General features: G+C 49.5%; 1 protein-coding gene, 1 long non-coding RNA gene and 1 pseudogene across 3 annotated transcripts; 2 read left to right on the top strand and 1 right to left on the bottom strand.

Annotated features, from left to right (window-relative positions):
• The first annotated feature begins 29,609 nt into the window (after positions 1-29,609).
• Positions 29,610-125,414, top strand: LOC137467420 (zinc finger protein 418-like; annotated as a pseudogene).
• LOC137467409 (uncharacterized) lies at positions 52,746-56,141 on the top strand. Of its 2 annotated transcripts, none has more exons than XR_010995507.1 (2): positions 52,746-53,521; positions 55,942-56,141. It is a non-coding gene; the product is annotated as an uncharacterized lncRNA (long non-coding RNA). The 2 variants fall into 2 exon arrangements; XR_010995508.1 differs by lacking the exon at positions 52,746-53,521 and adding an exon at positions 54,748-55,053.
• A 2,917-nt stretch (positions 125,415-128,331) lies between the features above and the next one.
• Positions 128,332-131,948, bottom strand: LOC137467418 (inositol 1,4,5-trisphosphate receptor-interacting protein-like 1). Its single transcript, XM_068178919.1, has 2 exons — positions 131,882-131,948; positions 128,332-130,253 (listed from the first exon to the last, which is right to left on the bottom strand). Exons 1-2 carry the CDS (start codon positions 131,946-131,948, stop codon positions 128,377-128,379), a joined length of 1,944 nt encoding a protein of 647 aa, XP_068035020.1. The 3' UTR covers positions 128,332-128,376.
• Positions 131,949-143,088: the final 11,140 nt, after the last annotated feature.

The following is a 143,088-nucleotide window of genomic DNA, read 5'->3' as shown; positions in this document are numbered from 1 at the left end:
GAAATCTATCATTCATTAAAACAGTACCATTGTAACATCATTATGGCTAAATATGGTTTTAGCAAATAAAACAGCATGAGATACAAACAGCAGAAGGATTAAATCAAAGAAAAGAAAGAGTCTGTGTGCATGGAGTAAATATTTAAGTATGACAAATTATAAAGATTAAACAGAACAAAAAACATAGGTGGAGAAATATATTTTGATTCTATTAGGCCGCATAAATTTGTCACTGGAAACAGAATCATCTACAGTTGGACCAGGCAAACTATGGGATGTCTGACAGCAGAAAACAGGCTCTTGTTGAGCAGTTTCCATATTTGTGGTCTGTGAGGCCACACAGCCCCTACAGCCCACTAAGAAATTAACTGCTGGGCTCCCACCCTGCACACAGAGCTGGAGCTAGAGAGATGTCCACTCACCCAAAGATAAAGCACGTCAGCTTCATTATCTGGTCCTGTGACAGTCTGCAGGACTCTTCTGATGCTAATGATGCAACTGCAGTGGGCCAGTGTTTAAAAAAAGCCCAAAACACATTAAACCCATGCTCAGCTTTGTATGGGTATTTATTTTAATTGAAGCACTGCTAACATTTAATTACCAAGTAATAAACCCACAGCTGGATAAGCACTAGTTAACACACCCATGCCACTTTACTGAAGTGAAATTTGTTCAGTCTGATACAGCAGTTCAATTAAACTTAAGGAATGCTGGTTTTTCTGCAGCTATTCCTCATCTAACTCAGTTATTCAGAGGTTAAGTGGAAGACTGCTTTGTAACTTCTCAGAGACTGTAAAATTCTAACTGATGATAGGAAGCAAGCACACACTGTGTCGCTTCCAAGCAATGTCAGTAACTGGTGGATGCAAAGGAGAATTTCTGATGATGCTGAAGGAAACACACAACCACATTGTGCAGCTGCTGTTTTGAACTCTGAGACATCTCCTGGATTATCAAATGTGTTCTAAAAGGAATCCTGTTCAAGGGGAGGAAAAGGGGTAAAGAGAAAACTCCCTAGACTGGAACTTACTCTGAGCATAACAGCCCTGGGTAAAATGTTTTAAGGGGTGCTTTTTGGTTTTTATTAAACCATGCAAGGTTCAAACAATGGCAAGCTAAGTGCTCAGAGAACATAATCATCTTCATCAGGAAAAACTCATCTTCCAACATGTGTAACACAGGCAAGTGCAGGAACTATTCTCTGCTTATGTTCTGCTTCTTGCAACAAGAGCCAAAATTCTTATCAGGGGCAGGGGTCTGCCTGGCTGGGGAACAGCTCTCTGAGGAGGCACACGGGTCCTGGCAGGCATGGAGCAGGAACATGAGCCCAACCAGTGATCAAGGGAAGGGATTATTCCTTCTCCTAAGCACTTGTTAGACATCACAGGTCTACAGGTTTCTGCACTCCCAGTGCAGAGAGCCTTGAATAAAGTGGAGCTTGCTCAGGGCAGCAGTGTCTGGACAGTGGGGAACACCTCTGCAGAAAGCCAAGACCAGCAGGCTCTGCTCAGCCTCAAGAGGAGATGGCTTTGAGGGGCTCCAGCGTTGCCAGCCGGAGCCCATCAAGAAGAGGCAGGCTTGTCACAGTGGGCAATGAGAGAGCAGGTGCAAGCTGAAACACAAGGGCCTCAGCGTGGATGCAAGTGAAAACATTTCCCCTGGGAAAGTCAGGCAGTGGGACAGGCTGTCCAGAGAGGTCACACAGCTTCCAGCTGAAGAAGTTTTCAAGATCCAAGAGGGAATAGCTCAAAGAGCTCTTATCCACCTGACTGGACCTCAAACTATCCCTGCTTTGAGTAGGAGATTGTACTAGAGATGCCCTGAGGTCTCTCCCATTCAGGGTGTTCACATTCAAATGTGTGAGCACAAACACAAAACCCCAGGGGTTTCTCTCAGGACTGGACATGCAGACTGGTGGTTTAACTCGTGGACTTCTGGGATGCAGTTTTATTTTCCTGAACATGTGGCATGCATGCATTTGATTCCACACAGCAGGAGGGGAAGCTATTCCATTGATGCCTTTTCCCATAGCAGTGTAGCTGGTACTATGGAAAGTACCCCATGTATACTGGAGGGCAGGAGTAAGCACTGGAGTAATAAATAACCAAAGTCACATTTTCTCCTTCTAACTTAACTGCTCATAAGTTAACACAGTTCTTCATTTGAGTCTTTTCTCTGCCACAGCCAAGCAGCCTGTGGCAAGTCCATCATGGTCACACTGATGACCTAACACAGGAGGATGGAAAACTGTACTGTATTCCTAGCCTCTTACTCCTCCTCCACTGCAAGTGTCTGATTTCCATTTCTCAGACTTTCACTGAATGTTGCGAGAGGAAATAAATAAATAAACAAAACACAAAAAGCCATCAGAAGCCTTGTGCAATTCATGCTGATTGTGAAGAACTGACCTCCCTCCAAGAGCTCAGCTGCTCCACAGCTAGGAGCCTGTGCTCCTCCCTGCTTATTTCATTTTGACAGACCAAGACTCCCTGGAGTGTTACTAACAGATTTATCCACTTTGTGGGTTATCCCAACAGCCACCAATAAATCTTATTATCTCTCCTCAACAAGTCTTGGATAGCATGAGGGATTGATGCACTAAAACTTGGTAGAAACATGGAGATAAACACCTGCCATTCCTTTCTGTCCTTGTCTCTACAGCACCAGCAGTTTAGAAGTGACAACCCATTGCTTCCCTATTAGCACAGCTGTTCTAAAACTGCCTAACCAACAACACAGGCCATGCAGTAATCATCTTTCCTTCCAGGGGGAAATAATGACTTCCCAGAGCTCATCTCGCGCCACAGCTCCTCTTCTTAAAGGAAGTACATGGATAGTGGTCTTAAAATTGGGGATCGTAGATGTCTAGCAGCAGCATCGATAGCAGTGGTACCCAGCTTCTGGTTCCTGGAGACTGGTATGCAGAAGAAGGGTGTACATGAAGCTGTCATGCCTTCCTTGGGAGGAAAGAAAAGACTCACCCAATCAGAGTATTCCATGCTCAGCATTTTTACCTACTGATCAGCAGGGCATGCAGAAACCTGACTCAGAGACTCCGACAGAAACCTACTCATCCCATGGACAGCTGCTGCCTCAAAGAACTGGCACTGCAAATAGACACCAGTGGAACAAATTGAAAAAGGCTGCCCATCAGGATTAGCAAACTAGGAACCCAACCAGGTGCCCCAATTCCATCCTTGGTTTCCATTCAAGATGGATCAGTTCCCCAGCGTACAGGCATCTGAAATCCAGCACCACTTCATCTGCTAGAATATAAATATCTACCCAGTAGATAAAAGACCTGAAGGGTGTAATTCAGATTGTTATCAATCCAAAAGCTCCTGTAGATTTTTTTCAACAGTTTCTTAGACCCTGTCCAGCCCAGGGCACGGGGCAGGACAGAACATCCCTTTCTACTCTCTGAACACTGCAACCCACAGCTCATGCTCAGGAAAAGCTGCAAGTGTACACATACACACAATCCTTCAATGTCCTTTCTCAGCTGACCTTCTTTGGTCCATGACAAAAGACACCCATATATTAAAGGGAATTCAAAGCATAAGAGAACACATAGTGAGCTGTAAACTCTAGTTTAAGAGACAGGTTATCTTTCTGATAACTCCTTTGTTATTAGTAAAAAGAGTTGGTCAGAAAACCTATGGCCTTTTTTGGCAAGAAAACACATCAGAAAAAAATAATCCTCTCTGAAAACAGTAATTGAAATTTCTGGATTGAACTTTGATTTGATTTCTAGACTGAGTTTTGCTTTGACATTGTTTGTAAAAATAATGTTTCTTTACATTTCATTTCCAAACAGCATTTAAAGCATAGGTGGAGCGCAGAAGAAAAGGGAATAGGGATGACTACTTTTGCACTTTCTATCTCATGTATTTAGAGTAGAAAAACTACTAGGGGCCAAAATTAAAAATGAATGACAGAGTTGGGATGATGCTGGCTTTTGATTGGAACCAGGAGTTAAACACTATTTCCTTCATTTAATCTGCCTAAAACATACAATGCTGTCAAAGCAAACACGTTTTTGCTGTAGATGTTATCTTCACTTCCAAAGAACATTAGCATTTGAAATATTTTTTACGGAAGAAAAAAATAATTCCATCTTCTTTAAAACCCTAGAAATAATTAAAACAACAATTCATCAGTTCTGCATGGTGTAAAGGAAAGCAGATGTCCACTATGCCACATTAGTTTATCACATTGGAAAATGAAACATGAAGCAAATAGGAATTTATTGTACAAGTATTATCACCACAAATTTGTGTCCTCTTTTACCTTGGTAGTAAGTTAATCTCCTCAACTTGGAATATTTAAGGAGCACACAGGAGGGCATGGAAGTAGATTCACTTCAGAATGGCAGGTGATGGTGTTGCATCATGGTGAAATTAATCTCTAATCTTCCTACCATTTTAGGGCCACAAAACCAGGAGGTATTTGTTGTAAGCTAGAGCAACCACCAGAAAAATGCCCCAAGACTGGGAGGGAACATCAGCTCCTTCCTCCACCACAGCTGCCATCAGTGACTGTTGCTGAGAAGCCAGCACAAGGCAGTGCTACCCAGCCTATCCCTCAGCATCATCTGTAATAAAACAAAACCAGGCAACACAGAAACTCCACAACCACTTATCTCAAAAACACCACACACAACATTCTCATCCTGAAGTGTTTATTTCTATTTGAATGTCCTTCAGTTTTGCTCAGCTCCTGCCACAAACTCTGGAGCAGCAGGGAGAAAGCACTTAACCTGTCAACCCCGATGTGCTGTGCCACACTCACACCTACGAGAGCCACGGGGTGCTCAGCTTGCTGCCAACCTCAGCAGAAACTAACAGGGCATCTGAGCTGGGTTTAAGGAACTGGTGGCCTAGGGGGCATTTCAGCAAGCTCCACTGGGTTTGCTTTGGCATCTGAAATAAGAGTTTGTCCGGTGCATCCTCTCCCAGAGTAGTAATCGCCCATAGCATTAGCAGAGTTAAACACTTCACTATTCCAGCCCAGCACAGATTTTAGTCTATTAGCTGAAAATGAGATGCCTCCATCCATGCTGTAAGAGCACACACACTCCCCTGCCTACATATATATATAAAGCCCTTTCATTTTATGATCAGTACAATAGCTCTGTGATAGAGAAGGCTATAATATTTTATTAATGTTAAACTTGTTCACCTGGGAATCTATACAAATCACTGTAATCTTGCCTCACTAATGTTTGTTATCAATCTTCTCAATAAAATGAGAGCAAAATATTGCAGAAGTCTCTCTCACTGAGTTTACTATTTTTTTTTTTTATATTATTTATTTTCCACCCTTCTCTCCCCCTCTTGCCTGGGCTTCTGTCCAAAGTCACAATGAGTTGAGAATAAGACTTTCAGAAAGTATTTTCTAATTCTTTAATCACCTAACTTTGGCATACTCTAGTCATTTGGGCTGGAGCATTTTGATATAAGCGGATCCCATGTAGCTACAGAATCAGGTCAGCAAGGCAATTAATCATCTCTGCATTTACACTTTCAGCAAAACAATACAAAAACAAAAGAGAGGATAGAGGAGATGGGAGGAGGAACACCGTAACCCAGCTCTGATGGGCAAATAATTGTCTTGGCTTTGCTTCTGCAGCCACAGCAGAAAGGTGCACAGCTCCCATTTATTAATCACTTTTGCAGAATCAGCCTCCAGGAACACACAACAGAACGTGGGAGGCTCAGTGTCCACTGGCATCTCAGCAGCAGGCTGCAGCAATTTCCTGTGCTTAGCTCTTCTTGCACTAATAGGGGCCTAGTATCCTAAAACAAGGAGCTGGATCCCTCAGCTTGTAAATACTATGGAGTGCCTAAGGCTTGATAACTACAATGTTGTGCTTGTGTTGAACTCTGTGGGAGCAGGACCAGTACAGTCGAGCATTTGCTGTTTTATCCACAGCCTGGCTGTGTTCCCACCACCTGCTGCCCCACACATGCCTCTCTGCTTTCCCCTAGACAGGAAACGATCAGTGGCTTTCAAATTCTCCATAATAGTGCCACTCTAACTATCCTGTTGATCTGTAAGCTCAGAGAAGCACATACCAACAGCTTCCACAATAGCATGAGCAGGCTGCCCAAACTGGCTTGTAAATGGTCTTCAAATTGAATCCCAACAAAAGAAATACCATTCTCCCCCTTTCCACTCCAGCACCCTTGGGAAAGAGATCTTGCTACATCCAGGAGTAAACTGGGGCACAGAAGGGGTAAGGGCATGGAAATTTGAGAATCAAGGAGAATTTTCCTGCTTGGCCACTCAGATGAGCAACACCCTAGAGGCAGAATAAACTCACCAGCACAAAGGCCATGGTGAGACACATATCTATCTAGGTAGTTCTAAACAGGGTGTGAGCAAGCCACAGGGTGATTATCCCCCTCAGTTTGTGGGTGTTTTAGCATGCTCAATGCTTCTGGAGTACATAGCCTAGAATAGACATTGAAAGGGAAGGATCATAGGATATGAAGTTTGGGAGTCAGTTCTCATGATGCCTATCACACAACAGGTTTCCTCAGCCAAACACTTTCAGGTAAGAACTTCCCTCAGACATTATCCATTTCCTGTACCTACAACACACATTCCTTGACAAGAATCCAAAAATTACCCTTGAAAAACCTCCCAGAGGCCAAATACTCATGAGTTAACTCCTGATTTCAGGGCTACTTGCTGTGACATCCAGTGGCCTGGATATCCACACGTATCACACACATAGATGTGCAAACTCATAGATTTGAGGACTGGGGGAAAACTCAGAAACCATTTTCCACCACTCCAGGCAGCCATTCAGAAAGTTCAGTGAACACCACCAGACTCCTTCCCTGCATTCCTCTCTTCCAGCCTCACAGACCAAGAAAACCGGCTCTCACCAGTGCCTTCACTGCCCTGGTACAGCCAATAATAAGTTCAGTCGGTTAAGAATTACTTACATTGAACCAGGATCAATAAAGCTATAGTGTGGCAAAGGCAGTTCAGGCAGGTTTTGCAGGGGCATAACTAGGAGTGATGGGCTGAAATGAAGCAGAAGGAAAATGCTGGCTGAATAGCAAGAGAAATTTGCTTTGCTAATGGGTCAATCAATTAGACCAAGCACACAGCTCTCAAGGGAAGCATGCAGGGAAACCTGTCACTAGGATCACTTAAAACTGGAGTGAAAGAGCTCCGGAGGTTGTCACTGCATAAGCAATTCTGCACTCTGCATTTCACCAGCACTGCAATTCCGTGAAGCCAATGGCATCAAGGCTGAAACTGCCCAGCTTACACCACCTCCCGAGGCAGGAACAACCCTTGCACAGCTCTCTTTACCCTTCTCTTGTATTTAATCCTCCCATGCTCCCAGAATGGCATTCATTGTCATTGAATTTTGGGGTCTTAATTATCTGAAATCTAGCTATCTTATCAGCTAGCACTGATAGAGCGAGCTAGTGAAATAGGAAGTTTTGATAGAAAGTACTGAGGTCTCTCCAACAGCTATCCAGAGAGTCAGAAATAATAATTGTCCAATTCTTTGAAAGTTAAACTTTTACTGAGTAACCTGCTAGACCACAGCTTCTTAAAAACAGCAAAATGATTAGCTGCAATCACGTGAATGTAACAAAAAAGACCTTTGCTTGTTTACCAAGCTGAACAGAGGATACAAAACAATAGGACTTTTGTTTCTACTGTGCAAATACCACGGAGTGAAAATTAAAAGACTGTGCTGTGAGAACAGCAAATGGATAAACAAGATCTTAATAGAATTGCACTGAGTATTGAGGAAACATTTTTCAATGGACACATCAGACACTTGAAGTAATCTCCAACAAATATGGTAGGGCAAACAATTTAGAACCAGCAGTATGGCAGCTCTTGCTCTATCAGTGCAGGGCTACATGTTTCCCACAGCAGCACACATCAGACCTTTTTGACTTAAAGAGAACATTACCTGCTCTGTTCTTGTCGTGTCATTCCTTATCAACAGTCGGATTTGAGCCTTGGCCTGCCAGCATGGTGCTCCCATCAAGACATCAGTTGTTACTGAAGGAGGAGCCAGGGACAACCAAAGCTACAGGAACAGCACAAAACTTCAACAGGCAAGAGCACTAGAGAAACAGAGAGAGGTCCATAAGGCAGCACAGGAAGTGAAAGTTAGGAGCTCAACAGGGTCTTGATGGACAAGTGACCTGAAACATGGGACACAGGACACTGCTCTGGTCAGGAGTCACAGCCATCAAATCATGTTTGTCCTGACACTACTCCAGATCATGAATACTCTCCAGCTTGGAGATGTGCCTTGAAGTCAGTCTTCTGCTAATAACAGTGCTTCATCTGCTTTTTCTTCAAGTGATATGAGTCTTCCTCATCCTATCAAGATCAAGAAGGTCAAATATCCCATTCTTCACCCAAACTTCTCAGACATGCTAGCCCAGACTGACTCTAGGCTCTAGCCAGGCCTATCTTGCCACAGCCAAGGTACCATTTTGACATCTGAATCTTTGCTTGCCCTCTTTTAAATGGCTCACTGCATTTCTTTAAGGTACATTTTGAAACAAGGCACAATCTCCCAAGCACAGACTCCAGGCTGCTGTAAGTTAAAAGACAAGCAGCTTGTCTAGGCACATTCTCACTGCAGATTCAGACCTGTGAAGAAACCAGTATCTCTATTTCTCCCATAGATGGTGCTAATAATTTCTCTCTCAGATATTCATAAATAAAAAGTGAGTTTCTTTTGTGGCAATGCTGCAGTGAGAGCTGTGAAATGGGGCAGAGAAAGCAAAGTACAGAGTCCCAGGAGGACCCCTAGGGATTCCCATAATAAAGATGGGAAATGAGAATCCTGGCTCACCCCAGCAGTGCTTTCTAATCTCCTTCCTGTAAGTGTTAAGTTCCTGAAACCTTTCCCGAGTCTTTGCAGCACCCTTTTCCTCGTGTGAGAAAGGATGAAAAGTGTGAAGCTGGTAAAGGCTTTTGAGGAAAAGTGAACTGGGTTATCAAGGCAAAACAGTGGGAACAGCAGCTTCCATCTCCTGTCACTCCTCTGGAATGAATACAACACCGAAGTTCTAGCAACAACAGTTGCTTAGCATTATGGTTATCAATCAACAGCATGTTTTCACAAAGGATGGCTGGGGTTAAAACCATTTTCCAAATTTCCTTGTTTGTTTTTCCCCCAAATGCATAAACAAAGATCTGCTTAAATATGCCGCAAAGTGTTAGAAATCTACATCAGGGCTTGAGAACTGGGTAATTTAGAAAGAAATTAACTTCTGTAATTCACACAAAAAAATAAAAAGCAAGAAAACAGAATTTGTGAGTAGAATAAAATTACTGAGAATAATTAACATTATTATTATATAAAATCATTGAGAATAATTGCAATGTTAACAATTTCAGTTGTTTCAAGAGCTCTTAGGAAAATTATTACCTTGGCTGTGTACAACCATCTTATTTTTGATTTTAGCACACCAGAGCTGTTGCATTTGTCCTACAACTTCTCATCCCAGGCTAGACCAGGAAAGTGAGAGCAGGAATCAGGCAGAAAACATCCCTGTGGAACACAAAGCAAATGAAAACTGCGTCCAGCCAAGCACGTTCCCTGCAGAGGAAGCAGCACTCACGGACAGCGCCCAAGCAGTCTGGCCAGAGAGCTCTCTGCAGAAAACAGACAGCAAGGGAGCAAGAGATGAGACTAAAGTCACCCTCTGCCTGGCATCTCAGAAGGAGCAGTCTGGAGATTCACAGAGAGCAGATCTTCCCTGCCCCACATGAATGTGCTGAGCACAAACATACTGAGGGGTGAAAAGGAAGACCAGCAGACCCAGACGGGGTGTGTGCCTTGGTACATGTGGTACCCCTCGTAACACAGGAATTTGTATTTGCACAGCTCAACCTGTGAGCCCAGGAGATCTTCCCCATCTAACTTTGCACCTTAAGAGGGTATTTTAGTGCACCACAACCTCTGCAGAACCCAAGAACTGATGGATTCCACGAGGAGCAAGGAAAGGATTTTCACGCTCACGCTACGATTCAAGGAACTGAGTTGACATGAGGCACAGGATTCTCTGCTAAGCACAGGAACTCTGCAGAAGTGGAGGGAGCTGAGATTTCCTGAGCCTCAGCTAGAACCACAAGCAGATGAACTATCCTGCCTCACTTCTGCCTACAGTACAGCTTCCCCAATAAAAAATACATACATCCCTGAGTACGAATCAGATGCAAATCCCTTGCTCTACAGAACTCTGAAATTAGCATGAGGGAAGAGAAGAATACTCTTGAGCTGCAAGTGAATAGAAATCAAGCTATTGTACAGCATCTGTTGCTGATTCTCTCATGCTTGTTTAAGCTCTGAAATATTAACCACAGTCATTATGGAAGGCTCTCTTTTGACAGTGTGTCTTATGGTTCATTTACCAAGAGAAAATGGGTGCAATTTTAGCCAGTGTTAATCTGCTTTTATCAGAGAAAGGAAACTAATCGCACTTTATGGGAAGGATAGAGAAAGGCAGGCAATGAAATTTTCTGAACTTCCCCCCTTCTTCCATCTAAATCTCCACCAGTTTCCTCAAGCCCCTGCTCCCCACTCACCCCACATCAGGGGCACCTCAGCACGGCTGCCCTGAGCATGTGCCCCGCATGGCAGCACAGGGGAGTCCAGAGGCAGCTCCAACAGCCAGTGTGCACTCACAAGAGAGCACTCCTCCACTGAGGACACGATGGGAGGTTAAATTAAGTTCTTACACACCCTCTGAAAGGAAGAAATTACATTTTAGGACACATCCTAATATATCCTGCTCCTTCTGAAAGTACTTTTCTTTCATGTTCCCCAAGGAGACAAAGTACAGTACTGAGTAAAAGTGTTAGTGTGTTGCCAGCACTGAGAATTAGGGATTAAGGGCTCTTACATTAACTGTTGTTTGATTTAAGATACAGCCAAAAAAAATTCCAAGTGGCACAAAAATCATTTTACTGCATCAACTTTTATATGCATTGAAAATTCCAAAATAATTACTTTATCACCCAGTGCTGCCATTTGAATTGGAATCAAGGTCCATTTTCATTTAACACAGAAATGTCAATTAGAGCTGAGGGAGTCATTGATTTTTTGGTTTGCTGGCCAGGTAGAAAAAAATAATTGAGGAAAAAAAGCACCTTGTGTCAGTCTTAATTTTTTTCCTCCTTGGAAATGCAAACCTGAATGCAGCTTTGCATCTGGATGAACAGGATCCAGTACACACAGCTTTTAAGATAACAGCAGTTACCTAAACAGTTTGAGATGCTGTGCAATTCCCATAAAAACAGTTTGAGATGCAGTGCAATTCCCATACCCTGGACATGAGGCAGGACACGTTTCCCAAAGGAGGCCCTTACTCTGTGAAGCAGCAGCCAGAAGTAATGCCATCTCAGGTGTCCAGCACACTGAATACAGGTTTTTGTATCACGGGATCATTTTAAAATGTAGAATATAAGAATCGGAAATCCGTTCCAAAAATGTTGCCTGATTCAAAACAAAAAATATTGCATTTAAAGTTTAATGATTTGGGCTTGTTGAGGGCTATTTCTCAGGAGCCTTGGAATCAAAGGAAAATCAATATGAGCCTACAAAATGCTTTGGCCAAGCTACAATAGCGTTTTCCAGAGAAAGAAGTCTTTAATGGGGCAGTTTCATTCCCCTCGCTGGAGCTCTGCACAACGCGAGCGTTGTATTCACTCGGCTGTGGTATGAAAGGCCCAGAGGGTGTGAGATTGTCCAAGGCCAATGCTGACTTGCAGCCCTTCATATGTAAAGCTGTGTCACAACTCAATAGGTCTCTAACCCCTCCAGAATGAATTAAGGACTTCTGACATCCTTGCTTCCCCCTCTGGACTGACTTCACTGTGGTCGCCACATTAGGGAAATACAGACATCTTATCTGAAGTCAGGAGGAAAGGGAGAAACCTATTTTCTACTACAAAGTACCGTATTAAGAAGATGGAAAGCTATAACCTGTCACCCTGATTTTTTAAGATTTTCTAAAGCCTAGTTTACATCCTTGTAGAGAACTTTCTCACGCAACTTTCTGTAAACAAGCTATTGTTTTGCATTCTTTCATAGAGGCGGAGAAATCTGATGTACTGGTAGTTTGTCCAGTGTAATTTGAGAGGTGGCACATTCACCCACCAATCCACTGGCACCTTTTGAGAACTATAAATGATTGGAGTCAGAGGAAATAAATTAGTCTCTTCATGGTGACCAAAGCTGTGGTGCGTCGTTTTTCCTGGTGTCCTCTGGTGACATCTGGGAGCCGCCGGCGCGTACTACAGCTTAGGTCGGGTCAGAGTGTGCCTACCCCCCCCTCCTCTTTGGCGTTTTGCCTGCTGTGTTAGTGATGGAAACCTCTATGGGTTTCGGGATGGAATCTCTGATGTTGGATCTCTGGAGGGATGTCCTGGAGAGGAAACATGTTTCTGTCTCCTGGAGTGATTTTGAAAGGCTGTTCTTGTGGGCGAGGCAGCAGGGGTTCTTTTCTGACTTTAGGGAGGTGATGTCCCGGGAAATGTGGTCTCAGTTGGGGGCAGTCTAATGGACGCCCTGTTTGATGATTGCTCTGTGGACGTTGGGCCATTGCTGGTGCAATGGAAAATATTAGACGTGGCTTGGCCCGGGGTCTGAATTTTGTAGCTCTCGGAGCTCTTTGGGGGGACCGTCCGTCTCGGAGGTGGACGACGGGGAATTTGAGTTCATGCAGGATGCAGGCGCTTCCCCTTCTCCCCGAGGCAGTGAGCCGCTGGAGCCGGCTCGGCCGCCCCGCCCCGCCCCGCGCCGCAGACGCAGAGAGCCGAGGGAAAAATCGCCCTCTCTTTGTGCCTTCCCGGCGCTCGGGGGCGAAGCGGGGCCCGTGGATCAGCCCCCGCCTCTGACTGCGTCTGATTCGGTGACAACACTTTGTCCAAACTGCGGTGTTTCCACGACATACCCCTGGGGGCGGCGGGAGCGGGCTCGCCCGCTCCGACCCCGGGCTCGTCCTGCGGGGCAGCGGCGTCTCCCGTTCCCGAGCCTGCGCAGCCTGCTGGGCGTGCGGCGGCAGTGGGAGCCGCCGGAACCGGGGCGCTGGCCGCTGTTCCGTCGGGCCCCGGCCCAGCAGGCGGGCAGCCCGCCCCGCTCCGCCCGGCGGGGGCGGTGCCCGCTGCGCGGCTCCGCGGCACGGCTCCGCCGCTCCTCGGGCCGTGCCGGGCTCCCTCGTGTCGGCCCGCGGTGCCGCGGCTCCGCACACCGCGTCTCTCTCTGCGCCCCATCCCTGCCCCGCGCCGGGGGCGGGGGGCGCCGCGCGGGTCTGCGTTCCGCGCCGGCGCCTGTGTCCGCCGCGGTGCCCTCTGCCAGCGCTGCGGCGGGCGGCACCGCCGAGCTGCCGGCTGCTTCGGCCCCGCTCCCCCGCCTGCCGCGGGGGCTGAGGCTGCGGCGGGGCGCGGGGCTGTTTACCTTGAGCGCGGCTGCTGACGCGGCCGGCGGGAGACCGGTGGGTTCCCGTGGCCGCGGACCCTCCCCGTCGGCTTTGTGGACCCTCCCCGCCTGCCAGGTGACCGTGCGTCCGAGGCACCGCGGGCGGTTTTGGCAGGAGGTCCTGGGTAAGGCTGAGGAGATGTGCGACTCTGACTCCTCGCAGCGCCTGCAGGATCGCGGAGGAGGCTCCTCTGGCTCTGCTGATGCTGCGGGGAGCGTGGTGTCAAGTGATGCTGCACTGCCTTGCAGTCAGGCGGCTGCTGCTGTCCCTGTGGAGCCCACGGGACGGGACACGGCAGGTGATGCGACCTTGCCAGGGGGTCCCCAGGCTTTCCCTGTGCTTAGGGGCGTTACTCACAGCACCCATCAGCCTTTATCGTTTAAGATGGTGAAAGAAATCCGTGACAACCGTTGCCCAGCATGGTGTCGGGTCTGCTGAAGTTACGCAGACGATCGGAATGCTCCTTGCTGAGATGCTGACACCTTCCGACATCCGTTCTGCGGCACATGCTCTTTTTGACTCTGTGCAGTCTGAGGTTTTTGAGGCCAAATGGGCTCGTTTGGCGGCCAGCGCAGTGCAAAGGAATGCTATGCTCGGGCCGCAGGATCCCCTCGTGAGGATGACCTCATGCAACAAGCTCTGTGATGTCACAGCCCAATCTGTGACCTCACACAACCCACGCTGTGCTGTCACACAGCCCCTCTCTGACATCACAGCTGCTCTGTGCCTCCATGACACAGCCACAGAGGTGCTGCTGTCACAGACTGGGCTATGGCATCACAGAGTTTGTTGTGTGAGGTCATCGAGCAGCTAAGGCGTGATAGAGGGGACTGTGTGACATCACAGAGCAGGCTGTGACATCATGGCATGGCTGTATGACATCATAGAGCGGGCAGTGAGGTCAAAGTGTGTGCTGTGACATCACAGAGTGGCAGTATGACATCACAGGGAGGGTTTGGTGACATCAGAGAGTGGACTGTGACATCACAGAGTCGGGTATGAGGCCATAGAGCAGATTCTGCCCAAGAGCTTACAGAGCTCAAACTTAACAGGACTTAACTTATACCTTAACCTTAACTTCCACCTTCAACTTCACAATTTAGCAAAAGAGCAGCACTTTACAGTATTTAACCGAACTTATAACCTATGACTTTGCAATTTAACTGCGAAATAACATTTAACAATATTCAACTTGGCTTATATTTTAAACCTAACAACTTAGCAAAGAACAACTCTTAGCACAATTTAACTTAGCTTAGACCTTGTGATTTAACCTCACTGACAGGCCTGACTGGCTCAGCTATCCAAGGCACTCAGACCCCTCAGAGAGCAGCATTTCTGCCACATTTCCCGAGCACAGGCACTCCTGTGTGCACACAGACACAAAGAGTCAGTGCAAGGCACCTGTGAGAAATTCCCCTGAGGGCAGGGAAATGCTCCCTGCCGATGCTTTGGCATCTCCCCAGCGGGGGAAGGGTTGAGCCTGGAGGAGTGGGGGGATCGGCCCAGGCTCCCTCGTTGTTGGGGATCCCCGAGTGCAGCAAACGGGAGAGTTCCCGGCTCGGAGAGGCCCCACTCCGAGGGAGTCGCTGGCCCAGGAGAGCTCCAAGGGGCTCCTTTTGGAGCGCTGTCTGTAGGGCCCCAAGAGAGGGGCTTCAGTGCCAGCAATGTTTCATCCTGGCCGCACTTGGCATCCACAGCTTTCTTTGGCAGGGTGAGAACAGGGCTGTTGTGCCACCGAGGGAACAAAAACACTTCCCGGGGCTGCTCCTAAAGCAGCCAGGAGCTGGTTGGGCAGCAGCAGTGCCTGGAGCAGACAGTGTTTGTGATGAGCTCCAAGGAGCTGAGCCCAGGGGCTGTTGGCCAAGGCCGAGGCCCAGCGAGCATTTCTCAGCTGGCAGGGCGGCCGGAGAAGGTGGAGGCGGGGGAATAATTCACGCCCTCAGCGTGCTCCCAGTCGCTCCCAGTGTTTCCATGTCCGTGCCCCAAGTGCTGCTCCCAGCCCTGATCCCTGGGGATGGGAATGTCCCGCTCCCTTGCCGGGGCAGGGTCACACCTGAGCCAGGTGTGCAGGGCAGGCCCTTGCCCTGACCCCCAGCACTGTCCCAGCTGCAGGATCTGCTTCCCACCGGCCTCTTCCTCCTGCGGCCCCGAGCCCAGCTTGGTGCTGAACAAAGGGGCTGGGCCGGGGCCATCCCCCGGCGGGGGCTGCACACCCCCCTGCCCCCTCCCCAAATTCCCTCTGGGGGAGCAGGAGCTGGGGCTGGAGCCCTGTGGGGAGGGACAAGGGGGTGACAATGGGATGGGGGGTGTCACACACGCTCTGGGGGGACACGCACGGCCCCGGGGACCCCCCCATATCTTCTGCAGAGCCAGAACGATGAACCCCACCATGGAGCCACTGACCTCTGGCAGTATCTTGAGGGTGGGGTCTGGTGGCAGCTTTGGGAGTCTGGGGGAGTCACAACCACCCAAAAAACGCCCTCCCAGCCCCACAGCCACTCCCAGACTCCTCAAACCACCCCACAGCTCCCAGACAGGACCCCCCCCCCCCCAACTACTCCCTTCAAGATAAATGACCCCAAGAACCACCAAAACCCGTTTCCATCTCCCCCAGGACCCACCCAAATTCTCTGCAAGCCACACAGCCCTTTCAGGGACCCAAATCTCCCTCATAGACCCTGCCAAGCCCCCTCCCAGCACCACAAATGCCCACAGGATTGACAGAAGCCCTTCCCAGTCCCCCCAAGAGCCCCTAAACTCCCACCTCCCATGGCACTGACCAGGAGAGCTTGGTGGACAGGAACATTTACAGCCAGGATCAGCTCGGGCGCTTCAGCAGTGATTTGGGCACTTTGGGGGAACATCCTGGATAGGGAGACCCAGGCCAGGGACTGGGACAGACAATTAGAATTCTTAGAGAACAGGCGGGCTCAGGTGGACACCTTTTGCCGGCACACCTATGAGATTGTGGACATGTCCCCTGCCTTTGATAGCTTCAGAACACCCAAATCCTCCCAAATATTCTATTGAACCAACCCTAAATTCACCCCCAAATCCAGGTAAATGGTGCAGCTTTAGATCTCTTTGCTCAATTTTTTATTTTCACCCCAGTTTTGGTTGTTTAGACAGGGTGAAGAAAGAAATTATTGAAATGGAAAAGACCTCCAAGATCATGCAGCACTGCTTGATGCCACCAGAAGAAATAACTGGACAGAGCGGGTGAGATTTTTTTGGGGTGTAAAGTCAACAAATCACTTTCTGCCAGTGAATTTCCAGTTTAGATCAGAGTCCTGATGGATGTTCCTGCCCCTGTGTTCATCCAGGTGCCTATGGGGATCCAGGAGGACGTGGAGACCACCTTCCAGGTGTCTTCTCAGCAGGGATCACTGGGAATGTGGGTCACCAGGGCTCTGACCAAAGTGGGTCCTCCCATGGGGGATGGAGTTGGAGCAGGGCACGAAGCTCTTCCCACAGCTGAGGCATTTGCAGGGCTTCCCTTACCGGTGCCTCCGTTGGTGTTGGGTCAAGGTAGAGCTTCTGGAGCTCTTCCCACACTGGGGACACTCGTAGGGCCTCTCCCCAGTGTGGATGCGCTGGTGGGTGACGAGGTGGGACTTTTGTTTGAAGCCCTTCCCGCAGTTGGGGCAGCGGAAAGGCCTCTCCTCCGTGTGAATCCGCTGGTACCTGAGGAGACTGGAGCTGGTCTGAAACCTCTTCTGACACTGGGAAAACTCGTAGGGCCTCTCCCCAGTGTGCATGCGTTGGTAGTTGATGAGGTGGGAGCTGCAGCTGAAGCCCTTCCCACACTCCCCACACTCCTAGGGCCATTCCCCGGTGTGGATCATCTGGTGCTGGATCAGGTGGGAGCTCTGCCTGAAGCTCTTCCCACACTCCAAGCACTTGTAGGGCTTCTCCCCATGGTGAACCTGCTCATGGCCCACCAGCTCCGAGCTCTGGCTGAAGCTCTGTCCACCTTCCTGGCACAGGATGCCAGGGCTTTTTGGGCTCCCGGGGTCCCTTCTCCCCTCCTTCTCTGCTTTGGGCTGCAGGGGCTCCAAGGAGTCCCCCCTGCCCCTCTCCAGGCTGTTGAGGGTCCCGCCAATGACGGCGCTCCCCCCTCTCTGGGCTCCCCACTTTGGGCTCCTGGGGGACACAGGGCTCTGCTCCTCCAGGCTGCCTCTGCCGGCAGCTGCCACCGGGACCCCCCAGTGTCCCCCCAAGAGGCCTTTTCCACTCAGCTTTGCAGTTCTTCATTCTCCAAACATCCCCCCAAAAACCCAACCCAGGGACCCCCCCAGGATATCTGGGCCAAGCTCCCCATCCCTGGTCACCCATGGGATGGGGGCTGATGGTCCCAGCAGGGCTGTGAATTCAGGAAGGGCTCGACCTTGTGGTTCCTTTTTCTTTTCCTGATCCTCCTTTGTCCCTCCTCTTCCTCTTCGTCCCACTCCTCCTCTTCCATCCCTCCTCCTCCTCCCTAAGCCCACCTCCTTCTCCTACTTCCATCCCTTCTGGCTCTCCTCCTCCATCCCTCTTCTTCCCTCCCTCCTCCTCCTCCCCAAAGAGCAGCGACACCCTTGGTGCCCCGTTCCCGCAGCCCTGGCAGCCCGCGGCAGGAGCGGGGATGGAGCCGTGACAGGTCGGGATGGGCAGCGTGGGGCTCTCGGCTGGTTCCCAACCGCTGGGGGCGGGGGGAACCCGGCCCGGGCAAAAGGAGAGGCAAACTGGGAAAACTGGGGGCTGCGCATCCAAACTGGGCCTTGCTGGGGACCCTGCCAGGGGACTGCCAGCCCTTGGGGCTCCTCTCAGGAGATCCGGGATGGGGGAACGCAGAGAGGGCTGGGAGATCCCAGGAATGGCAGCACTGGGAGTCACTTTGTTATACTGGGATCGTACTGGGATCATACTGGGAGCAGCTTGGCCCATGCTGGGGCAGACTGCGGTCACACTGAGGGAGACTGGGATCATATTGGGATCATACTGGGATCACACTGGGACAGAGTAGGAGCCTGCAGCGGGCAATTGAGACCATGCTGGCGCAAATAGGATACACTGGGAGTGACTGGGATCATTCTGAGTTTGACTGGGAGCAACTGTGAGCAACCGGGATCATGCTATGAGCAAGTGGGAGGAACTGGGAGTCACTGGGTGCATGCTGGGGGTGACTGGAAACAACTGGGCTTTTACTGGGATCAACTGGGATCATGCTGGAGGTGACAGGGATCATATTGGCAGTGAGTGCAACTACACTGAGGCTGACTGGGAGTGGTGGTGAACAAATGGGATCATGCTGGAAGGAACTGGGAGTGACTGGGAGTATGCTGGAAGGAACTGGGGTACACTGGGAGAGACTGGGAGTGACTGGAACAAAAGTGAGGGTGAAAGGGAGCAACTGGAACCATGTGGGGCACAACTGGTTCATACTGGGAGTGACTGCGAGTAGACTGGGCTCATCTCTGGACCATACTGGGAAGGACTGGACTAATATTGGGAGTGTCTGAGTCTGACTGGGAAAACACCAGGCACATCATCCCCCATACTGGGTGTGACTGGGAGCAACTGGGAACACACTGGATGAAAGTGGGAGCAACAGGGACTGTGCTTGTGCAAATTGTATCATAACGGGAAATGACTGGCAGCAACTGGGCTCCTGCTGGGAGCAGCCCCTGGCGGCCCCGGGAGCCCCGCACCCCTTTCCCGGCCATGCCGCCCCTCCAGCCCCAGCACCCCCCATTGCCGGGGTGCCGGCACTGCCAGGGGTCCCCCCCTCTCGGGGTCCCCGCTGGGGCTTCTGGGGCTCTTCTCTCTCTGGGCTCCCGCTCAGGGCAGCCGCGGCTCTCCTGGGGCTCCCCAAAACCGGTGTCCCCCTGCCGGGGCTCTGCTGCCCTCACCGCCCACCGGGACCCCCGAAAAACACCTCCCGGGGACCCCCCGATGTCCCCCCGAGGACCAGCTGCGGCTCGGCTTTGGAGCCCTGCCAGCTCCAAACATCCCCCCAAAAAAGTCCCAAACGCAGGGAGCCCCGGGATATTTGGGCCGAGGTCCCCCTCCCCGGGCACCTGCGGGATGGGGGCGATGCTCCCGGGGTGCTGCGAGCTCAGGCAGCGCCAGGGCCACGCGATTCCTTCTCTCCTCTCCTCCGGCTGCTCCCTGCTGCCGCTGTGCCTCTTCCTCCCTCCCTCCTCCTCCTCCTCCGCTCCCGAAGCCCCCGCAGCCGCGGGAGGGGCGGGGATGGAGCCGGGACAGGTCGGAACGCAGAGAGGGCTGGGGGGATGCCAGGAGTGGCAGTGCCTGGGCTGTCCTGGGATCATACTGGGAGCGGCTCCTGGGTGGCCGAGTTCTACTGGGATCATACTGGGATCGTACTGGGAGTGAGCAGGAGCAGCGCGATGGCTCCAGCGCTGGGGCTGGGGGCGCTCCGGGGGCCCCGGGGGGGCAGCGAGAGGTGAGGGGGACCCCCGGCACCGGGACTCTTTGGTCGCCCATTCCGGAGCACCGAGGGGCCCCTGAACTCCCATTCCCGGGCGCCGCCATCCCCCCCGCACCCCCATTCCCGGCCTGGGTTCCACCCCGCACCCCCTTATCCGGCACCGGCAACCCCCGCTCCCCTTTCCCGGCCATGCCGCCTCTCCCAGCACCCCGAGCCCCCTTTTCCTTCACCCAGAGACCCCCTGGACCCCTATTCCTGCCTTTCCCAGTGCCCAGCCCCTCCTTTCCTCAACACCGAGGACACCCGGGACCCCTATTCCCAGCCAGCCTGGGTTTTCCCACCTTTTGCAGGGAATGGGGACACCAGGAACCCTTGGAGTCCCCTTTCCTGACGATAGTGACACAATTAGGCTCGCCCAAACGCCTCCTGGATCTCCCCTAAGCCCCCAGTGGGGATTCCTGGGAGTTCCCCTGTGTTCCCCCTTTCCCAGGACTTTGGGGGTCCCCCCGACCTGTCCGTGCACCCCTAGATTTCTTCCACAGCCCCCTGTGATGGTGGGGGTGGGGGCCGAGTGCTGGTGCCCCCCTGCCTGCAGCAGATCCAGCGGGGAGGGGAGTTTGGGGGGGTTCCCTGAGCATTTGGGGTCCCCTGGGTTTTGGGGTGACCCCCGGGCCTCCCAGGATCTCCCTGAACACGCTGACGCTGCCCGTGCGCAGTGGGAAGGTTCATACCCGGCACGGGGTCTCAGCTCTGTCACCGGCATTGCCCAGGAACCCCCAAACCCTCCCGGGAACCCCCAAATCCCCCGGGACACCCAGACCTCCCCGGGATCCCAAAATCATCCCTGGGCCCTCCAAAAACTCCCCAAGACCACAAAAACCCCACACAGACACACCCCAAACCATCCCAGGACATCAAAATTCCCACAAGACCTCCCAGCACCCCCAGACACCCCTGAGAAGGTTCTTACATGGCAGAGGGTCCCCATCTCTGTCACCGGCAGGTACCCCAAACCAGCCTTGGGTTCCCCCTGGGATCGCCCAATCCCCCCCTTTGGGAATCCTGAAAACCCCCCTGGGAACCCCCAAAAATCCACCGGGACCCTAAAAACCCTGGATATAGACAAAACCCCCGTCAGGAATTCATCATGAAATTTATACCCAGCATGGGATCCCCATCACCATCATCGGCATCACCCGGGTACCCCCAGATCCTCTCGGGATCCTGTGCCTGATGCAAATGGAAAGAGAACTGGGGTGTGAAAAATAAAGCTTGTTTCTTTTCAGAAAAACAGCAATGAAAACACAGAACACATTTACATTGTAAGAATATTTGTAACAACAACAATCTATAGAACGTATATACCTAAGAACATATGTTATGGTTTGACGCTGGCGCGATGCCAGCACTCCCATGAAAATGCACTTTTTAAAATAATTGCTGTGAGATGTGATCAGGAACAGAGCAGAGCAGGCTCAAGCTTAATAACAAAGAAAAGAACTTTATTAAACTACTACTACTATAAAAACACAGACACTCAATCCTGGACAAAGACCTTCCAAAACACTCTTCCTCCTCCCAGCTAATTCCCACCTAATTTCCAAATGGAACCACAGTGAGACACCACCCGGGATCCTGATCAAGTTGCCACCCTTCAGATATTCAAATACTCAATCTTTCAAGGGAGACAGGAGTCTCTCCTGTGCCACAGACCCCCCAGGAAACACAATTGCCACCCTTGTGTTTCCATGTCACACATGGCAACTGCCCAGAGAAAATCTGCCGTGGTGACACTCTCCTCTCCATGTCACAGTGCTCTCACCACCGTGCATGGACAGACTGCTCATAGGGCTCCTTTAAGGATGCTTTGCCATGGACCAAAAGAGACAACAGTTCAGTTTCTTATTGCGGGACTACAGTCCCCCCCATTTTCCCCTGGGGCTGAGGGTCCAAGAACAGAGGTCTTCTTCTCCTCTTCTTCTTCCTTGAAGATAGAGGGCTTCTCCACACTTTCTCCTCCAACTCTCCTCTGTTCTCTCTAATCCTCTGCTGGTAATCACTAATACAAGTCTCTTGGCTCACCAAACCACCCCCCTAAGTGCAGCTTCTGTCAGGAGAATTTGGTTCAGTCTATGGCTAACAAGAAAAGTCCAGCCACAAGCCACTCCATCATCTCCTTCCAACTCAAGAATTTCTTCTTCCATCATCTCGGATCCCAGACTGTCTCTCTTCTACTTCAAATCAAGGAGGAGTAATATTTTACAAAGCCTTCATTTCTCAGGAAAGGGTTAAAAGCTCAGACTCCCTGGACGGCTGATATCTCTGCCCAGCAGCCGATTCCCAAGGCCAAGGCTGGGCACCTTCCCCCACCCCTTCTCCTCCGCGCCAGCAAAGTTACAGGTGCCGTCTGGACTCTCTGTCTCTTCCCTCTTGGCGGGGGGAACGACAAAGACATCTCCACTTCTCTCCACCCTTCTGTCCAAAGGAGCTGGCTCGGTTCCAGTCCTTCAGCCCCCTCGGCTCACCTCGACCAGACCGCATGGCTTCCCCTCCCCCACCCAGCCCCATGGCTGGGCAGGGGAGATCTGCACTGCACCCTGACCGGAACCAAAGAGAGCGAGCTCTTGGGAGTTCCTGCTTTTAACCCCCTGTGTTCTCAGAGGCGTATCCACACCTTTAGTGGCCACTTAAGGTGCCAATATCCAAACTTGACTACTGATTGGTTTGACCCAACTTCCTGAAAGAATTCACTTCCATGTCAAACCACAACAGCATATCCAACAAAAGTCAATGAAACGTATTTACAGAAGACAAAAAGAAGCCCTGAAACCTATGGCCTAAAGACAACAACAACTCTACAACGTATGTACAAAAGGGTGGCGTCTCTGTCCGGGATCTCCATCGGTCCTTGAGGAAAAGCAAGAGGCACAGTCACTCCAATCAGGCAGAGAGGGCTCTTCCATGTGCCCCCAGGTCTGGCCCAGCAAGCGCAGCACAGGCTGGGGATGGCCACCAGAACCCAATGCACCGGGTCCCACATCCCTGAGCAGGGACCACCCAGCCCAGTCCCAGCCTGGCAGCAGGGACCCACTCTGCCTGTGGGGACCACATGCCTGTCCTGCTGCTGGAATTGCTCTTCATCCCAAGATCATGGCCTCTTCCTCATCTTTCTCATCAATGTCCCATGTCCTCAAGGTACTCTTCCATTTCCACGTCCATCTCCTCTTCCACATCTACCTCCATCTCTTCTTCACCAGTCTCTTCTCCATCCACTTCCATCTCCTCCTCCGTATCCATCTGCATGTCCACCTCCATCTCTTCCTCTCCAGTCTCTTCTTCATCCACTTCCATATCCTCCTCCGTATCCATATGCATGTCCACCTCCATCTCTTCCTCTCCACTCTCTTCTCCATCCACTTCCATCTTCTCCTCTGTATCAATCTCCATGTCCACTTCCATTGCATCGTCTCCACTCTCTTCTCCATCCACTTCCATCTTCTCCTCTCTATCAGCCTGCATGTCCACCTCCATCTCGTCCTCTCTCTCTGTGACAGCCTGCAGAGATAGCTACACCTCAGAGTGGGGTCCCTGTCCCACCCCATCCCCACAGAACTCCAGCCCAGCCGGGCAGCTGGGGGGTGTCCACCTCCATGGAATGGCACCGTACCTTCCTCAGGACAAACGTGAGCATCCTGCAGGGACGGATGACAAAATCCAGGGCAACAGAGAGCTTTCAGGACTGATGGGAGCATCAGGGCGCAGGTGACGAGAAGGGTGACAGGGAGCATGGTGAAGGGTGAGCTGGCACGAGGGCTGGCACAGGGTGGGCTGACACAAGGCCAGTGGTTGTGTTGTGCTCTTTGCTGGACGCTGGAGGTTCCTGCTGGAACATCACATCTGTTGCATCACAGTGGATCTAAAGAGCATCTTGTCCCAAGCTGAGCAATCTTCCCCAGCCCATGCTGCTCACAGCCCTGTTGCCAAGGATGGGGCATCCACAGCCTGGGCCAGTGCCTCAGCAGCCTCAGTGTAAAAGAACAGCTTCCTCAGATCCAACTTCAATCAGCCTCCTGCAGTTGAAAGCCATCCCCCCTTGTCCTGTTGCCATGGGCCCGGGCTGAACACTGTCCCCGTCTTTCCTGTGGGACCCTTCCAGTCCTGCAGAGCTGCAGTGAGGCCTCCCCAGTGTCTCCTCTTTCCAGGCTGAGCATCCCCAGCCCCACTTGGACAGCAGTCAGGTAGATCAGGGGGAGTCAAGGCTGAAGTCAAATAGCATCAGGAACTGAGAGGTGGAAGCTTTAGGCCCAGGTTTGCCTCTATAATAACAGTGGAGGGGAAGATGGTGGGGACACTGGCTCTGTTTCTAACTGTGAATATTTTCTTTTTTTTTTTTTTTTTCCTTCTTTTCTGTCATGCTGATGCAGGTGTTGCTGTTTGCAAGGAAGCTTGGCACAATATCCATTGTCTTCTCCATTTGTGAAACACCAAGCAGAGTCTGGGCAGGCTGATGATGCAGAGCAAAACCTGCAAATACACCGGTGATCCTGAGACTGGAGGATGCAGCTAAACCCGGCCAAAAATATTTCTGGAAAGTCAAGCCTGGTTACATTTTCTTGAGTTTGGCTATGCCAACTTCACCAGTCATTCATAAAAAAGCAAACATAAAGCTCAAACCAAAACGGACAAAAACCCAAACAAACAAACCCACGCAAACCAATCAACAAATAGATAAAAAAAAAACCTAATAAAACCAAAGAGAAATAGAGTTAGTATAGTTGTGAGGATATCACAGCAGGCAAATGGCTGCTTCCCACAGGATCACCATGAAAAGCCACATATAACAGCTGCTCCAAGATATAGCCAACAGGAGAACTGTAAAAGTGATACATGGCCACTTTGGGGGCAGCTCCACATTAAGGTGAAGGATGAGCACACAGTGGTACAGATCCAGCATTCCCCACCCTCCAGGCTGCTGTGTTGCTCCTGATGATGCAACTGAGAGCTTGGATAGCAGCAATGACAAACCTGCCTCTGGAAATCAAAGTAGCCCCTCCTTTCTCCCCTGAACAATCAGCAAATTCTTGGTTCACTGATGCCTCTGCCAAACGAGAGGGGAAGGTGTGGAGATACAGGGCAGCAGCCCCCCACATTTCCTCTGGTGAACTAGTTATTACTGGGGGAGAAAGCAGTGCTCAGGCTGGGGAGCTGATAGCTGTTTGGAGTGTTTCCCAGCGTGAGGCACAGAATACCTCTCTTGTCTGTATCTACTCTGACTCCTCTGCTGTGCACCAAAATGATCCCAACAATCCAGCACATTACCCTGGCCACCTGTTCTGCTGCACCTCCCTTACTCTAGGGCTAGTACCACTTGTGCTAACACATGTCAAGCCTGGTTTACATTTTCTTGAGTTTGGCTATTCCTGAACCGGGGGAGGGGGCTTTCTGGGGATGGGGTGCCACAGGGGTTCCCCTCCCCCATTTTTTGGGAGGTTTTCCCATGGTGCCCCCTCCCCAAAAACTCCGCGGGCCCCTGAAGTGGCTCCTGTTCCACCGGCTGGTGCCCCCTGATCCAGGACGGCACCCGGTGAGTCTGGGGGGCTCAGGGGGGATTTTGGGGGATTTTGGCGGCATGTATGGGCTTTGGGGATTTTGTTGGGAGAATTAGGGGGAATTATTGGATTTTGGAGAGAATTACTGGGTTTGTGGGGTTATGGGGGTTTGTGGTTTTGAGGATTTTGGATTTATAGGGATTTTTTTAGGGTTTTGCGGTGGTTATTTTTTGGGGGTTTATTGAAATTTTTGGGCGGGTTTTTTTTTTTTTTGGTTTTTTTTTTTTTTTTTTTTTTTGGTGGGTTCCATTGGGATTTTGTTGGATTCTTTGGTGTTTAGGAGTTTTAATTGGGATTTTTGGGGGGGATTTTGGGGGGTTTTAGTGAATTTTGGGGGCTTTGGAGTTGTCCCAGGGTGTGGGGAAGGGCTGAGAGGCACCAAAGTCTCCTTTAAACCCTGAAAGTCCCAATAAACCCCATGAAATCACAATTAAATTTCACAAATTCCCATTAGAACACCCTCGAACCCAATAAAAGCCCACAAAATCCCAGTTAAACCCCACAAATCCCCCGCCAAAAATGTCTCCAAAACCACAAGAAGCCCCACAAAATACTCATGAGAGCAAAGAAATTTCCATCAACAACCTAAAAAAAAACCTACAAACCCCCCCCCAAATCCCCACTAAAATTCCTAACAAACCCAATTCCCAAAGAATCCCACTAAATGCCCCACAATTTCAATAAATTGCCTCAAATCCCCTAAAAATCCCAATAAAAACCCAGAAATAATTCCAGAGGATCCTACAAAATCCCCACAAAATCCCAGTAAAAACCTTCCGAACTTCAAAAGAAAACACAAAAAAATTTCAATTAACCCCAAATACCCCCAGGAAAACAACTTCTCACTCAAAGCACCAATAAAACCCCTCAAAATCCAAACTCCCCAAAATCCCCCAACTGCCTCCAAACCCAATAACTCTCCCCAAAAACCCCAACAATTCCCCATAAACTCCCAACACAATTCCCCAAAGCCCAAAAAAGCCCCAGATACCCAAACCCCTCCCGAGCCCTCCCTGGTCCCTCCGGTCCCGCCCAGGCCCGTCCGGGGCCGCGGCCAAAACTGCCCGGAGCGAACGCGGAGGTCCCGGAGCAAACCCCGGAGCTGATCCCGGGCTCGGCCTCAGGCTCGGCCCCTTTGGGGGATTTTGGGCCGAACCGGGCAGGTTTAGGGTGGGCTTCAGATCCCTTGCAGGGATCCCGAGCCTTTTTGGGTGGATTTTCAGCCCCTGTGGCTGATTTGAGGACGAATCTGGTGGGGTTTAGGGGGGATTTCAGACCCCTTTGGGTGATTTTAGGCCCATGGGGGTGGGGCTGGGGCCCATTTGGGTGAGTTAGGAAAAACTGGGGCCCATATGGGTGAATCCTAATCCTGTGTGGGTGATTTTAGGTCCCTTTTATTGGGTATTTTGGGCCCATTTAAGTACGGTTTTTTGCTTCTTTGGGCAATTTTAGCTTGAACCAAGCCTTTTTAGGGTGATTTTAGGTCTTCTTGTGTTGGTGTCAGGGACATTTTGGTGATTTTAGATACCTTTGGATGATTTTAGGCTGGACCAGATACTTTCAGGGTGGATTTTAGTCACATTTGAAAGATTTACGGGTGATGTTAAGCCATTTCTTGAGGGCTATAAAACACTTGGGCAGTTTTAAGCCCCTTTGGTTGGATTTTAGAGCCCTCTGGATACTTTTAATCCCATTTGGTTGATGTCAGGCTGAACCATGTGGATGTAGACTACATTTGATGCCCTTTTGGGTGATTTTGGGTCAAACCGGGCTTTTTTAGGACAGCGCGTCCCCTTGGCCCCGCTCCTTTCCCCTCACGGTTCCGTCCTTTCCTCGCCCCCTTTCCCCTCACGGTTCAGGATCCCGGAGCGGGGGAGGAGGAGGAGGGAGGGAGGAAGAGGCGCAGCGGCAGCAGGGAGCAGCCGGAGGAGAGGAGAGAAGGAATCGCGTGGCCCTGGCGCTGCCTGAGCTCGCAGCACCCCGGGAGCATCGCCCCCATCCCGCAGGTGCCCGGGGAGGGTGAGCTCGGCCCAAATATCCCGGGGCTCCCTGGGTTTGGGGTTTTTTTGGGTGGGATGTTTGGAGCTGGCAGGGCTCCAAAGCCGAGCCGCAGCTGGCCCTCGGGGGGACATCGGTGGATCCCCGGGAGGTGTTTTCCGGGGGTCCCGGTGGGCGGTGAGGGCAGCAGAGCCCCGGCGGGGGGACACCGGTTTTGGGGAGCCCCGGGAGAGCCGCGGCTGCCCTGAGCGGGAGCCCAGAGAGAGGAGAGCCCCAGAAGCCCCAACGGGGACCCCGAGAGGGGGGGACCCCTGGCAGTGCCGGCACCCCGGCAATGGGGGGTGCTGGGGCTGGAGGGGCGGCATGGCCGGGAAAGGGGTGCGGGGCTCCCGGGGCCGCCAGGGGCTGCTCCCAGCAGGAGCCCAGTTGCTGCCAGTCATTTCCCGTTATGATACAATTTGCACGAGCACAGTCCCTGTTGCTCCCACTTTCATCCAGTGTGTTCCTAGTTGCTCCCAGTCACACCCAGTATGGGGGATGATGTGCCTGGTGTGTTCCCAGTCACTCTCAGACACTCCCAGTATTAGTCCAGTCCTTCCCAGTATGGTCCAGAGATGAGCCCAGTCTACTCGCAGTCACTCCCAGTATGAACCAGTTGTGCCCCACATGGTTCCAGTTGCTCCCTTTAACCCTCACTTTTGTTCCAGTCACTCCCAGTCTCTCCCAGTGTACCCCAGTTCCTTCCAGCATACTCCCAGTCACTCCCAGTTCCTTCCAGCATGATCCCATTTGTTCACAACCACTCCCACTCAGCCTCAGTGTAGTTGCACTCACTGCCAATATGATCCCTGTCACCTCCAGCATGATCCCAGTTGATCCCAGTAGAAGCCCAGTTGTTTCCAGTCACCCCCAGCATGCACCCAGTGACGCCCAGTTCCTCCCACTTGCTCATAGCATGATCCTGGTTGCTCACAGTTGCTCCCAGTCAAACTCAGAATGATCCCAGTCACTCCCAGTGTATCCTATTTGCGCCAGCATGGTCTCAATTGCCCGCTGCAGGCTCCTACTCTGTCCCAGTGTGATCCCAGTATGATCCCAATATGATCCCAGTCTCCCTCAGTGTGACCGCAGTCTGCCCCAGCATGGGCCCAGCTGCTCCCAGTATGATCCCAGTACGATCCCAGTATAAAAAAGTCACTCCCAGTGCTGCCATTCCTGGGATCTCCCAGCCCTCTCTGCGTTTCCCCCTTCCCAGATCTCCCGAGAGGAGCCCCAAGGGCTGGCAGTCCCCTGGCAGGGTCCCCAGCAAGGCCCAGTTTGGATGTGCAGCCCCCAGTTTTCCCAGTTTGCCTCTCCTTTTGCCCAAGCCGGGTTCCCCCCGCCCCCAGCGGTTGGGAACCAGCCGAGAGCCCCGCGCTGCCCATCCCGACCCGTCCTGGCTCCATCCCCGCTCCTGCCGCGGGCTGCCAGGGCTGCGGGAACGGGGCACCAAGGGTGTCGCTGCTCTTTGGGGAGGAGGAGGAGGGAGGGAAGAAGAGGGATGGAGGAGGAGAGCCAGAAGGGATGGAAGTAGGAGAAGGAGGTGGGCTTAGGGAGGAGGAGGAGGGATGGAAGAGGAGGAGTGGGACGAAGAGGAAGAGGAGGGACAAAGGAGGATCAGGAAAAGAAAAAGGAACCACGAGGTCGAGCCCTTCCTGAATTCACAGCCCTGCTGGGACCATCAGCTCCCATCCCATGGGTGACCAGGGATGGGGAGCTTGGCCCAGATATCCTGGGGGGGTCCCTGGGTTGGGTTTTTTGGGGGGATGTTTGGAGAATGAAGAACTGCAAAGCTGAGCGGAAAAGGCCCCTTGGGGGACACTGGGGGGTCCCGGTGGCAGCTGCCGGCAGAGGCAGCCTGGAGGAGCAGAGCCCTGTGTCCCCCAGGAGCCCAAAGTGGGGAGCCCAGAGAGGGGGGAGCGCCGTCATTGGCGGGACCCTCAACAGCCTGGAGAGGGGCAGGGGGGACTCCTTGGAGCCCCTGCAGCCCAAAGCAGAGAAGGAGGGGAGAAGGGACCCCGGGAGCCCAAAAAGCCCTGGCATCCTGTGCCAGGAAGGTGGACAGAGCTTCAGCCAGAGCTTGGAGCTGGTGGGCCATGAGCAGGTTCACCATGGGGAGAAGCCCTACAAGTGCTTGGAGTGTGGGAAGAGCTTCAGGCAGAGCTCCCACCTGATCCAGCACCAGATGATCCACACCGGGGAATGGCCCTACGAGTGTGGGGAGTGTGGGAAGGGCTTCAGCTGCAGCTCCCACCTCGTCAACCACCAACGCATGCACACTGGGGAGAGGCCCTACGAGTGTCCCCAGTGTCAGAAGAGGTTTCAGACCAGCTCCAGTCTCCTCAGGTACCAGCGGATTCACACGGAGGAGAGGCCTTTCCGCTGCCCCAACTGCGGGAAGGGCTTCAAACAAAAGTCCCACCTCGTCACCCACCAGTGCATCCACACTGGGGAGAGGCCCTACGAGTGTCCCCAGTGTGGGAAGAGCTCCAGAAGCTCTACCTTGACCCAACACCAACGGAGGCACCGGTAAGGGAAGCCCTGCAAATGCCTCAGCTGTGGGAAGAGCTTCGTGCCCTGCTCCAACTCCATCCCCCATGGGAGGACCCACTTTGGTCAGAGCCCTGGTGACCCACATTCCCAGTGATTCCTGCTGAGAAGACACCTGGAAGGTGGTCTCCACGTCCTCCTGGATCCCCATAGGCACCTGGATGAACACAGGGGCAGGAACATCCATCAGGACTCTGATGTAAACTGGAAATTCACTGGCAGAAAGTGATTTGTTGACTTTACACCCCAAAAAATCTCACCCGCTCTGTCCAGTTATTTCTTCTGGTGGCATCAAGCAGTGCTGCATGATCTTGGAGGTCTTTTCCATTTCAATAATTTCTTTCTTCACCCTGTCTAAACAACCAAAACTGGGGTGAAAATAAAAAATTGAGCAAAGAGATCTGAAGCTGCACCATTTACCTGGATTTGGGGGTGAATTTAGGGTTGGTTCAATAGAATATTTGGGAGGATTTGGGTGTTCTGAAGCTATCAAAGGCAGGGGACATGTCCACAATCTCATAGGTGTGCCGGCAAAAGGTGTCCACCTGAGCCCGCCTGTTCTCTAAGAATTCTAATTGTCTGTCCCAGTCCCTGGCCTGGCTCTCCCTATCCGGATGTTCCCCCAAAGTGCCCAAATCACTGCTGAAGCGCCCGAGCTGATCCTGGCTGTAAATGTTCCTGTCCACCAAGCTCTCCTGGTCAGTGCCATAGGAGGTGGGAGTTTAGGGGCTCCTGGGGGGATTGGGAAGGGCTTCTGTCAATCCTGTGGGCATTTGTGGTGCTGGGAGGGGGCTTGGCAGGGTCTATGAGGGAGATTTGTGTCCCTGAAAGGGCTGTGTGGCTTGCAGAGAATTTGGGTGGGTCCTGGGGGAGATGGAAACGGGTTTTGGTGGTTCTTGGGGTCATTTATCTTGCAGGGAGTAGTTGGGGGGGGGGTCCTGGCTGGGAGCTGTGGGGTGGTTTGAGGAGTCTGGGAGTGGCTGTGGGGCTGGGAGGGCGTTTTTGGGTGGTTGTGACTCCCCCAGACTCCCAAAGCTGCCACCAGACCCCACCCCCCAAGATACTGCCAGAGGTCAGTGGCTCCATGGTGGGGTTCATCGTTCTGGCTCTGCAGAAGATATGGGGGGGTCCCCGGGGCCGTGCGTGTCCCCCCAGAGCGTGTGTGACACCCCCCATCCCATTGTCACCCCCTTGTCCCTCCCCACAGGGCTCCAGCCCCAGCTCCTGCTCCCCCAGAGGGAATTTGGGGAGGGGGCAGGGGGGTGTGCAGCCCCCGCCGGGGGATGGCCCCGGCCCAGCCCCTTTGTTCAGCACCAAGCTGGGCTCGGGGCCGCAGGAGGAAGAGGCCGGTGGGAAGCAGATCCTGCAGCTGGGACAGTGCTGGGGGTCAGGGCAAGGGCCTGCCCTGCACACCTGGCTCAGGTGTGACCCTGCCCCGGCAAGGGAGCGGGACATTCCCATCCCCAGGGATCAGGGCTGGGAGCAGCACTTGGGGCACGGACATGGAAACACTGGGAGCGACTGGGAGCACACTGAGGGCGTGAATTATTCCCCCGCCTCCACCTTCTCCGGCCGCCCTGCCAGCTGAGAAATGCTCGCTGGGCCTCGGCCTTGGCCAACAGCCCCTGGGCTCAGCTCCTTGGAGCTCATCACAAACACTGTCTGCTCCAGGCACTGCTGCTGCCCAACCAGCTCCTGGCTGCTTTAGGAGCAGCCCCGGGAAGTGTTTTTGTTCCCTCGGTGGCACAACAGCCCTGTTCTCACCCTGCCAAAGAAAGCTGTGGATGCCAAGTGCGGCCAGGATGAAACATTGCTGGCACTGAAGCCCCTCTCTTGGGGCCCTACAGACAGCGCTCCAAAAGGAGCCCCTTGGAGCTCTCCTGGGCCAGCGACTCCCTCGGAGTGGGGCCTCTCCGAGCCGGGAACTCTCCCGTTTGCTGCACTCGGGGATCCCCAACAACGAGGGAGCCTGGGCCGATCCCCCCACTCCTCCAGGCTCAACCCTTCCCCCGCTGGGGAGATGCCAAAGCATCGGCAGGGAGCATTTCCCTGCCCTCAGGGGAATTTCTCACAGGTGCCTTGCACTGACTCTTTGTGTATGTGTGCACACAGGAGTGCCTGTGCTCGGGAAATGTGGCAGAAATGCTGCTCTCTGAGGGGTCTGAGTGCCTTGGATAGCTGAGCCAGTCAGGCCTGTCAGTGAGGTTAAATCACAAGGTCTAAGCTAAGTTAAATTGTGCTAAGAGTTGTTCTTTGCTAAGTTGTTAGGTTTAAAATATAAGCCAAGTTGAATATTGTTAAATGTTATTTCTCAGTGAAACTGCAAAGTCATAGGTTATAAGTTCGGTTAAATACTATAAAGTGCTGTTCTTTTGCTAAATTGTGAAGATGAAGGTGGAAGTTAAGGTTAAGGTATAAGTTAGGTTCTGTTAAGTTTGAGCTCTGTAAGCTCTTGGGCCTGTATTCCTTTTATCCTTGCCCTCATTTCCTTGTGTCTCACACTCTCACAGGGACAGTTCTTGGTTCATTTCTGGTTTGAGTGCCTGGATTCTGTTTGGTTTTGTTGTTGCTTTTTTTCCTTGGTGTGCCTGAAGTGTCCAGTCAGGAGCAGAGTGACTCTTGCCAAGGAACTTTGTGGTGCTGTTGCTCAATATTAAATCTGGTTTGTGCTGCTCCCTTGCCGGGGATTTTTTCAGCGCTCTCAAGCCCTCGTTGGTAACAGGGTGAAGGAGCCCTGGGCCAGGCTCTGGCCCTGGAGGACACAGGGACACTGCCGGGGGGTCCCTGTCCCCTGTCCCACCCCCCATGGCCCTGTGTCAGGCTCTGGGGTCGATCTCGTGGAACATCCTCTGGGGGAGGCTGCGGCGCCGGGGGCGGTGGGACCCGGGGGGACAGGGGACCCCACTGTGCACGAGCAGCGTTGGACTTCTCTGGGGGAACTGGGAGGGGGGGCTGGGGCAGAGTCACCTCCCCAGTGACCTCACACAGCCCCTGTGATGTCACACAGACCCTGTGATGTCATACAACCTCCTGTGATGTCACACAGCCCCCGTGATGTCACAGAGACAACTCTGAGATATCACCCTGTGATGTCAGACAGCTGCTCTGTGATGTCACAGAAGACTCTGAGATGTCACCCTGCAATGTCACTGTTTGTTCTTTGATGTGTTGGTACAAAGGCAAAGAGAATAAATGCTTCCAAACTACCATGAATCTCTACTATGTATGGCAAGAAGTAAATCATATTTTGTTTAGCTGCATCTCACCATGGGTAAAGCTGTGCATGGAAAGTGGCTCTCACTGCTAGACAATATTATATAGGCCTGGTGGAAAAGGTTATATTAATAGACCAGCAGGGCCTCTCCGAAAGGACACAGATAACCAGGAATAGAGAAAAGAGAAAAACAGAAAAATTACTTTCTACTGTCACAATTTTGTGCCAAAACCTTGGTTATGAGAAGACAAAAAAAGATGTATTGAACCACATGTTTTGCAGTTAGGGACTTCTCTGACTTCAACTCTTTGGACTGAATTGTTCCCCAGGAGTGTATAGAAGTGACTGTGTGAAGAAAACTTTTCCAAATATTCCTAAAAATTCAGGAGTACTCTGCTGCAAAATTTCAGGCACTTCAGGGCATTTTCACTTCAAGCTTCAAGCGTTTCTATGGAAATGCTTGAGAGACAGCATACTTTATATATCCAACATCTCTGTTTGCAAAAAGTTTTTATTTCAGATAGGGGTATAGGAAGGACATTCTCTAAATACAGAGGGTTAAATGCAAAGAATGACACATTTCAGGCAATTTGAGAAACTTATTTTCTTTTATTAATTTCTCAAACATAGATATTCAAATATTATTTAAAAGCAGACAAGCAACTACAGTAGGGTATTTCTCTACACTAAGGGTAACTTTGCAGAATAGTTATACACTCACGAGACTAAAGGGCATCTGGAAGGAATGCTAAGAAACTAGTCTAATTAAAGCTACAGCTCATTAAATGAATACATTAAGTCCCTAACAGACTAGGTTGCTGTCTTCGAGATATTTCAAGCAACCTCCATCAACTGCACTGTTCTTCTGTGAGGATGTGCAGGTGGAGCCAGTTTCTGCCTCATAGACTTAGGCAACAGCACCGTCGTAACTGGAAGGTGAAGGGCAAGGCCACTCAGAGATGTGTCTGCACAACGAATCCATGTGCTGCAGCATCTTCCTTCCGCAGGAGCAGGAAAGCGGCTTCAGGATTGCCAGTGACAAATGCAACAATTATGCAGCGTTCACGTGGCTGCCATCGGGTGTGACCCCCCCAGCACAGCTCTGTGCAGGGAACTCCTCTCAGTAGCTGGAGAGCAGCGTCCGGAGGCGAAATCGCAGCCGACCATAAGCTTTCAGCGCCTCTAGGTGGGCAGCAGGATCTCGGGCCAGGTGCTCAAAGAGGTTGAGTGGCTGAAGCCTTCGCATTGCTGGCGGCAAGCTGATCTCTGCAGGAAGCCTCCCGTTGCCGAGCACAAAGTGCTCCAGGTGTTTCAAGTGCAGGCAGCGGCGCAGGTACGCCATGATGTCCCACAGCCGCTGTGCAAATTCCCTCCTGTGCCACCGGGACAGCGGTACGGTGGTCAGCACGTGCATGACCACAGTCTTCCAGGTAGAGCTGGAAAAACCTGTGCCCCTCAGGATGCAGGTGAAGACCTGCAGGCATTTCAGGTGCAAGCTCTGGCACGGCATCTGCCTGGCGATGTGCTGCAAGAATTTTGCCTCTGCCACAGCATATGTCTCAGGCCATGCTGTGCTTGCGATGATGTTGGCCTCGGCGGGCTGACTGCTCACAAAGATGCTGGAGTTGCCTTTCTGGGCCTCTGTGGGATGGCTGACCACAAAGATGTCAGAGTCCCCTTGGTGCACCCCAAAGAGCATCTCCACCGTCAGGCTCTTCTTGCCTTTGCTCAGCTGGAATTGGCAGGACCGGCTGCAGGGCTGAAACACCAAGTGCCATGAGTATGACTGAGGCACGTGCAGCCATGAGCATCTCACCAACTGGTAGAACCAGCGGGAGGTTTTCTCCACATCCAGGTAGGAGCCGGTGCAGAGTGTCTCTAGGAGGCTGCGCTTCTGCTTCCGCCACAGCTCCTCCTGCGAGTGGTGCAGGAAGCACAACAGCTTCTCGCCCAGCCGCTCCCTCTCGCACAAGCACGCAAGCTCTCCATCAGCTCAGCTACCACTGAGCAACCTCTCTCCAGGTCCTCCACAGGCCACTGTATGCCATTTACTAAAAGGATGCCTTGCTCATTCCCAGCATCCTGAGTGTCTTCTCTGTCTTCGGGTCCACCATTGCCGCTCTCTTCCTTGCCACCATCACTGCCAACTTTTTCACTGGCAGCCACGTTACCTTGTTTGTCTTCTTTTCTATCCTTGTTCTTGTTTCCCTCCACGTTCACATCACCCTGTTCTTCAGCCTTGTTTCTATCATTGCCATCTTCTTCTGTAACATCCTTATTTTCTTTCTCAGGTCCAGCAAAACCATTAAGGGCACTTTCATTCCCGCATTTACTGCTATCTTCCTGCTCAGTCACATCTCTGCTTCTCTGTTCACTGGCATCACTGCTTTCCTGCACCTTCACATCCATGTATTTTTCCTGTCCATCTATGTTGTCTTCACCTTCATTTATGTCATTGTTGTCGCCCACCTTTATAGTCACACTATTGTTTTTTTCTTCATTTCCATCTCCTTCTTCTTCCTTTCCAGTGTCCTTGTCTTGCTCCACCCGCACATCCTTGTGTTCTCCTTCATTTGCTTCATCTAGGTCTTCTTTATTTCCAACAACATGGCCAGGTTCTTCTTCATTTTCGTCACCACGACTGTCTCCTGGCACATCCCCATCACTCCGTCCCTCATCTTTCTTTAAATCATGTCCATTGTCTCTGTGAACATCGCTGTCTTCCTTCACCTTCACATCGTCATTGCCTTCAATGGCATCATCACTGTCTCCTTCATCTACAGCCACAGGACTGCCTCCTCTGTCATTTTCAGTGCTGCTGTCATCTGCCTCCACAGTCACGTCAGTGTTTTCTCCACCTTCCTCTGGATCAGTGCTGTTTTCTTTCTGTTCTGTTCCTTTCTCATCTCCCAAGGTCTTGCAGGAGCTCTGGTCCTTGCTGCTGCTGCTGCTGGTGTCACAGCTCCTTCTCCTGCAGCTAAACCACAGGCCCAAGAAGAGCAGGACGCCAGCAAGAACCCAGACCGGCCACTGCTGCAGGGCACCAAAGAGCACGGCTCCCCAGCCCTCGTCCTGCTGCTCCAGGGGCCCCCGCTCCAGCTCCTGCAGCAGCTGAGCCATCTCACGGTCCAGCAGCTCCTGACGCTCCTTCATTCGCTGGTGCGTGGCCTCATCCAGCCCATCCCCAGCCGGCTGGGGGTACTGGATCAGGCTTTGCACGAGCACGAAGAGCAGTGACAGTAAAGCCATGGTCTGCAGGAGGACACACAGAAGGGGTTCAGTGGGGCCGGAATGGAGACGGACAATGAGGGGCAGGAGCAGCAGGGATGTGGCGGCAGGAAGGAGAGGGCCCCCGGCAGCTGGCAAGGCCTGCACCGCTGCCCCAGCAAGCAGCGCGCCCTCAGCGAGGCGCTCCCGCCGGGGCTGGGCCCTGGATGCGGGGGCAGCCCCAGGTACCGGCGCTTCTCCCCCAGCCCTCCTCCAGCCCCCAGCCCCGTCTCCTCACTGCTGTGCACTCACCGCTTGCCCAGGCTCTACTGGGGCAGCGGCACCCGCTGGGGCCTTTTCTAGCTGCCCCCATTGTGACACGGCGCCTGCGATGTCACAGAACCCAGAGCGCGGCACAGGCCAGCCCCGCCTGCCGTCCCCAGCCCGGTCAGGGAACTCATCGTGGCCCTGGGCACCCTGAGCCCTAACAGACACCAAGTGCAGATCCATCACTCGGGAACCTGGGAACACCAGAGCTTCCCTTGACAGAGCAGGCACAAGCACCCTCACACACAACCATTGTCAAATTCAAATTTGGGTGACATGACCCAGGGATGTTCTCAGTGTACAAGTGTAGGCTTTTATTTAATACTGGTGGGGGACATTTTTTATTAGTAGTATTTATACTTATTACTTTGGGGTAGGATGTCATGTAAGCTAATGCTCTGTTACAGATTTAGTGAGATTTCTTTCTTTCTGGAAGAAATCCAGGCTGCTTGGATGATGCACAGGAAGAGTTAATACCATCCTAAAAAGGCCAAATAATTTAATTACAAAATTTTATGCCTCCAATAACCTCTTAGCTCTCAAACTCTGTGGTTCAACACCGTGCAAAATTCTGGTATAGCCAGGATTTTGTTCAGAAAGCAGAATGTCTGTGTTTTCAAATTGGTGCAAAGATGTACCTCTGTCACTCCCACCATCTTCAAAATTGTCTCCCTTAAACAGTCTTAGCCAATCTCTTTGACTGATAAAGGAACTTCTGTCTCTTTCTGCTATCTCTTTGTGTATTTATCTCCAAAGGACTGTGAGTACAGGAGAGATTATACTCCTCGACCTTTCTTTGGGGAACTCATCTCTAAATGGAACTGCAGAAATGGGGAGGGAGGAAAGGGAAGCAGGATGTGACTTGAGTACCTGCATCGTGACCACAGATGGCCACTGCTAGACAGACACTGACGTCAGGCTGATCACGCTCTCCCCTTGGTGTGTAGCAGAATAATGTTGGGATTGCTAAAACTGCTCTGAATTGGATTTGCTTAACAGATGTCATTAGTAAAAGTATTCCAATAAAGAGTTTTAAACTCTCTTCCAAGCTGATGCCACTTATCATGTATCTTCCCTGCATTCTTCTAGGGAAGCTGTTTTTGATGTTGTCCCTTCCTTCTTTTTACAAGGGAGCAAAAATTATTTGCCAAGTATCACTCTTCCAGATTTGTTTCCTCTCATTTTCCAAGATTTAATAAAGTGAACACTCAGCAGAATAGTTCCGTATTTTTTGAACACAATTCTTCCTTTACCCAACTGAGGCCCTTCTGTGACCATGAAAACACAAAAACTGTTGTGAGCTACAGTTTACACTTAAGAGGTTGATATGGGTCAGTTCTCCCAGGTTATTCTTAGTTCATCTGCTATGTAAACTGTTGATGTCAGTGACTGGAAGCTGCTCTCCAGGACATTATATATATGTACATATATATGATAATTATATGACAAAAAATGCAACATATAGTTGGATCTGACCTTCAAGTTCACTAGCTTAAAAAAAGAAAAAAAAAAGTCTGTAAGAAATGTGCTGGTTTTTCTATTTATTAATGCCTTCACATTTATATTTAGTTTATGCACATACAAGAGCCTTTCCTTGCATGGACAGCAGTGCCCATCCATCATCAGTCTCGGGTATATTATAAGTCTCAATGATAACTGCCTCCAGAAAGCATTTTTGAGACAAAACAGGCAAATTCTTTTGCGTAACTATACAATCTTCCAGTAGTAGGATCTTCACTCTCACATAAACACTTCATGTTTTTCCGCAAAGGAATCTGAGATAGATTTTTCTGAGAGATAACAAACCACCAAAAATTAATTAAATAACAAACAAGAGGAAAACACCATTTCTTCACTCAACACACTTTCCTTGTTTTTCATAAGCATTCAGATTTACAGCTGCTGATGCGACCACAGGAGCAGGGCTTTGTCTGGTTTTGCTTCCTTCTTCCAGCAGAGCAAGCACAGCTGCAAAATGCAAATGTTTTTTTTTTCCTGAGACGGCAATCAATCTTCTGGTTTGGCTATAGTCTACTTTTCCCTATAAAGTAGAACCTAGAGATACACTCAGAAAATATGTATGGAAGTACCTCTCAATTAATTAAAAAATATTATTACCCAGAAGATAGAGACACAACTGTCTACACTGTATGAATTGAACTTATATGAATTAGGACACAGACTCTTCCATTCTTTAGTAACAAAACTGATGCTGTCCTGAAAATGACATTAATGAATGAGACTGGTATATGAAAACCTTCTGCATCTGCTCTAGACGTTGGAATGATCATGTTAAATGATGCAGCAGACAAGGAGGATGCACTTCTTAGGGAAGCTGAATGTCACTTCTGTGCTTAAGGAGTTCTGCAGTTTGGATGAAGGTCACAGGCTATGTCCAGGTGCACGAAAATGAATGATAAATACACACAGTTCTCTTAGACTGAAAGCAGAGCTAGACAAAGAGTATGAAAATAAGGAATAATTCATCCCCTGGTTTTCTAAAGATGTCAGTCTTCTATTAGAAGACAGTTTGTTAGCTCCTCCATGTATTAAAGCTATAACATAAATAGAGTATGAAAATCAGGAATAATTCATCCCCTGGTTTTCTAAAGATGTCAGTCTTCTATTAGAAGACAGTTTGTTAGCTCCTCCATTTATTAAAGCTATAACATAATAATAGAAGCACCTCAAACTTGTAGAAGTATCTAAGATGCATAGATTAAGTAAGGTCTATGCAGAGCGAGCACCCTAAAAACATCACAAGAGCAAGCAGTGACAATTTCTGGGATAGTAATGACATGAATCAGTATCTAAAAGTTAAGTATAAGTGAAGAAGAGAATTTTTCAACTAATGGATCAGGGAAAATGTGGGAACAAAGGATATGTGATTAAAGATCACAGTGTATTATATAAACAGAGGTGGAGAATATATGACTTTGATTCTGTATTACAACATATTTCAATTGAGTTGTGTGTAGCTTTAGTTTTATACATGCACAATTTTTTAGAACACATTTTTAGAGTAGGGCATGCAATAAAGGAAATGCATTGTATTGCATTGATCCCCACATGACTCCCTGGAATATCTTAACATTTCCAGCACAGATTCCCACTTCTGAAGATGAAAACCCAGAGAAGATGAAAACCTGTAACTGCCATTAAGAGAAGGTCTGAAATTTTAATTGCTGTCTGAACACAAAGGAGCTGTGACATGCTGTGGTTTCTTGAAGCACTCCTGCAGTTACAGACACATCTTTAACTACCCCACCCTCTCCCTCTTCCCCATCCACCACTGACTGATGCAGCTGGGAGATTCAGTAACTGTGGAGCAAAATCTTGCTTACTTTCAGCTCTCCTGCCCCAGCAAATGCTCAGCTCTTCTGGGAAGATGGACCTATGCCATAAACACACTGCACCTGGAAGAGAATGAAAACTTCCCTTCAAACACACACATGTGACCAGGTTTCTGGAACTGCCTGATGTTGCCAGTTTTCGTCTGTTTCCCACAAAGAAGGGAAAGAACCTTGTATTCTCCTCCTCATGATATTTCAAGTCTTAATTCCAAAGAACAGAGATGCCAGGACTTGTCAGTGACATGACTAACAATCTTATGAGAACTGGCAAGACAGTTCATTTCTCCTACATCTTACAGAAACCTTGGAATTATTTTGTCTGAAACACTTGGGGTAAAGAAGATGGACTTAATTCTGATAACTTTATTGAATATTCAGTACATCTGACATCCCGATATCAACAACAAAAATATGGTTTAATTATGATAAGCCATACTGGTATAATTTACAATACGTAAGTGTGAAAAAACTGCAATGATTTTTTTCTTGATCCATGTGGAAAAATACACACCTTCCACCCCCCCAAAAAGGTAAGACAAGGCACAATAAATTCTCGTAATTCTCTTTCTTCTGGTTTTTGAGTTCCATCACAGCTCTCCAAATTAAGATTTATGTGCTATTTTGCATCTGTATCTGTTGTTGCTTTCCCCCCTACAGGGATATAAGTGGATAAGTTTGGACAGGAAACGGTATCCCTCAAGCCAAACTGAAAGGTTTTTTAAAGTTGCTAATAAAAGTTTGGGTCAGGGCCTAAATATCAATCATCTGCTCATTGTCTTTTTAAACGAGCTCAGGCATTTTCCCAACCACTCCCAGCAGGTCTCTGCCACGATTCTAAACTAAGATTTCAGACATTTCTTTTTTTCCTGTGTTGACCTCAATATTTTTTTTCTCCCCCTCTCTACCTGCCAGATGCATCCATCAGGATTTTGCCAAAGGCTATCTGCTTTTGAAGTTGAGAGGAATTCACTAATCGTGAGTGTCAGATCCACAATAAATGCCATTGCCATATGGTATGTGCTGCTTTTGGGAATTATCTCAAAAGGCCTAGCTGTGAGAAGGCTGGCTGTATGTTAGGAGGGTTTTACTGCTAACTTTCATAACTCATGTCAGGTTTTCAGTTTCGGTATTCATTGGCTTCAGTGAGTGCAACTGTTTCCTGAATTTATGAAAATGTTGTCAAGATCCCTTCATGTACTTCCTCCGTCTCTCTCTCACAAACACATCCAGACACATCTCTACACAGTGGAATAGCATGCACAGTGGCATGCAAATCTAGCAAAAGAGAAGCTTGTAAATAAATAGCATGTCATTCTGCTTACTCATTAAATTCATCTGGGTGCTAAACTCATGACAAACGTATCATAAGCCCCAATGAAGGGTTTACAGCCTGTCCCATCACACCATCCTGAGTGCAATTCTGCCATGCATAGGAAGACATAAGTTTGAAAAACAGAGCAGAAATAGCTCCTGGAAGGGCAGGGTGCTGACATAGATGAAACGTAACTAACTGGAGAGCATTTGTTGTAGCTGAAGAAGACAGCATCAGTGTCACATCTCTGTGCCTGTGGAGGTGTAATCTACATTCAAAGCAACAAGAAATCTATCTCCTTTAAAAAATTGTCCATTAATACATAAATGTGTCTGTGTTGAAACTCCTCAGATACCATTCCCAACAAGAACTACACACAAGACTAAGAAATTCCACAGAGAAACACGATTTGGTGATCCAAAGAGGCAAGGAGAAAGAAAACCACATATGTGGAGTTTAACATACCAACGTAGTGATAGAAAAAGAATTACAAAAATAAATGTCAGTCCCCTTGAAACACTTGAGGCAGCGCTCTCAACCTTCTCTGATGCTCTAGGAAGATGTGAATGTCCTCCATGTCTCACATCATCCCCACCAGCCACATGGAAATATCTCCAATGCAGCTCGGAGTGTTTCAAATATAACTCCCCTCGAATTTATGTAGTCTGTTAACATCCTCTTGGAGCAAACAGAAATAATAGTTTAAAAAGACAGCTGTATTTCAGAAACATGTGCCTCTACACGACAAAAAAACCCCAGAATTTAATACCGTCCCTAGGCAGAATTCATCCATCTTTAAGGCTTCTATTTTGTATGTCTGTTTTGTTTTCCTGGTAAGTAATACAAATGAACTGCTGGCAACATCACATCAAAACAAAAGCAGCAGAATCAGAAAAAAAACACTGAAAAGTTTACCTTTATAGGAAAGCTTCAGTCTTGGGATATTTTGTTTTGACATTCCAGTGACTGGAAAGAATAGCATCACTAAAGACAGCAGGCTGTAGGCATGTGGCACTTGCAAAGTTCTCATTCTGCTCTCTTCTTCTGCATCTTCTTTTGCACTATCTCCCCACTTTTCAAACAACCCAAGTTTTATCTGGAAGAAAAAAAGGAAAACATCTGTAGACCTGCATTACTGCATAAATAATAATTCTGTAAGCAAGCCAGACCTACCTTTAAAGAGCAGCTCATTTAATTTCTTTGCTACAAAAGGATTTTTTCCCCAGTACAAGTAAAAATGTTTTGTTTCTTTAATACTAAATTTACACATTTTGACATTGGAAAAATATGTAAACTTTTTAACACCAGTGTCTAGCATAGCTGAAGTTCAAGCACAAATTAAATTAATACAGTATCCACACAAAGAATATTTGCCATTCAAAAGTGACCACGCAACTTGTTAGTTCATACCAGTCGACTGGATATCTTAATGTTTTATAACTTTTTATCTCAGTACAAAAGCTATTTTATGTTTATGCTATGACTAGAATGAACTGTAAGGTCTCAGATGCCATGGGGGTACAAGCAGCGTTAACAATGAGTACATACCCATCAAAACTTTCATAAATAAACTAAGAAAACTGGATAGAACAAGCAGTTGTGTTTAGTTTTAATAGAAAAAAAGTCAGTGCAGATGATGGATTTAAAAGTGCTTTCAGTATGATATTTCCAGCAGAATAACTGCAACTCATCCACCAAAACGTCCTATAAACTTTAGTGAGTGTTTCAGGCTGGGGTCAATAGGCTGATATGAGATTTTGTTAGCACAGTGTGCAACTAAGCCAGCTTTGCAGCACTTTTCACTTAATAAGTGTCATTCATAGTCCATAAATCTTGAAGTGTTTTACAAATGAAAGCAATTATCACTGTCCTTATTTTCCCTATGCCAAAACAGAACCATAAAGCTGCAGTGAACCTATTTCCTCAAGGTCACACAGCACAGTAGTTGAAAAGAAAACAGCAACAGCAATCCTGGTGTCCTTTGTACCCAGCTATCAAGGATCTCTTTTGCCCAATAACTCCACTTTTGCACAAGAAATTATTTTAAATGGTGTCTTGAGTTCTGAAGGCAAAACTTGATAGTTAATAAATCACAGAGATCAGAGTATGAAAATACTTGTAAGACCAGATCCTTCCTCCTGCAAGTGCATGATGCTAGAGGTCAAGGGAGACAGCTGGTGAAATTAAAAATATCAGTGTTTGAGTAATGCTGTAAAACCAAGGAGTAAAGAAATGTTATGCTTAGTTGAGAGATTAATGGCTCATGACTTGCCATGAAAATTATTTTCTGAAAGGTACTGGAACTGCCTGATTAAAAGAGCAATCCTAGCGCCCACGTCAGCCAGCACTTGCACAGACATCAAAGGAGAGGCTCCTTACAAGCCCATGAGGGATGCAGCACAGCTCGTGGCCCCTGGTCTAGCATTTGAGCTCCTGCAGCCCTGGGTCAGGCAACTCTGAGCTACAGCAGCACCCAGAACCATGGCATGAAAGGATGGAAACAGTTTTCTCCAACAGATGAAATCTCTCTCAGATGAAACTTGGGCTTTCTGAGCCTCCAGAACTTCTGTTAATAGTAAAAGACAAAGAAGTGTGCAAGAGGAGCACGGTGGTGAAAGAGAAAGAGGGAAATAATTTGTAAAATGCCCAAAGCGTAGCTCCTATTGCAGAACACTGAGCTTCTTTCTTCTCAGTCCCCTCTTCAACACTGACATTCAGTGTCTGAATGTACTACTCTTGGCCAAGGGGAGTGCATGTTCATGAGATGACACGGCGAGAAAACAGACAAACATGAAATGCCTGTTTCATCTTTCCCTTCCCTTTATTACAGAATGAGATCTGAAGAGAAGGCCCTTACTTCTTCTGTGCCAACACATCTATTTGAGGGTGCACCACAAAAGACTGATGTGGATTGGACTATCGTAGGGTTAAACTGCCTTTAAAAAATCTATTTAGGGGGAAGAAGGGGAACAGAGGGGAGGGGAGGAGGGGGAAGAATATATGAAGGTGAGACACCAGCCCTGTCCATCTTCAGCAGGATGATAGTGACAAACCATACTTCAAAAAGAAGCAATTAAGTGGGAGCCAGTCTCACTGCCAGCATGTTGAGACGTCATGGCCTGAAGGTCTGGGCCTCAGACAACAGGGAATTCACCAAAGGATTTGGGGTTCATTTTCTTGAGGCAAATTACTGTGAAGAATCAAGACTAAATTTGACTAAAAAACCAATTTTGTCGATGCACTGTCATTTGCTGAATTGATTGAGAATCAGCACCAAACTCAGGCCTTTGGCCATAGCTCACAACCTCACTTTTTCATTTAGGCATTTTTTGCTAATGGGAACCTTCAGGTTTTTTTTTTTTTCCCCTCTTTTCCCTTTTATTTGAATAATGTCTCTGAAAAACCATTTGCCTTCACAAGGCGGTTGGTTAGTTTACACTGGAGGCAGCTGCTCTGTGAGCTCGAGTCAACCCTGTCCTGTCTTTAGATTCATTGCAATCTGGCCAGATTGTCACATATATTTTTAGTTTATGATGATCCTCTAATACAATTCCAGCTTCCACACAGAGTCCTTCCAACAGTCTAGCTCAGGTTAATGAACTTCAGGCCAACTAACTTGCCATTAATCTTCAGGAAATATCCTTCCTCTCTGTAACATAAGCAATGTCAATCAGTGTCCTGTGCTGAAAAGACCCACAGTCACACTGATCAGAAGCAAACAGTCCCATGAGCAGAAATAAAACATAAATCCTAAAAGCAAATTCTACTACCCCGTTCCTTCCTCCCCTCAAAAGTAAGAAGAATTTGGTCAGACAAGAAAAAATTACTGGTTTGTTCAGTTCTTTGATACTTGAGCTAAGGACCAACACCTTCTAAAACTTCTTCACCATGAACAGATCCAAAATAAATGAGGAAAAAGAGTCTGAAAAGAAAAATGCCGAGGCTAAAGCTGCTTCCCCACCTTGGCTTCAGCTAGGAAATAGCACTTCACTGTGTTAATTATCACCTGCAAGACCGACCAGGGAAGGAAGCCATGCACACTCCTCGCTGAAACGGGGGCATTTCCAGCGGAATAAAGGAGCTTTTATTTGCCCCATGTAGGGGCGGGAGGCACAAGGCTGAGAGGGGCTGAGCAGCCTGGCTCCATCCTGCTTGGACCTCCCAGCGGGGCCCATAAATTCGGACCGGGCTGTGGGTAACACTGCCAGAAGACAGAAAGTGGAGCTGCGGGTGGGTTGCCATCCTGACAGAGAAAGGGGCCAGACCTGACTGGCACATGTGCCATGGCACGTCCCAAAACGAGGTGTCACCTCCCCGCAATTGGTTACATCTAGTGGAGCCTATAAAACAGATTGCTCCGAAGCTACTGTCTGAAACAAGAAAACCTGGGGCCAATTTACTAAACATAATTTATTCCAGGCCCTTTGTGGCAATAAACAGAGCCATTCAGCCTTCTCAAACACACAGACAGTAAGGAGCTCTGTGCTTATGGGAGCTTTTTCAGATCGTTCAGCCCAAACCTATCTAAATGCAAAATCTTGCATTCACAAATACTGTGTAGTTTCCGACTTCTCCTGGCGTCAAGACGTCCAGAGCTGAAACGACTGTGACCCATCTGCAAACACACACTTTTTAAACTGTATTCAGGAAACTCTCGGTTAATTCTGTGAAAAAAACCTTCATGGAATTGGAGGATAATTTAAAACCTGTTTCCAGCACTATTTTTCCAAGGTCATTTTAAAATTCAGAATTTTATTTTCCAATAAAGAGTTGTGGCTCAGTTTTAGTGAATCTAATAGCAATGCTGCAAATTGTGACAACTGAAAATCTAGAGCTATAAGCTCTAGATAAAATCTAGTCACTCTAAGCTTATAAATCTAGCCACTATAGCTTATAAAATCTAGTCACTATAAGCTTATAAATGAATTATAAACCTAATGAGTAAGGTGCCTAAGCCACGTAGCTTCAATACGTAATTTTCTATCACTGATGCAGGAGTTTTTCTTTCTTCTCCTCATCTATCCTTGTTTGACATCTTGTGGTTTTATTTTATTTTGGTCAATGGAGTCAGAAGAGAGCAAAAAATGTCCCTTCCAGACATCAACAAAATAGCATGAGTGGCCTTTCAGACAAATATATTGCTTTAAAAGATTTAAAACTAACCAGCTACAATAGAAACAAAAATTACCCCACCTACGATTCATATTTATTGAAAGGTACATTATCTCTTTATCATCTCTTCATTAAGAGATAAATATCCATTTATTTAGGTAGATTATTTTCTACTATTACAAGTAGAAAATCTATATGCACACAAATTTAAAGCACGTTATTTTAACTACAAGTATACAGATATGTGTGTCCAATGCATTATGCAGATATCTCACCTTGAAATTATCATACAAATTCCAAAAGAAAAATTACTGTGGTTGCCTACTGTGTGGTTCAAAACTGTACTATAATCATGAACTGGATATTGAATTGCCTTTGTTAGTAAGAGGGAAAACTGTAAGCATACATGGCTTAGATTAGTAACTTAGAAAGTCAAATAGACTAAAAATAAAATTACACCTTCAGACTTACTTAACAATCTTAACTTAGTTCTGCAATAACAGAGATGACATTGATCCAGAGCATAATGAAACTATGTTCTTGTACCCCTTAGATAGATGGTCTGTTTATTATTTGGCAGAAGATGCTTTTCTCTTCATTGTGAAATCTCAGTTTAAGCTAACTCCATCCAAGAACTGGTAAGCAGTATTATTCATCACTATTCTCCTACTTATTAAGTAGGTTTTGTGCTGTTTATAGTCCAGAAAGTGTTCCCTTTCAGGATTCAGAAAAATACTGCTTTTTACACAAACCCCAGATCAGCATTACCTCACTTCCTAACACCAGGAGAAATTGATGAATAAAAACACAACGGTACAATCAAAAAGCATTATGTGAGCCTGCAGTAAGTGATTTTTTTTTTCATTTTATGTTGCATAAATCACTGGGTTTAGTCTACCTGGTTTAGATGAGGTTTTGCCATGCAGCAGTCTTCGCTATTGTTAAATACCCAAACAATTAGCAGAGACTCCTAAGAAGCATAACCCAGCTTACACTGAGTTTTGCAAAACTATAAAGGCTTTAACTTTTACTGAGCTCCTCACAGGATTTACACACCATCCATTCAACACCAGTAACTTGGCAAGAAAAATCACTGCTCTGACTCCCACTTGAGAAAAACCAAATCGAGCAAAGAAAAATGAAGGGTCTGAGAGACAATGAGGACACAATTGAGGGAACAGAGTCAGCAAAAAAATCTTCTTGCAGAGAACCATCTGATAATAAATAAAGCTCTCCAATAGAGAGAGAAAATACATTTGAGGATTACACTGGATTTTTTGTTGAGATGAACTCAAGCTCAAGTAAAAAATGGTGACTAAGGAAGTGAAATGAGAGAAGAAGGAGGAAGGAACTCCCTTACTTTCTTTACTTTTTCATACTTTTCAGCATCTTTCTGAAGGGAATCTGCTCGTGGAAGCATTTCCAACAGGCATGTAGTCTGTTTGGAGATAAACACTGGTTGAAATGGTAGAAACCTTACAGAATGGTCTGTGTCACATTGCTCTGAAGAGCTCATCTGACCATGAAATTTACTGTTGGGCACCTAAAATTATACACATAGGAAACGAGCACTTCATCCTCAAAAGATATCAGGATATTTTTCAGGTCAATGTCAGTGAGGTCAGGATTGCACTCAAAAATTTCACACAGACACAGAAGTAATCTTTTCAGAAAGTGACAGATAGACAGCCATGCACACAGACATGTTATGTATCATTACAAACGGTGATTCCGAGAAATTTTATCTGTGGCATTCTATATTTTTGACATGTAACACATAAATCCAAGACTGATGATAAAGCAAATGCTATTCTCTAACCCTAATTATTTGTATATTGTGTCTCTTCAAAAACAAACAAACAAAAAACAAAAAACCCCACCCAAAAAAAAAAACCCAAAAAACAACCAGAATCACTGCTTTCTACATTCTGTAGGCTGTTTCTCAAATACAGTATCTATTGTTCAAGAAAAAGGATAGGATGGAAAGCAATTTGTCATCTGAAAATTGTATTTCCAAGAGGAGGTAGGGACATAAAATGTCCCACCAGTCAGATGTGAAGCTGGGATCTTTGCACAGAAATATCAACATGCCTTTCACTCTATAGTTAGATGCATATGTATCTCTTATGGATTCTTTTTCCTCCTTTGGGGAAGGAACTATGACTTCAGGTCATACCAAAACATCCATCATAACGTCCATCATAACAGTTTTCTATCTGCTCTTTATTTAGAAAGACATGAGAATGCCCTACAAGTCTGATCATTAAAAAAAAAAAAAAAAAACCAAAACCAAAAAAAACCCAAACAACAAAACCCGAACACAAGCCAAAGAAGAAAGCAGTGTAAGGCACGATTCAGCAACACATAAGAATCAAAAGGTGCCCTAAGCCAAACCTCAGTGTTACATTATTTTAAGTACAGCATGTTTCCCCAGCAGACCAAAAAAACCACTAATGCTATGAAAAGTGATTCTAAGATGAGTTTTGTAATTCTGGTATCCAAGAAAAGAAAAAAAGCAGTAGCATGAAAATTCCCAGAGACATTAATGAAAACGTAGACTAGATGGAAAACCAGGTACTGTGACATCTGAAGCGTTTCAAAGAGAGACAGAGAATTTTCCTCTGAAATGTCTGTCACCACCTGCAGCACTTAGGGTGGTTTGGCTCAGCTCTGAGTGAAGGAGACAACACTTGCAGGAAGCTCTGCCTGTGGAACAGCCTTGGCCTGCTCTTGAGAAAATACTGGAAAGCCAGAAAAATGTCACAATGGCCATCAGAGAAAACAAATGCTCATTTTGGGGAGATCTGCCTGAGCTTTTAAATTCTAGCAGATGGCATTTCTCTTGCTGCAGCCTGAATTACCCTCAGGCAGCACTGTCAAGCCACCTAAACCACTGACCCTGCAACCACCATTCTTCTGCTGGAAGAAACATAAACCTACCTTGGCCAACACAAAGGAAGGATTACAGTCTCATTTTCGCCTCCAGGAGTTCTTGCCAGTGTTTTGCTATGGAAAAACCGTTCTCTGCTATTTCCTTTCATAGGAGACCTTCCAAAATATGCAGGAGTGAAGCATCGGTCCTCTAGCAGGGACCAGAAGTCTGAACTGGCTGATATTTTTGGGCATTACCAGTAACTAGTGGCAATGGGGTATTCTACAGATTAGTTACTTGAACTTGCCCTGTCATGACTTTTGTACATTTGTGAAAAACCCAGTTTGAAGGGACAGTAGTGCAGCACTCTGGTGAAATCTGTGATATATCAAATCCAGACTTACAGCTCTGCAGGATACAGCAGCAAGGTGGACAGCAGTGCATACTCTGAAAGGGAACAGCCTGTGAGTTTCTGCATGGATACATCTACAGATGCAAGTAGGGGGGGCTCTCCTGTCCTTGATCCAAGCAATCCAGACCTCAGCCAGATCCTAGTGCTGTATGGCTCCATTAATTGCACACTATACAGCAATAGATTACACATTTCAGCCATACACACATCTGAGGCACCACCAGACAGCCAACTCTGTGTGCAGGCACAACCTGCAGATCATGCACACAGTCACAACTCAGCAGACCCTACTAAATCAAAAACTCAACCAAAACAACCCTAAAACAAACCCTCCCCAAAGCAGAAAGAAATAAAGGAACAAAGATTTACATTTACATAAATATTTAAAAGGTAAATTTCATTTCACAGCTAATGCTTTATTGTACTAAAATTTGTAGCTATATTATCTCATGTAAGCATTAATGTATTGCCCAACAGTTTGTAATTTTGTGTAAATGGTTGCAGGCACTCACAGCTGTATCTAAAGTCTGTGAGACTCTCCGATAAAAACAAAATGTTACAAATGTTAAGTAGAGGCAACTGCATGCTGTAGTTGGCATCTTAATATAATAAAACATTTTTTTATTTTTTCTATTTTACAAATCCTGAAAGCATGTTTCCTTAACTGCCAGTACTATTTAGTTTATTGTCAGCTGTGTAGAAGTCAAATCATAACTTTCAGAATATTCAGGCTAATGCAGTTTAGCAATGGTTAAAAAATGTGTACTTCATATGGCAGCTGGGCTTTGATCAAATCTGTTTGCTGTATGTCCAATGGCATATTTTACTAAAATTCCTTTCATCAACGTATGGCCTCATTATTTGATGCACTGTCAGTGAACTCTGTGCAGCACAGTCTGCAGGATTTCATGTATAAACTACACTATAGGGAAAGACATGCCAGAAAGATTTTAATTTCCACTTCCAACAAATTGATTTAATAATTCATTACTATATTCTTGAAGTCTACTGGAGAAGGGTTTTTTTAATGCATTGTCCACCTAATTTTGGATCAACATTTTGTGCAGCTAAAATGTAAACTGATACACATATGAACATGTACACTGCAGAACAGTGATTATCTGTTGGCTCAATAACCCAGTTATTTTATTGTTAGACTGAACACATTTGCTTTCTTCCCGTGTTTTTTAAACATTTGATTTCATTTAAATTTGGAGTATATGTGACAGAGAATCAGCAGAGCCTTGATAAAAAATCCCACTTGTGGAATCTTAGGATTCCAAGGTCAGTCTTTTGTCTACAGCATGGGTTTGCTATCAGAGTCTGGGTGGGATTATAAAATCACCAGGAGAAAAGAGCATGAACAAGTTCTGCTTTGGCAGTACCTCAGGGCTTTGAGGGAGAGGGTTTGTGGTGCTTACTTGCTCACAGGGACACACAGAAAGAGTTGAAATGATAAAAATAGTCCAAACACTTTCGATATTGGAAGGAAAACATGAGTCACTGGCAGCTAGCACCTCAGAAATGTGCAGCTTTTGCTCCTATCTTCCACCTGAGAGCTTCCTAGGCGGGGGCGATTCTTCCAATTGCATCAGCGTGGCCATGGCTGGAAAGGGCAGTGAGCAGATGGATTTAGCTTCTCCTGCCAGCCCCTGAAATGCCAGTTGTCATTTGTGCGCGCTGAGGATTCTGCTTCAGACTCTGAACTTGTGCAGCTGCTCCTCGGGCGCTGCTCGCACACAGGCGCAGCGGTGCTGCAGCAGCTGTCCCGCACACAGGGAGGGCTCTGGAGCCTCCCAGAGCCACCAAGGAGCGGAGGAGGGAACGTGCCTGGGATCTGCTGCAGGACCGTGAGGCTGCGGGGGATCCTTCGGTCTCTTTGATGGGCGAGGGAACGGGGCAAATGGAATCAAGGTGAGACAGGGATCAGACAGCCCCACGCCAGGCAGCGTTTTCTCCCACCTGGGCTCCTCTGAGTTGAGCAAGCTCGTGAAGCCTGCGGAGCAAATGAGACCTGGGAGTGAAGGAAAAGGCTGTCTGGGAAGGAGTCAGATAAACCCGTGTGGGCATTTCTCTTTCCAAGGGGCTCCTGGGGAGACAAAGGAGACCAGAAGGATGTCCCATCTCACGACATTTCCTGGGATATGCTTCCGTGGTGGCCTTGGCAGTGTCAGTGGTCTCAGGTTGTTGGGAGGACTCTACAATCTTAAAGGTCTTTTCCAATGGAAACGGTTCTGCAATTTTAAACCTCCATTCCTGCTTTTGAACAATACAGTCCCAAATAGACCCCCATTTGTGTTTTTAAGGAATTTAGCATCTGCCTTTCCTTGAAAGTAATAGAAATCAGGCTTTAAATGCTCTCAAAACACTTTAATTCCTTGCTGTTAAGCTGTGTATTTGAGCTGAGGTGCTTTTGTACAGAAAGGTTTGAGCATGGGATGAATGCAGGAAATTCAGCTGCAATGGCACTTGTTTCATCTGCTTTTCTTCTTCCTTTCCCCATGGGTGGCCGATTTGGCAGTATTTGTCTTGTACTTTGAGTTCCAGCTCAGACTTGCTGATGGATGTGCTGTAAAATCTTAACTACCCCTATCTACTGAAAAATGCTTGCAGACTGGTGGGAATTGCTAGAGACAAGGCTTACAAACCAATCTCCTCTATGATGAGCCCAGTGTCCCTGCTTAAATCCAGGTATGCTTGTACTAGAAAGGAGTGAACTATTCTAACTCACTTGCCCACTCCCCCTCCCACTTTAGTGGGTTTTTTTTGGGTTTTTTTTGTGGTTTTTGGTTTTTTTTTTTTTTTTTTTTTTTTTTTTTTTTTTGTAGCTCTTGGGGCGAGTCCTGTGTGCCATTCCAATTCTTTGTTATCAAATGTGTGAAGGCAGGATGCTGCTGTAGCAGCAGCCTGAATTCAGTGGGAACATGTCCAAAGCACTGGGTCTCACAGCAGTGGGTATGGTGAGCGACTTGCCTTTGCTGCCATGGCCATCCAGCCATGGGGAGAGCAGCTGCTGGGGCTTCCCCCATTCTGCCAACAGCAGTCTGCCTCCAGCATGTGGACTGTATGGCCATGATTTTGGCAGAATGTGGAAAATGCATCGTTTGAATGTATTTTGATGGTGTCTGACATCACCTGACTGGAGCAGTTTGGTAGGCAGGACGCCCTGTGGGCAGGGCCATGGCAGGGATCGGTGGCTGGCACTGTCACTGGCAGTGTTATTTTTCCAGACAGGTTCCTGGTACAGCTGTGGGGAAGGGCACCAGCAGCTGTGTCAGCCCAGCAAGCAGCAGCACATGGAGGAGACCCTCACCTGCAAAGAGCCCGTCACCCCCTTTGCTGCCCCCACGGCAGCACAAGATGATTCTGCCGCAGGTGAAGGGCTGCAGCATGACTGGAGACTCCTTCAGCCAGGACTTGTTGCAATCTCGTTGCTGCAGCTGTGCCTGGAGGATGTTGGTCTGCAGCGGTGCTGCCGATGCCCAGGAATGCTGCTCGGCCCAGAGAGGCAGAGTGTGTACAAAAGCTGCGTTCAAAGCGCAGATCGCGAGACTCCGGAGCCACTGGCAAGTGCAGCAGCTCTTCTTCATTCCATGCAGGTGAGAGCCCAGCCTTGGAGCCTTTCCCTAGGGACAGGGAAACGCTCTGAGTATAGTTCTGAATTTTCAGGGACAGTCCAAATGAGAATTGTTTTGAGGCAGAAGGCAGAAGTTGTAATGTTGGGTTGGGGTGTGTCTGCAGGAAAGAAAGTGGGGCTAAACCCCTGCCACAACGAAGGAGAACTTTGCATGGCCAATTTACACCCTACAGATCCACTGATCATACTGGCCCACTGAATACTGGGGGCATCTAATGCAGAGTGCAAAGCTTCTTTGAATAGATAGGAGAGATGAGACATGAAGAAATGATTTTGCGGATGCAAAAAAAAAGGATCAGACCCATGGGTCCCATGGCTCAGGCTTAGTTGTGCCAAATCAAGCATGATTAGTTTTATCCGCTCTGTTGGAGAGTATTCAGAATGACCTGCCTATTGTGCTATTTCCATGAAGAAAATTTTGAATTGTCAGGAACGGCCAAGATCAAAAATGTTTTGAGGCAGATCATGTTTATGTTGGGTTTGGGTGTCTCTGCAATAAAGAAAGCAGGGAATAAAGCCCTGGAACAATGAAGCAGAGCAAAAGTGGAACGTTTGGATGGTCAATTTGCTCCCTACAGCTATCGGCCAGCTGAATTGTGGGGTCATCTACTGGGGAGTGCAAAGCTTCTTTTACTTCCACCGCCTGGTGCCATTGTTTGTGTCCCACCACTTTGTTTGATGTGAAGAGAAATAAACAACATCCCACACCAACAAGCTGCAACCCAGAACTGAGTGGGAATTACAGAGAAAAAGGCCTTGAAAAGGAGCTTTGGAAAGGGTCTACTTCCTAGACAGTGTGAAGCCCCCAGGCCTGGCCTGGCTGGGCTTAAGGCTGCCTGCTGTGGAGTAGGGAAGGGAAAGGGATGGAGTTGGGGTGGGGTTTTGCAGCCATGGAAACCAGAGAACCACTGGCGAACGTGTCACAAAGGGGCAGCCCCACGCTGGGGTTGTGAAGGTTTTGGTTGACATGACCACAGCGGCAGGAGACGCGTCTGGCTCTGCCTCTCTGTGCCGACCGCTGGCGATTGGAGTCACCCGACCTTGTTCTAAGGCTGGGCACCAAGCTCCCATCGCTGTCTACTCTGAGAGCCTTCCCAGATTCAAACCCAGATACTTCTGCGAGGCAGAAGCACGTGTTCAAACATGGATTTGACCAGAAAAGGAAAGACCACTGAAGGAAGAGGTGAGGATAGAAAGAAGCTGAACGGCCGGAGCCAAATGGAAAAAAAATCCCACCAGATTTCAGGGAAAACTGGTCCATGGGGGTCAGGGCTGGCTCTGTGTCAGAGTAGGTGGCTGACAGATAGAAAGGATCCTGCAGGGACGCCCATGGAATCACAATATTCTATCATGAGTTTACTCTGCTTTCCCCTTTTGACAGTAGCCAAATCATTCGTACTGTCAGCCAGGACAGGGACTGTGGCCAAAGCTGACCACAGATTGGATGTGGTCATGAGATGCAAGTCCTGTTGCTTTCATTGCCATCAATGTTGGGTCTCACAACAGATAAATTTCCCATTCTTCCTCTGCTTGCTGATCGGGGCCAACCCTGAGGATGGTATTACGGTGCTACAGAAACACCACTAAGGCCTGCCTGCTTGCTGACAGGTCTTTGTGGTTTGCAGAGCTAGCAGTCACAGCTGTGTGGGTTTTTCCCATGGATTCACGAGGCGGCTTAAAGAAGGAATCTTTTTTCCCCTCTTATCATTGGAGCCTTCAACCTTTCCCTTCAGACTTGCTAACTCAATACTGCTCAGAGGAATTAAATGCAGGCTAGTTCCATGAATAATAAAACCAAAGAAATTGTCTCAATAACTAACAATTATTCCCCTTGAGTGCCACACCCATTAGATGTGCTGATGATAAAGGTGGGAGTTCACCTAAGTCACTTCTTCCCTTGTGAGCATGGCTCAGGCTCACACAGAGGTGAGGGGGGAGCTGGGCCCATCTCTGGTGGGAGGAAGGGTCTTGTGGCAGCCCAGAGAGCCTGTGCACATTGCCAGGGAACAGCCGTGCCCTGCGTGTGCCCCCTGCATGGAGCTGTGCTCTCCCAGTGCCCCGTGTAGCTGTAGGGCTGCTCAGCTGTGGGGCAGGGAGAGGAGCAGGAGGGTGCATGTGCAGCTGAGCCATTCCTGGAAAGCACAGGCCTCTGGGCTCCCTGCTGTCCCAGGGCAGCCCAGAGGCCAGGCTGTTCCTGTGGTAGCTCTGTGGAAGTGGGTCAGGGTTTTCCCCTGGCCTGCCTCCAGTGTCTGCCAGCAGGAGCATGTTTCCCTGGGCAGCTGTTTAGAAGTTGGCAGGAAATGCGTCCCATGAAATACGGAGCTTCAGATGCTTTAGGTTTGCATTGTGGCCTCTGTTATATTTTGTGTCTCCACTTTGCAGGCCTGACTGGCTACCCTCTTGCCAAGAGGTTTTCCCTGGCCAGTCCCTCTATGCTCCTTCCCTCCAAGCCATTGCCTCCCATCCAGAAGAGCTCTCCTTCTACCATGCCAGGCCAGATATGCAGTGGAGAGCAGGAAAATGGGAAAAATGGCAGCAGCTATGATGAGGACCATAGAAAAAAACAGGAGCTGAGTTCAGAGGGAACAGGATGTAAGGTAAGAAGGCCAAGCTAAGTCCAGCGTGGAAAATTTTCAGTATGTGTGCTGTCAGCAGAGCTCTGAGAGCTTTTCCCTGACAGGAACTGACCCCTTCACTGAAGGTAGAACATGTTCTGCTCTGGCTCTTCAGCTGGACCAGAAATGGGATGGGATATGAAGGAAGGGTGTGCATCTGCCCCTACTGCCTCCAGCCCCATTCCTGGCCATGGCATGGGGGCCCTGGAGGAACTTGGGCAGGCAGAGACCTTCCAGAGAGCAGCAGGGCAGGGAGCTATGCTGAATTTCCTAAATGCCAGTGAGCCTGAGATGATGGATGTGTGGGGGCTGGAGGGCAGTGAGCATCCTGAGAGCTCAGCAGCATCTAGGCTCAAAGGCTGCTGAGGAACTGCAGGAGGGAAGGGCAGCAGCAGGAGAAACAAGGGGCTTGAGAAAAGCAGGTTTGGACATCCTGCAGAATGGCTTTGTGGGGACTTGGCTGGAGATCAGCACTGGCTGTTAGGTACCTTAGGGGCGGGGAGAGAATAGTGATCTAAAGCCACCCCCATGCCATCCAAAAGGCCAGTGGCACCTCAGAAACATCTTGATGTCAAACATGGGAATGCCAGCTGGGCATGTAGCAACTCTTGGAGAAAACTGGGCAGAAGGGGAGAGGTGGCAAATATGTGACAGGGGCTGTCCCTCACCACTTCCCTTTCCTAGGTCACCTTTCCCCATCCTAGGCCAAACTGCTCCATCAGTTTGACTTTTCCTGCCAGGTCCCAGTTAAATGCATGGCTAAATGTCTTGAGGCATGAGTGGAGGCAAGGCTGGAGGCTTGATCTGAGCACTGTGTTCTACTCTTTCCAGACATCCTCGCCCTTTTTCACTGAAGGGGTCATGAAGAAGGGCTCATTGGGACCACCCTTGATCCCTGCCATTCGCAAGGCAATAAGTCCCCCTCTCGGCAGTGCTGCCGGATCTCCGCAAAGCTCTCTGCAGCTGGCATTCCAGGAGTCCCAGGAGATGAGGTAAGCCAAGGAGTCTGCTGCTGCAGTGTGCTGATCACCTCTCTCTTCCCATCTCGTGTGGTAATTTTGCACAGTCAGGTGTCCCATGTATTTAGGCAAACCTCTGTGTATTCCCCATTATGCCCATCTATGATGATCCAGCACAATAAAAAGGCAACACCGATGTCCCAAGAGCAGAGGTGGTGGTGAGGAAGAGGAAGCAGGGCTTCAAAGCACCTCAAGATGGGTCCTCTGCTGGACTTGGCTGTTGATTCCCTCTGTAATGGTTGTGGTGTCATTTGCCAACTGAATTGCATGGGTCTGGATCCTACAGATCTTTGCATTCTCTGATCCTTGTCTGTCAGCTTCTGCACCCCTGAGGATATGTATGGGCCAATAGAGGCTACTGGAGAGGTGTCTGCAAATTCAGATGCTGCTTCTGTAATCATCAGGTATAACTTCATTGTGCCTGGGCCTGCACTGTGAAATGAGATCCCAGATAAGTTTCAAGGATGTATAATGCAATCAACATTTAATATTTTGATCTGCGCTTAAGATCAAAAAGAGCAAGGTGCTAGAGAAGAGTTATAGGACTGTACCTGATGGAAAGATATTGGCTTGGATATGCCTTAGAAAATGTAGCTGTCAAACATATCCGAGTGATAAAAATAAAGAAATAGACACAGAAGTATCATTCCTATAGAAAATCTTTGGTAGGGCCTTTTTAAAGTGCAATCTGAATATCCTCCCCTAGCAGCTGAGTTGGAAAAAGCCTGTTTGTTCTTGAAAGTGTCAGGAGGTGTAATATCATTCCCAGGAGACAGCAGGGCTCTGACCACATGTAGCATGAGACTGTCGCCAGGGTAAGGCACGAGCAGGCAAAGTCAAGCTTTGGCAGCTGTATAAAAGTAGCTGCCCTCCACACAGACTGGTGTCTCAGCTCAGCAGCTCTTGCTGCTTCAGAGAGGCTGTAGGAGCCACTTGGCTCAAAAAGGAGAGACAGCAGAATTGGGGAGTTACGATGCAAGCTGAACAATGACTGCTGGTGGTGGGCAAGAGGAGGCAGGGATTCAAAGCAGCTCAAGATGGGTCCTCTGCTGGACTTGGCTATTGTTTCACACCGAGCCTGGCCAGCTCTGTGTGACTCCAGCAATGGAAAGCTTAAGGACAATGAATTAGCTCTGCATCCTGTTAGGTTTATGTGTTGCATTTCCTCCTTCATCAGAGTGACCATGCTGAGAAGGTTTGCCTCCTTTCATGATACACCCATTCCCTCCATTCTCTTTCTACCTCCTCATATGTTTTTTTGGCCTCTATCTTCTCCAGGCCAACATCCAGCAGCAGAAGCAAGGAGGAGAACTGTGAACATGCAGGTAGGTACAGGGCATGTCTGTCCTAAAATACCATTGTACTCTTGACTCAGAGGTGACATTTGGAAAGCTTGGTTGAAACCCATTCTTTTTAAAATATCTTTAAATTCATTTTAATTCCTTGATGGGCTCAATGGACTCTGCCAGAGCCCAGGCACTGGGAGTGCTGTGGAAATTCCTCCAGTGTGAAGTGTTGAGTGGCAGGAGCTGGAGTGGTACCTTGGGGCCCTGGAAATGCAGTGCAGGAAAAGGAGACATTGCTCTCCATCCTGCACATGCCTTTTATCTCCCTGCAGCCTTTCTAGCGTCACAATTAATAAGGAAAAAGAAGGCATTTTGCATAAAATGGGAAATGTTCCCACTCCATCCTCCTGCTTTTGAAGCCGAAAACATTTTCTTGGGGCAATTTCTGAGCTGAACCCTTTGAGATCTGAAGGAGATTCGTTGACATTGCCTTGTTTTGTATTGGCAGAAATAGGAAAACCTCCTCTGACAGAATGTCCTTCTCAATTTTCCAGTTAGAGAGAAAGGGCCTTCCAAATGGCTGCAGCCTGTGCAAGGTCTGAGTTTGTCATCCTCTGAGAGCACAAGCCCAAAGCCACCTATGGCAGGTTCATGATGACAAATCTCTTCCCAGGCTCTCTCTGCCTGTGTCAGTGTTGCAGGCTGAGGCTGGGGGAGGAAATGCCTTCTGCCTTGTCCCCCCTCCCTGCCTTGCCTGATCCCTGACAAGTGGAATAGTGCCAGACAAAATGCGGTCTCTGGTGCATCTGGGTCAGCCAGTGCTTTCAAGTTGAAAGCCTCAATCAAAGTCTGTTGTTGTTCCTTTGCCATCTCTGGGTGTGTAATGATAGGAGAGATGAGACTTGAAGAAATAATTCTGCTGATGCAGAAAAAGGGATCAGATCCCCTAGTCCCTTTGCTCAGGGTTAGTTCTGCCAAATCCTGGGTACGACCCCTTTGGAATGACTCCTTAATTGCTGATATGCAGCTGGAATGCTTAGTGCAGCTAGGGAGAAGTATTGCTCAGTAAGTAAGGTGACATTTTTTTCTGGGTTAGTTCTGACTAGATATGCCGCATCTCATTAAACCTTACCTTTCTCCCTTTTATTACTGATCCGAGCATTCTACAGAGTGAAGGAATCCAGTTTTAAGACAGGTATTCCTCTCAGGCATGCTTGGCTGCCATATGAATTTATCCTCTGTGAAGACATGTAAAGAATTACTTCTCTTAGTTCAAACAACTCTGTTGGAGAGTATTTCAGAATGACCTGCCCCCTGCTACTTCTCTTAAGGAAATTTTGAATTTTCAGTATTAGCCAAGATGGAAATATTTTGAGGCAGATCATGTTTACTTTGGGTTTGCGTGTCTCTGCTGAAAAGCAAGCAGAGAATAAACCCCTTGAACAAGTAAGGAGAGCAAAAGTGGAACTTTCTGAGGACCGCTGTGTTCCCTACAAATACAGGCTCACAGCATCCTGGGCAGATCTGATGGAGAAAGAAGAGCTTCTTTTGTGTCACACACCTGGTGCCATTGTTTGTGTCCCAGCACTTCTTTGTTGCAAAGAGTAGCATAAAAATCCCAAAAGTGCAAAACCCAACCTAGAATTGAGTGGGACATACAAAAACAAAGGCCTTGAAAACTACTTTTGAAAACAATTACTTCCTTGACAGTGTCAGATTCTAGAGACCACTGTGAATTTCCGATTGTTTGGAAGAAAAGGGCTCCTGTAGTAGATGGGAGGCAACGGGCAACACATGAAGTAGTAGAACCCTCCTCTCCTGGCTTGCCAGCTCCATATTGTTCAGAGAAATTAAACTGATGCTAGTTTCATGAAAAATAAAAAACCAACCAATCTTTTTGGGATTCAAATACACTTTGAATCCTTACCCATTAGATGGGTTGATGGTAAAGGGGTGAGTTCAATGAATTCACTTCTTCTCTTGTACCTGAATTACAGTTTCTTCTGAGTCTACAACAAAAACTCAGAGGAAGAAGGGAAAGAGCTCATGCTGTAAGATAGGAGCTGAGATGCCTCTGCTCCCAAGGAAACTCGCTGACCTGTTCGGATTGGAGACTCATGTGCCGAACCTCGGCCTTGGCAATGGAGGCCTCGGCCCCCGGCCGGCTCAGGGGGACTTGGCCCAGGAGCCCCAGCAGAGTCAGCGGAGCAGCGCTGGCCCCAGGGCCACTGCCAGGGAGGACAAGGTGAAGGCTGAGCATGGCTCAGGCTCACACAGAGGTGAGGGGGGAGCTGGGCCCATCTCTGGTGGGAGGAAGGGTCTTGTGGCAGCCCAGAGAGCCTGTGCACATTGCCAGGGAACAGCCGTGCCCTGCGTGTGCCCCCTGCATGGAGCTGTGCTCTCCCAGTGCCCCGTGTAGCTGTAGGGCTGCTCAGCTGTGGGGCAGGGAGAGGAGCAGGAGGGTGCATGTGCAGCTGAGCCATTCCTGGAAAGCACAGGCCTCTGGGCTCCCTGCTGTCCCAGGGCAGCCCAGAGGCCAGGCTGTTCCTGTGGTAGCTCTGTGGAAGTGGGTCAGGGTTTTCCCCTGGCCTGCCTCCAGTGTCTGCCAGCAGGAGCATGTTTCCCTGGGCAGCTGTTTAGAAGTTGGCAGGAAATGCGTCCCATGAAATACGGAGCTTCAGATGCTTTAGGTTTGCATTGCGGCCTCTGTTATATTTTGTGTCTCCACTTTGCAGGCCTGACTGGCTACCCTCTTGCCAAGAGGTTTTCCCTGGCCAGTCCCTCTATGCTCCTTCCCTCCAAGCCAGTGCCTCCCATCCAGAAGAGCTCTCTTTCCTCCAAGCTCAGGAGGAAGCTGCCACCTGTCTGCAGAGTGTTTGAAGAATAGGATTTATGTGTTAGGCTTCATAGTTATAGGTGTACATATGTTCTGGTCTTTAGATGTAGTTTTGAATAAATGTGTTTTGATTGTATCTTTAAATTTTGATGACATATTTTTAATTGCATATATTTTATTTTGATGACTAAAAAGAAAGGTAAATAAATAAATAAAATTTAAATAAACCAAGAGGAGAATGTGAGACCAGGACCTGCTAGCCTAGTGATTATGGCAGTGCAGCTCACTCCATGAGCCATTGTTTCACCACATCCTTTCCTCATTGGGCCTCTCCTCTTCCTCTTTTGCCATGTTTTCTTTGTGTCATTTGTGCTGCTCTTTGTTACTTGGCATTACAGCGGGGCCACCTGTTGACCACTTTGGGGGACAATGGATCCAAAAGATCTTGTATAGTTCAAAGTTTTCTACCTAGATGTGTTCTGTGCTCACAAAAGGCCCGAGCAAGGAAACAAAGAGAAGTGTGCCCAAATCCCAAAGCTTTGCCCCTTTGCAATCTCACACAGATCTGGCTCACAGGGGTCTTCAATCACAATTTCATAGGTAAGAAGAGGTCGTGTATTTCACTGGGAAAAGATGCACTGCTTTGGAAAAGTCATCTGTAGGTATATTTACCTGGGACAGCAGTCCAACTGTGTTGTTTGCACCTTATTTGCAGAAGGATGAGTGCATTGTGAGGCCAGTAACAAGTGCCAAGGGTTCCTCAAATCTATACCGCAGCCTGGGTGCCATTCAGCCCAGAGCCAGGGAGACATTTGTTCCCATGGACCAGTGCTTGCCAGTGTCATGAATTTCTGCAGATCTGGAAGAAGCAATTCTGGATTCAGCTCCCGCTGTTGGTGGGCTGCATGATCATCGACAATGCTGCCTTGCCAGAAATTATTCGGCAGTTCCTTTCATAGTCACTTGAAGCTTTTAAACTTCGCATTTCAATTTGCTTTGCCTTAGGGAAAACCACTTCTGGGCCCAGTGCAAACTGTAACCTTTGACAGCAAAGTCCTCATGTTTGCCAGCTTCTGATGTCACAGAAGGGCATGTGAATGTGTTAATTAGGTTGTCTGAAAGCAAAACTTGATGTCACCTGCTGCATGTGTTTGCTTAGCTCTGGGTCTAGTCCTGGCCTAGTAAAGCCCAGGCAGAGTGGCATGTTGCAGGGAAAACTAGTCCGTGAGCTTATGGGGTTGCCATCACCAGAGGAGTGAATGTGTCTTTTGGGGATTTCTCTGGAGACAAAATTATTGCTTGGATGTGCAGGGCTTGGAAGGGGGAAATGCTGGGGTGGGAGTAGGGACAGAGACTGATTGATTGTCAGCCATGAAGGGTCTCGATGTTCCTATCGATTCCAACTGCATGAGGAGGTACTTGGATTCAGTGTCACTTGGAGATTGCACATAGCCATGTATTAACAGGAAGAAAAAACCTAAACAGGACCTAAAACATGTTTTCTCACTGTCTTTTTAAAGATGATATATTCGGTTTGAATACACTTCAAGCCTCTGGAGCAGGAACATACTGGGGATGACTGGGATATACTGAGAGAGACTGGGAATCACAGGGATCATACTGGAGGCTCCTGGGGTCATGCTGGCATCAACAGGGAGCAACTGGAATCACACGGGGGGCCACTGGCATCATACTGGGAGTGACTGGGAGCAACTGGAGTTAGACCACAACTGACTGGCATCATACTTGGAGTGACTGGGATCATACCAAAAGTAGCTACAATTGTACTGGGATTGCAGTGGCTGTCAGTGGACCCTGACTGGGGTTACTGGGAGGTACCAGGCGCATGCTGGGAGCCAACTGCGCACACACTGGGAGGAACTGGGAGCAACTGGGAATGACAGGATGCATGCTGCAGCACCTGCAGCTCCCCGGTGCCGGTGCCGCTCGTTGTGCCGGCTCTGGCGGTGCCGAGATCCTGGCTTGGCTCCGGCTGCCACCCCTGGCAGCTGCAGCTCCGCCCGGCCCCGCTGGAAGGGGATCCCATCCAGGGACCCCATGGACACGAACTGGGGGAACCCCAGGCCGGGCTCCAACAGCGCCACAGGCAGGGAACGCGGCGACAGGAGAACTGGGGGGACAAGGAGATTTGGGGGCTGGCGGGGCACGGGGGAGAGAATAGGGGAACAGGAGAGCTGGGAACGGGGTTTGGGGGTTCCAGGACTGAGAAAAGGGGAGGCTGGGGTGGGTAGAGGTGGGACGGGCGGGGTTAAGGGGGTTCCTGTATCCAGGAAAGGGAGCTCCACGGGTCCCCAGTGTCCCCATTCCCAGCAAAAGGTGGGAAAACCCGGGCTGGCTGGGAATAGGGTTCCCGGGTGTGCTCGGTGTTGAGGAAAGGAGGGGCTGGGCGCTGGGAAAGGCAGGAATAGGGGTCCAGGGGTTCTCTGGGTGAAGGAAAATGGGGATCGGGGGGCTGGGAGAGGCGGGATGGCCGGGAAAGGGGTGCGGGAGTTGCTGGTGCCGGATAAGGGGGTGCGGGGTGGAACCCAGGCCGGGAATGGGGGTGCGGGGGGATGGCGGTGCCCGGGAATGGGGGTTCAGGGGCCCCTCGGTGCTCCGGAATGGGCGACCAAAGAGTCCCGGTGCCGGGGCTCCCCCTCACCTCTCGCTGCCCCCACGGGGCCCCAGGAGCGCCCCCAGCCCCAGCGCTGGAGCCATCGCGCTGCTCCTCCTCACTCCCAGTACGATCCCAGAATGATCCCAGTACAGCCCAGGCACTGCCACTCCTGGCATCCCCCCCAGCCCTCTCTGTGTTCCGACCTGTCCCGGCTCCATCCCCGCCCCTCCCGCGGCTTCGGGGGCTTCGGGAACGGGGGAGGAGGAGGAGGGAGGGAGGAAGAGGCGCAGCGGCAGCAGGGAGCAGCCGGAGGAGAGGAGAGAAGGAATCGCGTGGCCCTGGCGCTGCCTGAGCTCACAGCACCTCGGGGAGCATCGCCCCCATCCTGTTGAGGAATGTTTCCAGGAATAGGGTCATGGATCGATGGAACAGTTATTCCATCAATCCTCTGTTTGAGACCCCAGACCTGAGCTCTGTGCCTGGGAGGACCTCTGGCCTGGGAAACTGGCCTGGGAAACAGCACTGGCCTGTGAACAGTACACTGTGCATGTACAGATAGCAAAAGGCAGAATATCCTTGAGATATGAGTTGTACAAGAACAGGATGTAAAACAAGATGTACTTAGCAAAGTAAAAAGCTAGCAGATGAAAAACTTAGCTACAGCTGAAACTGCACGTAGAAGAACATAGAACAATGAACCTTTATGAATTGACCAAGGAGAGCTTGTTGCTAATATTGCTTGCAAAAGACTATATAAACTGACTGGATCTTTGAATAAACTGGAGCTTGCTTATCAATCATATTGGTTGCGTGCTTGTCTTCCCTCACTGCCCGCGGCAATATTTGGTGCCCGGAACAGGGACCCTTGCGACCCTCAGGGGTCTCGGTGCCTCGTGGACCAGGACGGTGGGACCGGTAGCACCGAATAAGCAGCGTTCGGAGGGCTAAAATTTCGACTCGATGCTGGCATAAGGAGTCGTCTCGAGCCTTGGTCAGAGCAAGACTCGCCGTCCGAGGAGTCAGGACAAGACTCGCTGTCTGGGAAGAGCTGGTGAGGTACAAAGGCTGCACTTAAGGGTCAGATTATGGAAAGTGAAGTAGCTCTTCAATTACTTAATAGTTTCTTAAAGAAACATGATTTAGCTGATATAGATTTAGAGAAAGATCCGCCGTCTTTGTACGCCTATGGTCGGGCTCAGGGCTTATTTAAAGCCTCGGGGGATCTCTTTGATGTAAATGTGTGGCGTGAATTAGGAAATATTCTTTGGTTTAAAGTGATTGATGATGACAAAGTTGCTCGAAAGTTAATGAGGTCGTGGCGCTTGGTCTTAAATTGTTTGCAGAGGTATCAGGCAGAAAAGAAAGTTGCTGCTGTTGCTACTGCCACTCTAGAAGGGGTTAAACCAGGAATGCATTCTTTAGGGGTTGATTCCAATCCTATTCCTCCAGTAAGAAATATTATTGAAATTAAGAGCAGACAGAGTGATAAACAACCTACTGCTCCTCCTGCTCTTAATCCTGTCTTTAATGCTGCTCAGTCATCCACAGATCCTCTCCCTGGAAATGAACAATAATAAATAATGAAAAAATCCCAGAGGGTGACAGAGAGCAGCTACAGGATGAAACTGTTCAGAACAATCACAAAAAAGTTTTAATGACATCTGCTGGTGATTCTTTTAAGCAAGAACATCCTAAAAATTTACCAGTAATACACAGAATAGATTGGTTAAGTATCCAAAAAGAAGCAATAAATAATAAGGATTATGACATGTGTTCTGCTATTTCTGACATAGATTGCCAATCTTTTCCTGTTGTTTATACACCAAATGCAGGAGGGGGTCAGACAGGCAATTATCATCCTGTGGATTGGAAATTGCTTTCACAATTGAGAGCCACAGTTAATGAATGTGGAATACACAGGGAACCTGCAAAGCAAATGATTAATTACATATGGAGCTCAGGTTTGCTTCTTCCAGAAGATATTAAGGGTATCATGAGAATGATTATGACGCAGTCTCAGTTGATGCTGTGGCAGGCTCATTTGCATGAATTATGTAATCGTTTTGCTGAAACTCCACGACAACGGAATGACCCTTTATTTGGGGTAACTGTTGTTGAGCAATTAATGGGTATTGGGCAGTTCACTACAATTGAAATGCAGGCACAGGTAGGGGCTGAAGTATTAAAGGCTGCTATGCGATTAGCTAAAGAAGCACTCTCCAGGGTTAAGATAAAACCAGTATCTCCTTCTTATATGTCTATTAAGCAAGGCAGAGATGAGCTTTTTACTTCCTTTGTGGATTGGGTGACTGAGGCTATCAATTTAGCTGATGTACAGGACTTTATGAAGGGAGCCCTATTAAGACAGTGTGTTTTAGAAAATTGTAATGCCTCCACTAGAAGTATTCTTAACACAATGAGCACTGATGCAACAGTGGTGGAAATGTTAGAAAGAATGTCGAGGGTTCCTGCAGGTTCTCAGGCAATGTTAGTAGAAGCACTCAGGGATATAGGGAAAGATTTGGTGCAAGCCCAAACACAAGCCTTTGCTGCTCTGACTCCATTACAATCAGCAAATAAGTTTAAGCAACAACCTCGTATAAGATGTTACCGGTGTGGAAAAATGGGACATTTTCGTCACAGCTGCAGAGAAGGGACAGTATGGTGTAACAAATGTTCTGTGAACTCTCATTCTACTGAAGTTTGTAGGCGATCGGGAAACGCGAATCGGAGCGCGAAGGGCCGCGGCGCGAAGATCCCAATGGCGGCTCCCGTATGGTGTGCTCCAGAAAACTACAACCAGCCAGCTCTCTCCAGCCAGACACAAGAGGGAGCTTCGGCCTGGACCTGGCAACCACAATAAACATTACCCTGATTGATCAAAAGCCTGTAAAAATCCCTACTGGGGTCAAGGGACCGGTAATGCACAAAGATAAACCTTGTGGTGCTCTTCTTTCAGGTCGATCATCTACTGGTTTGAAGGGTCTTTTTGTGTTACCTGGTGTTATTGATGCTGATTTTACAGGTGAAATTCTTATTGTTGCTATGATATTTTATCCTCCTTTGTTTATTTCTAAGGGCAGTAAAATCGCTCCGCTAGTGCCTACATTACAGTTGACAGAAGCTGCCTCGACCACCATACAGCAACAACGGGGGTCGGCAGGATTTGGATCTACAGGAGGTATGGCACTTCTTTGTCTTCCCATGGAGGAGCGGCCCAAAGCTCCTGTTATTTTTTGGAGAATGGTCATCAAAAGCTGCAGCTAATGGCACTCCTCGATACTGGAGCAGCTATCACTATCATCAGCAAGGACTGTTTGCCTACCTCTTGGTCACTTTCTCCTATGATTGCTGGAGTTGAGGGGGTAGGGGGGTCTGCTTCAGTTTGCCGCAGTAAGGACAAAAATTGTTTATTACTAGATGGTCGCACTTGTGTACAATTTCTTACTGTTATGCCATTACCACCTAAAATTGAAACATTATTTGGCAGAGATATCCTTATGCAATTAGGAGCTCGCCCGGTGACAAAAGATTGTTTTTAGTAGCGGTCACTACTTGGGCTTTCCCGATCCCCTTAACCTGGAAATCTGATGATCCAGTATGGATCGAGCAGTGGCCGCTAAAAAGAGAAAGCCTGCAACAAGCACATGTTCTGGTTAATGAACAACTGAATCAGGGGCACACTAAACCTTCTACTAGTCCATGGAACACTCCAATATTTGTAATCAAAAAGAAATCTGGTAAATTTCGTTTGCTTCATGATTTATGTGCAGTCAATGCCCAAATGGAGGCAATGGGGGCACTACAGCCAGGCCTCCCCAATCCAGCCATGTTACCTGAGGGTTGGAAACTCCTTATCATTGATTTAAAGGACTGTTTCTTTACAATTAACATCCATCCAAATGATACTAAACTATTTGCATTTACATTACCTTCCCTGAATCGTGAGGCACCTGCAAGTCGGTATGAATGGGTGACCCTTCCTCAAGGGATGCGCAACAGTCCTACATTGTGTCAGTTGTTTGTGGATGCCGCCTTACTGCCCATTCGAACTGCTTGTCCTAATATGATGATATATCATTATATGGATGACATTTTGTTTGCACAGGAAGCTCCATTTACTACTCAGCAAGAGGCCTTTATTTTCACACAGCTACATAATCACAATTTATGTGTTGCCCCAGAAAAAATTCAGCATTCTGCACCCTGGAAATATTTGGGCTGGGTAATTTCTGATATGCACATTCAGCCACAAAAGGTTGCCCTGCAACTTGATTTGCACACTCTGCATGATATGCAGCGATTCATAGGTGACATTCAGTGGCTCCGTCCAGTTGTTGGTATTTCAAATTATGAACTTGATGAATTAAAACCATTGCTAAAAGGTACAGATCCTGCTGCACCTATTCAATTGACTGATAGGCAGCGTGCAGTTGTGGCAAATATTGCTGATACTGTGGCCCAAAGAGCTGTTGATCGTAGAAATCCTGACTTACCTATAGACATTACTATTCTGTCTCATCCAAAACACCTTATGGGTGCTCTCACTCAACAGCTAAAAAACAAAAGAGGAAAACAGCAGGATACAAAGGTGTTAGAATGGGTGTTTGGACCTTTACAGCCTTGTAATTCTATTCAACCACGTGTGGAGGCACTTGCACTCTTGATTCGAAAAAGCCGGAAAAGGGTGGTACAGATTACAGGGGAAGAGCCACAAAGAATTTTTGTTCCGATAAAACAGGCTGATTTAGACTGGTTTTTACAACATTCTTCTGAATTACAAACTAGCATTTTAGACTCTAATGCTGAAATTCAATTGTCATCGCTGTCTTCACCTGTTTTACCTTGGGTCTCCTCACAAAATTGGCTGTTACGGCCAAAATATTGTGAAACACCATTGATTAATGCTGTTACTGTGTTTACAGATGCAGGTCACAAATCTCGAAAAGCTGCTCTTACCTGGAATGAACAGGGACAATGGAATCATGTCATAACAGAGGGTCAGGAATCAGATACTCTACAGACATTGGAACTTTCAGCAATTGTGTGTGCATTTTGTCGATGGATGCATGATCCTATAAATGTTGTGTCTGATTCTTTGTATGCAGTTGGGGTAACGCAGCGTATTGAGGATGCTCTGTTGCGAGAAGTGCAAAATCAGCGCTTGAATGCACTTTTCGCACAGTTGCAGTCTGCAATACGACAAAGATCTGCTCCATATGCTATTTTTCACATCAGGAGTCCTAAGTGGGTGGAAGGATTAGGAGAAGGTAATGCTCGTGCTGATAGACTGGTGTCAATAACTGTACCTATGGACAATTTCACAAAAGTATGCAATGCCCATGCCTCGTTTCATCAAAATGCAAAAGGGCTACAGCGTTGCTTTGATATTACAATAGAAGCAACTCGAGGAATTGTCAGAGCATGTCCAGACTGCAGTCATCACAATGGACCGGGTCTCGGCCTGGGGGTAAATCCTCAAGGTTTAGGCCCGAATGAATTGTGGCAAATGGATGTGACTCATGTAACTGAATTTGGGCGCTTAGTTATGTCCATGTAGTTATTGATACTTACAGTCATTTCATTGTGGCTTCGCCACAAGCTGGAGAAAAAGCAGTTCATGTCATTCGACATTTAACACTGTGTTTTGCTATTTTAGGGGTACCTGAAGTTATCAAAACAGATAATGGACCTGCATATGTAGAGAAGAAAGTTAATTGCTTTTTGCAATTATGGGGTGTTAAGCATGTTACAGGTATACCACACTCCCCTACAGGTCAAGCCATTGTAGAAAGGGCAAATCAAACTTTAAAACAATACCTTGCAGAATTTAAAACAATTACTGATCCACAGGAGAGATTGGCAAAAGCATTATTCACTTTAAATCATCTTTGTATATTTGGTGTTCATGATATGCCCCCTGCATTTGTACATGGAACACTTGCAAAACAAAATGATACAGAAAAATCAATAACTGTAATGTATAGGCATCCTGCTACAAGGATTTGGTCAGGACCAGCACCTGTAAATTACATGGGTAGAGGTCATATGTGTGTATCCACACCTACAGGTCCCTTGTGGGTTCCTAGCAAGTGGACACGTCCAGCTACAACACGGCCACCGCCAGCACCTCCACAGCCACCACTGACACCTCCACCGATGAACGAAGGCTCCACCAAAGACGACTACGGCTTGAGCCTATTTGTCAAGAACTAAATAATGTTTTAAAGACTAATATTCTTTGGACTAAATATAACCTAGAAGGAGGACACTATTTCTAGACAGAATAATACCTTTGATTTTGCTATTGTCAATTTTGCTGTATGCTGATGCTTGGGCTCCTACACAACCAAAAACAAACATATGGGTCACTATGGCTAATTTGACAAATCAGAGTACTATCTGTCTGTCTTTATCTTCACCTGGAAATCCATTTTCTACCTGTTTAGTAGGGGTACCTGTCGAAAATTGGCCTTGCCCTCAGAAGATATCAACCTGTAAGGTAACACAGCCTCAATATAATGTGGATAACTGGGATTCTTGGGTTCCTTACCTTCCTCTTGCTTCTCTTGAGCCACAAGAGTTAGAGCTTTTGGGATCAGTGAAGGCTGATGCATGCATTATTTTTAATTGGGCTAGTGTACAGCAACAGAATCTCAACAGCAGGTATTCAATTTCAGCAAATTCCAGCCTTCCAATACATAGAAATTCCTCTTATTGGTGTAACTACACTTCAGCACATGTCTCAGTTTCCTCTACATCTCCACTGCAGCTACCTACTGGGTATTTTCTCATTTGTGGAGATCGTGCTTGGTCTGGTATTCCTTCTAGACTTAAAGGAGGTCCCTGCACTATTGGACGACTGTCTTTATTGACACCAAATATGTCTATGATATTAAAAGTATCCGGACATCATAGACAAAAAAGGTTGACCCATGCATTTCAGAGTGACTGCAGAGATGATATAAAGTTTTAGTCCCCAGGAGCAATTATAACTGCTTCTATTTTTGTTCCTGGTGCTGCAGCAGCTAAGGCACGAGCTACACTGAACAGATTAGGTTGCTGGCTTGCCAAACAGACTAATGCTACATCTGCTGCATTGTCTAATCTTTTGCTGGATGTTGATTCTGTTAGGCATGCTACTTTACAAAATCGTGCTGCTATTGATTTTTTACTATTGGCCCAGAGACATGGTTGTGAAGATTTTGAAGGTATGTGTTGCATGAATTTGTCTGATCATTCAAAGTCAATACATAAACAAATCAGTGAATTGCATAGGCTTACTACTCAGTTACAACAAGCAGATGGATTTGGATTAGATGACTAGCTTAAATCATTGGGCCGGGGACCATGGTTTCTTTCTATCAATCAATATTTGATTATGCTCGGTTTAGTGATTTTATTGTTTGTATGTTTATTGCCATGTATTTGCGTTTGCTTACAGAGGGTTATGCATCAAATTGCTTCATCAGTTACCAATCAAACAATGCTTGCACAAAAGAAAAACGGGGGAATTGTTGAGGAATGGTTGCAGGAACAGGGTCATGGATTGATGGAACAGTTATTCCATCAATCCTCTGTTTGAGACCCCAGACCTGAGCTATGTGCCCGGGAGGAGCTCTGGCCTGGGAAACTGGCCTGGGAAACAGCACTGGCCTGTGAACAGTACACTGTGCATGTACATATAGCAAAAGGCAGAATATCCTTGAGATATGAGTTGTACAAGAACAGGATGTAAAACAAGATGTACTTAGCAAAGTAAAAAGCTAGCAGATGAAAAACTTAGCTACAGCTGAAACTGCACGTAGAAGAACATAGAACAATGAACCTTTATGAATTGACCAAGGAGAGCTTGTTGCTCATATTGCTTGCAAAAGACTATATAAACTGACTGGATCTTTGAATAAACTGGAGCTTGCTTATCAATCGTATTGGTTGCGTGCTTGTCTTCCCTCACCGCCCGCGGTAATACCCGCAGGTGCCCGGGGAGGGGGAGCTCAACCCAAATATCCCGGGGCTGCCTGGGTTTGGGGTTTTCTGGGGGGATGTTTGGAGCTGGCAGGGCTCCAAAGCCGAGCCGCAGCTGGCTCTTGGGGAGACATCGGGGGGGCCCGGGAGGTGTTTTAGGGGGGTCCTGGTAGGCGGCGCTGGCGGCAGAGCCGCGGCAGGGGCACACCGGTTTTAGGGAGCCCCGGGAGAACGGCGGCTGCCCTGAGCGGGAGCCCAGAGAGAGGAGAGCCCCAGAAGCCCCAGCGGGGAACCCGAGAGGGGGGGACCCCTGGCAGTGCCGGCACCCCGGCAATGGGGGGTGCTGGGGCTGGAGGGGCGGCATGGCCGGGAAAGGGGTGCGGGGCTCCCGGGGCCACCAGGGGCTGCTCCCAGCAGGAGCCCAGTTGCTCCCAGTCATTCCCCGTTATAATACAATTTGCACCAAGCACAGTCCCTGTTGCTCCCACTTTCATCCAGTGTGTTCCCAGGTGCTCCCAGTCACACCCAGTATGGGGGATGATGTGCCTGGTGTGTTCCCAGTCAGTCTCAGACACTCCCAGTATTAGTCCAGTCCTTCTCAGTATGGGCTAGAGATGAGCCCAGTGTGCTCCCAGTCACTGCCAGTATGAACCAGTTGTGCCCCACATGGTTCCAGTTGCTCCCTTTCACCCTCACTTTTGTTCCAGTCACTCCCAGTCTCTCCCAGTGTACCCCAGTTCCTTCCAGCATACTCCCAGTCACTCCCAGTTCCTTCCAGCATGATCCCATTTGTTCACCACCACTCCCAGTCAGCCTCAGTGTAGTTGCACTCACTGCCAATATGATCCCTGTCACCTCCAGCATGATCCCAGTTGATCCCAGTATAAGCCCAGTTGTTTCCAGTCACCCCCAGCATGCACCCAGTGACTCCCAGTTCCTCCCACTTGCTCATAGCATGATCCCAGTTGCTCACAGTTGCTCCCAGTCAAACTCAGAATGATCCCAGTCACTCCCAGTGTATCCTATTTGCGCCAGCATGGTCTCAATTGCCTGCTGCAGGCTCCTACTCTGACCCAGTGTGATCCCAGTATGATCCCAATATGATCCCAGTCTCCCTCAGTGTGACCGCAGTCTGCCCCAGCATGGGCCCAGCTGCTCCCAGTATGATCCCGGTACGATCCCAGTACAAAAAAGTCACTCCCAGTGCTGCCATTCCTGGGATCCCCCAGCCCTCTCTGCGTTCCCCCCTCACGGATCTCCCGAGAGGAGCCCCAAGGGCTGGCAGTCCCCTGGCAGGGTCCCCAGCAAGGCCCAGTTTGGATGTGCAGCCCCCAGTTTTCCCAGTTTGCCTCTCCTTTTGCCCGGGCCGGGTTCCCCCCGCCCCCAGCGGGTGGGAGCAGCCGAGAGCCCCGCGCTGCCCATCCCGACCTGTCCCAGCTCGATCCCCGCTCCTGCCGTGGGCTGCCAGGGCTGTGGGAACGGGGCACCGAGGGTGTCGCTGCTCCTGGGGGAGGAGGAGGAGGGAGGGAAGGGCAGGGATGAAGGAGGAGTGCCAGGAGGGATAGAAGTAGGAGAAGGAGGTGGGATTAGGGAGGAGGAGGAGGGATGGAAGAGGAGGAGTGGGACGAAGAGGAAGAGGAAGAGGAAGGACAAAGGAGGATCAGGGAAAGGAAAAGGAACCACGAGGCAGAGCCCTCCCTGAATTTGCAGCCCCCCTGGCACCATCACCCCCTCATCCCACGGGTGACCAGGGATGGGGAGCTCGGCCCAGATATCCTGTGGGGGTCCCTGGGTTGGGTTTTTTGGGGGGATGTTTGGAGAATGAAGAACTGCAAAGCTGAGTGGAAAAGGCCCCTTGGGGGGACACTGGGGGGGCCCGGTGGCAGCTGCCGGCAGAGGCAGCCTGGAGGAGCAGAGCCCTGTGTCCCCCAGGAGCCCAAAGTGGGGAGCCCAGAGAGGGGGGGAGCGCCGTCATTGGCGGGACCCTCAACAGCCTGGAGAGGGGCAGGGGGGACTCCTTGGAGCCCCTGCAGCCCAAAGCAGAGAGGGAGGGGAGAAGGGACCCTGGGAGCCCAAAAAGCCCTGGCATCCTGTGCCAGGAAGGTGGACAGAGCTTCAGCCAGAGCTTGGAGCTGGTGGGCCATGAGCAGGTTCACCATGGGGAGAAGCCCAACAAGTGCTTGGAGTGTGGGAAGAGCTTCAGGCAGAGCTCCCAGCTGATCCAGCACCAGATGATCCACACCGGGGAATGGCCCTAGGAGTGTGGGGAGTGTGGGAAGGGCTTCAGCTGCAGCTCCCACCTCGTCACCCACCAAGGCATGCACACCTGGGAGAGGCCCTACGAGTGTGGGGAATGGGGGATGAGCTTCAGCTGCAGATCCCACTTGATCTGCCACCAGAGGATCCACACTGGGGAACAGCCCTATGAATGTGGGGAATGTAGGAAGAGCTTCAGCCAGAGGTCCCCCTTGATCAGTCACCAGAGGATCCACACTGGGGAAAGACAATACAAGTGTGGGGAATGTGGGATGACCTTCAGCCAAAAGTCCCAGCTTATCATCCACCAAATGATCCACACTGGGGAGCGGCCCTACGAGTGTCCCCAGTGTGGGAAGAGTTTCTTTAGGAGCTCTACCTTGACCCAACACCAACGGAGGCACCGGTAAGGGAAATCCTGCAAATGCCTCAGCTGTGGGAAGAGCTTCGTGCCCTGCTCCAACTCCATCCCCCATGGGAGGACCCACTTTGGTCAGAGCCCTGGTGACCCACATTCCCAGTGATCCCTGCTGAGAAGACACATGGAAGGTGGTCTCCACGTCCTCCTGGATCCCCATAGGCACCTGGATGAACACAGGGGCAGGAACATCCATCAGGACTCTGATCTAAACTGGAAATTCACTGGCAGAAAGTGATTTGTTGACTTTACACCCCAAAAAAATCTCAACCGCTCTGTCCAGTTATTTCTTCTGGTGGCATCAAGCAGTGCTGCATGATCTTGGAGGTCTTTTCCATTTCAGTAATTTCTTTCCTCACCCTGTCTAAACAACAAAAACTGGGGTGAAAAAAAAGAGATTGAGCAAAGAGATCTAAAGCTGCACCATCTACCTGGATTTGGGGGTGAATTTGGGGTTGGTTCAATAGAATATTTGGGAGGATTTGGGTGTTCTGAAGCTATCAAAGGCAGGGGAAATGTCCACAATCTCATAGGTGTGCCGGCAAAAGGTGTCCACCTGAGCCCGCCTGTTCTCCAAGAATTCTAATTGTCTGTCCCAGTGCCTGGCCTGGGTCTCCCTATCCGGGATGTTCCCCCAAAGTGCCCAAATCACTGCTGAAGTGCCCGAGCTGATCCTGGCTGTAAATGTTCCTGTCCACCAACCTCTCCTGGTCAGTGCCATGGGAGGTGGGCGTTTAGGGGCTCCTGGGGGGACTGGGAAGGGCTTCTGTCAATCCTGTGGGCATTTGTGGTGCTGGGAGGGGGCTTGGCAGGGTCTATGAGGGAGATTTGGGTCCCTGACAGGGCTGTGTGGCTTGCAGAGAATTTGGGTGGGTCCTGGGGGAGATGGAAACGGGTTTTGGTGGTTCTTGGGGTCATTTATCTTGCAGGGAGTAGTTGGGGGGGGGTCCTAGCTGGGAGCTGTGGGGTGGTTTGAGGAGTCTGGGAGTGGCTGTGGGGCTGGGAGGGCGTTTTTGGGTGGTTGTGACTCCCCCAGACTCCCAAAGCTGCCACCAGACCCCACCCTCAAGATACTGCCAGAGCTCAGTGGCTCTATGTTGGGGTTCATCGTCCTGGCTCTGCAGAAGATATGGGGGGGTCCCCGGGGCCGTGTGTGTCCCCCCAGAGCGTGTGTGACACCCCCCATCCCCATGTCACCCCCTTGTCCCTCCCCACAGGGCTCCAGCCCCAGCTCCTGCTCCCCCAGAGGGAATTTGGGGAGGGGGCAGGGGGGTGTGCAGCCCCCGCCGGGGGATGGCCCCGGCCCAGCCCCTTTGTTCAGCACCAAGCTGGGCTCGGGGCCGCAGGAGGAAGAGGCCGGTGGGAAGCAGATCCTGCAGCTGGGACAGTGCTGGGGGTCAGGGCAAGGGCCTGCCCTGCACACCTGGCTCAGGTGTGACCCTGCCCCGGCAAGGGAGCGGGACATTCCCATCCCCACGGATCAGGGCTGGGAGCAGCACTTGGGGCACGGACATGGAAATACTGGGAGCGACTGGGAGCACACTGAGGGCGTGAATTATTCCCCCGCCTCCACCTTCTCCGGCCGCCCTGCCAGCTGAGAAATGCTCGCTGGGCCTCGGCCTTGGCCAACAGCCCCTGGGCTCAGCTCCTTGGAGCTCATCACAAACACTGTCTGCTCCAGGCACTGCTGCTGCCCAACCAGCTCCTGGCGGCTTTAGGAGCAGCCCCGGGAAGTGTTTTTGTTCCCTCGGTGGCACAACAGCCCTGTTCTCACCCTGCCAAAGAAAGCTGTGGATGCCAAGTGCGGCCAGGATGAAACATTGCTGGCACTGAAGCCCCTCTCTTGGGGCCCTACAGACAGCGCTCCAAAAGGAGCCCCTTGGAGCTCTCCTGGGCCAGCCACTCTCTCGGAGTGGGGCCTCTCCGAGCCGGGAACTCTCCCGTTTGCTGCACTCGGGGATCCCCAACAACGAGGGAGCCTGGGCCGATCCCCCCACTCCTCCAGGCTCAGCCCTTCCCCCGCTGGGGAGATGCCAAAGCATCGGCAGGGAGCATTTCCCTGCCCTCAGGGGAATTTCTCACAGGTGCCTTGCACTGACTCTTTGTGTCTGTGTGCACACAGGAGTGCCTGTGCTCGGGAAATGTGGCAGAAATGCTGCTCTCGGAGGGGTCTGAGTGCCTTGGATAGCTGAGCCAGTCAGGCCTGTCAGTAAGGTTAAATCACAAGGTCTAATATAAGTTAATTTGTGCTAAGAGTTGTTCTTTGCTAAGTTTTTACATTTAAAATATAAGTCAGGTTGAATATTGTTAAATGTTATTTCTCAGTTAAATTGCAAAGTCATAGGTTATAAGTTAGGTTAAATACTGTAAAGTGCTGCTCTTTTGCTAAATTGTGAAGTTGAAGGTGGAAGTTAAGGTTAAGGTATAAGTCAAGTTCTGTTAAGTTTGAGCTCTGTAAGCTCTTGGGCCTGTATTCCTTTTATCCTTGCCCTCATTTCCTTGTGTCTCACACTCACACAGGGACAGTTCTTGGTTCATTTCTGGTTTGATTGCCTGGATTCTGTTTGGTTTTGTTGTTGCTTTGTTTCCTTGGTGTGCCTGAAGTGTCCAGTCAGGAGCAGAGTGACTCTTGCCAAGGAACTTTGTGGTGCTGTTGCTCAATATTAAATCTGGTTTGTGCTGCTCCCTTGCCGGGGATTTTTTCAGCGCTCTCAAGCCCTCGTTGGCAACAGGGTGAAGGAGCCGTGGGCCAGGCTGTGGCCCTGGGGAATACGAGCACGCTGCCGGGGGTCCCTGTCCCCTGTCCCGCCCCCCATGGCCCTGTGTCAGGCTCTGGGGTCGATCTCGTGGAACATCCTCTGGGGGAGGCTGCAGCGCCGGGGGCGGGGGGACCCGGGGGAACAGGGGACCCCACTGTGCACGAGCAGCGTTGGACTTCTCTGGGGGAACTGGGAGGGGGGGCTGGGGCAGAGTCACCTCCCCAGTGACCTCACACAGCCCCTGTGATGTCACACAGCCCCTGTGATGTCACAGAGACAACTCTGAGATGTCACCCTGTGATGTCAGACAGCTGCTCTGTGATGTCACAGAAGACTCTGACATGTCATCCTGCAATGTCGCTGTTTGTTCTTTGATGTCACAGCCTGCTCTATGAAGTTACACAGCCACCCGGTGATGTCACAACCCACACTCTGATGTCACAGAGCCACCCTCCATGACAGCAGAATCTGCTCTATGGCCTCATACCCGACTCTGTGATGTCACAGTCCACTCTCTGATGTCACAAAACCCTCCCTGTGATGTCATACTGCCACTCTGTGATGTCACAGCACACACTTTGACCTCACTGCCTGCTCTATGATGTCATACAGCCGTGCCATGATGTCACAGCCTGCTCTGTGATGTCACACAGTCCCCTCTATCACGCCTTAGCTGCTCGATGACCTCACACAACAGACTCTGTGATGCCATAGCCCAATCTGTGACAGCAGCACCTCTGTGGCTGTGTCATGGAGGCACAGAGCAGCTGTGATGTCAGAGAGGGGCTGTGTGACAGCACAGCGTGGGTTTTGTGAGGTCACAGATTGGGCTGTGACATCACAGAGCTTGTTGCATGAGGTCATCCTGACGAGGGGATCCTGCGGCCCGAGCATAGCATTCCTTTGCACTGCGCTGGCCGCCAAACGAGCCCACTTGGCCTCAAAAACCTCGAACTGCACAGAGTCAAAAAGAGCAGGTGCCACAGAACGGATGTCGGAAGGTGTCAGCATCTCAGCAAGGAGCATTCCGATCGTCCGCATAACTTCAGCAGACCCGACACCATGCTGGGCAACGGTGTCACGGATTTCTTTCACTATCTTAAACGATAAAGGCTGATGGGTGCTGTGAGTAACGCCCCTAAGCACAGGGAAAGCCTGGGGACCCCCTGGCAAGGTCGCATCACCTGCCGTGTCCCGTCCCGTGGGCTCCACAGGGACAGCAGCAGCCGCCTGACTGCGAGGCAGTGCAGCATCACTTGACACCACGTTCCCCGCAGCAGCAGCAGAGCCAGAGGAGCCTCCTCCGCGATCCTGCAGGCGCTGCGAGGAGGCAGAGTCGCACATCTCCTCAGCCTTACCCAGGACCTCCTGCCAAAACCGCCCGCGGTGCCTCGGACGCACGGTCACCTGGCAGGCGGGGAGGGTCCACAAAGCCGACGGGGAGGGTCCGCGGCCACGGGAACCCACCGGTCTCCCGCCGGCCGCGTCAGCAGCCGCGCTCAAGGTAAACAGCCCCGCGCCCCGCCGCAGCCTCAGCCCCCGCGGCAGGCGGGGGAGCGGGGCCGAAGCAGCCGGCAGCTCGGCGGTGCCGCCCGCCGCAGCGCTGGCAGAGGGCACCGCGGCGGACACAGGCGCCGGCGCGGAACGCAGACCCGGCGCGGCGCCCCCCGCCCCCGGCGCGGGGCAGGGATGGGGCGCAGAGAGAGACGCGGTGTGCGGAGCCGCGGCACCGCGGGCCGACACGAGGGAGCCCGGCACGGCCCAAGGAGCGGCGGAGCCGTGCCGCGGAGCCGCGCAGCGGGCACCGCCCCCGCCGGGCGGAGCGGGGCGGGCTGCCCGCCTGCTGGGCCGGGGCCCGACGGAACAGCGGCCAGCGCCCCGGCTCCGGCGGCTCCCACTGCCGCCGCACGCCCAGCAGGCTGCGCAGGCTCGGGAACGGGAGACGCCGCTGCCCCGCAGGACGAGCCCGGGGTCGGAGCGGGCGAGCCCGCTCCCGCCGCCCCCAGGGCTATGTCGTGGAAACATTGACATGACAGCTTTTACTGAGGATAGCTCTGTGGAAAATCAGAAGTGTGGCAGCTTCACCATTTGTTAACTAGAACAGAAACTCAAGGGGAGAATGAATTGCAAGAGAAACTGTTTTGAAGGCCCACATAGCTGTTTTTTCACCACTCTGACCCCTTCCCCTGCTGAGCAGATTGATAGCCCAGATCCCAAGGTGCACTATTTCCACTCGAGCACAGCCTCCTGAAGGTGTTAATGGCTGACAACGTTTTCGTGTGGAGCAAGGAGATGTCTCCTCCCTGTTAATTGCAATCGATGTACGATGTTTCTCTATCAAGCACTGAAATGCTTTAAAGAGAAGTGTTTGATTCCTGGTTTAAAGAACTGTTTCAGCCATGACCTGGGAGGCAGAAGGTGTCTCAAGGAATGCTCTGGAGTGCTTTACGTAGGAGTCAGATAACGGGATTGCAGTGGCCCCGCTCAGGGAGGAGGTAGGGTGGATGTTTGCTGCTGTTTTAAAGGTGTGAACAGGCGATAAGGAGCAGCAGAAACACGGGGTTTACAGATCCATTGATTATGCGATCACTCCATTCAGCCAAGTAAAGGTTTTTTGTGATTTAGACAATTTACCTTTGAAAGGAAGAAAAAAAATAAAGGTTGAAGAAGATAGAGATGGGCACAAACACAGGAGATGAGCACTGATTTTAGGGTATGGGGAGAAGCAGAAGAAGGCAGTTTGAAGGAAGATGAGGGAAGCTCTCAGGGTGTCAAGAGGCTCTTGATAGGGACCCATCTGTCTGCAATTTCCTGCCCTCTCAGGTGGAAGGAGTGATTAATGACCAGGAAGGGATATGAGGGATGTGTAGAGAGCTGAGGGTCTTTTGCAGAAGTTTGTGAAGCTTGAAGTAGTCTGCTGAGTTTCTTGCAGCAGAGAAGCTGAGCCTTGGTTGTTGGTAAGCTTTGAGAAGCTGATGTTGAGCTATCTCAATTGAAAGAAAATCTGCTGTGGTCTGAAATGTTTTCTACCACTGAAGAACCAGTACTGGGGTAGAAATGTGTTCTAACCAGGTAGGAAGCTTTTCTCTTTGTGGGGCAATGTGAAGTGGAGAATGAGAGAAGACCTAGTAAAACTGGGAGGGGATAAGGCTGGAAAACTGTGTGCTGAGATGTTGATTGGAAAATACAGGGATGGGGCAGCAAATGGAAGTTGCTGTTGGAGAAGAATAATATGATTGTGTTAGAAAGCTAAGTTTTTGGGACATGGCCTAGAGAAATGAAAGAGCAGGCAGGGGGAAATGTGGGAGAAGGTGAGGTTTGTGCATTGGGGCAGTACAATCCAAATAATAGGTTTTAATAGTGGTTTAAGATCCAGGACTGGCTCAAAAGTCACTCTAGAAGGAAAAGAACATTTCACTCTTTTAGATGTAAATAGCTGGATAGATTTCATGCAAAGAGAGAAACATGATCTTTTTGAGAAAGAGTGTTGGTTTTGTTCTATTGGGGATTTTGGACTTACCTGATGTAGAAGCACTGGCTGGTAACAAGAGATGCAGACAGAGGATCAGAGCCAGGATAGAAGTAAAACAGGCTGATTATGTCTTGGTAAAAGAGCTTGGTGGAGATGATAAGGAAACACATTGGCAGATATTAACACTGTTAATTAACATTCAGCCTTCATCTGCATGAAGAGCTATCTCACAGTATAATTTGGTAGTGGCAATGGAGATGAAGAATAGATGCAAGATTGGATGCAGCTGGCAAAGAGCACCCTAGATCCTCAGGATGAAGGATAGTCTGCTGGCTGTGATGCAAGGCATCAAGGGGGAGAGGAGCTGTAATAGGAGGGATCTGGCACTTGAATGAAGAGAATCAGTCAGTGGTTGGTAACTGGCCATGGTAGACATCTGGCAGCATGACTGTACAGCTGTGACCCTTGCATCTGGAGACAGTTACATGGGTTTGTGTCCAAAGCAGGAGTTTCAACAGGAATCTGAACTCGAGTGCAAAGTCATTCCTCACTGACTGATGTGTGTGCAGTAAGTCAAGGGTGAACCAGAGCAAAGCTCCCCCCTGGCTGCCTGTTCTGGCAGTTTTAGGATCATGTTGGCCAAGGGAGCAAGCCTGAGGGTGCCATCACGCTGGGGATATATCTGGCATGGTAGAGGTGGATTCAACTCCAGACCTGTCACCTGTCCCCACTCCTTGGTGATGAGCAGTGACACAGCCATGGCTTTGCCTGTGGATTTGTGGCTTTCCAACCTTCCTTTGCTTGTCCTTAGAAGAAAGACAAGAGATGATTCTTGTTCTAAAATTAAATAGCTTTGTTCCATTGCCAGTGAAGAAAAAAGCAAGAGTTCATTTTTTTCATCTGCCTTAAAGGATGCCAAACATGGACTGAATTCCTCAGGGCATCTGTAGCACTGCCACTCTGTCTTCTTGTTACTGTGACCATCTTCAGCACCACATTTGATGTGCAAATGTGGAAAGCAAGGCTTGGGTTTATAATGGCTAATTGCTGATTCTTTTTAACTGCTCTGCTCTATTGGAAAAGGGAAAACAGGTGTGTGAGTTGTTCTTTTTTTTCCTTCCTGAGCTGCTCACAAAGTGGAGTGAGACAGATACCTCCTGGTCATACACCTCACAGAATGGTGGAGCAAATGTAAAAAGAGCTGTACATACTGACTAGGGCAAAGAAAATCAGCTCAAGCTGCTTCTTGGGACTGTCCTTATTAGTTTGAGGGTTGTCTGGACTCTGATGCTAATGGTGCACAATGTTTTGGGAAGCGTTTAGGCCAGCTGGATTAAGATACATTAGTGTTCCCAACCAATGATAGGACCAGTCTTGCTGGCACCTGCTCCCCAGTTATTTCTGATTCAGTGAGATGAAAAAAAATCAGGTGATAGGGAAACCTGTAGGTTATTTTTTGTCATAACTAGTATTAACGATTACTGATCAAAGAAAGATGATGTAACAAACCCATTTTGCACCATAGTATACCCATTAACAACCCATTTTTTATCATCCATGTGAATGTAAGTGCTAAAAATGAAACTAGCCACAGCCCAGGGACATAGGTCTGAAAAAAATTAATCTTTAACAACAAAATGGAGAAGGAGTAGAAGTAAGCATGGAAATGATTTTTTTAGAAGGATTTGCTAGCATCAATATGTTCTAGACACAGCTCTGGCAGAAGCACAGCTGTCCAGCTTTCAAGGTCTGCCTGCTGCAGCACCAGGCAGAGGGACCTGCAGGGAATGTGCCCTTTGTAGCAAGGGACTCAAATTACACTAATTATTCCTGTTTCTTGAAAGGGCTAATTAGCTCAAGAGTTGTGCAGAAGGGCTACCTGCCTTCCAGGGGCCTCCTCAGGCCCCTTGGTTTCACCTGAGGCCATTTGGACATAATGGCTAATTGAAGCAGAGTGGGTTCAGATACCTGTGTATCATGGAGCTTTGCCCCTAGCAATTGTCAGCTTTCAGGAAAAGAACAAACAACGAGTAATTGGCTTCACTTTTTTACAGACTGATTGTTCTAAGGGGCCTAAGCAGAGCGGTTTCTTTAAATTCAGGATGGACAGGTGCATCTGCCAGTTACTTCTCACCTAGGAGAAGTATCCAGCAAGCACTTGTCTTTGCTCATATTGCATATTTTTGAGTAATTAATTTTGCATTAAATTTTTGGTGGTTGTGTTCTGCATACTGGTATATGTTTTCTTGGGAAAAGCAAAACCCATATTGCCTGTTTAGGTAGTTAAATCAGAAAGTTTGACTGTGTGGCTGAGGAAGAATTGCTGTGGTGGACTCTTCCTCGTGGATAACTCTTCTTGAGTCTGCTGCCATTGCTGTCTGCATTCTTACCATGTCATGACATTGCAGTTTGATAATGCATGTGATTGTGAAAGTGGAAAAGTGTGACCTTGAGAAGGATGCAGTAGGATAGGGAAAGAAATACGGAGTTGAGGGGACAATAAAGAATTGTGAGTAAATATGAATCTTCAAAACGACACAATTTCTGCCTTGAGATTTTGTATGCATGTGCACCGTCCATGTACATCTAGCTGGTCTTTTTTTGGTTTTGGTTTTGTTTTTTTGGGGGGTATTTTTTTGGTGTTGTTTTATGGTTTTTTGGGTGGGTTTTTTTTGTTTTGGTTTGGTTTTTTTTTTCTGTCTTATGGGCTTCAGATAGTGATTCTCAAGAGAAATAACACTGGTTGGAAACAAAATTGGTGGTCTTTGAGCTCCAGGACTGATGAGTAGTGAATAGTTATTTCATTCCATATTTTTGTTACATTATTTTTAATCTCTTAAAACCTTAGTTTGTGCTTTAAATGACAGGGGAAAAAAATCAGTTATTTGGGCTGATGTTTTCCTGTAGCTTCTGATTTGGTGTATTAACCAGAAGCAAAAATGTTATGTTGTGCAAAACACTAAAAAAACAAAAAAGATGAACCTATTTCTTATGTGTAGTTGAATTAGGACAAATACAAATATTTTGATGAATGGAAACAGTGAAGAGCTCAGTCCTTTGAAAAAGATATGCTGATTTGAAACTTTTAAATTTCTGATATTAAAAAAATGTGGAATTGTAGAAAAGTAGAGCTGGAAGACATCATGAGAGCTTATATTGCTGATTTCTTCCCTGTGGCCAGAGCAACTCAACTTGAACTATTTGGGACAGAAATGTATCCAGCCTATGCTTCAGAAGGTCTGGGCTACTGAGAATAGAAAATTTCAGGAACCTGTTCTCACACATCATTGCTATTGCTGTCAGGAACTTTTCTCTTAATACTCAGTTTGCATTTTCTTTGTAGGGACTGCAGGTTTTGATTCCTCTCCTGCCCATGACAAACCTGAAAAGAAATTTGTTCCCTTCTTGAAACAGCCCTGCTCAAACCCGTCCTAGATGGGATTAGGATAATATATTAGGATGATTTAAAGCATTTGAAACAATTCTAAATTCCTTTTTTCTTTGCAGGCTGAATACTCAGCTTTAAGAAGATGCAGTGTGGGAAAGGAAAGAGAAGCACCAAGAACTGAGCAGGCTTATACAGCTCAACAAAGCCAAAAGCAGAGAAGAGCCTTCTTAACTCCAGATTTGATTCCTGGTTTGGTACACAGACCATCTTCCTTACCTAAGAAGTACTGAGCTTCTCACCAGGGACACTTGTCATTTAAAGCAGCATAATTTAGAGACATTGGTCAGTTTTGAATCCAGCTGCTCGTGGTTCCGTGTGAGCCGGTTTCCGTGAGATTGGATCAAGACTCTTTGCAGTGTCTCTGCTAGATGGGATATGCAAAGGGGCACATGGTTTATATATGGTGAAGAGAAGCACTGAAAAGAGATGCTGCGAAAACCCTAAAAGCTGTCTCTGAAATTCCATTGTTTTTTACTGCATAATTAAGCACTTTTGCTGACACATCCTCCCTTATGATTCCCTTTAAGGTGGAGCATCTGGCCGGGTGTTGCACAAGAGCCCAGTTTTCTTCTCCCTATACAACGGAGTTTTGATTAATTAATCATTGCTTCTGTTTGAAAAATACATTCAAGAGGCACTTGAATGTTCTAGGACAAAAGTAAAATTAAAAAAAGAATGCACACAAAGGGAAATACTGCTCTGTCTTTTGAAATGACACGTTCTCTTCAAATGGCAGGACTGTTCTAAATGTGTTACTGGTCAGGCTGTATTTCTTTTCCTGCTTGTTTCTTTTCATGTCCATTTCACATGGTGATAGTCACTTGCCTCAGCAGGCTTTTAAGTCAGCAAAATGTTGAATTTTAACTTGATATGGAAGAATGGTGCAGTTAGGACAAATATGCTTTTTGAGACAATACTTTGCTATATTAAAAACCAAGGAATTATGAAGCTTTCATATTGTTGGCTGCTGTCCATTTTTATTCATGACTTCACAAGAGCAGCTTCGTGCTGATATGACCAGAGCAAGTTGAGTAGTTGTACTTCTACAAATTTCACTATGGTTTCAGCACTTGGTCTGAGATTTTTTTTTTTAAATACTGAGGGTTGGACTAAGCTTGCCTTCATGTAATTTGAGCTTTTTGGAGTTGCTCAGTGTTTCCTGTGCATGCTGCTGAAGCAGCATGCTGATGTTGCATCATGCATCTTCAGTGTGTCTGGTAAATAGAGCTCTTTGCAATCCTGTTCTATTGACACTTTTTAAAGAGGTCTTAGTAGCAGTGACAGAAGAGAGAATTTGGTGCTGTGTGTTGAAGTGAGAGCGAGGGCCTGGCTAGCTCTTACTGCTGAAGAGCTGGGGTGTGAGAGGAGACCACTGCTGAAATCCCGACTGTGCAAAGCTAAGGCAGCTTCTGTCCCTGGCCTAAAGAGACAAAGTGCTGCATTTTCCCCAAATGAAGGACCATGGGGAAATCAAGGTTTCATGCAATTTTTTCTGTGTCTCTCAAGTGGTGATAGCAGTAAAGCACAGGGTGCACCTGCAGCCTCATTTGGGTCTGCCTTCCTAGGTGACTGAGCAGGAGAGCTTTCCAGTCTTTATATGCTGTCAGATGTGACACTTGGCCAAAAGCCCCTACTCTGAAAATGCAACAAAGTGAAGCCCATATGACTGCTGAGATCTCACTAGATGGAGCAGGGAAGCACTGCTGGATGTTATCCATGGAGGCTCTTTCAAGAGCTTTTCTCCCCTTCTGCCCCCTTTAATCCATTTTCAAGCCTAGCAATGCCTCATGTTTACCCAGCAGGCCCACATGAAAAGGTCACTTCTATTTCTTTGACCTTTTTCAGCTCAGTAAACATCGGCAGCTGGAAATCCTTTCTCTAGACATGTCAGCTGCAGTGAAATGGTGCTGCAGGTAGTGACATGCATACAGAGCATCTCTGACCTCTGATGTTGTTTTCCCATCAACACAGAAGTTTTCCCAACATTTTAGTCCTTGTGACACCAATTGCTCTCAGGGAGCTTGTGGAAGGGTTTTCTTTCCCTTTTCCCTTGGCATTGTTTGGGTGCTCTCCTTATTTTGAAACGAGATAGTAAATATTTGCAATCTTGAATTTGTAGATGTGCCGGTTATCACTAATGTGTGGTCATGGGTTTTATATCCCTCAGGTGTTAGTACCAGTTTGTTGGGATAGGAAGAGATCTTTTCCTGACAGTTTCTTTCCTAAATTTTTCTGTGAACTGGGAGACCATGTCTAAGACCTGGATGAACCAATTTTGATGAGGATGAAGGGGAAGGAGAACAGCAACCTACGGGCTGAATCTTGAATTGTGACCTTCTACCCAACATCCACCAGAACCAACTGCTGAAATTAATGCCCCTGCTGTGGAAACACAGACACAGTGTGAGCACCACGAGTAGAGCTTTGTCCGGCTTTGGTTTAAGAAGTTAGGTTCTAGTAGCTCTAGTCCAGCTTTGGATGTTCTTTCTAAAACAGAAGTTAAACTACAACGTGTCTCTCCAATGCCAACCTTAAGCCATGGCCAGGTATTGCCATCAGTCTCTGCTGCAAATCCTGGAGAGTCTCATCAGCCAGAAGGCTCGAGGGAAGTGATGAAAAGCAAGTTGTCATGTTGTGTTCAAATTATAAGTGTTTTTGGGTGGAGCGTTAGCTACACAATTCCCATGAGGCAGGTGATGTTTTTCTGCACATCCTGTGCAAAGCTGAACCTCATTTAATACCTTTGATTTCTGATGAACATGACTGTCTTTACTGACTGAATTATATCCAGCATTCCATCTGCAGGGTGTTTTTCATCTTCTGGAATATAGTAAAGAATTTGTTTTCATAAATTTGGAAAAAATTTTGACAAATTGTACAGCTGGATTAGTGCCGCTCAAAAACTAGGACTGTTTTTGGGAAGTTTCTGCTCTGTGTCAAATTAATGATCTGTTACAAAACTTTCATAAAGCACAATAACTGTAAAAATAATTTCTGGGTAATGATAGGAACACCACTGGGTACTCTCTAAATCCTTTTGTCCCTTGTTAATACCTCATTTTGATTGTTGCATTTTTAATGCTTGGATTAGGACAGTGACATGTTCTGATCATTTCTGTTGAATGCATGAACATCTGGATTTGTTGTGTTTTAGTGTTGTTTGCTGTTGGCTTAGGATGAAAGAAGAGATCAGATGGTTTGAAGTTGACTTTTTTTTGTTTTTCAAAGTTGTCTTTGTTCATAGGCAGCAATCCAGGAGCTGAGCAATGGTTCTAATTGTGACTGACAAGCCATGATGGAAGGAGGAAAATGGGAGTGATGGTCTATTGGCTGTGCTAGCTCAGCAGTGAGAGAAAAAATCTGAAAATTGCTCCTTAAAATTGTCCATGCTTTGCCTAAAGGAGAGATGAGGTTGCAAAAAGAAGGTACTTTATTATGCATTGAGCAGTCTTGAGTATGCCATGTGCAGATTCGAGACCTGCTGCTTGCCCAGAAAATAAAAAGTATTTGGCACCTGCAGCCTGGTGACCCACGAAGGAGGGCATGGTCTCTCTGACCTGTGCCAGCTTAAAGGGGTAAAAAGTGAACCCCCTGTGCCCATGGATTATTGGAACCTGAGCAGAAGCCAACGCCCCATTAACAGGTCACAGTTAATAGGTTTACCCCCTTGTCCCTTCCCTCTGTTTTGAATATTTTGGGATTTCATACAGTAACTTGATGGCTATCACCTTGTGCCATTAAACAGTAATGTCAAGGAAAGGATGTTCCATGGGGTGTATTTAATGACAGGAATGTTGTTTCATGCAGTGTGCTGCATGCAGCTGGCTGAGCGTTCCTTTAAATAGTTCCCACATCTCTCATGTTTGTTGGAGGGACTGTGCTGCCAGCTCTGAAGAATGGAGAGATTAATCTCTGCTACACTTGCTCTGGACAAATACCTTTTTAAATTAAAACACCTCTTCTGTGTTAAAAGTTAGAGAAGAAAAAACGTCTGTACTGTAAAAACTAGTGCCTGAGCTCCTGCTAGGAGGTGATGCAACTTGCAAAGGGTGAGCCAGGAAATGTCTTAAATGTTTCTGTAAAGACTTTTCCCTCTAGGAGTGCCTCACCAATTTCCTGGTCATGTCCACATGACCAGGTTTCATTCCTGAAGTTTAGCTTAATTTCCAAGAGGTGAATTCCGCCTTAGTGAATAACAACCTTCCTGTACATAAAGTAATTGCAATTAAAAATGAGGCTGAAGGAGGGAAGATGCAAGTGTACCATCTCCCTGAACCTTGAAGCTGGGGTTGGGTGCCAGAGTCCTGGATGGTGCAGTGTGGTGTCTGCACACTCAAGTGCCACTCACTCCTCACCAAGGATTTGTCTTCTGTACTCTCTCTGGTAAAAGTCACATTGGTCTCAGGCTTGGGTTTTTTTCCTTCTTGTGCTTGGGGAGATGCTAACTTAACATTGACTAATGTGTGTTTGCTTCAGCTTACTCAGGAAATTCTTAGCACCTGGAGGATATTCAGTCTAGTGTTGACAAAAGCCCTCTTTCCACTCTGCATGTGGCATTGCACCATCCCCTGCTGAAATGACACAGGGTAATGCTGCTGCTAAAAGAGACAGGAGTGCACCATGTTCCCAATGCAGCAAGCAGAGAACCTGGGGGAAGAACAGAATAAACATGCTGGTGCTGTTACATAGGGATGATTTTTTGTCTGCTTAGGCCCTGTTGAAACAAAGGGAGGAATTTGCAGAGGTAAATAGCAATTATCTCGGTGGGAATATGGCCAGGGCATCAGGATTAACATTAATGAAAAAATGCAGTAGGAGTGATCTTTAATGCTTCTTGGGATTAGGGCATTGGCTTGGCTTCACATCTGATCTGAAAGGTAACAGTTCCTGAAGCACAGCACAAGATGGCTTGGTTCAGCACTGGATGAAAAAATGATGTCGTTATTTTGTAAATAAAAATTAAAAAATTCTGCTGGCTGTCCTTACACTGCAGGGTACTGGAAGGAAACGCCAAGTGAAGTACTGCCATGCCTTTGTGGACGTGTTCCATCCCAGCTGGCAGCTGGACATGCACGGTGCCTTTGCTCTGTCCTGCTCTTGCAGTTGCACTGTGTTCTTATGGACATATTTCTAAATACCACAACGTGTCTGAAGCTGGTCACCCTTGTCCTTGCAGGTGTGCCCAGTGGCTGTAGTGACTCTCCTGTCATTATTGTAAACACAAATTTGCTCCTCCCATCCGTGGGTTAGAGATGTACCAGTTCCATGATACTGGAATCATGCTGTTCAAAGTTTGCCACCCTCTCTGGGGAAAACCAAACTTGCTGAGCAGTTCATTTTCACACAGGGAGGTTCCCAGTTATTATCCCTAAAGTAACATTTAGAAGAGCCTCAGCATCTCTGAGTATTGGGCTGCAAAACCTCAAACCTTGTCCATTGAAAGCTTCCTTGGACCTGATCAATTCATTTGTAGCCACTCTAACCATGAATATAAATGTTGCTCACCTGATTAGCCTGTTTTATAGCACTTCAAAAGCCTTGATAAGACGGGTCAATGGAATAAAGACCTAATGAGTGCTGAGACTCCTTCCTTGCAAATAAATAAATAAAGAATAGCACAAACTCTAGGTAATGCTTTCAATCAATCAGCAGAAATCCTTCTTTGGCTGCAAAGATGAAGCCTGAGATGATAAAATGGAGTTGCTTTGGATGTGCTACATTGAATATGTTATTTTTTTCTCCCTCACAGTAATAAGGACAAACTCAAGTCTCTTCTCTTCCAGCTTAAATGCAGTTTGCTGGCAGTTTCACATCCTCTTCTAGTCTGTAGTACTTGCAGCATTGCTATTTTAATATTTTACAGGAGTGTGGCCTGCTGGTACTGAGATTACTGGTTTATATTGCTTTCAACAGGTACAGTCAGTGGTGGGTAGGTTGGGACTGCAGAATGGAAAGCTTTTCTTTTCGGGTGATTCTGTTGCCATTCCTTAACTCTTACGCCTCCACAGCCACTCACACGGAGATCTTGTTGGTACTAGCAGTTTGGTTTTGGAATGCAGATTTAGAGCCATAATAAAACATGGCAGCAGAGGATGCTGTCTTGATAATTGCTGTAGGAAAAGACTTGAGAGAATGCTGGAACTCCTAAAGAAGGGGGCACTTTAATGTTCATCCCTTTGATCTCTTCTTATTGTGGCTAAGAAAGACCAACATGGTGCAGGTACTCTAGAAGCAAAAAAAGTGTTCTCAGCACGGTTCATGAGGGCTGATGGTCCACACTGCCTTTGGTCCCTCGTTTTGACCTTTCCTGGGCACTGCACTGTGCATTGACACATTTGGTTCTTTCTCGGCAGCTCAGGTTTACGGGTGATCTACTGAAATCCTGTGCGTGTTACGATGAAACCACACAAGAAGTGGCTGTGCCCATTCCTGCTGGGGGTCTGAAAGATCTGCTGAATTGATCTAGGACTCTAACAGTGAGAATAAAAGCACTTGCTTTTAAGCAGAGTGATTTATATCCCATGCTTGATTTGATTCTGTTTCTCTAAACCCTTATTTCAGTAGCACAGTTAACAGGCTGGCTGGGTCCAGTTGGAACAATAACAAAACTGGGGAAGATTTTAAACAGATCTCAGGTCAGAGTGCAGCCTCAGCCTGTTCCCCTGTAGCCACCTGTGTACTCAGAGTGGCAAAGGCAGCAGTGAAAACACTGCACTTCTACTGAATGTGATTCAATCAGATCTTTGTGAAATCCCTGGATTTTTTTGCTGCCTAATAATGACTGTGAACCGCTTGTTCTTCATAAGCACAGAGTTTGGCCCTTTTCTCTCATCTTCAGATCTTACTGAAAATTCACTTTCAACATCCTTCTTCTTTGGCTAGGTTTGGCATAAATTAACACTATTTTTTCCTCCTTTTTCAGGTATAGGAGCCTTTTAAAGGTAGCAGGTATTGTCTCGAGTTTTCCTCAGCATCATAATATATGGATATGAATGTCAGGTTCTTCAAATCTTAGAACCTATGTGTAACTTCAGTAGTAAAATTGCAAATCTTTTTATGACACCTTTTAGGTAATTCCATGAGTAATCCAACCTTCTGCAATATGACTAATTAAAGAATGAAGCAGCAGACTTCCAAGCTGGAAGAAAGTATTCATATTTTCCTGGCTTTTTCTAACAAGAATAGTTTTTGTCTGGCAACTCCCATGGTTTCTCAAGTTAATGAAGGTTTCGACAAATTGTTCTAAATCTCTCCACACCAGAAAAACAAAAAAGTTTTATCTTTAAAACTACAAAAAAAATTATCACTGCAGTGCTGGCAGGGAAATGAATTGTTTCAGATGGGAAAATTATTTTTTTTTCCATGAACATGGAAAGGAGGAATGTCAGTGGGGTTTGCATTGATTTAACAAGTCTTTTTTCACACACAAGTATAGATTTATATAAATGTTTTTGCATGCATGTACACATGTGTACAAGTGTCTAGACAAGTCAGCAATTGCAGGTCAAGAGTGAAGCATATCTGTCTCTAGGAAAATTATTCATGTATAGGTTGGCTTGGGTTATTCACTGCACTGAAACTAGTAGTAGGAAAAATTGTTCTTTTTTTGAAAAAAAAGTGTTGTTTGTTTGTATGTGTGTTTTGCCCTTTTCCTGGGAAACCATCCTGGTTAATAGCCTGCCTTTAGATGGGATGAAACCTAAGCACAGAAATGTTCTTTGGCTAACAGAGAATGTAAAGGGAAAACAAAACCCTGTCACATTGGTTGTAATCTAATGCTGAAGTTGATTCTGTTTCCAGTGCAACAGCTGCTCTCTCTTCTGGCAGAAGCTGTACCTTTAGGCAACCTTTCCTCTGACTGGGACAATCTGCTTGTCTGGGTGCAAAGACTGTCACTGTTTGTCCTGACTGTTCTGATGCTATCCTTAACAGGCTTTGAAATGACCATCCCAGTCTATAAGGCAGCAGCAGAGACCGAAAACTTAGTTTCTAAAGAATTTCTTTTCATGCATTGGTGTCTTTTTTGTTTAGTTTTGTCTTGAAATGGTTTATCCGAATCCTCTGGCATGGGTTCAGGGATGTTTACAGATATTTATTTCTAGTAAATAAGCAGGTCACCAGAAGATGTTGTGGTCTGCCCTTGCCAGCTGATACCCAGCAGCTCAGCGTGGGCAACTGATCTGACAACAGCAAAGCAGGGTTGCTCCTACAGTAGTTAGGAACTAAAATGCTAGTAAACACCTGGGAATAATTTGCATCAAAAGTCTGAAGAATTGAACATCTTGGGGGCAGAATAAGTAAGGAAAAGGCCAACTTGATTAAAGTCTCCCTGATGTGACTCAGTCTGATGTCTGACAGTAGGCAGACCTGCACTGGGACACCTACTGAAAGGGTTAATGAACTGTGGGATTTCTTGCTGGAGGGTGAGTTGATAGCTTAAGGACTTGTGTACCTGTGATGCCCAGGCTAATAAATCAGGTTTGAGCTGCCCTTGCAGTTTTCTCTGCTGTCCTTGGAAGAGGCTGTCATACAGATGCTTGGGAGGGAGAATAATGTTTTATGACTACAACACCTGCAGTCCTCTCGTGGAAGGAGTCCCCAGGAGATCCTAACCCTACAAAGCTAATGTTGCTGAGCCACTGATAATATCAAGCTGCCAAGCTGAGTTACATGGATTGCTGTGGCAAGTGCCTGGCTGATTAATTTTAATTTAATGTAAACAGAAATGGTGTCAAGGATATATTATGTAACCAAGGGATGTCTTTACACAGGAAGGCATTAGTGGTGGACTGATGAGCTGAGATAGTGTGACCACCACATCCCTTGGTCTCATCTGACACAATTGCTGAGGTAAGGAAATGGAAAGTAGTGATAAAAGGATGTGAGGTGGGGCTCCTGAGGCTGATGGAAAAAGCTTGGTGGCAGAGTCAGCACAGCAGGCTCTGACTTCTTCTAGTGATTCTGGAGAGCACTGTGGGCTTTTTTTATTCCACCCAGCCCTATAAAAAATTTTAGTGCCCTCCACTTTAACCCATGAAGGAGTTGAGACGGGCTGAAGGGAAGTTGAGACTGTGAAGGGAACAGGGTGGCAAGCATGGTATGAAACCAGGTGATCTTTCAAGTCCCTTCCAACCCAACTGTTCTTTGTGTTTATGGGAGTTATTCTCCTGAATTAACCCATCAGCTAACTTATTTCCTTTAAGCCCAGGGTGCAGAGAGAAACAATTAGGTGCAGGTTTATACTGCTGATGAAATCAGCTAACAAAGTGCTTCTATTGCTGTGGTAAGGAAACTGGGCTTATTTATGATGTACCCTGTCCCTCCCTCTGCCCCCCTGAAAAGCAAGAAATCCGAATATATATGTAAATTAGGTGAATCTCTTAAGCTTCTGTCAGGTTTTCAGTTCAAACCTCCTTACTGCAGGCAGATCTCTCTTTATCATCAGAACCTGGTTGCTCTCTTTGGACCCAGTCCACAAACTTTGGTTTTTGCCTTTTAGGCTGTGCATACACAGTTAATCACCTTACAGCCAATACATGGCTCCAAGTTGCAGTAGGTCATTAGATATAGATTTTTTTAAGTAGGTCGTTCCTCTTTTTTTCTTTCTCCAGAGCATTCTGAGGGGAAAACTCTGCTGTGAATATTCATGAGAATACTTAAAGTAGGCAAGTGAGGAGATGGACATATTAGTTATGTTTGAGGAAGAAACTGTAGCCTTGCTTTCATCATATTGACCTCTGGTAATTTGCCTACTGGACTGAAAGAATTTAGTTAAGAGGGTTATAGGATGAAAAGGATGGCTGCTGGCTAGGGTTATGGGCGCTCTGTTCTGTGCCATACACCTTGTTTGACCTGGGCAAATCATTCTCCTTTAGTTTTCCCACTTGTGCTAAATGTGGATTGTAATTACCCACTTCACTGAGGAGGGAATGTGGCTGAAATTAATTAATGTTTATAATGTACTTGATTTTCCCGATGAGGTTTGTAGCCGTGTTGCTGAGTGCATTCATTTCTGGGTTTTGGCTTGTGTGTGTGCATGTGGGGTGCAAAGATTGGCTCCAGCAGAAAGGGTAGTAAAATACAGTCTTAAGAATAAAATTTCTTGGCACTTACATAAATGCAATTAATTCCTAAAGATTTTAAAGCATGAATACAGCTGGTGCTGGCTTTCCTACTGCAATGTAACTGCTCTGTGGAAAGCAAGAAGGTAATACCAGAAAGCTTCTGGTATTTTTTAATGGGAGCCAGAAAAATACTGGACCTCAAGGATAGCCCTTGGAGAAAAGAATTCTTTAGGACACTGAACATAGCTCGCCTGAAATCTTGTGGGCTTGTGAAAAATAAAATCACTGTAACTTCTGGGAAGAAACTGAAATCCTGATCGAGCCTTAATTGCTTATTTTACAGTATGGTAGTAAGTGGAAGATGTTATCAATCATATCAATAGATAGAGAATAAATACTTAATACAGGGCAGACAGAGAAATACTCCCGGTGTCCTGGGTTTCCACATCATCCCTTCCTCCTTTATTCATGATACACAATTCACAAAGTTCAATTGTGACATTTGGGTCTTGGCCAGTCCTTTGCTGTAGGGTATTTAGTGTTACACTGAGCAGCCAAAGCTGACATATTAGCATTGTCAGCCTTATTTCACAGTATCAATTTTTAATTCTATCTGAAAAATGTATAATCATGTTATATTTTTATATAACTGTTATTAATGACAATAATAATAATAATATTATATTTCACTTGCACAAATGAACCTGAGCTCAAGATTTAAACCTTCCTCTGTCCCTCCATGTGGGAGCATTCCAAAACCAATTCTTCCTTCTGTTGGTGCTGTTTCCAATGTGCCATTAAGAAAATTCTCCCTCATCTTCCCAAACCCACAAGTTCTTTTCCTTCTTCCATATGCAATTTTGGGATGCATTTGAAGACATCCAGGGGTTCAGCCTCTATTAACCGAGTGCTCCACTGCTCACAGGGTGCTCTGACCTCAGCCCACTCCAGAGGCAGGGAACTCCAGGGAAGGGCTTCCCATCTGGGAATTTCTGATGGGACTGATTCCTCACATTTACATTTAAAAAGTGACATTTTGTTGTGATCTGGCCAGACTGTGCCAGTTTTGTTTCCCCAGTGGGCAGGGTCAGCACCAAAGACACAGACACCAAATGAAGGACTCAGTGTCATTGACTGTAGCTCAAAGCAGCAAAGAATCACAAAAGGAGCAGCTCAGCAATGCACCCAGCCATCAGCACCAGAGATTGCAGCAGTGATTAAGAAAGATCCAGCCCCAGTTACCCTCAGGCTTTACCATGCCCCAGATCCACACAGCAGCTGGGGAAGCTGTCACAGCCAAGGGCTGCAGAGCCACTCCTGGACACTGGGAATTCCTGCAGGTGCCTCCAGCCACAGGTGAGGCTCCAGCCTCGCTGGGAGAGGGCCCAGCTCTGACAGCGCTGAATGAACAAACTGACAGCGCTGCTAGTGCGGGAACATCTGGTTTCATCCTCCTCCTGGGTTCCTCCCAAAGCCTGGCCAGGGCCCAAGAGGAACCAAGGGAGGCGACTTTGCCCATTCAGCCCCAGACAAGGCCAGATGTCAGATTTCATGGCCTTGTCTGGCTTCTAAACACAGAAAGGTCAATCCATGTTTCACTAACGAGTGGATACATCTATCACAGCGCTAATGACCATGCATATTTCATTAGTGAGCAGATACAAAGATAACCTTTGGTTGGAAGGTTCATCCAGAGGCCACCTTTGGCTCAGGGCCTCACTCAGGGCTGTTGTCCAGGCCTTGGCACTTCAGGGACGTGGTTTAGTGCTGGGCTCGACACTGCTGGGTGACCGGCTGGACTGGATGAGCTCAGAGGTCTTTTCCAACAGAAAGGATTCTGTGATTCCATGATTCCATCTGCTGCATTCAGCCAGGTCCATGTTAGCAGCATTCATTTGCTCACAAAGTCTCCTCAGGCCCAGCTCTTGAGGCCTGAGGCTTCAGCTCCTTCAGCTCCTGGTGCTCAGCCGCTCGTGCTGAACGAGACACTCGGAGAGAAGAGCACAGTCCATCCAATTCCTTCTGGGACACGGAGAGGGGAGGCTGTGGAAACAGGAGCAGTGTTTGGTGTGGCCTCCTCTCTGCCCTGCACGCCTTTCAGCGCTTTGAAGCAGCCAAGAGCTTTCTCCAAGAGTGCAATGGAGCAGCTGTTCCTGCTGCCGGGTCTGGCTCTCTCCAGTCTCTGACCTTGCCTGCTTTTGTCCCTCTTGCTGTGCCCTCTGCTCCCCCAGGGCTCGGTGGCTGCTGCCCAGGACTGTGGGACTGGCACAGATCCCGTGGTCGAGACCCTCCTTTCTCTGCCCTTGGAGCTGCCTGGGCAGAGCAGCCTTTTCCATCTGGAAGCTCCCCATGGACAGGGAGTCCCCAGCTGCGCTCCTTGCACAAGCTCCAGGAGCCCAGGGCTGCCATCTCAAGTCCCTGCTGGCCCTGGGGGCTCCCAGGTGCCTCAGGCTGCTGTGACACCGCTGCACACGGGAGGCAAGAGTGGCAGGGGCTGTGCTGAAAGTCAGCTCCACGTGCTGCTGCTGCTGCTGGGGGTCATTTGTCCAGCCCTGCCCAGGAGTCAGGGATCAGATCCAGGCCCTGCTGCTGCTCCCTCGGGATCAGCCCCACTTTGGGTGTTGCTGTCAGGGCCAGCAGAAGCGGTGGCTGGAGCAGCGGGTGCTGACGGTGCCCCAAGCCCCGGGGCTGGAGGGGTCCCTGGGCTGGGGCTGGCAGGGAGCTGCTCCAGCCCGGAGTGCACTGCTGAGTGCTGTGCTCTGGGGCTGGGGCTCCCCGCACAGGGGACTGGACTGGTGTGCCACAGGAGACAGAGAAGCTGCAGCTTCAGCATAACTGAGGTGGGTGCGTGGGCTGGGAAGAGTGGGGAGGCTCAAGGGGATTCACTGAGCTCATCCTCCTGCAAGGACGAGGAAAAGGGAGTGGGAACTCAGCAGTGAGGACAGCTGAGGGCTGGAGAGCAGCTCTGAATGACACTAAAATCCCACTGGAGCTCTGAGACATTGCTGCTCCTCAGCCAGTGACAGGATGAGTCCCTAAGCCTGGGGCTCGGCCTTCCTCATGGTGAGGGGCACCAAGGAAGGCAACAGTGTGATGGAGACTGCCATGGGCTGGGAACTCACTGGGGGACAAGAGGGAGCAGTTGGGAAGTAAAAGGCAGGTGGGGGAGAGAACAGTTCAGAGAAGGGCTGAGCTACAGCTTGAGCAAGCTGCAAAATGTCATTTGGGGCCATCCCAGATTGATTTCATTTCAGAAGTTATTGAACAAGTTTAATTTTTGGGTGGTGTCATGTTTGTCCTTGGAGGTGTACACTCTGCACACTTGAGCTGTGTTGCTGAAATGCTCCAGCAGGTCTGTGCTGCAGGTCACCCCATTTCTTCTTTGGCTGATTGCGGCCCGGTGCTGAGCTCCAGCAGAGCCCTGGCAGAGCCCAGAGCAGCCTCAGCACCCGCAGAGCCCGGCTGCAAGGAGAGAAACCAGAAAGCGCCCGTCAGCTGAAGGCTCCTGTCCCCTTGTCCCAGCCGCCCGCGGTGCCCAGGCCATGCTGGCCGTGCCCAGAGCTGTGCCCAGAGCTGCCCATCCCTGCTGCCTTTGGGAGCAGAGCAGGAGGGCAGGACATGTGCCCAGCCTGCAGCCAGCCACGGCACATCCAGCCCTCAGCAGCTGCCCAGAGCAGGATGCTCCTGTGCTCGCTGCCATCTCCCCAAAGCTCTGATCCCACCATGCCAAGCAGACAAGACCCACATCACGCTGGAAGAAAAGCTGGTCCCAAACGATGTCCTCAGCCTTCTCCAAGGGCACGGCCCATCCACGCCACAGCTGCTCCCAAGCACTTCCCCATCCAGACTGGACCCCACCTGGAACGCTTCCTCTAGAAAAACACACAACAAATTATTGGAAATAGATTACAGACAAAAAGGGGAACAAGAAAAAAGGTCAAAAATCTTATCTCTGTCAGGGGCTTGAGGAAGGCCCAACCCCTGCATGCCAGGGAAAAACCCACCCACAGGTGAGGGAAGCCCAGGCTTTCCTCCCTTCCCCCCTGCACTGCCCCCCAAAATAACGGTGATCCCAAGCAAACAGGGGCAGTGGAGCAGCCCAAGCCCTTCCTTGCCTGCAAAGCAAAGCAGCCCCTGCACAGGTTCTGGAGTCCCACCTCTGCTCCCACCATGGGGGTTTGTTTGTGTCGGGCTGGCTGCCCCAGCCCCAGCCCGGGGCAGGGTGGGTGCTGGGGCTGTTGGCAGGGCCAGGAGCCCACTCCCATTTCATCAGCACCCCAGCCCATCCCCACAGCCCTGCCAAAAGCAGCCTGGCAGCCGACTGAAGGATCAGCTGCATCCGCCCCAGCAAAGGGGGGAACCTTTGGTTCCTGGCCAGGCTGTGCAATGCCCAAATCTGGGAGCATCCCCCTGCGTGTGGACTCATCTGCACATTCCCTGTGCAGCCTGGCTTTGGAGAAGGTGCCAGAATCAAAGTCCATCATCCTCAGCTGCCGGTGACCAGGTGGAGGAAGAGGTTGTCATCCTTGATGTCATCCTCCATGTCCCCAGCAGCAGCAGCCCCACCTGGTACAGCTTCTCCAGGGGCTCCTTCTCCTTCCCTGGGGTGAGCCCAGGCTGTCAGGGTTCTGCCCAGGGCCCCAGCTGTCAGGGAACCAGGACAAGCAAAACCAGCTCGGATGGTGGCCACCAGTGCTAGGCAGAGCAGCTGAGCTCCAGCACAAGGGCTGCGTGTTCCCATCTGATGACCCCTGGGCAGTGACACAGGCAGGACAAAATGTCTGGGTTCCTTTGCTTCTCATTGCCAAGGCATGTGTGGAGCTGTAACTTACCAGGGCCTTGCATCAAAGCGTGCCTGTGGCTCTCTCCCTTCTTCTAGGGCAGATCAATATCCTGCAGCCAGGGATCACAGAACAGCTCTTCTAAAGAGGGCCTGTCCAAGTCCAGCATGGATAAACACCGCCTGATCAGATCTTGGCACTCTGGGCAGAGAAACCAGAACCCGCCGGTCAGTTGGAGAAGGCTCCTGTTGGCTTTGCCCCACTATTCCTGTGCCCAGGCCATGCTGGATGTGCTCAGAGCTGGGCCTAAACATCCCCATCAATTCCCTGTTTTGGAGGAGAGCAGGAGAGCAGGACATGTGCCACCTCCTCAGCAGCTGCCAGAGCGGGATGCTGACGAGCTGCTGCTGTCTCCCAGCACTGGTATTGCCCCCGAGGCCAGAGATGAGGATCCACCTTGAGAGAGCCGTTGTGGCAGCGAGAGTTGATGGTCCCAGCTGATGTTCTGGCTCCTCCTGAAAGGGTGCTCCCCGCAGACCATCTGGTGCAGCAGGATGCCCAGGGACCAGATGGTAGCTGGCTTGCCGTAGTACCAGCCAAATTGGGTCCATTCTGGTGGGCTGTATGACCGTGTTCCTATGGAATACAGATGGGGTTCATCAGGGGGACGCTGCTGCTCCCTGAGCCTGGCCCCAGCATCCCTGGGTGTGTGGGGGCTGCCCCAGTGGCACACGGGATGACCGCTGCCCTCTCGCCAGCACCTGGGACTTGTGTACAGACTCGGGGATGGAAAAGAAGCCACTGGTGCTGGAAGAGGGCAGCAGAAGTCCTGTCAAGGCCCGACCATGACGGGAAAAAACCCACTCATTGCTTGGGAAAACCATGCCCTCATCCTCCCTGCCTGCACTGCCCCAAAAACATTATGAATCCAAACCAAACCAGGTGAGTGGAGCAGTCCAAGCCCTTTGTCACCTGCACACCAAACCGGCTGGGACACAGGTTCCGGCCCCCCTCTCTGCTACCCCCACCCACGGGTGTTTTGTCAGGCTGGCTGCCCCAGCCCCAGCCCCAGTCCTGGGCAGAGTGGTGGGCAAAGGCTGCCAGCAGGGCTGGAAGCTGGCTCCCCACCCAGCCCTGCTCAAAAGCAACGCAGCTGAAATCTCAGTGCCATGAAGGGCAGCAAAAGGGAGAATCCCCGCTGCCACACCCATCTTGGGCTGTGAGGTGTTGGGCCATGAGATGTCGGGACTGAGAGCACACCCCTGCGTGGGCTCACCTGCAAAACGAGTGTAGGCTGTGTCTTGCAGGTAGGTGCCGCAGCCAAAGTCAATCAGTTTGGCCTGCCCGGTGGCCAGGTCAACCAGGATGTTCTCTGGTTTGATGTCTCTGTGCAGGACCCCGCAGCTGGTGCAGTGCCGCACGGCCTCCAGCACCTGGCGGAACAGCTCCCGCGCCAACTCCTCAGACAGGAACCCCCGTTCCTGAATGAAATGGTGCAGGTCCTGGCACCTCTCCGGGCGTTCCAGCACCATCAAGACGTCACTGGGGAGCTCCTTCCACTCCAGCAGCTGGACGACACCGGGGAAGCCAGTGGACACCTTGGCCAGCAGCACGACCTCCAGGGGTGCGCTGGTGCCGTCGGGCTGCAGGAGGAGCGCGATGCCGTCAGTGGGGCTGATGCCGTGCCGGGGGTCGGGAACCCCTCACCCGGCCCGGGATGCTCTGCGCCTTGCGCTGGCCCCACGCCTGCTCTCCCTCGAGGTGTCCTGGTGGCTTCCAGCCTGCCGGGCCTCGGCTCATCCCCGCCCAGCTTCTGCCGCTGGCCCCGCTCACTCACCAGCTCGCCCCAGTGCCGGACGCGGTTCCTTGGCACCCTTTTGATGGCCACCTGCAAGCCAAGAGCAGCAGCGGGCTGAGCTCGCCACCTGCCCTGCCCAGCCCCATGCTCCCCCTCCTTCCCTCCTCCTCCACCTCCTCCTCCTCCTTCTTCCCCTCCTACCCCTCCCCCTCCTCCTCCTTTCCTTCCTCCTTCTCCTCCTCCTCCCCCTCCTTCCCTTCCTCCTCCACCTCCTCCTCCTCCTCCTCCTCCGCCCCCTCCTCCTGTGCCCGCCGCCGGCCCCGCTGCTCACCGGGGCGCCGTCCGAGAGCCGCGTGGCTGCGAAGACGCTGCCGAAGCCGCCTCTGCCCAGCAGCGAACCCAGCCGGTACCGCTCCTTCAGGCCCTGCTGCGACTTCCTGCGGGCGGGACGCGGCTGTTAGCGCTCGGCCCGGGGCCAGGAGCGGCCTCCGAGCACCCCCCGAGCGCCTCGGGCCGGCCCCCCCGAGGCGTTCTGTCCCTGGAACGGGACAGCGGCGGCTCGGGGCCGGCGGCCGCGGTGCCGAGCGGCGGAGCTCGGGCCGGGGAAGCCGCAGCGGGGGCGGCGGGAGCGGCCGCGCCGCGTGTGTCCTCCGCGGGGCCCGGGAGGAGCCGGGCCCGGGGCCGGGACTGGAGCCCACGTCGGGGCCGGGGCCGGGCTCGGGCCAGGCGGAGCCAGAGGGCGGTGATGCCGCCCCAGCCCCAGGCACTGATGCCCGCCCAGCAGTGCCACCGCCAGCACGCCCAGAGCCGGGCGGAGGCGAGACCCTGGCGGGACGGCCGGGGACGGGGACGGGAACCGGGGCGGGGACGGGGCCGGTGACGGGCTGGGGACATGGCCCAGGCCAGCAGGGGAGAGGGAGACTGGGAGAGGAGGGGACACCGTGAAAGGGAGAGCAGGAGAGGGTGCGGGACAGCGGGAGAGGGAGAGGAGTGCGAGGGGGTCGATAGAGTATCTGCTTTCGCTGCTGCCGCTGCTGCCGCTGCTGCTGCTGCTGCTCCTGCCGCTGCAACTGAAGCTCCGGGGCCGTTTGTCCCCGTGTCCGTTTTTCCGTTGCCCGCTCGCCCCCGCGCCAAGCCCTCCGCTCCCCAGGGGCAGCCCCTGAGCCTGTCCAAACACGGGAACTTTGCCCTGTTCAGCCCAGACCCAGAGTCTGGACTCCTGCACAGAGGCATAGGAATCCCCTTGAGCGCTGCTGTGCCTTGTCCCCGCTGAGGATCAAACCCTATGGGAGCACATTCCCTGAATGCAGAATTTGTACCTTACCCAGGCACTGCACTTACCTCTCCAGCAATGATTAAAAAAACAAAAAAAAAACAAACAAAAAAAAAACCAAAAGAAAACAAACAAAAAAACCCAAAAAAAACCAAAAAAAATCCAAAAAACCCCCCAAAAAAACAAAACAAAAATGGGGAAGGCAAACTGTGAAACTGTGTGTAGCTCATGGTATTTTACAGGGTCTAAAATTCGCCAAGTAATGAATCTTAGAGATGAGATCTATTTGGATTAAGGGGATGGAGCAGTAGTTCAAGATGGAAAAGAGGAGCATAAAAAAAAAACAGAGAAAAACATCTTCAGTTGTTTCTTTCCATTTTCATTTCATTCCTTAAAAGCTGTTTCAGTTTTCCCAGAATCTTCTCCACACTCCTGTTTGCTCTTTCCAAGAACCTTTCCTGGAGAACGAGGTGCAGCTTCTGTCACAAGATGTGCCACCAGCTGCACTTTCTCTTGGCTTTCCACAACGTGTGTGCAGCTCAACTCTTGCAGCATAGCAGGGCAAATATTTGAAGGATTTGACAGCTTGTTCTTTCTTTTCCTTGTGGGCTGGGCAGTTGTGCCATTGGTAAGGTTTTCATTGTTACTGTTTTACCCTAAGAAACCATGAGGGGGTACCAGGAATTGTCAGGGAATGCAAGCCGGACTGAATGCAGAGAAAGAATCTGCAGAGCCTGCAGCCAGAAATGGAGAGCTGTGTGATAATCATTGCAACATCCCCATGGGCATCTTGAAAGTGATCTAGAGGATGAAAATGCTCTGACAGAGGGCATTTGTTTCTGAGTTCAGTGTAGAGGATTCCACATCTAGTGCATTGGTTCATAAATCAAGAGTTCAGTCAGTTCATGGAAAGCACCAGAACAAGCACTAGGAATGGGACACACTGGGAGCCACTGGAAATGTGCTGGGGGTAACTGGGACCACGCTGGGGGCAACTGGGGACAAGGGTGAGTGACTGGGGCCCTGCTGGGAGAGACTGGCATCATACAGGACTCATACAGGGATCGTACTGGGAGTGACTGGGACTAATTTAGGGGCAACTGGGAGAACTGGGAAAACACTGGATGGCACTGGGAACAACGGGGACAGCGCTGGGGGCAAATTGTATCATAATGGGGAGTGACTGGCAGCAACTGGGCTCCTGCTGGGAGCAGCCCCTGGCGGCCCCGGGAGCCCTGCACCCCTTTCCTGGCCATGCCGGCCCTCCAGGCACCCAGAGCCCCCTTTTCCTTCACCCAGAGACCCCTGGACCCCTATTCCTGCCTTTCCTAGCGCCCAGCCCCTCCTTTCCTCAACACCGAGGACATCCGAGACCCCTATTCCCAGCCAGCCTGGGTTTTCCCACCTTTTGCTGAAAATGGGGACACCGGGGACCCTTGCAGTCCTCTTTGCTGACGATAGTGACACAATTAAGCTCGCCCAAACTCCTCCTGGATCTCCCCTAAGCCCCCAGTGGGGATTCCTGGGAGTTCCCCTGTGTTTACCCTTTCCCAGGACTTTGGGGGTCCCCCTGACCTGTCCGTGCACCCCCAGATTTCTTCCACAGCCCCCTGTGATGGTGGGGGTGGGAGCCGAGTGCTGGTGCCCCCCTGCCTGCAGCAGATCCAACGGTGAGGGGAGTTTGGGGGGGTCCCTGAGCATTTGGGGTCCCCTGGGTTTTGGGGTGACCCCCAGGCCCCCCAGGATCTCCCTGAACACGCTGACGCTGCCCGTGCGCAGTGAGAAGGTTCATACCTGGCATGGGGTCCCAGCTCAGTCACCGGCATCGCCCAGGAACCCCCAAACCCTCCTGGGACCCCCAAACCCCCCGGGACACCTCGACCTCCCCGGGACCCCAAAACCATCCCTGGGCCGTCCAAAAACTCCCCAAGACCGCAAAAACCCCACACAGACACCCCCCAAACCCTCCCAGGACATCAAAATTCCCACAAGACCTCCCAGCACGCCCCAGACCCCCCTGAGAAGGTTCGGTCCTGGCAGGGGTTCCCCATCTCTGTCACCAGCAGGTACCCCAAACCAGCCTTGGGTTCGCCCTGGGATTGCCCAATCCCCCCCTTTGGGAATCCCTAAAACCCCCCTGGGAATCCCCCCAAAATCCACCAGGACCCGAAAAACCCTGGAGATAGACAAAACCCCCCCAGGAATTCTTCAGGGAAGTTTATACTCAGCACGGGGTCCCCATCACCATCATCGGCATCACCCGGGTACCCCCAGATCCTCTCGGGACTCCCAAACCCTCCTGGGACCCCCAAACCCTCCCAGGTACCCCTAAATCCTCCCAGGACTCCCAACCCTCCCCGGGCTCCGCTGCCGGAATCAGCAGGAGTGGTGTTGGCCTCTTCAGGGGAGTTAGAGTGGGACCCGACCAGAGCGGGGGCCCTTAAACCCCAAAAATCCACCCTGGGGGGCAAAACATCCCCTACAGCGGCTTGGAGTGAGTCCCCCAGAAAAATGTCACTTAAAGCCGTCATGATCACCCCTGAAAAGGGGCTTGTGGGGCTGTGGCCCCACAAACACCTGAAAATGGGGAGGAAAAAACACCCTTGAAATGGTGAGGTCCCCCCAAAAATCCTTAAAAAGAGAAAAACTCCTCTTCAGAGGGGCCTGAAGACCCTTCAGGGCCCTCGAGGAGGGACAAGATCCCCTCCTCTGCTGGGGCCTCTCTGAGCCGGGAGCTCTCCCGTTGGCTGCCCTCGGGGGAGCCCCGAACGACGGCGGCTCCTGGGCTGAGCCCCCCTCAGCCGGGGCTGCGGAGGGAACTGGGGAGGCTGGGACGGGGCCTGGGGGTCCTGGGGTGACCTGGGGGAGCCTCAGTGGGTCCCACCTCCCCCTGTGCCCCCTCTCCCACCCCCTTCCAATTGTTCCCCCCAAACCTACGCTCCCCCAGCTGGGTTTGGGGTGCTGCTACCAACACCCTGACCCACAGCGTGTCAGGTCGTGTTCTGACTCTGTCAGCAGTTTGGTTTTTTTGTTTGTTTGTATTATTGCAGTTATCTTTTAAGTTTTTCTAGTAAAGAACTGTTATTCCTATTCCCATATCTTTGCCTGAGAGCCTTTTACTTTCAAAATTATAATAATTTGGAGGGAGGGGGTTTACATTTTCCATTTCCAGGAAGGCTCCTGCCTTCCTTAGCAGACACCTGTCTTTTCAAACCAAGACAGATTTTGGTGCCCAACCTGCAGCCCGAGGGCATCGAGAGGAAAAGGGAATAACAGTTCTTGAGGAACCTAATTTTTGTGTGCTGCTCTAGAAACCTCGTTAAGCGACACCATGTGGTCCAGCTTACCCTGGTTTGGGTAGCAGCACATGGTTGTGGCTGTGCCAGCGCCCCCACCGACCTCCAGCCCTGGGAACCTGGAGCAAGCGGAAACCACAACTTTGCAAATGCTACCTGTGCCTTTAGCAAATGGAAAGAGAACTGGGGTGTGAAAAATAAAGCTTGTTTATTTTCAGAAAAACAGCAAAGAAAACACAGAACACATTTACATTGTAAGAATATTTGTAACAACAACTATCTATGGAACGTATATACCCAAGAACATATCTAACAAAAGTCTATGAAACGTATTTACAGAAGCCAAAAAGAAGCCCTAAAACCTATAGCCTAAAGACAACAACAAACTCCACAACGTATGTACAAAAGGGTGGCATCTCTGTCCGGGATCTCCATCATCCTTGAGGAAAAGCAAGAGGCACAGTCACTCCAATCAGGCAGAGAGGGCTCTTCCATGTGCCCCCAGGCTGGCCCAGCAAGCGCAGCACAGGCTGGGGATGGCCACCAGAACCCAATGCACCGGGTCCCACATCCCTGAGCAGGGACCACCCAGCCCAGTCCCAGCCTGGCAGCAGGGGACCCGCTCTGCCTGTGGGGACCACATGCCTGTGCTGCTGCTGGGATTGGTCTTCATCCCAAGATCATGGCCTCTTCCTCATCTTTCTCATCAATGTCCATGTCCTCAAGGTACTCTTCCATTTCCACGTCCATCTCCTCTTCCACATCTACCTCCATCTCTTCTTCACCACTCTCTTCTCCATCCACTTCCATCTCCTCCTCTGTATCCATCTGCATGTCCACCTCCATCTCTTCCTCTCCACTCTCTTCTCCATCCACTTCCATCTCCTCCTCAGTATCAATCTCCATGTCTACCTCCATCTCTTCGTCTCCACTCTCTTCCCCATCCACTTCCATCTCCTCCTCGGTATCAATCTCCATGTCCACCTCCATCTCTTCCTCTCCACTCTCTTCCCCATCCACTTCCATGTCCTCCTCTCTATCAGCCTGCATGTCCACCTCCATCTCGTCCTCTCTCTCTTTGACAGCCTGCAGAGGTAGCAACACCTCAGAGTGGGGTCCCTGTCCCACCCCATCCCCACAGAACTCCAGCCCAGCCGGGCAGCTGGGGGGTGTCCACCTCCATGGAATGGCACCGTACCTTCCTCAGGACAAATGTGAGCATCCTGCAGGGACGGATGACAAAATCCAGGCAACAGAGAGCTTTCAGGACTGATGGGAGCATCAGGGCGCAGGTGACGAGAAGGGTGACAGGGAGCATGGTGAAGGGTGAGCTGACACGAGGGCTGGCACAGGGTGGGCTGACACAAGGGCCAGTGGTTGTGTTGTGCTCTTTGCTGGACGCTGGAAGTTCCATCTGGAACATCACATCTGTGACATCACAGTGGATCTAAAGAGCATCTTGTTCCGAGCTGAGCAATCTTCCCCAGCCCATGCTGCTCACAGCCCTGTTGCCAAGGATGGGGCATCCACAGCCTGGGCCAGTGCCTCAGCAGCCTCAGTGTAAAAGAGCAGCTTCCTCAGATCCAACTTCAATCAGCCTCCTGCAGTTGAAAGCCATCCCCCCTTGTCCTGTTGCCACGGGCCCGGCTGAACACTGTCCCCGTCTTTCCTGTGGGACCCTTCCAGTCCTGCAGAGCTGCAGTGAGGCCTCCCCAGTGTCTCCTCTTTCCAGGCTGAGCATCCCCAGCCCCACTTGGACAGCAGTCAGGTAGATCAGGGGGAGTCAAGGCTGAAGTCAAACAGCATCAGGAACTGAGAGGTGGAAGCTTTAGGCCCAGGTTTGCCTCTATAATAACAGTGGAGGGGAAGATGGTGGGACACTGGCTCTGTTCTAACCGGTGAATATTTTCTTTTTTTTTTTTTTTCCTTCTTTTCTGTCATGCTGATGCAGGTGTTGCTGTTTGCAAGGAAGCTTGGCACAATGTCCATTGTCTTCTCCATTTGTGAAACACCAAGCAGAGTCTGGGCAGGCTGATGATGCAGAGCAAAACCTGCAAATACACCGGTGATCCTGAGCCTGGAGGGTGCAGCTAAACCCGGCCAAAAATAATTTCTGGAAAGTCAAGCCTGGTTTACATTTTCTTGAGTTTGGCTATTCCTGAACCGGGGAAGGGGGCTTTCTGGGGAGGGGGTACCACAGGGGTTCCCCTCCCCCGTTTTTGGGGGGTCTCCCATGGTGCCCCCTCCCCAAAAAGCTCCGCGGGCCCCCTGAAGTGGCTCCTGTTCCACCAGCTGGTGCTCCCTGATCCAGGACGGCCCCCGGTGAGTCTGGGGGGCTCAGGGGGGATTTTGGGGGGATTTTGGCGGCATGTGTGGGCTTTGGGGGATTTTGTTGGGAGATTAGGGGGAATTATTGGATTTTGGAGAGAATTACTGGGTTTGTGGGGTTATGGGGGTTTTGTGGGATTTGATGATTTTGGATTTTAGGGATTTTTTTAGGGTTTTGGGGTGGTTATTTCTTGGGGGGTTCATTGAAATTTTTGGGAGTTTTTTTTTTTTTTTTTTTTTTTTTTTTTAATTTTGCTGTGTTCCCCTGGGATTTTGTGGGATTCTTTGGTGTTTAGGAGTTTTTTATTGGGATTTTTGGGGGATTTTGGGGGGGTTTTAGAGGAATTCTGGGGGGCTTTGGAGTTGTCCCAGGGTGTGGGGAAGGGCCGAGAGGCACCAAAATCTGCTTTAAACCCCTGAAAGTCCCAATAAACCCCATGAAATTGCAATTAAATTTCACAAATTCCCATTAGAACACCCTCGAATCTCAATAAAAGCCCACAAAATCCCAATTAAACCCCATAAATCCCCCCCCAAAAATGTCTCCAAAACCACAAGAAGCCCCACAAAATCCTCACGAGACCCAAAGAAATCTTGGCAACACCCAAAAAAACCCACAAACCCCCCCCAAATCCCCACTAAAATTCCTAAAAAACCCAAATCCCCAAAGAATCCCACTAAATGCCCCTACAATTCCAATAAAATGCCTCCAAATCCCCTAAAAATCCCAATAAACCCCAGAAATAATTCCAGAGGATCCCACAAAATCCCCACAAAATCCCAGTAAAACCTTCCGAACTTCAAAAGAAAACACAAAAAATTTCAATTAACCCCCAAATACCCCCAGGAAAACAACTTCTCACTCAAAGCACCAATAAAACCCCTCAAAATCCAAACTCCCCAAAATCCCCCAACAGCCTCCAAATCCAATAACTCTCCCCAAAAACCCCAACAATTCCCTGTAAACTCCCAACACGATGCCCCAAAGCCCAAAAAAGCCCCAAATGCCCAAACCTCTCCCGAGCCCTCCCTGGTCCCTCCCGGTCCTGCCCAGGCCCGTCCGGGGCCGCGGCCAAAACTGCCCGGAGCGAGAGCGGAGGTCCCGGAGCGACCCGGAGCCGATCCCGGGCTCGGCCTCCGGCTCGGCCCCTTTGGGGGATTTTGGGCCGAACCGGGCAGGTTTAGGGTGGGCTTCAGATCCCTTGCGGGGATCCCGAGCCTTTTCGGGTGGATTTTCAGCCCCTGTGGCTGATTTGAGGCCGAATCTGGTGGGGTTTAGGGGGGATTTCAGACCCCTTTGGATGATTTTAGGCCCATGGGGGTGGGGCTGGGGCCCATTTGGGTGAGTTTAGGAAAAACTGGGCCCATATGAGTGAATCCTAATCCTGTGTGGGTGATTTTAGGTCCCTTTTTTGGGTATATTTGGGCCCGTTTAAGTAGGGTTTTTTGCTTCTTTGGGCAATTTTAGTTTGAACCAAGCCTTTTTAGGGTGATTTTAGGTCTTCTTGTGTTGGTGTCAGGGACATTTTGGTGATTTTAGATACCTTTGGATGATTTTAGGCTGGACCAGATACTTTCAGGGTGGATTTTAGTCACATTTGAAAGATTTACGGGTGATGTTAAGCCATTTCTTGAGGGTTATAAAACACCTGGGGCAGTTTTAAGCCCCTTGGGTTGGATTTTAGAGCCCTTTGGATACTTTTAATCCCATTTGGTTGATGTCAGGCCGAACCATGTAGATGTAGGCTGCATTTGATGCCCTTTTGGGTGAGTTTGGGTCAAACCGGGCTTTTTTAGGACAGTGCGTCCCCTTGGCCCCGGCCCTTTCCCTTCACGGTTCCGCCCTTTCCTCGCTCCTTTCCCCTCACGGTTCCGCCCTTTCCTCGCTCCTTTCTCCTCACGGTTCAGGATCTGGGAGCGGGGGAGGAGGAGGAGGGAGGGAGGAAGAGGCGCAGCGGCAGCAGGGAGCAGCCGGAGGAGAGGAGGGAAGGAATCGCGTGGCCCTGGCGCTGCCTGAGCTCGCAGCACCCCGGGAGCATCGCCCCCATCCCGCAGGTGCCCGGGGAGGGGGAGCTCGGCCCAAATATCCTGGGGGGTGCCTGAGTTTGGGATTTTTTTGGGGGGATGCTTGGAGCTGGCAGGGCTCCAAAGCCGAGCCGAAGATCCAGGGATCAGATCCAGGCCCTGCTGCTGCTCCCTCGGGATCAGCCCCACTTTGGGTGTTGCTGTCAGGGCCAGCAGAAGCGGTGGCTGGAGCAGCGGGTGCTGACGGTGCCCCAAGCCCCGGGGCTGGAGGGGTCCCTGGGCTGGGGCTGGCAGGGAGCTGCTCCAGCCCGGAGTGCACTGCTGAGTGCTGTGCTCTGGGGCTGGGGCTCCCCGCACAGGGGACTGGACTGGTGTGCCACAGGAGACAAAGAAGCTGCAGCTTCAGCATAACTGAGGTGGGTGCGTGGGCTGGGAAGAGTGGGGAGGCTCAAGGGGATTCACTGAGCTCATCCTCCTGCAAGGACGAGGAAAAGGGAGTGGGAACTCAGCAGTGAGGAGAGCTGAGGGCTGGAGAGCAGCTCTGAATGACACTAAAATCCCACTGGAGCTCTGAGACATTGCTGCTCCTCAGCCAGTGACAGGATGAGTCCCTAAGCCTGGGGCTCGGCCTTCCTCATGGTGAGGGGCACCAAGGAAGGCAACGGTGTGATGGAGACTGCCATGGGCTGGGAACTCACTGGGGGACAAGAGGGAGCAGTTGGGAAGTAAAAGGCAGGTGGGGGAGAGAACAGTTCAGAGAAGGGCTGAGCTACAGCTTGAGCAAGCTGCAAAATGTCATTTGGGGTCATCCCAGATTGATTTCATTTCAGAAGTTATTGAACAAGTTTAATTTTTGGGTGGTGTCATGTTTGCCCTTGGAGGTGTACACTCTGCACACTTGAGCTGTGATGCTGAAATGCTCCAGCAGGTCTGTGCTGCAGGTCACCCCATTTCTTCTTTGGCTGATTGCGGCCCGGTGCTGAGCTCCGGCAGAGCCCTGGCAGAGCCCAGAGCAGCCTCAGCACCCGCAGAGCCCGGCTGCAAGGAGAGAAACCAGAAAGCGCCCGTCAGCTGAAGGCTCCTGTCCCCTTGTCCCAGCCGCCCGCGGTGCCCAGGCCATGCTGGCCGTGCCCAGAGCTGTGCCCAGAGCTGCCCATCCCTGCTGCCTTTGGGAGCAGAGCAGGAGGGCAGGACATGTGCCCAGCCTGCAGCCAGCCACGGCACATCCAGCCCTCAGCAGCTGCCCAGAGCAGGATGCTCCTGTGCTCGCTGCCATCTCCCCAAAGCTCTGATCCCACCATGCCAAGCAGACAAGACCCACATCACGCTGGAAGAAAAGCTGGTCCCAAACGATGTCCTCAGCCTTCTCCAAGGGCACGGCCCATCCACGCCACAGCTGCTCCCAAGCACTTCCCCATCCAGACTGGACCCCACCTGGAACGCTTCCTCTAGAAAAACACACAACAAATTATTGGAAATAGATTACAGACAAAAAGGGGAACAAGAAAAAAGGTCAAAAATCTTATCTCTGTCAGGGGCTTGAGGAAGGCCCAACCCCTGCATGCCAGGGAAAAACCCACCCACAGGTGAGGGAAGCCCAGGCTTTCCTCCCTTCCCCCCTGCACTGCCCCCCAAAATAACGGTGATCCCAAGCAAACAGGGGCAGTGGAGCAGCCCAAGCCCTTCCTTGCCTGCAAAGCAAAGCAGCCCCTGCACAGGTTCTGGAGTCCCACCTCTGCTCCCACCATGGGGGTTTGTTTGTGTCGGGCTGGCTGCCCCAGCCCCAGCCCGGGGCAGGGTGGGTGCTGGGGCTGTTGGCAGGGCCAGGAGCCCACTCCCATTTCATCAGCACCCCAGCCCATCCCCCCAGCCCTGCCAAAAGCAGCCTGGCAGCCGACTGAAGGATCAGCTGCATCCGCCCCAGCAAAGGGGGGAACCTTTGGTTCCTGGCCAGGCTGTGCAATGCCCAAATCTGGGAGCATCCCCCTGCGTGTGGACTCATCTCCACATTCCCTGTGCAGCCTGGCTTTGGAGAAGGTGCCAGAATCAAAGTCCATCATCCTCAGCTGCCGGTGACCAGGTGGAGGAAGAGGTTGTCATCCTTGATGTCATCCTCCGTGTCCCCAGCAGCAGCAGCCCCACCTGGTACAGCTTCTCCAGGGGCTCCTTCTCCTTCCCTGGGGTGAGCCCAGGCTGTCAGGGTTCTGCCCAGGGCCCCAGCTGTCAGGGAACCAGGACAAGCAAAACCAGCTCGGATGGTGGCCACCAGTGCTAGGCAGAGCAGCTGAGCTCCAGCACAAGGGCTGCGTGTTCCCATCTGATGACCCCTGGGCAGTGACACAGGCAGGACAAAATGTCTGGGTTCCTTTGCTTCTCATTGCCAAGGCATGTGTGGAGCTGTAACTTACCAGGGCCTTGCATCAAAGCGTGCCTGTGGCTCTCTCCCTTCTTCTAGGGCAGATCAATATCCTGCAGCCAGGGATCACAGAACAGCTCTTCTAAAGAGGGCCTGTCCAAGTCCAGCATGGATAAACACCGCCTGATCAGATCTTGGCACTCTGGGCAGAGAAAGCAGAACCCGCCGGTCAGCTGGAGAAGGCTCCTGTTGGCTTTGCCCCACTATTCCCGTGCCCAGGCCATGCTGGATGTGCTCAGAGCTGGGCCTAAACGTCCCCATCAATTCCCTGTTTTGGAGGAGAGCAGGAGAGCAGGACATGTGCCACCTCCTCAGCAGCTGCCAGAGTGGGATGCTCACGAGCTGCTGCTGTCTCCCAGCACTGGTATTGCCCCCGTGGCCAGAGATGAGGATCCACCTTGAGAGAGCCGTTGTGGCAGCGAGAGTTGATGGTCCCAGCTGATGTTCTGGCTCCTCCTGAAAGGGTGCTCCCCGCAGACCATCTGGTGCAGCAGGATGCCCAGGGACCAGATGGTAGCTGGCTTGCCGTAGTACCAGCCAAATTGGGTCCATTCTGGTGGGCTGTATGACCGTGTTCCTATGGAATACAGATGGGGTTCATCAGGGGGACGCTGCTGCTCCCTGAGCCTGGCCCCAGCATCCCTGGGTGTGTGGGGGCTGCCCCAGTGGCACACGGGGTGACCGCTGCCCTCTCGCCAGCACCTGGGACTTGTGTACAGACTCGGGGATGGAAAAGAAGCCACTGGTGCTGGAAGAGGGCAGCAGAAGTCCTGTCAAGGCCCGACCATGACGGGAAAAAACCCACTCATTGCTTGGGAAAACCATGCCCTCATCCTCCCTGCCTGCACTGCCCCAAAAACATTATGAATCCAAACCAAACCAGGTGAGTGGAGCAGTCCAAGCCCTTTGTCACCTGCACACCAAACCGGCTGGGACACAGGTTCCGGCCCCCCTCTCTGCTACCCCCACCCACGGGTGTTTTGTCAGGCTGGCTGCCCCAGCCCCAGCCCCAGTCCTGGGCAGAGTGGTGGGCAAAGGCTGCCAGCAGGGCTGGAAGCTGGCTCCCCACCCAGCCCTGCTCAAAAGCAACTCAGCTGAAATCTCAGTGCCATGAAGGGCAGCAAAAGGGAGAATCCCCGCTGCCACACCCAGCTTGGGCTGTGAGGTGTTGGGCCATGAGATGACGGGACTGAGAGCACACCCCTGCGTGGGCTCACCTGCAAAACGAGTGTAGGCTGTGTCCTGCAGGTAGGTGCCGCAGCCAAAGTCAATCAGTTTGGCCTGCCCGGTGGCCAGGTCAACCAGGATGTTCTCTGGTTTGATGTCTCTGTGCAGGACCCCGCAGCTGGTGCAGTGCCGCACGGCCTCCAGCACCTGGCGGAACAGCTCCCGCGCCAACTCCTCAGACAGGAACCCCCGTTCCTGAATGAAATGGTGCAGGTCCTGGCACCTCTCCGGGCGTTCCAGCACCATCAAGACGTCACTGGGGAGCTCCTTCCACTCCAGCAGCTGGACGACACCGGGGAAGCCAGTGGACACCTTGGCCAGCAGCACGACCTCCAGGGGTGCGCTGGTGCCGTCGGGCTGCAGGAGGAGCGCGATGCCGTCAGTGGGGCTGATGCCGTGCCGGGGGTCGGGAACCCCTCACCCGGCCCGGGATGCTCTGCGCCTTGCGCTGGCCCCACGCCTGCTCTCCCTCGAGGTGTCCTGGTGGCTTCCAGCCTGCCGGGCCTCGGCTCATCCCCGCCCAGCTTCTGCCGCTGGCCCCGCTCACTCACCAGCTCGCCCCAGTGCCGGACGCGGTTCCTTGGCACCCTTTTGATGGCCACCTGCAAGCCAAGAGCAGCAGCGGGCTGAGCTCGCCACCTGCCCTGCCCAGCCCCATGCTCCCCCTCCTTCCCTCCTCCTCCACCTCCTCCTCCTCCTTCTTCCCCTCCTACCCCTCCTCCTCCTCCTCCTTTCCTTCCTCCTTCTCCTCCTCCTCCCCCTCCTTCCCTTCCTCCTCCACCTCCTCCTCCTCCTCCTCCTCCGCCCCCTCCTCCTGTGCCCGCCGCCGGCCCCGCCGCTCACCGGGGCGCCGTCCGAGAGCCGCGTGGCTGCGAAGACGCTGCCGAAGCCGCCTCTGCCCAGCAGCGAACCCAGCCGGTACCGCTCCTTCAGGCCCTGCTGCGACTTCCCTGCGGGCGGGACGCGGCTGTCAGCGCTCGGCCCGGGGCCAGGAGCGGCCCCCGAGCACCCCCCGAGCGCCCCGGGCCGGCCCCCCCGAGGCGTTCTGTCCCTGGAACGGGACAGCGGCGGCTCGGGGCTGGCGGCCGCGGTGCCGAGCGGCGGAGCTCGGGCCGGGGAAGCCGCAGCGGGGGCGGCGGGAGCGGCCGCGCCGCGTGTGTCCTCCGCGGGGCCCGGGAGGAGCCGGGCCCGGGGCCGGGACTGGAGCCCACGTCGGGGCCGGGGCCGGGCTCGGGCCAGGCGGAGCCAGAGGGCGGCGATGCCGCCCCAGCCCCAGGCACTGATGCCCGCCCAGCAGCGCCACCGCCAGCACGCCCAGAGCCGGGCGGAGGCGAGACCCTGGCGGGACGGCCGGGGACGGGGACGGGAACCGGGGCGGGGACGGGGCCGGTGACGGGCTGGGGACATGGCCCAGGCCAGCAGGGGAGAGGGAGACTGGGAGAGGAGGGGACACCGTGAAAGGGAGAGCAGGAGAGGGTGCGGGACAGCGGGAGAGGGAGAGGAGTGCGAGGGGTTCGATAGAGTATCTGCTTTCGCTGCTGCCGCTGCTGCCGCTGCTGCTGCTGCTGCTCCTGCCGCTGCAACTGAAGCTCCGGGGCCGTTTGTCCCCGTGTCCGTTTTTCCGTTGCCCGCTCGCCCCCGCGCCAAGCCCTCCGCTCCCCAGGGGCAGCCCCTGAGCCTGTCCAAACACGGGAACTTTGCCCTGTTCAGCCCAGACCCAGAGTCTGGACTCCTGCACAGAGGCATAGGAATCCCCTTGAGCGCTGCTGTGCCTTGTCCCCGCTGAGGATCAAACCCTATGGGAGCACATTCCCTGAATGCAGAATTTGTACCTTACCCAGGCACTGCACTTACCTCTCCAGCAATGATTAAAAACAAAAAAACCCAAAAAAAACCAAAAGAAAACAAACAAAAAAAAAAAAAAAACAAAAAAAAAAAACCCAAAAAAAAAACAAAAAAAAACAAAACGAAAATGGGGAAGGCAAACTGTGAAACTGTGTGTAGCTCATGGTATTTTACAGGGTCTAAAATTCGCCAAGTAATGAATCTTAGAGATGAGATCTATTTGGATTAAGGGGATGGAGCAGTAGTTCAAGATGGAAAAGAGGAGCATAAAAAAAACAGAGAAAAACATCTTCAGTTGTTTCTTGCCATTTTCATTTCATTCCTTAAAAGCTGTTTCAGTTTTCCCAGAATCTTCTCCACACTCCTGTTTGCTTTTTCCAAGAACCTTTCCTGGAGAACGAGGTGCAGCTTCTGTCACAAGATGTACCACCAGCTGCACTTTCTCTTGGCTTTCCACAACGTGTGTGCAGCTCAACTCTTGCAGCATAGCAGGGCAAATGTTTGAAGGATTTGACAGCTTGTTCTTTCTTTTCCTTGTGGGCTGGGCAGTTGTGCCATTGGTAAGGTTTTCATTGTTACTGTTTTACCCTAAGAAACCATGAGGGGCTACCAGGAATTGTCAGGGAATGCAAGCCGGACTGAATGCAGAGAAAGAATCTGCAGAGCCTGCAGCCAGAAATGGAGAGCTGTGTGATAATCATTGCAACATCCCCATGGGCATCTTGAAAGTGATCTAGAAGATGAAAATGCTCTGACAGAGGGCATTTGTTTCTGAGTTCAGTGTAGAGGATTCCACATCTAGTGCATTGGTTCATAAATCAAGAGTTCAGTCAGTTCATGGAAAGCACCAGAACAAGCACTAGGACTGGGACACACTGGGAGCCACTGGAAATGTGCTGGGGGTAACTGGGACCACGCTGGGGGCAACTGGGGACAAGGGTGAGTGACTGGGGCCCTGCTGGGAGAGACTGGGATCATACAGGACTCATACAGGGATCGTACTGGGAGTGACTGGGACTAATTTAGGGGCAACTGGGAGAACTGGGAAAACACTGGATGGCACTGGGAACAACGGGGACAGCGCTGGGGGCAAATTGTATCATAATGGGGAGTGACTGGCAGCAACTGGGCTCCTGCTGGGAGCAGCCCCTGGCGGCCCCGGGAGCCCTGCACCCCTTTCCTGGCCATGCCGGCCCTCCAGGAACCCAGAGCCCCCTTTTCCTTCACCCAGAGACCCCCTGGACCCCTATTCCTGCCTTTCCTAGCGCCCAGCCCCTCCTTTCCTCAACACCGAGGACATCTGGGACCCCTATTCCCAGCCAGCCTGGGTTTTCCCACCTTTTGCTGGGAATGGGGACCCTTGCAGTCCTCTTTGCTGACGATAGTGACACAATTAAGCTCGCCCAAACTCCTCCTGGATCTCCCCTAAGCCCCCAGTGGGGATTCCTGGGAGTTCCCCTGTGTTTACCCTTTCCCAGGACTTTGGGGGTCCCCCTGACCTGTCCGTGCACCCCCAGATTTCTTCCACAGCCCCCTGTGATGGTGGGGGTGGGAGCCGAGTGCTGGTGCCCCCCTGCCTGCAGCAGATCCAACGGTGAGGGGAGTTTGGGGGGGTCCCTGAGCATTTGGGGTCCCCTGGGTTTTGGGGTGACCCCCGGGCCCCCCAGGATCTCCCTGAACACGCTGACACTGCCCGTGCGCAGTGAGAAGGTTCATACCCGGCACGGGGTCCCAGCTCTGTCACCGGCATCGCCCAGGAACCCCCAAACCCTCCTGGGACCCCCAAACCCCCCGGGACACCCCGACCTCCCCGGGACCCCAAAACCATCCCTGGGCCGTCCAAAAACTCCCCAAGACCGCAAAAACCCCACACAGACACCCCCCAAACCCTCCCAGGACATCAAAATTCCCACAAGACCTCCCAGCACGCCCCAGACCCCCCTGAGAAGGTTCGGTCCTGGCAGGGGTTCCCCATCTCTGTCACCAGCAGGTACCCCAAACCAGCCTTGGGTTCGCCCTGGGATTGCCCAATCCCCCCCTTTGGGAATCCCTAAAACCCCCCTGGGAATCCCCCCAAAATCCACCAGGACCCGAAAAACCCTGGAGATAGACAAAACCCCCCCAGGAATTCTTCAGGGAAGTTTATACTCAGCACGGGGTCCCCATCACCATCATCGGCATCACCCGGGTACCCCCAGATCCTCTCGGGACTCCCAAACCCTCCTGGGACCCCCAAACCCTCCCAGGTACCCCTAAATCCTCCCAGGACTCCCAACCCTCCCCGGGCTCCGCTGCCGGAATCAGCAGGAGTGGTGTTGGCCTCTTCAGGGGAGTTAGAGTGGGACCCGACCAGAGCGGGGGCCCTTAAACCCCAAAAATCCACCCTGGGGGGCAAAACATCCCCTACAGCGGCTTGGAGTGAGTCCCCCAGAAAAATGTCACTTAAAGCCGTCATGATCACCCCTGAAAAGGGGCTTGTGGGGCTGTGGCCCCACAAACACCTGAAAATGGGGAGGAAAAAACACCCTTGAAATGGTGAGGTCCCCCCAAAAATCCTTAAAAAGAGAAAAACTCCTCTTCAGAGGGGCCTGAAGACCCTTCAGGGCCCTCGAGGAGGGACAAGATCCCCTCCTCTGCTGGGGCCTCTCTGAGCCGGGAGCTCTCCCGTTGGCTGCCCTCGGGGGAGCCCCGAACGACGGCGGCTCCTGGGCTGAGCCCCCCTCAGCCGGGGCTGCGGAGGGAACTGGGGGGCCTGGGACGGGGCCTGGGGGTCCTGGGGTGACCTGGGGGAGCCTCAGTGGGTCCCACCTCCCCCTGTGCCCCCTCTCCCACCCCCTTCCAATTGTTCCCCCCAAACCTACGCTCCCCCAGCTGGGTTTGGGGTGCTGCTACCAACACCCTGACCCACAGCGTGTCAGGTCGTGTTCTGACTCTGTCAGCAGTTTGGTTTTTTTGTTTGTTTGTATTATTGCAGTTATCTTTTAAGTTTTTCTAGTAAAGAACTGTTATTCCTATTCCCATATCTTTGCCTGAGAGCCTTTTAATTTCAAAATTATAATAATTTGGAGGGAGGGGGTTTACATTTTCCATTTCCAGGAAGGCTCCTGCCTTCCTTAGCAGACACCTGTCTTTTCAAACCAAGACAGATTTTGGTGCCCAACCTGCAGCCCGAGGGCATCGAGAGGAAAAGGGAATAACAGTTCTTGAGGAACCTAATTTTTGTGTGCTGATATAGAAACCTCGTTAAGCGACACCATGTGGTCCAGCTTACCCTGGTTTGGGTAGCAGCACATGGTTGTGGCTGTGCCAGCGCCCCCACCGACCTCCAGCCCTGGGAACCTGGAGCAAGCGGAAACCACAACTTTGCAAATGCTACCTGTGCCTTTAGCAAATGGAAAGAGAACTGGGGTGTGAAAAATAAAGCTTGTTTATTTTCAGAAAAACAGCAAAGAAAACACAGAACACATTTACATTGTAAGAATATTTGTAACAACAACTATCTATGGAACGTATATACCCAAGAACATATCTAACAAAAGTCTATGAAACGTATTTACAGAAGCCAAAAAGAAGCCCTAAAACCTATAGCCTAAAGACAACAACAAACTCCACAACGTATGTACAAAAGGGTGGCATCTCTGTCCGGGATCTCCATCATCCTTGAGGAAAAGCAAGAGGCACAGTCACTCCAATCAGGCAGAGAGGGCTCTTCCATGTGCCCCCAGGCTGGCCCAGCAAGCGCAGCACAGGCTGGGGATGGCCACCAGAACCCAATGCACCGGGTCCCACATCCCTGAGCAGGGACCACCCAGCCCAGTCCCAGCCTGGCAGCAGGGGACCCGCTCTGCCTGTGGGGACCACATGCCTGTCCTGCTGCTGGGATTGGTCTTCATCCCAAGATCATGGCCTCTTCCTCATCTTTCTCATCAATGTCCATGTCCTCAAGGTACTCTTCCATTTCCACGTCCATCTCCTCTTCCACATCTACCTCCATCTCTTCTTCACCACTCTCTTCTCCATCCACTTCCATCTCCTCCTCTGTATCCATCTGCATGTCCACCTCCATCTCTTCCTCTCCACTCTCTTCTCCATCCACTTCCATCTCCTCCTCGGTATCAATCTCCATGTCCACCTCCATCTCTTCGTCTCCACTCTCTTCCCCATCCACTTCCATCTCCTCCTCAGTATCAATCTCCATGTCTACCTCCATCTCTTCGTCTCCACTCTCTTCCCCATCCACTTCCATCTCCTCCTCGGTATCAATCTCCATGTCCACCTCCATCTCGTCCTCTCTCTCTGTGACAGCCTGCAGAGATAGCAACACCTCAGAGTGGGGTCCCTGTCCCACCCCATCCCCACAGAACTCCAGCCCAGCCGGGCAGCTGGGGGGTGTCCACCTCCATGGAATGGCACCGTACCTTCCTCAGGACAAACGTGAGCATCCTGCAGGGACGGATGACAAAATCCAGGCAACAGAGAGCTTTCAGGACTGATGGGAGCATCAGGGCGCAGGTGACGAGAAGGGTGACAGGGAGCATGGTGAAGGGTGAGCTGACACGAGGGCTGGCACAGGGTGGGCTGACACAAGGGCCAGTGGTTGTGTTGTGCTTATTGCTGGACGCTGGAGGTTCCATCTGGAACATCACATCTGTGACATCACAGTGGATCTAAAGAGCATCTTGTTCCGAGCTGAGCAATCTTCCCCAGCCCATGCTGCTCACAGCCCTGTTGCCAAGGATGGGGCATCCACAGCCTGGGCCAGTGCCTCAGCAGCCTCCGTGTAAAAGAGCAGCTTCCTCAGATCCAACTTCAATCAGCCTCCTGTAGTTGAAAGCCATCCCCCCTTGTCCTGTTGCCACGGGCCCGGCTGAACACTGTCCCCGTCTTTCCTGTGGGACCCTTCCAGTCCTGCAGAGCTGCAGTGAGGCCTCCCCAGTGTCTCCTCTTTCCAGGCTGAGCATCCCCAGCCCCACTTGGACGGCAGTCAGGTAGATCAGGGGGAGTCAAGGCTGAAGTCAAACAGCATCAGGAACTGAGAGGTGGAAGCTTTAGGCCCAGGTTTGCCTCTATAATAACAGTGGAGGGGAAGATGGTGGGACACTGGCTCTGTTCTAACCGGTGAATATTTTCTTTTTTTTTTTTTTTTCCTTCTTTTCTGTCATGCTGATGCAGGTGTTGCTGTTTGCAAGGAAGCTTGGCACAATGTCCATTGTCTTCTCCATTTGTGAAACACCAAGCAGAGTGTGGGCACGCTGATGATGCAGAGCAAAACCTGCAAATACACCGGTGATCCTGAGCCTGGAGGATGCAGCTAAACCCGGCCAAAAATAATTTCTGGAAAGTTGAGCCTGGAAGATGCAGCTAAACCCGGCCAAAAATAATTTCTGGAAAGTCAAGCCTGGTTTACATTTTCTTGAGTTTGGCTATTCCTGAACGGGGGGAGGGGGCTTTCTGGGGAGGGGGTACCACAGGGGTTCCCCTCCCCCGTTTTTGGGGGGTCTCCCATGGTGCCCCCTCCCCAAAAAGCTCCGCGGGCCCCCTGAAGTGGCTCCTGTTCCACCGGCTGGTGCCCCCTGATCCAGGACGGCCCCCGGTGAGTCTGGGGGGCTCAGGGGGGATTTTGGGGGGATTTTGGCGGCATGTATGGGCTTTGGGGGATTTTGTTGGGAGATTAGGGGGAATTAGTGGATTTTGGAGAAAATTACTGGGTTTGTGGGGTTATGGGGGTTTTGTGGGATTTGATGATTTTGGATTTTGGGGATTTTTTTAGGGTTTTGGGGTGGTTATTTCTTGGGGGGTTCATTGAAATTTTTGGGAGTTTTTTTTTTTTCTTTTTTAATTTTGGTGTGTTCCACTGGGATTTTGTGGGATTCTTTGGTGTTTAGGAGTTTTTTATTGGGATTTTTGGGGGATTTTGGGGGGGTTTTAGAGGAATTCTGGGGGGCTTTGGAGTTGTCCCAGGGTGTGGGGAAGGGCCGAGAGGCACCAAAATCTGCTTTAAACCCCTGAAAGTCCCAATAAACCCCATGAAATCGCAATTAAATTTCACAAATTCCCATTAGAACACCCTCGAATCTCAATAAAAGCTCACAAAATCCCAATTAAACCCCACAAATCCCCCCCCAAAAATGTCTCCAAAACCACAAGAAGCCCCACAAAATCCTCACGAGACCCAAAGAAATCTTGGCAACACCCAAAAAAACCCACAACCCCCCCCCCAAATCCCCACTAAAATTCCTAAAAAACCCAAATCCCCAAAGAATCCCACTAAATGCCCCCACAATTCCAATAAAATGCCTCCAAATCCCCTAAATAAACCCCAGAAATAATTCCAGAGGATCCCACAAAATCCCCACAAAATCCCAGTAAAACCTTCCGAACTTCAAAAGAAAACACAAAAAATTTCAATTAACCCCCAAATACCCCCAGGAAAACAACTTCCCACTCAAAGCACCAATAAAGCCCCTCAAAATCCAAACTCCCCAAATTCCCCCAACTGCCTCCAAACCCAATAACTCTCCCCAAAAACCCCAACAATTCCCTGTAAACTCCTAACACAATTCCCCAAAGCCCAAAAAAGCCCCAGATGCCCAAACCCCTCCCGAGCCCTCCCTGGTCCCTCCCGGTCCCGCCCAGGCCCGTCCGGGGCCGCGGCCAAAACTGCCCGGAGCGAGAGCGGAGGTCCCGGAGCGACCCCGGAGCCGATCCCGGGCTCGGCCTCGGGCTCAGCCCCTTTGGGGGATTTTGGGCCGAACCGGGCAGGTTTAGGGTGGGCTTCAGATCCCTTGCGGGGATCCCGAGCCTTTTCGGGTGGATTTTCAGCCCCTGTGGCTGAGTTGCGGCCGAATCTGGTGGGGTTTAGGGGGGATTTCAGACCCCTTTGGATGATTTTAGGCCCATGGGGGTGGGGCTGGGGCCCATTTGGGTGAGTTTAGGAAAAACTGGGCCCATATGGGTGAATCCTAATCCTGTGTGGGTGATTTTAGGTCCCTTTTTTGGGTATATTTGGGCCCGTTTAAGTAGGGTTTTTTTCTTCTTTGGGCAATTTTAGTTTGAACCAAGCCTTTTTAGGGTGATTTTAGGTCTTGTTGTGTTGGTGTCAGGGACATTTTGGTGATTTTAGATACCTTTGGATGATTTTAGGCTGGACCAGATACTTTCAGGGTGGATTTTAGTCACATTTGAAAGATTTACGGGTGATGTTAAGCCATTTCTTGAGGGTTATAAAACACTTGGGGCAGTTTTAAGCCCCTTTGGTTAGATTTTAGAGCCCTTTGGATACTTTTAATCCCGTTTGGCTGATGTCAGGCCGAACCATGTGGATGTAGGCTGCATTTGATGCCCTTTTGGGTGATTTTGGGTCAAACCGGGCTTTTTTGAGGACAGCGCGTCCCCTTGGCCCCGGCCCTTTCCCTTCACGGTTCCGCCCTTTCCTCGCTCCTTTCCCCTCATGGTTCCGCCCTTTCCTCGCCCCCTTTCCCTTCACGGTTCAGGATCCCGGAGCGGGGGAGGAGGAGGAGGGAGGGAGGAAGAGGCGCAGCGGCAGCAGGGAGCAGCCGGAGGAGAGGAGGGAAGGAATCGCGTGGCCCTGGCGCTGCCTGAGCTCGCAGCACCCCGGGAGCATCGCCCCCATCCCGCAGGTGCCCGGGGAGGGGGACCTCGGCCCAAATATCCTGGGGGGTGCCTGGGTTTGGGATTTTTTTGGGGGGATGTTTGGAGCTGGCAGGGCTCCAAAGCCGAGCCGCAGCTGGTCCTCGGGGGGACATCGGGGGGTCCCCGGGAGGTGTTTTTCGGGGGTCCCGGTGGGCGGTGATGGCAGCAGAGCCCCGGCGGGGGGACACCGGTTTTGGGGAGCCCCGGGAGAGCCGCGGCTGCCCTGAGCAGGAGCCCAGAGAGAGAAGAGCCCCAGAAGCCCCAGCGGGGACCCCGAGAGGGGGGGATCCCTGGCAGTGCCGGCACCCCGGCAATGGGGGGTGCTGGGGCTGGAGGGGCGGCATGGCCGGGAAAAGGGGTGCGGGGCTCCCGGGGCGCCAGGGGCTGCTCCTAGCAGGAGCCCAGTTGCTCCCAGTCATTCCCCATTATGATACAATTTGCACGTGCACAGTCCCTGTTGCTCCCACTTTCATCCAGTGTGTTCCCAGTTGCTCCCAGTCACACCCAGTATGGGGGATGATGTGCCTGGTGTGTTCCCAGTCAGTCTCAGACACTCCCAGTATTAGTCCAGTCCTTCTCAGTATGGTCTAGAGATGAGACCAGTGTGCTCCCAGTCACTGCCAGTATGAACCAGTTGTGCCCCACATGGTTCCAGTTGCTCCCTTTCACCCTCACTTTTGTTCCAGTCACTCCCAGTCTCTCCCAGTGTACCCCAGTTCCTTCCAGCATACTCCCAGTCACTCCCAGTTCCTTCCAGCATAATCCCATTTGTTCTCCACCACTCCCACTCAGCCTCAGTGTAGTTGCACTCACTGCCAATATGATCCCTGTCACCTCCAGCATGATCCCAGTTGATCCCAGTAGAAGCCCAGTTGTTTCCAGTCACCCCCAGTATGCACCCAGTGACTCCCAGTTCCTCCCACTTGCTCATAGCATGATCCCGGTTGCTCACAGTTGCTCCCAGTCAAACTCAGAATGATCCCAGTCACTCCCAGTGTATCCTATTTGCGCCAGCATGGTCTCAATTGCCCGCTGCAGGCTCCTACTCTGTCCCAGTGTGATCCCAGTATGATCCCAATATGATCCCAGTCTCCCTCAGTGTGACCGCAGTCTGCCCCCACATGGGCCCAGCTACTCCCAGTATGATCCCAGTACGATCCCAGTATAAAAAAGTCACTCCCAGTGCTGCCATTCCTGGGATCCCCCAGCCCTCTCTGCGTTCCCCCCTCCCGGATCTCCCGAGAGGAGCCCCAAGGGCTGGCAGTCCCCTGGCAGGGTCCCCAGCAAGGCCCAGTTTGGATGTGCAGCCCCCAGTTTTCCCAGTTTGCCTCTCCTTTTGCCCGGGCCGGGTTCCCCCTGCCCCCAGCGGGTGGGAGCAGCCGAGAGCCCCGCGCTGCCCATCCCGACCTGTTCCGGCTCCATCCCCGCTCCTGCTGCGGGCTGCCAGGGCTGCGGGAACGGGGCACCGAGGGTGTCACTGCTCCTGGGGGAGGAGGAGGAGAGAGGGAAGAGGAGGCATGGGAGGAAGAGGAAGAGGAGGGACAAAGGAGGATCAGGGAAAGAAAAAGGAATCATGAGGTCGAGCCCTCCCTGAATTCGCAGCCCCCCTGTGACCATCACCCCCTCATCCCATGGGTGACCAGGGATGGGGAGCTCGGCCCAGATATCCTGGGGGGGTCCCTGGGTTGGGTTTTTTGGGGGGATGTTTGGAGAATGAAGAACTGCAAAGCTGAGCGGAAAAGGCCCCTTGGGGGGACACTGGGGGGTCCCGGTGGCAGCTGACAGCAGAGGCAGCCTGGAGGAGCAGAGCCCTGTGTCCCCCAGGAGCCCAAAGTGGGGAGCCCAGAGAGGGGGGAGCGCCGTCATTGGCGGGACCCTCATCAGCCTGGAGAGGGGCAGGGGGGACTCCTTGGAGCCCCTGCAGCCCAAAGCAGAGAGGGAGGGGAGAAGGGACCCCGGGAGCCCAAAAAGCCCTGGCATCCTGTGCCAGGAAGGTGGACAGAGCTTCAGCCAGAGCTCGGAGCTGGTGGGCCATGAGCAGGTTCACCATGGGGAGAAGCCCTACAAGTGCTTGGAGTGTGGGAAGAGCTTCAGGCAGAGCTCCCACCTGATCCAGCACCAGATGATCCACACCGGGGAATGGCCCTAGGAGTGTGGGGAGTGTGGGAAGGGCTTCAGCTGCAGCTCCCACCTCGTCACCCACCAACGCATGCACACTGGGGAGAGGCCCTACGAGTGTCCCCAGTGTCAGAAGAGGTTTCAGACCAGCTCCAGTCTCCTCAGGCACCAGCGGATTCACACGGAGGAGAGGCCTTTCCGCTGCCCCAACTGTGGGAAGGGCTTCCAACAAAAGTCCCACCTCGTCACCCACCGGTGCGTCCACACTGGGGAGAGGCCCTACGAGTGTCCCCAGTGTGGGAAGAGTTTCTCCAGGAGCTCTACCTTGACCCAACACCAACGGAGGCACCGGTAAGGGAAATCCTGCAAATGCCTCAGCTGTGGGAAGAGCTTCGTGCCCTGCTCCAACTCCATCCCCCATGGGAGGACCCACTTTGGTCAGAGCCCTGGTGACCCACATTCCCAGTGATCCCTGCTGAGAAGACACCTGGAAGGTGTTCTCCACGTCCTCCTGGATCCTCATAGGCACCTGGATGAACAGAGGGGCAGGAACACCCATCAGGACTCTGATCTAAACTGGAAATTCACTGGCAGAAAGCGATTTGTTGACTTTACACCCCAAAGAAATCTCACCCGCTCTGTCCAGTTATTTCTTCTGGTGGCATCAAGCAGTGCTGCATGATCTTGGAGGTCTTTTCCATTTCAATAATTTCTTTCTTCACCCTGTCTAAACAACCAAAACTGTGGTGAAAATAAAAAATTGAGCAAAGAGATCTAAAGCTGCACCATTTACCTGGATTTGGGGGTGAATTTGGGGTTGGTTCAATAGAATATTTGGGAGGATTTGGGTGTTCTGAAGCTATCAAAGTCAGGGGACATGTCCACAATCTCATAGGTGTGCCGGCAAAAGGTGTCCACCTGAGCCCGCCTGTTCTCTAAGAATTCTAATTGTCTGTCCCAGTGCCTGGCCTGGGTCTCCCTATCCGGGATGTTCCCCCAAAGTGCCCAAATCACTGCTGAAGTGCCCGAGCTGATCCTGGCTGTAAATGTTCCTGTCCACCAAGCTCTCCTGGTCAGTGCCATGGGAGGTGGGAGTTTAGGGGCTCGTGGGGGGACTGGGAAGGGCTTCTGTCAATCCTGTGGGAATTTGTGGTGCTGGGAGGGGGCCTGGCAGGGTCTATGAGGGAGATTTGGGTCCCTGACAGGGCTGTGTGGCTTGCAGAGAATTTGGGTGGGTCCTGGGGGAGATGGAAACGGGTTTTGGTGGTTCTTGGGGTCATTTATCTTGCAGGGAGTAGTTGGGGGGGGGGGTCCTGGCTGGGAGCTGTGGGGTGGTTTGAGGAGTCTGGGAGTGGCTGTGGGGCTGGGAGGGCGTTTTTGGGTGGTTGTGACTCCCCCAGACTCCCAAAGCTGCCACCAGACCCCACCCTCAAGATACTGCCAGAGGTCAGTGGCTCCATGGTGGGGTTCATCGTCCTGGCTCTGCAGAAGATATGGGGGGGTCCCCGGGGCCGTGTGTGTCCCCCCAGAGCGTGTGTGACCCCCCCCCCTCCATCCCATCGTTTCCTTGGTGTGCCTGAAGTGTCCAGTCAGGAGCAGAGTGACTCTTGCCAAGGAACTTTGTGGTGCTGTTGCTCAATATTAAATCGGGTTTTTGCTGCTCCCTTGCCGGGGATTTTTTCAGCGCTCTCAAGCCCTCGTTGGTAACAGGGTGAAGGAGCCCTGGGCCAGGCTCTGGCCCTGGGGGACACGGGGACGCTGCCGGGGGGTCCCTGTCCCCTGTCCCACCCCCCATGGCCCTGTGTCAGGCTCTGGGCTCGATCTCGTGGAACATCCTCTGGGGGAGGCTGCGGCGCCGGGGGCGGGGGGACCCGGGGGGACAGGGGACCCCGCTGTGCACGAGCAGCGTTGGACTTCTCTGGGGGAACTGGGAGGGGGGGCTGGGGCAGAGTCACCTCCCCAGTGATCCCAGACAGCCCCTGTGATGTCATACAACCTCCTGTGATATCACACAGCCCTTGTGATGTCACAGAGACAACTCTGAGATGTCGCCCTGTGATGTCAGACAGCTGCTCTGTGATGTCACAGAAGACTCTGAGATGTCACCCTGCAATGTCACTGTTTGTTCTTTGATGTGTTGGTACAAAGGCAAAGAGAATAAATGCTTCCAAACTACCATGAATCTCTACTATGTATGGCAAGAAGTAAATCATATTTTGTTTAGCTGCATCTGACCATGGATAAAGCTGTGCATGGAAAGTGACTCTCACTGCTAGACAATATTATATAGGCCTGGTGGAAAAGGTTATATTAATAGACCAGCAGGGCCTCTCTGAAAGGACACAAATAACCAGGAATAGAGAAAAAAGAAAAAACAGAAAAATTACTTTCCACTGTCACAATTTTGTGCCAAAACCTTGGTTATGAGAAAAAAAGATGTATTGAACCACATGTTTTGCAGTTAGGGACTTCTCTGACTTCAACTCTTAGGACTGAATTGTTCCCCAGGAGCGTATAGAAGTGACTGTGTGAAGAAAACTTTTCCAAATATTCCTAAAAATTCAGGAGTACTCTGCTGCAAAATTTCAGGCACTTCAGGGCATTTTCACTTCAAGCTTCAAGTGTTTCTATGGAAATGCTTGAGAGACAGCATACTTCATATATCCAACATCTCTGTTTGAAAAAAGTTTTTATTTCAGATAGGGGTATAGGAAGGACATTCTCTAAATACAGAGGGTTAAATGCAAAGAATGACACATTTCAGGCAATTTGAGAAACTTATCTTCTTTTATTAATTTCTCAAACATAGATATTCAAATATTATTTAAAAGCAGACAAGCAACTACAGTAGGGTATTTCTCTACACTAAGGGTAACTTTGCAGAATAGTTATACACTCACGAGACTAAAGGGCATCTGGAAGGAATGCTAAGAAACTAGTCTAATTAAAGCTACAGCTCATTAAATGACTACACTAAGTCCCTAACAGACTAGGTTGCTGTCTTCGAGATATTTCAAGCAACCTCCATCAACTGCACTGTTCTTCTGTGAGGATGTGCAGGTGGAGCCAGTTTCTGCCTCATAGACTTAGGCAACAGCACCGTCGTAACTGGAAGGTGAAGGGCAAGGCCACTCAGAGATGTGTCTGCACAACGAATCCATGTGCTGCAGAATCTTCCTTCCGCAGGAGCAGGAAAGCGGCTTCAGGATTGCCAGTGACAAATGCAACAATTATGCAGCGTTCACGTGGCTGCCATCGGGTGTGACCCCCCCAGCACAGCTCTGTGCAGGGAACTCCTCTCAGTAGCTGGAGAGCAGCGTCCGGAGGCGAAATCGCAGCCGACCATAAGCTTGCAGCGCCTCTAGGTGGGCAGCAGGATCTCGGGCCAGGTGCTCAAAGAGGTTGAGTGGCTGAAGCCTTCGCATTGCTGGCGGCAAGCTGATCTCTGCAGGAAGCCTCCCGTTGCCTAGCACAAAGTGCTCCAGGTGTTTCAAGTGCAGGCAGCGGCGCAGGTACGCCATGACGTCCCACAGCCGCTGTGCAAATTCCCTCCTGCGCCACCGGGACAGCGGTACGGTGGTCAGCACGTGCATGACCACAGTCTTCCAGGTAGAGCTGGAAAAACCTGTGCCCCTCAGGATGCAGGTGAAGACCTGCAGGCATTTCAGGTGCAAGCTCTGGCACGGCATCTGCCTGGCAATGTGCTGCAAGAATTTTGCCTCTGCCACAGCATATGTCTCAGGCCACGCTGTGCTTGCGATGATGTTGGCCTCGGTGGGCTGACTGCTCACAAAGATGCTGGAGTTGCCTTTCTGGGCCTCTGTGGGATGGCTGACCACAAAGATGTCAGAGTCCCCTTGGCGCACCCCAAAGAGCATCTCCACCGTCAGGCTCTTCTTGCCTTTGCTCAGCTGGAATTGGCAGGACCGGCTGCAGGGCTGAAACACCAAGTGCCATGAGTATGACTGAGGCACGTGCAGCCACGAGCATCTCACCAACTGGTAGAACCAGCGGGAGGTTTTCTCCACATCCAGGTAGGAGCCGGTGCAGAGTGTCTCTAGGAGGCTGCGCTTCTGCTCCCGCCACAGCTCCTCCTGCGAGTGGTGCAGGAAGCACAACAGCTTCTCGCCCAGCCGCTCCCTCTCGCACAAGCACGCAAGCTCCACACGGACGCTGAAGGTCCTTGTTGCCATCTGCCCTGCACTGTTCAGCTCTAGGTGGAAGACGTGCCCTGGCGGGGGATTCAGTGGGACCAGCACGTGGTACACACCATCCCACCCACGGGGACTCCAGCCCTCAAAGGCACTGCCCACCCCGATGGCTTCTTGAGGCACTGGGTAGAAGCTATTGCTCACGCTGTCCACAAAGACACGCGTGAAGCTCTCCATCAGCTCAGCTACCACTGAGCAACCTCTCTCCAGGTCCTCCACAGGCCACTGTATGCCATCCACTAAAAGGATGCCTTGCTCATTCCCAGCATCCTGAGTGTCTTCTCTGTCTTCGGGTCCACCATTGCCGCTCTCTTCCTTGCCACCATCACTGCCAACTTTTTCACTGGCAGCCACGTTACCTTGTTTGTCTTCTTTTCTATCCTTGTTCTTGTTTCCCTCCACGTTCACATCACCCTGTTCTTCAACCTTGTTTCTATCATTGCCATCTTCTTCTGTAACATCCTTATTTTCTTTCTCAGGTCCAGCAAAACCATTAAGGGCACTTTCATTCCCGCATTTACTGCTATCTTCCTGCTCAGTCACATCTCTGCTTCTCTGTTCACTGGCATCACTGCTTTCCTGCACCTTCACATCCATGTATTTTTCCTGTCCATCTATGTTGTCTTCACCTTCATTTATGTCATTGTTGTCGCCCACCTTTATAGTCACACTATTGTTTTTTTCTTCATTTCCATCTCCTTCTTCTTCCTTTCCAGTGTCCTTGTCTTGCTCCACCCGCACATCCTTGTGTTCTCCTTCATTTGCTTCATCTAGGTCTTCTTTATTTCCAACAACATGGCCAGGTTCTTCTTCATTTTCGTCACCACGACTGTCTCCTGGCACATCCCCATCACTCCGTCCCTCATCTTTCTTTAAATCATGTCCATTGTCTCTGTGAACATCGCTGTCTTCCTTCACCTTCACATCGTCATTGCCTTCAATGGCATCATCACTGTCTCCTTCATCTACAGCCACAGGACTGCCTCCTCTGTCATTTTCAGTGCTGCTGTCATCTGCCTCCACAGTCACGTCAGTGTTTTCTCCACCTTCCTCTGGATCAGTGCTGTTTTCTTTCTGTTCTGTTCCTTTCTCATCTCCCAAGGTGTTGCAGGAGCTCTGGTCCTTGCTGCTGCTGCTGCTGGTGTCACAGCTCCTTCTCCTGCAGCTAAACCACAGGCCCAAGAAGAGCAGGACGCCAGCAAGAACCCAGACCGGCCACTGCTGCAGGGCACCAAAGAGCACGGCTCCCCAGCCCTCGTCCTGCTGCTCCAGGGGCCCCCGCTCCAGCTCCTGCAGCAGCTGAGCCATCTCACGGTCCAGCAGCTCCTGACGCTCCTTCATTCGCTGGTGCGTGGCCTCATCCAGCCCATCCCCAGCCGGCTGGGGGTACTGGATCAGGCTTTGCACGAGCACGAAGAGCAGTGACAGTAAAGCCATGGTCTGCAGGAGGACACACAGAAGGGGTTCAGTGGGGCCGGAATGGAGACGGACAATGAGGGGCAGGAGCAGCAGGGATGTGGCGGCAGGAAGGAGAGGGCCCCCGGCAGCTGGCAAGGCCTGCACCGCTGCCCCAGCAAGCAGCGCGCCCTCAGCGAGGCGCTCCCGCCGGGGCTGGGCCCTGGATGCGGGGGCAGCCCCAGGTACCGGCGCTTCTCCCCCAGCCCTCCTCCAGCCCCCAGCCCCGTCTCCTCACTGCTGTGCACTCACCGCTTGCCCAGGCTCTACTGGGGCAGCGGCACCCGCTGGGGCCTTTTCTAGCTGCCCCCATTGTGACACGGCGCCTGCGATGTCACAGAACCCAGAGCGCGGCACAGGCCAGCCCCGCCCGCCGTCCCCAGCCCGGTCAGGGAACTCATCGTGGCCCTGGGCACCCCGAGCCCCAACAGACACCAAGTGCAGATCCATCCCTCGGGAACCTGGGAACACCAGAGCTTCCCTTGACAGAGCAGGCACAAGCACCCTCACACACAACCCTTGTTAAATTCAAATTTGGGTGACATGACCCAGGGATGTTCTCAGTGTACAAGTGCAGGCTTTTATTTAATACTGGTGGGGGACATTTTTTATTAGTAGTATTTATACTTATTACTGTGGGGTAGGATGTCATGTAAGCTAATGCTCTGTTACAGATTTAGTGAGATTTCTTTCTTTCTGGAAGAAATCCAGGCTGCTTGGATGATGCACAGGAAGAGTTAATACCATCCTAAAAAGGCCAAATAATTTAATTACAAAATTTTGATGCCTTCAATAACCTCTTAGCTCTCAAACTCTGTGGTTCAACACCGTGCAAAATTCTGGTATAGCCAGGATTTTGTTCAGAAAGCAGAATGTCTGTGTTTTCAAATTTCTGCAAAGATGTACCTCTGTCACTCCCACCATCTTCAAAATTGTCTCCCTTAAACAGTGTTAGCCAATCTCTTTGACTGAGAAAGGAACTTCTGTCTCTTTCTGCTATCTCTTTGTGTATTTTTCTCCAAAGGACTGTGAGTACAGGAGAGATTATACTCCTCGACCTTTCTTTGGGGAACTCATCTATAAGTGGAACTGCAGAAATGGGGAGGGAGGAAAGGGAAGCAGGATGTGACTTGAGTACCTGCATCGTGACCACAGATGGCCACTGCTAGACAGACACTGACGTCAGACTGATCACGCTCACCCATTGGTGTGTAGCAGAATAATGTTGGGATTGCTAAAACTGCTCTGAATTGGATTTGCTTAACAGATGTCATTAGTAGAAGTATTCCAATAAAGAGTTTTAAACTCTCTTCCGAGCTGATGCCACTTATCATGTATCTTCCCTGCATTCTTCTAGGGAAGCTGTTTTTAATGTTGTCCCTTCCTTCTTTTTACAAGGGAGCAAAAATTATTTGCCAAGTATCACTCTTCCAGATTTGTTTCCTCTCATTTTCCAAGATTTAATAAAGTGAACACTCAGCAGAATAGTTCCGTATTTTTTGAACACAATTCTTCCTTTACCCAACTGAGGCCCTTCTGTGACCATGAAAACACAAAAACTGTTGTGAGCTACAGTTTACCCTTAAGAGGTTGATATGGGTCAGTTCTCCCAGGTTATTCTTAGTTCATCTGCTATGTAAACTGTTGATGTCAGTGACTGGAAGCTGCTCTCCAGGACATTATATATATGATAATTATATGACAGAAAATGCAACATATAGTTGGATCTGACCTTCAAGTTCACTAGCTTAAAAAAAGAAAAAAAAAAGTCTGTAAGAAATTTGATGGTTTTTCTATTTATAAATGCCTTCACATTTATATTTAGTTTATGCACATACGAGAGCCTTTCCTTGCATGGACAGCAGTGCCCATCCATCATCAATCTCGGGTATAAGTCTCAATGATAACTGCCTCCAGAAAGCATTTTTGAGACAAAACAGGCAAATTCTTTTGCGTAACTATACAATCTTCCAGTAGTAGGATCTTCACTCTCACATAAACACTTCATGCTTTTCCGCAAAGGAATCTGAGATAGATTTTTCTGAGAGATAACAAACCACCAAAAATTAATTAAATAACAAACAAGAGGAAAACACCATTTCTTCACTCAACACACTTTCCTTGTTTTTCATAAGCATTCAGATTTACAGCTGCTGATGCTACCACAGGAGCAGGGCTTTGTCTGGTTTTGCTTCCTTGTTCCAGCAGAGCAAGCACAGCTGCAAAATGCAAATGTTTTTTTTTCCTGAGACGGCAATCAATCTTCTGGTTTGGCTATAGTCTACTTTTCCCTATAAAGTAGAACCTAGAGATACACTCAGAAAATATGTATGGAAGTACCTCTCAATTAATTAAAAAATATTATTACCCAGAAGATAGAGACATGACTGTCTACACTGTATGAATTGAACTTATATGAATTAGGACACAGACTCTTCCATTCTTTAGTAACAAAACTGATGCTGTCCTGAAAATGACATTAATGAATGAGACTGGTATATGAAAACCTTCTGCATCTGCTCTAGACATTGGAATGAGCATGTTAAATGATGCAGCAGACAAGGAGGATGCACTTCTTAGGGAAGCTGAATGTCACTTCTGTGCTTAAGGAGTTCTGCAGTTTGGATGAAGGTCACAGGCTATGTCCAGGTGCACGAAAATGAATGATAAACACACACAGTTCTCTTAGACTGAAAGCAGAGCTAGACAAAGAGTATGAAAATAAGGAATAATTCATCCCCTGGTTTTCTAAAGATGTCAATCTTCTATTAGAAGACAGTTTGTTAGCTCCTCCGTATATTAAAGCTATAACATAATAATAGAAGCACCTCAAACTTGTAGAAGTATCTAAGATGCATAGATTAAGTAAGGTCTATGCAGAGCGAGCACCCTAAAAACATCACAAGAGCAAGCAGTGACAATTTCTGGGATAGTAATGACATGAATCAGTATCTAAAAGTTAAGTATAAGTGAAGAAGAGAATTTTTCAACTAATGGATCAGGGAAAATGTGGGAACAAAGGATATGTGATTAAAGATCACAGTGTATTATATAAACAGAGGTGGAGAATATATGACTTTGATTCTGTATTACAACATATTTCAATTGAGTTGTGTGTAGCTTTAGTTTTATACATGCACAATTTTTTAGAACACATTTTTAGAGTAGGGCATGCAATAAAGGAAATGCATTGTATTGCATTGATCCCCACATGACTCCCTGGAATATCTTAACATTTCCAGCACAGATTCCCACTTCTGAAGATGAAAACCCAGAGAAGATGAAAACCTGTAACTGCCATTAAGAGAAGGTCTGAAATTTTAATTGCTGTCTGAACACAAAGGAGCTGTGACATGCTGTGGTTTCTTGAAGCACTCCTGCAGTTACAGACACATCTTTAACTACCCCACCCTCTCCCTCTTCCCCATCCACCATTGACTGATGCAGCTGGGAGATTCAGTAACTGTGGAGCAAAATCTTGCTTACTTTCAGCTCTCCTGCCCCAGCAAATGCTCAGCTCTTCTGGGAAGATGGACCTATGCCATAAACACACTGCACCTGGAAGAGAATGAAAACTTCCCTTCAAACACACACATGTGACCAGCTTTCTGGAACTGCCTGATGTTGCCAGTTTTCGTCTGTTTTCCACAAAGAAGGGAAAGAACTTTGTATTCTCCTCCTCATGATATTTCAAGTCTTAATTCCAAAGAACAGAGATGCCAGGACTTGTCAGTGACATGACTAACAATCTTATGAGAACTGGCAAGACAGTTCATTTCTCCTACATCTTACAGAAACCTTGGAATTATTTTGTCTGAAACACTTGGGGTAAAGAAGATGGACTTAATTCTGATAACTTTATTGAATATTCAGTACATCTGACATCCCGATATCAACAACAAAAATATGGTTTAATTATGATAAGCCATACTGGTATCATTTACAATACCTAAGTGTGAAAAAACTGCAATGAATTTTTTCTTGATCCATGTGGAAAAATACACACCTTCCACCCCCTCAAGAAAAGTAAGAAAAGGCACAATAAATTCTCATAATTCTCTTTCTTCTGGTTTTTGAGTTCCATCACAGCTCTCCAAATTAAGATTTATGTGCTATTTTGCATCTGTATCTGTTGTTGCTTTCCCCCCTACAGGGATATAGGTGGATAAGTTTAGACAGGAAACAGTATCCCTCAAGCCAAACTGAAAGGTTTATAAAGTTGCTAATAAAAGTTTGGGTCAGGGCCTAAATATCAATCATCTGCTCATTGTCTTTTTAAACGAGCTCAGGCATTTTCCCAACCACTCCCAGCAGGTCTCTGCCACTATTCTAAACTAAGATTTCAGACATTTCTTTTTTTCCTGTGTTGACCTCAATATTTTTTTTTCTCCCCCTCTCTACCTGCCAGATGCATCCATCAGGATTTTGCCAAAGGCTATCTGCTTTTGAAGTTGAGAGGAATTCACTAATCGTGAGTGTCAAATCCACAATAAATGCCATTGCCATATGGTATGTGCTGCTTTTGGGAATTATCTCAAAAGGCCTAGCTGTGAGAAGGCTGGCTGTATGTTAGGAGGGTTTTACTGCTAACTTTCATAACTCATGTCAGGTTTTCAGTTTCTGTATTCATTGGCTTCAGTGAGTGCAACTGTTTCCTGAATTTATGAAAATGTTGTCAAGATCCCTTCATTTACTTCCTCCGTCTCTCTCACACAAACACATCCAGACACATCTCTACACAGTGGAATAGCATGCACAGTGGCATGCAAATCTAGCAAAAGAGAAGCTTGTAAATAAATAGCATGTCATTCTGCTTACTCATTAAATTCATCTGGGTGCTAAACTCATGACAAACGTATCATAAGCCCCGATGAAGGGTTTACAGCCTGTCCCATCACACCATCCTGAGTGCAATTCTGCCATGCATAGGAAGACATAAGTTTGAAAAACAGAGCAGAAATAGCTCCCGTAAGGGCAGGGTGCTGACATAGATGAAACGTAACTAACTGGAGAGCATTTGTTTTAGCTGAAGAAGACAGCATCAGTGTCACATCTCTGTGCCTGTGGAGGTGTAATCTACATTCAAAGCAACAAGAAATCTATCTCCTTTAAAAAATTGTCCATTAATACATAAATGTGTCTGTGTTGAAACTCCTCAGATACCATTCCCAACAAGAACTACACACAAGACTAAGAAATTCCACAGAGAAACACGATTTGGTGATCCAAAGAGGCAAGATAAAAGAAAACCACATATGTGGAGTTTAACATACCAACGTAGTGATAGAAAAAGAATTACAAAAATAAATGTCAGTCCCCTTGAAACACTTGAGGCAGCGCTCTCAACCTTCTCTGATGCTCTAGGAAGATGTGAATGTCCTCCATGTCTCACATCATCCCCACCAGCCACATGGAAATATCTCCAATGCAGCTTGGAGTGTTTCAAGTATAACTCCCCTCTAATTTATGTAGTCTGTTAACATCGTCTTGGAGCAAACAGAAATAATAGTTTAAAAAGACAGCTCTATTTCAGATACATGTGCCTCTACATGACAAAAAAAACCCAGAATTTAATACCGTCCCTAGGCAGAATTCATCCATCTTTAAGGCTTCTATTTTGTATGTCTGATTTGTTTTCCTGGTAAGTAATACAAATGAACTGCTGGCAACATCACATCAAAACAAAAGCAGCAGAATCAGAAAAAAAACACTGAAAAGTTTACCTTTCTAGGAAAGCTTCAGTCTTGGGATATTTTGTTTTGACATTCCAGTGACTGGAAGGAACAGCATCACTAAAGACAGCAGGCTATAGGCATGTGGCACTTGCAAAGTTCTCATTCTGCTCTCTTCTTCTGCATCTTCTTTTGCACTATCTCCCCACTTTTCAAACAACCCAAGTTTTATCTGGAAGAAAAAAAGGAAAACATCTGTAGACCTGCATTACTGCATAAATAATAATTCTGTAAGCAAGCCAGACCTACCTTTAAAGAGCAGCTCATTTAATTTCTTTGCTACAAAAGTATTTTTTCTCCAGTACAAGTAAAAATGTTTTGTTTCTTTAATACTAAATTTACACATTTTGACATTGGAAAAATATGTAAACTTTTCAACACCAGTGTCTAGCATAGCTAAAGTTCAAACACAAATTAAATTAATACAGTATCCACACAAAGAATATTTGCCATTCAAAAGTGACCACACAACTTGTTAGTTCATACCAGTCGACTGGATATCTTAATGTTTTATAACTTTTTATCTCAGTACAAAAGCTATTTTATGTTTATGCTATGACTAGAATGAACTGTAAGGTCTCAGATGCCATGGGGGTACAAGCAGCGTTAACAATGAGTACATACCCATCAAAACTTTCATAAATAATCTAAGAAAACTGGATAGAACAAGCAGTTGTGTTTAGTTTTAATAGAAAAAAAGTCAGTGCAGATGATGGATTTAAAAGTGCTTTCAGTATGATATTTCCGGCAGAATAACTGCAACTCATCCACCAAAACGTCCTATAAACTTTAATGAGTGTTTCAGGCTGGGGTCAATAGGCTGATATGAGATTTTGTTAGCACAGTGTGCAACTAAGCCAGCTTTGCAGCACTTTTCACTTAATAAGTGTCATTCATAGTCCATAAATCTTGAAGTGTTTTACAAATGAAAGCAATTATCACTGTCCTTATTTTCCCTATGCAAAAACAGAACCATAAAGCTGCAGTGAACCTATTTCCTCGAGGTCACACAGCACAGTAGTTGAAAAGAAAACAGCAACAGCAATCCTGGTGTCCTTTGTACCCAGCTATCAAGGATCTCTTTTGCCCAATAACTCCACTTTTGCACAAGAAATTATTTTAAATGGCGTCTTGAGTTCTGAAGGCAAAACTTGATGGTTAATAAATCACAGAGATCAGAGTATGAAAATACTTGTAAGACCAGATCCTTCCTCCTGCAAGTGCATGATGCTAGAGGTCAAGGGAGACAGCTGGTGAAATTAAAAATATCAATGTTTGAGTAATGCTGTAAAATCAAGGAGTAAAGAAATGTTATGGTTAGTTGAGAGATTAATGGCTCATGACTTGCCATGAAAATTATTTTCTGAAAGGTACTGGAACTGCCTGATTAAAAGAGCAATCCTAGCGCCCACGTCAGCCAGCACTTGCACAGACATCAAAGGAGAGGCTCCTTACAAGCCCATGAGGGATGCAGCACAGCTCGTGGCCCCTGGTCTAGCATTTGAGCTCCTGCAGCCCTGGGTCAGGCAACTCTGAGCTACAGCAGCACCCAGAACCATGGCATGAAAGCATGGAAACAGTTTTCTCCAACAGAGGAAATCTCTCTCAGATGAAACTTGGGCTTTCTGAGCCTCCAGAACTTCTGTTAATAGTAAAAGACAGAGAAGTGTGCAAGAAGAGCAGGGTGGTGAAAGAGAAAGAGGGAAATAATTTGTAAAATGCCCAAAGCGTAGCTCCTATTGCGGAACACTGAGCTTCTTTCTTCTCAGTCCCCTCTTCAACACTGACATTCAGTGTCTGAATGTACTACTCTTGGCCAAGGGGAGTGCGTGTTCATGAGATGACACGGCGAGAAAACAGACAAACATGAAATGCCTGCTTCATCTTTCCCTTCCCTTTATTACAGAATGAGATCTGAAGAGAAGGCCCTTACTTCTTCTGTGCCAACACATCTATTTGAGGGTGCACCACAAAAGACTGATGTGGATTGGACTATCGTAGGGTTAAACTGCCTTTAAAAAATCTATTTAGGGGGAAGAAGGGCAACAGAGGGGAGGGGAGGAGGGGGAAGAATATATGAAGGTGAGACACCAGCCCTGTCCATCTTCAGCAGGATGATAGTGGCAAACCATACTTCAAAAAGAAGCAATTAAGTGGGAGCCAGTCTCACTGCAAGCATGTTGAGACGTCATGGCCTGAAGGTCTGGGCCTCAGACAACAGGGAATTCACCAAAGGATTTGGGGTTCATTTTCTTGAGGCAAATTACTGTGAAGAATCAAGACTAAATTTGACTAAAAAACCAATTTTGTCGATGCACTGTCATTTGCTGAATTGATTGAGAATCAGCACCAAACTCAGGCCTTTGGCCATAGCTCACAACCTCACTTTTTCATTTAGGCATTTTTTGCTAATGGGAACCTTCAGGTTTTCTTTGGTGTTTTTTTTTTTTTCCTCTTTTCCCATTTATTTGAATAATGTCTCTGAAAAACCATTTGCCTTCACAAGGCGGTTGGTTAGTTTACACTGGAGGCAGCTGCTCTGTGAGCTCGAGTCAACCCTGCCCTGTCTTCAGATTCATTGCAATCTGGCCAGATTGTCACATATATTTTTAGTTTATGATGATCCTCTAATACAATTCCAGCTTCCACACAGAGTCCTTCCAACAGTCTAGCTCAGGTTAATGAACTTCAGGCCAACTAACTTGCCATTAATCTTCAGGAAATATCCTTCCTCTCTGTAACATAAGCAATGTCAATCAGTGTCCTGTGCTGAAAAGACCCACAGTCACACTGATCAGAAGCAAACAGTCCCATGAGCAGAAATAAAACATAAATCCTAAAAGCAAATTCTACTACCCCGTTCTTTCCTCCCCTCAAAAGTAAGAAGAATTTGGTCAGACAAGAAAAAATTACTGGTTTGTTCAGTTCTTTGATACTTGAGCTAAGGACCAACACCTTCTAAAACTTCCTCACCATGAACAGATCCAAAATAAATGAGGAAAAAGAGTCTGAAAAGAAAAATGCCGAGGCTAAAGCTGCTTCCCCACCTTGGCTTCAGCTAGGAAATAGCACTGCACTGTGTTAATTATCACCTGCAAGACCGACCAGGGAAGGAAGCCATGCACACACCTCGCGGAAACGGGGGCATTTCCAGCGGAATAAAGGAGCTTTTATTTGCCCCATGTAGGGCGGGAGGCACAAGGCTGAGAGGGGCTGAGCAGCCTGGCTCCATCCTGCTTGGACCTCCCAGCGGGGCCCATAAATTCGGACCGGGCTGTGGGTAACGCTGCCAGAAGACAGAAAGTGGAGCTGCGGGTGGGTTGCCATCCTGACAGACAGAGGGGCCAGACCTGACTGGCACATGTGCCATGGCACGTCCCGAAACGAGGTGTCACCTCCCCGCAATTGGTCACATCTAGTGGAGCCTATAAAACAGATTGCTCCGAAGCTACTGTCTGAAACAAGAAAACCTGGGGCCAATTTACTAAACATAATTTATTCCAGGCCCTTTGTGGCAATAAACAGAGCTCTTCAGCCTTCTCAAACACACAGACAGTAAGGAGCTCTGTGCTTATGGGAGCTTTTTCAGATCGTTCAGCCCAAACCTATCTAAATGCAAAATCTTGCATTCACAAATACTGTGTAGTTTCCGACTTCTCCTGGCGTCAAGACGTCCAGAGCTGAAATGACTGTGACCCATCTGCAAACACACACTTTTTAAACTGTATTCAGGAAACTCTCGGTTAATTCTGTGAAAAAAACCTTCATGGAATTGGAGGATAATTTAAAACCTGTTTCCAGCACTATTTTTCCAAGGTCATTTTAAAATTCAGAATTTTATTTTCCAATAAAGAGTTGTGGCTCAGTTTTAGTGAATCTAATAGCAATGCTGCAAATTGTGACAACTGAAAATCTAGAGCTATAAGCTCTAGATAAAATCTAGTCACTCTAAGCTTATAAATCTAGCCACTATAGCTTATAAAATCTAGTCACTATAAGCTTATAAATGAATTATAAACCTAATGAGTAAGGTGCCTAAACCACGTAGCTTCAATACGTAATTTTCTATCACTGATGCAGGAGTTTTTCTTTCTTCTCCTCATCTATCCTTGTTTGACATCTTGTGGTTTTATTTTATTTTGGTCAATGGAGTCAGAAGAGAGCAAAAAATGTCCCTTCCAGACATCAACAAAATAGCATGAGTGGCCTTTCAGACAAATATATTGCTTTAAAAGATTTAAAACTAACCAGCTACAATAGAAACAAAAATTACCCCACCTACAATTCATATTTATTGAAAGGTACATTATCTCTTTATCATCTCTTTATTAAGAGATAAATATCCGTTTATTTAGGTAGATTATTTTCTACTATTACAAGTAGAAAATCTATATGCACACAAATTTAAAGCACGTTATTTTAACTACAAGTATACAGATATGTGTGTCCAATGCATTATGCAGATATCTCACCTTGAAATTATCATACAAATTCCAAAAGAAAAATTACTGTGGTTGCCTACTGTGTGGTTCAAAACTGTACTATAATCATGAACTGGATATTGAATTGCCTTTGTTAGTAAGAGGGAAAACTGTAAGCATACATGGCTTAGATTAGTAACTTAGAAAGTCAAATAGACTAAAAATAAAATTACATCTTCAGACTTACTTAACAATCTTAACTTAGTTCTGCAATAACAGAGATGACATTGATCCAGAGCATAATGAAACTATGTTCTTGTAGCCCTTAGATAGATGGTCTGTTTATTATTTGGCAGAAGATGCTTTTCTCTTCATTGTGAAATCTCATTTAAAGCTAACTCCATCCAAGAACTGGTAAACAGTATTATTCATCACTATTCTCCTACTTATTAAGTAGGTCTTGTGCTGTTTTTAGTCCAGAAAATGTTCTCTTTCAGGATTCAGAAAAATACTGCTTTTTACACAAACCCCAGATCAGCATTACCTCACTTCCCAACACCAGGAGAAATTAATGAATAAAAATACAATGGTAAAATCAAAAAGCATTATGTGAGCCTGCAGTAAGTGATTTTTTTTTCATTTTATGTTGCATAAATCACTGGGTTTAGTCTACCTGGTTTAGATGAGGTTTTGCCATGCAGCAGTCTTCGCTATTGTTAAATACCCAAACAATTAGCAGAGACTCCTAAGAAGCATAACCCAGCTTACAATGAGTTTTGCAAAACTATAAAGGCTTTAACTTTTACTGAGCTCCTCACAGGATTTACACACCATCCATTCAACACCAATAACTTGGCAAGAAAAATCACTGCTGTGACTCTCACTTGAGAAAAATCAAATCGAGCAAAGAAAAATGAAGGGTCTGAGAGACAATGAGGACACAATTGAGGGAACAGAGTCAGCAAAAAAATCTTATTGCAGAGAACTATTTGATAATAAATAAAGCTCTCCAATAGAGAGAGAAAATACATTTGAGGATTACACTGGATTTTTTGTTGAGATGAACTCAAGCTCAAGTAAAAAATGGTGACTAAGGAAGTGAAATGAGAGAAGGAGGAGGAAGGAACTCCCTTATTTTGTTCACTTTTTCATACTTTTCAGCATCTTTCTGAAGGGAATCTGCTGGTGGAAGCATTTCCAACAGGCATGTAGTCTGTTTGGAGATAAACACTGGTTGAAATGGTAGAAACCTTACAGAATGGTCTGTGTCACATTGCTCTGAAGAGCTCATCTGACCATGAAATTTACTGTTGGGCACCTAAAATTATACACATAGGAAACAAGCACTTCATCCTCAAAAGATATCAGGATATTTTTCAGGTCAATGTCAGTGAGGTGAGGATTGCACTCAAAAATTTCACACAGACACAGAAGTAATCTTTTCAGAAAGTGACAGATAGACAGCCATGCACACAGACATGTTATGTATCATTACAAACGGTGATTCCGAGAAATTTTATCTGTGGCATTCTATATTTTGGACATGTAACACATAAATCCAAGACTGATGATAAAGCAAATGCTATTCTCTAACCCTAATTATTTGTATATTGTGTCTCCTCAAAAACAAACAAACAAAAAACAAAAAACCCCACCCAAAAAAACCCCAAAAAACAACCAGACTCACTGCTTTCTACATTCTATAGGCTGTTTCTCAAACACAGTATCTATTGTTCAAGAAACAGGATAGGATGGAAAGCAATTTGTCATCTGAAAATTGTATTTCCAAGAGGAGGTAGGGACATAAATAAAATGTCCCACCAGTCAGATGTGAAGCTGGGATCTTTGCACAGAAATATCAACATGCCTTTCACTCTACAGTTAGATGCATATGTATCTCTTATGGATTCTTTTTCCTCATTTCCTCTTGTTTCCTTTGGGGAAGGAACTATGACTTCAGGTATTACGTCCATTATAACAGCTTTCTATAGGCTCTTTATTTAGAAAGACATGAGAATGCCCTACAAGTCTGATCATTAAAAAAAAAAAAAAAAAAAAAAAACCAGAAAAACCCAAACAACAAAACCCAAACACAAGCCAAAGAAGAAGGCAGTGTAAGGCACGATTCAGCAACACATAAGAATCAAAAGGAGCCCTAAGCCAAACCTCAGTGTTACATTATTTTAAGTACA

Source organism: Anomalospiza imberbis, unplaced genomic scaffold, assembly GCF_031753505.1.
Source record: "Anomalospiza imberbis isolate Cuckoo-Finch-1a 21T00152 unplaced genomic scaffold, ASM3175350v1 scaffold_62, whole genome shotgun sequence".
Classification (NCBI taxonomy): Eukaryota; Metazoa; Chordata; class Aves; order Passeriformes; family Viduidae; genus Anomalospiza; species Anomalospiza imberbis.
Note: the sequence above shows the minus strand (reverse complement) of the source record. Positions and strands in the feature narration are given on the sequence as shown.

Excerpts from the sequence above, each read along its gene's own strand:
- LOC137467418 (XM_068178919.1), bottom strand. The coding sequence starts at position 131,948 with ATGGGTGAGCGTGATCAGTCTGACGTCAGTGTCTGTCTAGCAGTGGCC. Across the intron at positions 130,254-131,881 it reads CATCTGTGGTCACGATGCAG|ATGAAGGAGACAGTGATGAT; the intron begins GTACTCAAGTCA and ends CTGTGGCTGTAG.